General features: G+C 42.8%; 3 protein-coding genes across 8 annotated transcripts; 2 read left to right on the top strand and 1 right to left on the bottom strand.

Moving 5' to 3' along the window:
* The first annotated feature begins 3914 nt into the window (after positions 1-3914).
* Positions 3915-8493, top strand: CCL28 (C-C motif chemokine ligand 28). The gene is made up of 3 exons (XM_067730212.1): positions 3915-3930; positions 4050-4176; positions 7926-8493. Exons 1-3 carry the CDS (start codon positions 3915-3917, stop codon positions 8116-8118), a joined length of 336 nt encoding a protein of 111 aa, XP_067586313.1. The 3' UTR covers positions 8119-8493.
* Positions 8494-44609: 36116 nt separating this feature from the next.
* On the top strand, positions 44610-63196 carry HMGCS1 (3-hydroxy-3-methylglutaryl-CoA synthase 1). 5 transcript variants are annotated; one of them, XM_067730630.1, is made up of 11 exons: positions 44610-44751; positions 50415-50475; positions 54277-54734; positions 55060-55185; positions 55711-55875; positions 57024-57189; positions 57996-58166; positions 58992-59098; positions 59949-60074; positions 60297-60460; positions 61429-63196. In XM_067730630.1, the coding sequence occupies exons 3-11, from the start codon at positions 54287-54289 to the stop codon at positions 61516-61518; spliced, it is 1563 nt and encodes a 520-aa protein (XP_067586731.1). In that variant the 5' UTR covers positions 44610-44751; positions 50415-50475; positions 54277-54286; the 3' UTR covers positions 61519-63196. The 5 variants fall into 5 exon arrangements, with proteins under 5 accessions (XP_067586731.1, XP_067586729.1, XP_067586727.1 ...); XM_067730626.1 differs by having other exon boundaries at positions 44667-44804; XM_067730627.1 differs by lacking the exon at positions 44610-44751 and adding an exon at positions 45641-45707.
* Positions 63197-66577: 3381 nt separating this feature from the next.
* Positions 66578-137544, bottom strand: NIM1K (NIM1 serine/threonine protein kinase). Of its 2 annotated transcripts, XM_067730623.1 has the most exons (5): positions 137395-137544; positions 112702-112823; positions 90231-91190; positions 72844-73112; positions 66578-70515 (listed from the first exon to the last, which is right to left on the bottom strand). In XM_067730623.1, the coding sequence occupies exons 3-5, from the start codon at positions 90520-90522 to the stop codon at positions 69766-69768; spliced, it is 1311 nt and encodes a 436-aa protein (XP_067586724.1). In that variant the 5' UTR covers positions 90523-91190; positions 112702-112823; positions 137395-137544; the 3' UTR covers positions 66578-69765. The 2 variants fall into 2 exon arrangements, with proteins under 2 accessions (XP_067586724.1, XP_067586725.1); XM_067730624.1 differs by lacking the exon at positions 112702-112823.
* Positions 137545-141845: the final 4301 nt, after the last annotated feature.

The following is a 141845-nucleotide window of genomic DNA, read 5'->3' as shown; positions in this document are numbered from 1 at the left end:
TCTGCCTCCTCGCTTGAATTCTTTCCTGACAAGGCAGGGGTTTAGGCCCTAGCCGCTGGCTTCTGTGGTTTAGCAGTTAGGACTCCCGGTCAGGGAACTAAGATCTTGCTTCCAACTACTGCTCACTGCTGCTTGTTACAAGCTGCTGCTTACTGCTGCGTGCGTCCGAAATCACCTTCACGAGGAAATGAAGACCCAAAGAAGCAGTCTGAGTTACTGAAATGGAGCAGGACCCTATGGTCCTTCCCCCCACCCCCCATGTCCTCAGCCTGCCTTTTATCTGTGGAAAAAATTGAGCCAAAGAATAAGTTTCATCAGAGAAGTGAGAAAATGCAGGAACAGGAAAACAGTCAAAGGAGACAAATTATAATAGTTTAGTCATTAAGCAAAATCAAGGACTTTTAGTTTCTCCTTAAGGTCCATAGACAATATTCTGAGCCATATCCGGTGAGCTGTACATAAGCTGCCACAGTTCCAAGAATTGGCCTCGAAAGAAATGGGAACAAACCAATCCCGGAACTGAAGATTAACTGTACCGAAAACAATCGATATGACGCTGGTCAGACCACCGATGACTGTCAGAGCTTCTGCACCACGTAGCCCCCTCCCTCTGTCTATAAAAACTCTTGCCCCCTGATTGTCAGGGGGGGAGTCGGCCTTTGGACACGAGTCTGCCCTCCATACCCTGCCCCCACCCCGGTTTCCGGCATCCAAAATAAAGTAAACTTTCCTTTCCACCAACCTCGCCTCTTTATTGGCTTTTGAGCGGCGAGCAGCTGGACCTGGGTTCGGTAACATTACGACTTATATATTAAGTTGGACAAAGAGTGGTAATTGTGAAAACGTGAGAAGACAAAGGAACTTGGGCTAAAGCAGTTAACCATGGAAAAGTGACTAGGAACATAAGGCTTAGTTTAAAAAGGTTCGTTTGTGGTTCGTTTGTGCAGATTTTCCTTGGCTTCAGCTTCCTGTGGGGTGGAGATACCATCTCACTTCACCCAGAAGGTGGGGTGGTACCACCCTCTGCTGCTAAAAATTTCTTTCTTCCCCAGGTGTTGGGAGAGTACCTTTTACGTGGAAGTTTTCTCTCTTGCTTTTAGGAAGGTCAGAGTACCATTTCTGCATCTGTTGGTTTTTTAAGTGGCTTTAACTTAAAATAATCAACATGCCAGAGTGGCATATTTTGGGGTGGCGTGTTCCGAACTCTTTCAGTGACAAAACACTAGAAATTGTAGATGAAATGTACAATTTCTTAGAAAGCTAAGATATCAAAATTGACTGGAGAAGTTACAGAAAATCTAAATAAACATGTAACTACTAAGGAAGTTAAGTCAGAATTGAACATCTTTTCTTCAGACAGACAGTAGACCTAAATGGTTTTAGAGGTTTTACCAAACATTGGAGGGACAGGTAATCCTTGTCTTACACAAACTTTTTCAAATAATAGAAAAACAGAGAAAGCTACCCAACGCATTGTTGAGATTAATATAACGTTAACACTCAGCACATTCAAGGATGATATCAGGGGATAAAAGTATGGAGTAATCTTTTTTATAAACATAGATGCAAAAAATATAAAAATGCAAAAATAAAAATATGTTTTTATATTTATATTTATCATCGAAATCAGAGGAAGTTCCTGGTGGTTCTTTCAAAATGGAAATATTGATAGGAAGCTGCTCTAGAAAACCTCTAGGGGGCGATGTTATCTAAAAGAATCTTACCTTTGCCCTAATGCAAACCACCCTGTTAAGATTCTTCATTGCTTAACTCCTTGTGCACGCTTCAGAGGATTCCATCTTTCTTGGCCTTTTACATTTCCAGCTGCCTCACTAGGGCACCAGTCACATCTGTGAACATATGATAAATGCTGGCCTGCCTCTTGCCTTTCGATAGTTAATCTGTCTTAGGTTAAGTGATCTCCAGGTGAGCCCAGCCTACCTTTATATCTGAGAAATATAATTCAGTTTATTAAGTACATATAGGTCCTGAGTGCTTTTCTGGCTTAAAACTGTGCTTTGAATTGATGTCAGCACTCCGAAAACTCAAATTCTTAAGCACATAGGTTTGCCTATGATTCTTAATTCCCACAATGCTTCTGAAAGTCCATTTCATATTTTATAGTTGCCTGGGTTACAACTAATAACAGAAGTATGTGTAGTAGTAACTCTTCATCTTTCTACCCCCAAGGTCCAGCATAGTGATTCACTGTAAAAGAGCTCATAGCCATAAATATAGATAGTATTTCATTTATAAGAATTCACATAGTAATTCTTATATAGTAAGATGGGTGAATGAACGAATGGTTACATGAATAAACCCAAAACCTTGTTTGGGATAGTAAAACAGTTTGACTTGGAGAATAGGAAGCACAGCGTAGCTAAAGAAAGAAACAATTAGTTTAAGGAAATCAATGCATTAATAAATGTGAGGACAACCAGTGTCCTTCTCCCATCGTAATTTTTTAAAAATTGAAATAAGGAATTCCCAGGTGGTCCAGTGGTTAGGACTTGGTGCTTCGCTGCTGTGGGCCTAGGTTCGAAGCTCAGCACGCCCCCACCCTCCAAAAACAGCATATAATTCGGGGAGTTCCCTGGTGGCCTAGTGGTTAGGATTCCGGGCTTTCACTGTCGTGGCCCCAGGTTCAATCCCTGGTCAGGGAACTGAGATCCCTCAAGCTGCGGGATGTGGCTAAGAAAACCCAAAAAACAAACAAAAAAAAGGGGTACAACTGAGTGACTTTTAGTATATTCACAGAATTGTAATTCTAAATTACAATTGTAATTCTAAAAATCTAATTTCAGCCTGTTTCATCAACCCAAAAAGAGACCCTGCACCTATTAGCAGTCATGTCCCATTCCCTCCTACTCCCACCCCTGGCAACCACTAATCTCCTTTCTGTCTTTATGGATTTGCCCATTCTGAACATTTCATATAAATGGGATCATACAATATGTGGCTCTTTGAATCTGGCTTCTCTCACTTATAATCTCTCCTTGTCCCAAGAGCAGGGACCTCTATGGCTTAGAGCTGACACCACTGAGGGGTTTTACTCATTTCTTTTAACCTCTAATTCAGGGGCTAACTTCTGTCTGTTATTATGAGACTGCAGCCACTGTTGACTATAATTTCTAACTTTTTTTAAAAAAAATGTATTACCCACTTGGAAGAATGGGGAGCATAGAATACTGTGTGCATGTGGCACGTAGGGATTTGCAGGTACACATTTTAGTAGGAGATTAGATTTCCTTGCATATTTCTGTTGCCCTTTTCTCCTTATATCTGGGTAACGTAAGCTCCTCCTAACCTGACTTCCTGCCCCAGTCACTCCTCCCTTATCTTATCCCCACTAGCTCATTACTGCAAGACAAATTTTCCTAAAACCCTTCTCCTTTCTCAAATCTTTAATGGACTCCATTTCATAAAAGATAAACCTCCTTAGACTGACATTCAATGGGGTGTGACCTCAGTCTATGCTTTGAACATACCTCCCATTACTCAGCTTCCCAGCCACTCAGTTCACACCAAGTGGTCTATTTTTCTCTATTCTCTAAATGTGCCCTGGGCTTTCCTATCTCAGAACTCTTGACCATGCACTTCCTTCGGCCTGGACAAGTTTTCTCCATTTTTCTCCACCCATCCAACTCCTTAAAGATTCAGTTAAGAACTTCCCTGGTGGGTCCATTTCAAACCTGCTCCAGGGACCCATGTGGTTGCTCCCTTCAGAGCTCATGGGACACTTTGTCAACCTCACCTCTTTAAGCAAGTACGGTTGCAACCCCAGTAACATCATCTGAAGCTGTTTCTCAACTCTTGCCTTGTTTTGTGTCTTTGCTTGTGCTTAGTTTTATCTCCCCACCCCCAATACAGTGTAATTTCTGTAGGGTAGAGACGTGTCCTGCCCTGGAGTCTGCATGTACAAAGCCCCCAGTAAGTGTTTGCCTCTTGCTTCAGTGGGTTAACATTCTGTTTCTCTAGAGTCTTCAAGATAAGAGCCAGGCCAGTGTTCGGTAAACTGTGAGAGTTCACATTTCTTTCTTCTCTTTTAGCCATACTTCCCATTGCCTCCAGCTGCTGCACTGAGGTTTCACATCATATTTCCAGAAGGCTTCTGGAAAGAGTGACTACATGTAGCATTCAGAGAGCTGACGGGGATTGTGACTTGGCTGCTGTCATGTGAGTGTTCTTGGGCAGGGAGGTCTAGACCTGCAGAGTGGTCGTTTCTCGTCTAGTGAACAGTAGGTTGGGGAGACTTTGCCTGATACGCAGCATGCATATAATTATTTGAACAAGGGAGGGGAGGGTGGAGTGAATGCGCACTCGCTCTGTGCCAGGATGTCCAGAGGCACTTGCTAACCCTCCGTTCCCTGCACTGCACTGCTGTGTTGAGAGGGAAATGCCTTTAGTCACCAGACAGTGTGCACGACTTTCCTCAGCCAAAAAGGGACATTCTGAGTGAAAACAAAAGCAAAAATAAAAACAGAAGATGACTCTATTCAATTTCATGGCTTTAACTATAATTTTTCCCTGCAAGTAATGGGCTGCTATGATTTTTCCTCTCTGAATTCATCAGAAGTGTATGTAAGATTCAAACAGAAGCGTGGAGGTGTCCATACCTGTCACAAGTGCTACGTGCAATCAAGTTCAAATGCCCTTCTTTGCTTTGGATTCTGGGCTATTGGCTCTTGGTGAATGTTCTCACCCCTCCTACCTCCACCCATGGCTCAGCTATTCAAAACTCCGGACTTACTGATGTACTCAACGTCTCCACAGAGACTTTAGAATCGGAAATGCATTGGTACTTAGCAAATCTGGGTTCTGACAATAATGCTGTGAGGAAGGCGTAAATCATATCCATGTCGCACAGGAGAACGCTGTCACTGAGCAGATGACATAGCTCATCTGGTGACAGATAGCTAGTGAACAGCAGAAATGGGATGAGAACACAGGTCTCTTCGTTTAGAACACTATATTCCAAGGTCTCTCAAAACAACGGTGGGTTGTGACAGCCTGGAGGGGTGGGATAGGGAGGGTGGGAGGGAGGGAGACGCAAGAGGGAAGAGATATGGGAACATATGTATATGTATAACTGATTCACTTTGTTATAAAGCAGAAACTAACACACCATTGTAAAGCAATTATACCCCAATAAAGATGTTAAAAAAAAAAAAAAAAAAAAACATTGTATGGAGGTACCACAATTTTTTTAACCATTTGCCTGTTTAAGAACATCTGGGCTATTTCTAGTTTCTGTTGTACTCTTTAAATTTCTTATAATTTTAATTGTCAATTTTATCTCAATAAAGCTGAAAAAAATAAAAAATAAAAAATAAAAAATAAAAAAAAAAACAACAACGGTGGGACTACCCATAAAATGTTCTCCCAAACTCCAAAGCATTTGGCACCTTTAAATCGTAACAAGGGCACATTAGGCATCTCCCAGGAGTGCTGGTTTTAATACCACTTGTGGCTCCAGGTGACACAAATAAGCCCAATGCTGATGCCTGAGTTCCTGAGTCACTGGGGAACCTCTTCATTAATTGAATGAATTCAACAAATATATATTGATTAGCGATTACCCAGTACCCTTCTATGTGCAAAGATACAGCAGTAACAAAACAGACTCTGCCCTCCTGCAGTCCCCAGGAGACTCTATCCAACTGGGTCCTGCAGACCATTCTCTGAGATTTAAGATACATTTTCCCCCCTTTCAAAGGAATCCATCCATTACTCATCCTTGAGAAACACTTCTCCAAGAAAATATTCTCAGAAGTTCAGAGGAAGAGTTTGTAAGCTGTCCATGGATAGACTTTCTTCAGGTCAGGGGGCTGTGAATTCCCTGAAATTTGTGGGTATGAATGTGTGAGCATTTTCTTAGGGAGAAGGTCCATAGAATTCACAAGCTCCTCAAAAGGATCTCATATCCAACAAAGTTTAAATATCACACTTGGGGTTAGATGTACGGAGGAAGACAATTCCTGACCCAAACTTTTAATAAGCACGGGTGTCTGTGGGGGAGAAGCGAGAGGACCGGAAATTCTCTCAGTGTCTCCTCAGATCACGCCCCTCACTGGCGCTGTCAGCTCAGGAGGGTTAGTCGGCGGGAACCAGTGACTCCCATAGCAATCCGGGGAATACTAACTGACGAGCTCCCTTCTGAGGGGATGCTTCACGTTCCCAACGGGCTTGAAAAGCTCCCATAGTATATGCCTGGCCAAGATCCCATCAGTTTTTATTTAATCTGAATAAATAGTGCTGGTAATAGTTGCAGAGTGAAAATTCATAGGCAGTTCACAGATAGGCAATGCTCTGGAAAATTGGAAACACCTGGGTATTTGTGTCAGCCCTACCTAGCTGAAGTAAATCTGCCTGAGGCTGCTCTCAGAAATGCTAGATTCTCAGCTTTCAATTCCCTCCACCTCACTGGCATATGTCACCTCAGACTAAAAAAGCCTTCAGAACTTGTAAGGGCTCCCGTGGGACTCCCAGAAAGCCACAGAGAGAGAACCAGAGGAGGTGTCTGTGTGTATATGAGTAAGAGACAGATGCTGGGGACTCTCAGGGGACACTATTCTCAGAATTTCCAGAGAAGTTTCTTTGGGTTAAGCAGGTGTGAGATAGAGATCTAAAAGCTATAGGGTACAGGGACTTCCCTGGTGGTCCAGTGGGTAAGACTCCATGCTCCCAATGCAGGGGCCCTGGGCTTGATCCCTGGTCGGGGAAATAGATTCCCCACGCCGGAGCTAAGAAGCCTGCATGCCGCACTAAAAAGTACGCATGCCGCAACTAAAGATCCCACATGCCGCAACTAAAGATCCCACATGCAGCAACTAAGACCCAGTGCAGCCAAAATAAATAAATAAATGAATAAAATAATAAATAAATGTTAAAAAATAAAAGGTATAGGTACAGAAATATTGCAAATCCTCACTTCGATAAAGGAAAATATGATCAAAAACATGATTCTTCATTTTAAAAAGGACTCAATTTTAATTAAAGGGAAACTCTGAAGCCAATCACTTGGATCTAAAAATACTTCATCCAAGTACAAGTTTTTAAATTGGCCCCTCTGTGCTGATAAGACAGCTGAAAAATATAGAGTAGTTATGACCTGGTCTCAAATAAGATGAAATTGGACTATGTAGTATTTTGTAATCATAAATTACAGGTCATCTCTGTTGTGTTTTCTGATTCGACATAAATAAATAAATGTTCTCTTGTTTTCAAATTGTTTTACTACAGACCATGTTTTTACTTATCCAAAATGTAGTCCCTTAACCTTGACTGTGTATAAAGACATTAAGGTTTGAGACAAGTGTTTTAGATGTAGAAAATATTGCAAGCGTTGAAAATACAATTCCCAAAAAGCATGTATCAATATTATTAATCACAATTAACTAATATAAATTAACTTACATTGAACTCACTAGATTTATTTCCTTGTCCTTTCTGCCTAGAAATAGGTCCTTTGGTTCACACCCTTTGAACAATCACTGGAATATTTGATGTCTGAGACAGCAGTTTGTTTAAAATTTCTCTACAGTGATTTCATTAAAGAGCTTCTAGCTCTTTCTAAACATAAACACAAGGCAAAGTTGTATATCTTGAGCAGAGCACTGCGTTTTTTTGTTTCTGTTTTCATCTTTTGGCCATGCCGTGCAGCATGTGGGATCTTATTTCTCTCCTTCCCTCCCCCTCCCCTCCCCCTCCAATTCCTTCTCCTTCTCCTTTTAGTATTTTCTGCAGGTGTTTGAGGAACCACAGGCAGCACCATAGTAAAGACTCATCCTTGTGGTCCTCAGCTTTAGGATTCAGTCTATGTCCAAAGATACACTGTCCCAAAGTGGGAACTGCCTATAAGTTCACTAAGTTTTTACTGACTTGTACTTTCTATCAGTGATTTTTTTTTCTTCCCTTCTTGGCAGCCTTCACGTCAAGCGCAGAAGAATCTGTGTCAGCCCGCACAATCACGTTATTAAGCAGTGGATGAAAGAACAGTCAGGCAAGAAAGATGCTGAAGGCAACATTTGCCGTAAGAAGAAACACCCCAGCAGGAGGAACAGTAAAGGGGCACATCAGGGGAGGCATCAAACACATGGCCATAAAACTCCTTACTAGAGAGAGTACAGATGAAGCTACACAGATGAGTCCTGAGTGAACTTGGCCACGGCTGGCTATAAATATATCATGTGAATGTTCCAACAGGGAACAGGGCGAAGCAAAATATAATTTTGTAAAGGAACAATTATACAGATGCAAATGGAGCCAATAATATACTCAACTGAAAAATGAAATGAAGAGAGAATACTTATCTTCACATAATATTTTAAGCACAGCATACAAATCGAATTTCTCCAACCTTTTTATTATGATATTTTCCAAACCTACAGAGAAGTGGAAAGAATGGTACCGCGAACATCTGTATGCCTTTACCTAGATTAATCCTTGGTAATATTCTGCCACATTTGTTTTGTTTTCTCTCTTCTCTCCTTGTACATGTATATATAAAACATTATATACATAAAGATATAATTTTTTTTGCTGAACCGTTAACCATTTGAAAATGTTATAAACATCATGACACTTCATTCCTAAACTTATTTTAGTGTTACAACTTGGCATCCCTCAAGAATAAAGACATTCTCTATATAATCGCATAATCAGCTTTATACCTAGCAACAATTTCATCATATATATGATATAATATATATGTTCAGATTCCACATTCAAATTTTTCCAACTATCTCCAGAGCATAGATTTTTTCCAACCAATTAATCAAGGTTCACATATTGCAATTGTTATATTTCTTGTTTTTTGGAATTTTTGAATTTTATTTATTTTTTTATATAGCAGGGTCTCATTAGTTATCCATTTTATACATATTAGTGTATATATATCAATCCCAATCTCCCAATTCATTACAGCACCACCCCCCGCCGCTTTCCCCCCTTGGTGTCCATACGTTTGTTTTCTACATCTGTGTCTCAATTTCTGCCCTGCAAACCGGTTCATCTGTACCATTTTTCTAGGTTCCACATATATGCGTTAATATATGATATTTGTTTTTCTCTTTCTGACTTACTTCACTCTGTATGACAGTCTTAGATCCACCCACATCTCTATATATTTCTTTAGTATCTTTTCATCTAAGAAAGTCCCTCTGCTTTTTTTCTTTCTTTCTTCCCATGGCATGAACTTTTAAAAAAAAAAAAGAGTATAGGCCAGAACCTGTTCTACATTCTGTGTTTGTCTGTTTCCTCAGGCTCATGTTCAGATTTAACATTTTTTGGTAAGAATGCTTCCTTTGTGAATTAGTATATTTCTTATTGCACCATTTAGAGTTCATGAACAGCGGAGTTCATTTTCTACATAGAAAACTTTTAGCTGAATATCACCTTAAAACATGGAGTAGTTTGAGCATCTGCTGTTGTTTGGACTGACAAATTTGGATGCTGACAAAAACGCCTGCTTTGCTCTGGGGGCCATCTGCCTCCTAGAGTCAGCTCTTGGCGCTTGTAAGCGGTCCAGAGTTGGGTCCTGTGTGGGATGATTTTATGGTTTCCTAAAGAAGGAGCCTACATTCTTTCATTCCTAAACCACCTTTCAAGGCTCTGCTGCTCTTTGGGCCTCCTTGCTCACAGAGGCTTCGGGATGTAGAGTAAGAGGTCGTTTTCATAAACAGCCACCAGATGGCAGGAGCACAGGGTCCACTCAGCCAAGTGTCAGGCGTCTGAGTCGCTGCCGGCCACTCTCTGGCACTGGTGTTGCCAGCATGACTTGGAGGTGTTAGTGAAGCACACGGAGGTGCTGAACCTAATGTAGGTTAAAAATATCACCAAATGGCCGATTGTCTAATACTCCTCATTGACACTAATCTAGCATGTGATTGATTTATTCTTACCATCAATCCTGTGAGTTTTGTATTGATGTTTCCACTTTATGGATGAGGAAACCAGAAGCTCATGGGGTAAAATGACTTGCTCAAAGGCACACAGTAAGTGGCAGAGACAGCCTTGTACCCAGGTCTCCAGACGCTTCCTCTTCTCCCATCAGCCCCAGCAGTTGAGCCTAGAAGGTGTGGACATGGAAGTGGGGCAGAAGAGGAGGAATTCAGGTAAAGATTTGGGCATCAGGTGCTCCACAAAGGGCCAGGGATGCCTGCTGACAGTTTTACTTGGGTCTAGAATTAAGACATGTTGCTACTGGCATCGGTGCCAATACTGGCAAAAAACGTCTTCATAGATTAGAACAGGCCCCAACATGATTTTATTGAGTTTTGCACTCTTAGGAAGTGAAGGAAATTGCACACTATTTATGGCCTTTGTTCTGCAAAATCTCCCTCACCAGCTGCTTCTTTTCAACTTAAAGACAGATTTTGTCAGAAAATGAGGCATGCTTCCACTCAACTCCATCATGCTTTTTAATATGCTAATATGATAAAGCAGGTAATCCTGAGGAAAATAATTCCTAAATGTCTTAGTCCGTTCCAGCTGCAATAACAAAATCTAATACCGCAGATTGGGTGACTTATAACCAAACCTTTATTTCTCACAGTTCTGGAGGCTGGGATGTCCAGGATCACAGCGTTGGCAGATTCTGTGTCTGGTGAGGGCTCTGTTCTGGGTTGGAGACCGCTGACTTCTCTCTGTGTCCTCACAAGGTGGAAAGGACTAGGGAGCTCTCTGGAACCTCTGTCACAGAGCACTAACCCCATTCATGAGGGTTCTATGCTCATGACAAAAGCACCTCCCAGAGACCCCGTCTACTGATACCATCAACTTTGGGGGTTAAGATATCAACATATGAGTTTTAGGGGGCCACAAACATTCAGACCATAGCGCTAAATATTCCCTTTTGATATTGTAGTCCTATCATCCAATGTCATCAAATTGCAGGTTCTAAAAGCTGAAGAAAGTGACATTGAATTAAAAATAATTAATAAAATAAGATAATAATATGGGAGTAACTTAAAGTCAATCACAAGTTTTAAAGTTAATTAATCATAACAGACAACATTAATGAAAAATTAAAATAAAAACATTGGTCTCTAGTCCTCTCGACCAACAACTTGAATTATTTTCAATTTTGTCTCCCTTCCAGTCCAGATCCAGAATTCTACACAATTTTTTGTAGCTATAAGGACAGTAAGTTTTATGCGATATTTAAAAATTTGGATTTTACTGCAATGCAAATAAATGAAGCTTTGTATAAGGACCACATGCCTGGGAGAACAGCTTCTTAAAGAAATTCCATTTTACAGGCCATCACATGTGCTTATTAAAACATTACTGTGTCACCAATACTGCACTATGAATATATCACCCAGGTTAACCCTCTAAGTTTTTTTTTTAGATTACATTTTTATTAAAATAATGCAAGTGTGTATTAAAATATAAAAGAAAAAATGCAGCAGAATTTATCATGAAAAACAACATCCTCTCACTCTGTCCTCCCTCTTCCCAGACCTGCTTCTTTGAGGCACCTTCTTAACCTTTTTAAAAGTTTTCCTTCTTCTGGAGGTGTAGGGGAGGAAAAAGTTTTTCTCCTCCTTCTTATTGTCCCTGGCTGGGTCTGCAAACTAAACTGACAAAGACAGATTAACAAGAGAAAACATACACATTTATTTAATATACATTTTATGTGACATGGGAGCCTTCAAAGGGAAATGAAGACCCAAAGAAACAGACCTGAGTATTTTTATTTCGAGTTTGATGGTGAGTGGATAGTCATAGAGAAATGTGATAGGTCAAAGAATATGAAGGCAGTGTAGTCAACTGGGGGAAACTTAGAAAAGAATCCTAACAAACAGGTCTTGCTATGTCCCTTTGTCCTCAGAAATAAGGCTGCTCTTCTCCTCCATGTATAGGGAGAACACCTGTCACCTGAGGGTTTTATGACCTGTTTCAGGGAGGAAGGGTGGGGGAAGGTCAGAGTGACCTTCCTGCTTCTGCTGTTTTCTCAAACTCCTTCAGCCTAAAATATTCAATATTCAAGGTGCCGTATTTTGGGGTAGTGTGTACAGAACCCCATCAGTGGTTACCTCCATAATTTCAAGTGAAATGCTTAAAATATTATTTATTTGTTTATCAATTTTAGGCAATCTCTGTTGTCTCCTCATTACTTCCTATTTCCCTTCCCTTCTCCCTCCTCACCTTGATAGTTTTATCACTATTGTTTTTCCTTATCTTTATAACTTACAATATACCCACCTTCCATTCATTAGTCTGTTAATCCTAGAATTTCAGTCTCTTTATGTAAGATGTAGATAATACCCCATTCTCCTTTTCTTTTCCTCCTATCCTTCCATCTTGCATCTTGTGTCATATCAGCTATATTTTTACATTTATGTAACTATAATTCTGTACTATAATAATAATCATCTTTCATGCTTTTAGGCAGGGTCTCTCAACTCTAGCACTACTGACATCTTGGGCTGGGTAATTCTTTGCTGTGGGGACTCTCCTATACCTTATAGGTGGATTAGCAGTATCTCTGCCCCCTACCTACCACATGACATTCAGAAATGTCTCCATATATTGCCAAATATCTCCTAGGAGAGAGGAGTAAAGTTACTCCCAACCCTAGTTGGGAATCACTAGTCTAGAATCTAAGGTAGGTTCTAAAATTGAAAACTATATTGCTGGAAATTTTCTAAAATGATCCCCAAAATTCCCTGCCCTGACACACACCTTCTCCCAAATACTAATCTAGGTATTGCAGCAAAAATTTTTAAGGTCACAAATCAGTTGACCTTAAGATAGGGAGGGACTTCCCTGGGGGTCCAGTGTTTAAGACTCCACTCTCCCAGTGCAGGGAACCCAGGTTCGATCCCTGGTCAGGGTACTAGATCCCATGTGCTGTAATAAGACCCGGCGCAGCCAAATAAATAAATATTTTAAAAAAAAAAGTTAAGGAGATTATCTGGGTGGGAATGACTTAATCACAGGAACCCTGTAAGTCTGTGTCTAGAGGTCAAAGACAGGGTAGTCAGAGAGTTTCAAAACATGAGAAGAATTCAACATGCCATACCTGGCTTTGAAAACAGGCGGACCAAGTCCCAAGGAATGTGGATGGCCTGTAGTTGCTGAGAGAGGCCCCAGGCTGACAGATAGCAAAGAAACAGGCACCTCAGTCCCACAACTATAAGGAACCTCATTCAGCCAGGAACAAGAATGAGCCCTGCAGCAGATTCTCCTGTGGAGCCTCCAGAGGGAATGTAGTCCAGCCAATATCTTGAAGATTTCAAATCTAGAAGATTTCAGCCTTCTGAAACCCTAAGCAGAGAACCCAGTCACACCACATCTGGACTTCTGGTGTACAGACAGTGAGCTAATAAATGGGTGTGGTTTTAAGTGGTTAAATTCATGGTACTTTGTTATGCAGCAATGGGAAATTAACACAGCCAGTAAATGGCGCTTTTATTTACCATCCTGACTATGTAAGTTATTGTTCGCTGCCAGGCCAAGTAGTGTGGTAGAGTTTAACATCCTTCTCTAACAATGAACTGTGTATGATTCACTATTCAGGCAGCCTGAGCCTAATGAAACATGACTACTTTCTACATTATTTGTGTGGTTTAGGTATTTTACTTCTTTCTCAAGAGTAGCCAGGTCTCCCTGTGAGCTCTGGGTTTTTATATTATCCATGAACAAATAGACATCTGATGTGTTTCACAATTTACATAACCAATTTGATGCTCTTTTGACAATTGTAGCCATTTTCTTCTTATTATTTTATTTTTATAAAATCATGCTTTCCCTGTGGTAAATATAAGAGAACTCCAAGTTCATCCCATCCTACCCCCAAAGCTGAGATTATGCTCTTCCTTATAATTCACTGACAGATACTTTGATCAATTGGTATATTGTAGTCTGTCCATCTTGTTGCCATTCTGCCACTGCAGAAACTATTGAAAAAGTAAACATCTCCTTCTTTCATTCAGGGTTTAGCACATAGCAGGCACTCAGATAAATATTTACTGAGAAAACATTTGTAGGCAACTGACCTCTTGCTTGGCCAATTCCAATGAAAATAAGACACCACAGAAGAGTCCTGCACTCCTGTAATGATCAACCTCTACCTAAGAGTGACAGAGATACTAAGGCTTAAATTCTGCAAGGTCCTGGCCTGGGAGAGTATACTAACTAAACCCAGGATGACTGGGCTCCATTGTCTTCAAGCTTTTCTTAATCTCAGAATTTTTATGTTTTTTTACCTCTTCCCTACATCTCTGACTCCAGCCTGTTCATAACATGGACTTTATCTTCATTTCTGATTATCTTTCTCCCAGGGCACAATCATCTGTATCAGGGAATTACAGAACTTTCTTTGCAGAGGTGGTAGGGCAGAAGAAACAGCTTCTGGTAGATTGACTTTGCTAAACCCAGATCACAGTGAAGGCAAATTGTACAATCTGCGAGAAAACCTAGGTTTAGGAAGAAGTGGGGTGATAGGGGTTTTGGGGATTATAAACGGTGAAGAAAAGAGGTGACTCCCTATTTGATTCTCAACTTTCAGAGTTACCCTGCACCCATCAAAATGGCTAAAATTAAAAAGACAGAGAGGGCTTCCCTGGTGGTGCAGTGGTTAAGAATCCGCCTGCCAATGCTGGAGACATGGGTTCGAGCCCTGGTCCGGGAAGATCCCACATGCCGTGGAGCAACTAAGCCCGTGTGCCACGACCGCTGAGCCTGAGCACTAGAGCCTGCAAGCCACAGCTACTGAGCCCGTGTGCCACAACTACTGAGGCCCACCTGCCTAGAGCCTGTGCTCTGCAACAAGAGAAGCCACCACAGTGAGAAGCCTGGGCACTGCAACCAAGAGTAGCCCCCACTCTCCGCAACTAGGGAAAGCCCGCACGCAGCAACGAAGACCCAATACAGCCGAAAAAAAAAAAAAAGGCGAAGATACCAAATGCTGGTGAGGATATGGGGTAATTGGGACCCTTATGTGTGCTGGTGGGGATGCAAACTAATAAAAATCACTTTGGAAAACTGTTCAGTAGTATCTACTAAAGCCAGATACCTACCTTATGACCCAGAAATTCCACACTTAAGCAATATCTGGGTAAGTAAATATGTTCACCAAAACACATGCATAAGAATGTTCAGGGCTTCCCTGGTGGCGCAGTGGTTGAGAGTCCTCCTGCTGATGCAGGGGACACGGGTTCGTGCCCCGGTCCGGGAAGATCCCACATGCCACGGAGTGGCTGGGCCCGTGAACCATGGCCGCTGAGCCTGTGCGTCCAGAGCCTGTGCTCCACAACGGGAGAGGCCACAACAGTGTGAGGCCCATGTACCGCAAAAAAAAAAAAAAAAAAAAAATGTTCATAGCACCCCCAAAATTACAACTACCTAAGTGCCCATCAACAGTAGAATGGATAGGTTTTAAATGTTACAGTCATAACTGGAGAGGGTATGGAGAAAATGGAACCCTCCTACACTGTTTGTGAGAATGTAAATTGGTGCAGCCACTATGGAAAACAGTATGGACTTTTCTTTAAAAAGGACTTTTCTTTAAAAAACTGAAAATAGAGTTACCATATGATCTAGCAATCCCACTCCTGGGCATATATCCAGACAAAACTCTAACTTGAAAAGATACATGCACCTCAATGTTCATAGCAGCAATATTTACAATAGCCAAGACATGGAAGCAACCTAAATGTCCATCGACAGATGAATGGATAAAGAAGATGTGAGTGGAATGTAATACTACTCAGCCATAAAAAAGCATGAAATAATGCCATTTGCAGCAATATGGATGGACCTAGAAATTATCATACTAAGTGAAGTAAGTCAGAAAGAGAAAGACAAATACCATATGATATCACTTATATGTGGAATCTGAAAAAATGATACAAATGAACTTATTTACAAAAGAGAAACAGACTCATAGACACAGAAAACAAACTTATGGTGACCAAAGGGGAAGTGCTGGGGAGGGGTAAATTAGGAGTTTGGGATCAGCAGATATGAACTACTGTATATAAAACAGATAAACAACAAGGTCCTACTGTATAGCACAGGGAACTATATTCAATATCTTTTAATAAACTATAATAGAAAATGATCTGAAAAAGATCTGAGTCACTTTGTCGTACACCAGAAACTAACACAACATTGTAAATCAACTATACCTCAGTTAAAAAAAAAAAGTTACATTCATAAAATGAAATAGCATCCATCAATGAGAAATGACAATCTATAACTCATGCATCAACATGGATGTATCTCACACGTATATTGATCAGACACAAAGGAGCCAGTATTATTTATCTATTGATATGTAACAAATAAATCCGAAACTTAGTGCTTAAAGTGGCTTAGCTGGATGATTCTGGCTCAAGGTCTCTCATGAGGTTGCAGTCAAAATGTTGGCAGGAGCTGCAGGCATCTGACGGCTTGACTGGGGCAGGAGGACCCTCTTCTAAGGTGACCTGCTCACTTGGCTGTTGGCAGGAGTCCTCGGTTCCTTGCTTATCTGAGTGTTGGTAGAATGCTTGGTGATCCTCCTCTCGCTGGCACTCGCTCTTGTGTTCTTGGCTTACTTGCTCTATTACTTTCCTAGGGCTGCCCTAACGAAGTACCACAAACTGGGTGGCTTAAACAATAGAAATGTATTGTCTCACAGCTCTGGAGTCTAGAAATCAAGGTGTAGGAAGGGTTGGTTCCTTCTGAGGGCTGTGAGGAAGAATCTGTTCCATGCTCTTCCCCCAGTGGTTTGCTGGCAATTGGCATTCCTTGACATGTCTAAACAGGAGCCTGATCCCTGCCCTCATCTTTGCAGGGTGTTCTTTCTGTGTGCATATATCTATGTTCAGATTTCCCCCTTTTATAGGGACATCAGTCCATATTAGATCAGGGCCTACCTTAACGACTTCATGTTAACTGATTACATCTGTGATGATCCTATTTAGAAATAAGGTCACATTCTGACACACAGGGGGTTGGGACTTCAACATATGAATTTGTGGCACACAATTAAACCCTTAACACTTGTCTTAATGAAGCAAGTTGCCATGTGAGAAAGGCCCACTTGGCAAGGAACTGAGGGTGACCTCTAGCCAATAGCCATTGAGTATCAGAGTCCAGTGGCCTGTGAAGAACTGAATCCAGCCAACAACCATGTGCGTGAGCTTGGAAGTGGATCCTTCCCCCGTTGAGACTTGAGATGACTACTGCCCAGACCAACACCTTGATGACAGCTTGTGAGAGGCCCTGGGCTGACATCTTGATTGAGCCTTTTTTTGGGGGGGGGGTGCGGGTGAAATAGAAAAGAATAGCTTTATTGCTTTGCCAGGCAAAGGGGGCCACAGCAAGCTGATGGCCTCAAAACTGTGTGTCCCAACCTGGAGGGAGTAGTGAGAAGTTTTAGAGTAGCGGTTCAAAGAGGGTGTGATCAACTCATGGACATTCTTCTGATTGGTTGGTGGTGAGGTAAGTGGGAGTCAGAATCATGCACCTTCTAGTTCCAACTGGTCTGGAGTCTACGTGCTGGTGGGCAGCGTACCGTTAACTTCTCCCAGCTGGTGGGGGTTTCAGTATACCGTATTTCCGAGCCCCTAGTACCTCTCATTTTAGGGTGGTCCGGGAAACACATCCGTGTGGGTGTGGATATGCACATTTGGAGGCTCTGGGCCAAAAGTAAATTGCTCTGGTCTCAGGACTTAATGAAGCTCAGGTTCTTGATGTCTCATTGCAGAAAGAATTCAGTCACGGACAAAGTGATGAAGTGGATTTATTTAGAGAGATACGCATTCCATAGACAGAATGCAGTCCGTCTCAAAAGGCTAGAGCAGCCCCAGGGCATGGGGTTGTCTCGGAAAGTGAGAGCGGCCAAGGGCGAAACCAACTCCTCAGAGTATGGGTCATCTCAGAAGGCAAGAGGCCCTTGATTGAGCCTTTTGAGAGAGTCTGAAGCAAAGCACCAAGCTAAGCTGTACCTGCATTACTGACGCACAAATATTGTAAGATAATACAGGTGTGTTGTTTTAAGCCATAAAGTTTGAGGCAATTGGTTATGCAGCAATAGATAATGAATATAAAGAGATAGTGTAATCAAAGAAAAGCAAAAATGGCAACAAATTCTACAATTAAAGAACACACACACACACACACACACACACACACTGAGGATTGGGAATCAGATGAGGTAGCTTCTTTTTTCTTATTGTACTTTTAAAAATATTTATTTATTTATTTGTTTATTTATTTACTTATTTATTTTGGCTGCACCGGGTCTCAGTTGCGGCATGCGGACTCAGTTGCGGCAGGCATGTGGGATCTAGTTCTCTTACCAGTGATCGAACCTGAGCCCCCTGCATTGGGAGCATGGAGTCTTAACCACTGGACCACCAGGGAAGTTCTGAGTTAGCTTCTTTTAAATATATTAATAGAAAATATGGCTGACAGTGAGAGCTATAGATATAAAAGGCAAAGAGAAGCTGAGGAAAAAGGAAGAGCTTAACTTCAAACACAGATATTCGAAGGCTGGCAGTAACCTGAGTGACAGAATATCTGAAGTCAAACGGAGTGAGAATGAGAGGAATGTTTGTGTTTGAATCTGATATTATCATGAGATGTCAGAAAAGACACTGAGGAATAAGAGGAATTGTTTCTTATTTAATAATTTGAGAAGATCCCATTTCTGATTATATAAAAGCCAAATACTAGAATCAAATATCTTTCATTGTCATTGACACGGTGCCATACATCTAAATTTTTTTAAATTAATTAATAAATTTATTTATTTATTGCTTCATTGGGTCTTTATTGCTGTGTGCGGGCTTTCTCTAGTTGCGGCGAGCGGGGGCTACTCTTCGTTGCGGTGCGCGGGCTTCTCGTTGCTGTGGCTTCTCTTGTTGCGGAGCACGGGCTCTAGGCGCGCGGACTTCAGTATATGTGGCTCACAGGCTCTAGAGCGCAGGCGCAGTAGCTGTGGCGCACGGGCTTAGTTGCTCCGCGTCATGTGGGATCTTCCCAGACCAGGGCTCGAACCCGTGTCCCCTGCATTGGCAGGCGGATTCTTAACCACTGCGCCACCAGGGAAGTCCCATACATCTGAATTTTTAAAAATCCTGATAATTATCTGATTTTGTTTTCAGTCAGACTCAGTCTAAAATCTGCTGATCAAAGAAGCCTTTTTCATTGCAGTTCCCCAGGAAGTTCAAAGCCCAAACCAGAGGGCAAAATATTAAAAAAAAAAAAATACACTTACAAGGAAGTAAATGCTCTAATGGGGAGGAGGATAATAATTAGTAGATGCAATAATAGTAGTGATTAGTATAGGAACTAATTTGAGTAGCAAGAGAACCAGTTATCTGAAGAAAACTAGACAAGATCATTTTTTTCAACCACATAATGCCCTGAGAATAGTTCACTGAATTTTGACTTTTTGCCTTTGAATGTTTATATTTCATTCACAGGAGTGAGTGTGCCCATTTTCTCCCTTCCTCCCACCCCAAATTATAAATATCTTCCATCCAAAATAGAACATTCCACTTAGCTAAGAGTTACACTGAATGCTGCCTCAGACAGCCTCCTCTGGTGAACAGGCTGTTTATTAATCATTGTTTGTTTTAGTTAGGACTCTGGTCCAGATTCTGAAACAAAAAGTAGTCCAAACCAGACACAAGTTTATTTCTCTCTCCTCACATAGCACTCCAAGTGTAAACAGTCCAGGGCTGAAATGGTGCCTCCGTGCTGCCTTTTGCCTTGTTTCTCTGCTGTCCTCTTGTCCACATGATCAAACACGGCTCACCACCATGTGTGCTGGGGCCACCCCAGGCTGCAGTAAGAGCGCCTTAGTCTGCTAGGGCTGTCATAACAAAGTACTAGAAACGGGATGACGTAAACAGCAGGAATTTATTTTCTCAGTGTTCTGGAGGCTAGAAGTCTGAAATCAAGGTGTTGGTAGTCGCGGGTCTTTCTGAGGTCTGTGAGGGAAGGAGCAGCTCCCGGCAGCCTCCTTGGCTTGTCCATGGTCGTCTTCTCCCTGTGTCTCTCCCCAACATCTTTTCTCTACACATGCCTATTTCTGTGCCCCAATTTCCCCCTTATATAATATAAGGACCAGTTATACTGCATTAGGGCCCACCCTAATGACCTCATCTTAACTAATTACATCGAAAACAACCCTATTTCTAAACAAGTCACATCCTGGGGTACTGGGGGACTAGGACTTCAATGTAAGAATTTGGGAGCGGGGAGCACAATTCATCCCAGAAGAGGGAGGATGAGTGAGGTGGGAATGAGGGAGGAAATGCTCTTTCCTTTTAAGCGCATGACCCAGAGGTTGTACATAACACTCCCTCGAATCCTTGAGCCAGGAATGAGACACATGCGAATCCTTGAGCCAGGAATGAGACACATGCGCACCCAACTTCAAAAGAAAAAGGAAACATAGTTTCTTGCTGGTGGTCACATGCTCAGCTAAAACTATTATTAGAGGAAGAATGGGAGGATGAATATCAGGGCAACAAGTAGCTTTAGACATATTACAGTTTGCAAAAATCTTAGGAAGCAGAGAGCTAACGTCTTCCTCCAAAGTGCACTGATAATTACTCTTTGAGTACTGCCTACCATACCAGAAATGTTATATTTAGTTCTCACAATAACTCTGAAAAGTTGATATTTTTTCCCCACGTATTTCAAAAAAGGAAACCTGGGCTCAGAGAGATTAAGCAACTTGCCCAAAGCTGAAACTATTAAAAGCTGGAGCCTGGAATCCAGCTGAGGATTTTGTCTGGTGCTGAAGCCTGATGAATTTCACCGCACCCACCGCATCCTGAACACTGGCCAGCAGCTCTCAGCATGCCTGCCTTACTGGTAACTGCTCAATTTCAGCTCACTTCAGCCTCCGTTCTGGTCGATGACTTGAAGATTTGTATGGGAGACATCAGAAATGCCCATTTCTAGACTTCATGGGTTAGCAAAGTGATAGGCAACCAAAATTTCATATACAGACACACAATGGCATAAATATGTAAAAGATTATATACATATAACACCCTACACAATACACATGCACGCATAGGTGCACACACATGTACCCCCCCACTCACACACACATTTTGCTTTTGTGGAAAACTATTATTGAGACAGGAAGGGGGTTAGGGCACAACCTTTAAAAGAATGGCAGCCGTTGAGGACACGACATAAACTGGTTGGAACCAACTAGGTCCAAAATGGCGGACAAGTCAACTTCCACTAGACTTTGAGCCTCAGTATACGCTCATTGTAACACATCAGCATGCTAAATGACACATCCACAGGTGCCATGACAGTTCCAAGGTCAACCATAAAGGTCAAAAAGTGGGCGGTGGCCCAATTCCTGGAAATCCCCACCCCTTCCCCCAAATAGCTGGAATACTCCTCCCGGTCATTAGCCTGTGAAATTACCCAGCCCTATAAAAACTGACAACCCCATACCCTGGTGTCTCTCGCCTTCGAGATGGCCCACACTCTGTCTGTGGAGTGTGTATCTCCCTGAATAAACCTTTCACTTTACTATGGCTCGCTCTTGAATTCTTTCCTGCGCGAAGCCAAGATCCCGCATTTGGCCGTCCCAGGGACTCGCCCGAGACCTGGGACGTGAGCATCTTCTCGTGTCTCACTTTCTTTCCTGCAACACTATCCTTTCTTAATTGCCTCCCCACCTCCACCCCCAAGGCATCACTTTGCTCTGTGTTGCTCTAGTTAAAAAATAATCAGATATGATCTCTCATATGTGGAAACTAAAAAAAACCCCAAATTCGTAGAAATGGAGAACAAATTGGTGGTTGCCAGAGGCGGGGTTGGGGCAGTGGACAAAACGGGTGAAGGTGATCAAAAGGTACAAGCTTCCAATAATAAGGTAAATAAGTCCTGAGGAAGTAATATATAGCACAGTGACTACAGTGAACAATACTTTATCGTATATTTGAAATTTGCTGAGAAAGTATATCCTGAAAGTTTTCGTCACAAGAAAAAAACCTGTAACTGTGTGTGACGATGCATGTTAACTGTGTTGTGGTGATCATTTTGCAATATATATGTAGGTCAAATCATCATCTTTGCACACCTAAAACTAATATAATGTTTCATGTCGATTATATCTCAGTTAAAAAAAAACCCACAATGTTTATTAGAAAATGAAGTCTATAAATAAGAATTCTCTGGAGTTAAGCAGAGAAACTTTCATCCCTCTCCTTCTACCCAAAGACGGAGACAGGTAAAGCAGTGCTGTTATGGTTTCAGTGGTCTTAGCCTCTTTCCTTCTAGGCAGACAGAAAGTCACCTTGGGATGGTGATTTGCTAGTCTCAATTTTTCTGTGAAGGGTTTCCTGAGTGGCTTCCTTTTGCTGCATAAATGTAAGGTCAGTGGACGTAGGCAAATGTCACAGTAAGAGCTCCCTCTCCCCTTTATGGCTTAGGAGCAGTTTCTTCTAAAATTCTGGGGAATGAGTATACGATTTGAACAAGGAGACCAGAGCATCTGGGAAAAGGGACCAACAGTCTAACCTTAACTGCTGAGATGGGAGTTAATGTCATGGTAATTTCCCAAGGTCTGCTAGAAGGCAAGGCACCAGTTGCCACTAAGGCAACCTCACCAGAACGGAAGTATTCTTCTCAGCTGATGACTCAGGCTTGACACCAGGGGCTCGGTGTTTGGGCACAAAGGTATATTCTTTCTACCTCGGTGTGTGGTTGACAGTCAAAGCTCTCAGAACCTGGCCACTTGGTATATTGTCTGAGCCTGTGTGTGACCCAGGAGAGCTGCAACTGTGGAACTAAGCATGGAGCATCTCCCTAAGCTGGTCCGTGTGTCTGGTCCAGTTAGGGCATCATCATCTGGACCATGGTATTGGGAAAGTCTCATGAGGATGGAAGCCATGTCTAGTGTGTTCTCAGCTACATCCTTGGTGTCCAGTGCAGCGACTGGTACATAGCAGATGCTCAGTGAATATCTGAGCATAAAATATCCTAATAAAGGGTCCAGGATCCAGAATTCAGTAACAACACCCTATGGTAGCAACCACACCAACTGTAGACTCCGATCTCTCTACCTGGTGCTTGGAAAGCAGGCGTGCCTTGCTTTGGACTGAATTCTTAGACTATTCAGGTAGAGGAGATAGAGTGTCCTTGAGAAGGAAACACTCTAGTTCTTGTGAATAAAGGTAAATTGATTTGCAATCAATTGATTGGAAGAATAAAAGAAATGTGACTCTATTTATACACCCCAAGCCAGTGGAGCAAGTCTTATGGGTTGCATAAGATATTATTTCAGATATCTAAATCTTGTAGAACACAGGTGCCAATTGCAAGGTTCTGATTCCCTGAAAGGACAGGCCTGAACAAGGTTTATTTCAACTGGGTGTAACCCTTAATATAAATGAGACAGGAAGGGGGCAGGGCACAACATTTAAAAGAATGACAGCCGTTGAGGACACGACATAAACTGGTTAGAACCAGCTAGGTCCAAGACGGTGGACAAGTCAACTTCCACTAGACCTTGAGCCTCAGCATAGCTCATTGTAATTCCTCAGCATGCTAAATGACACACCCACAAGTGCCATGACAGTTCCAAGGCTGACCATAAAAGGCCAAAAAGTGGGCGGGGCCCAATTCCCGGAAATCTCCACCCCTTCCCTAAAATAGTTGGAATAATCCTCCCACTCACTAGCCTATGAAATTACCCAGCCCTATAAAGACTGACAACCCCATACCGTGTGGCCTCTTGTCTCTCTCACCTTCCTAGATGGCCCACACTCTGTCTATGGAATGTATATCTCCCTGAATAAACTTTCTTTCTCTTTAATACGGCTTGCTCTTGACTTCTTTCCTGCGCGAAGCCAAGAACCCACACTTGGCGGCCGTCCCAGATACGCCTGAGACCTGGGACGTGACCATCCTCTACGGCCCCACTCTCTTTCCTGCAACATAAACACATCAATTTTTTTGTTAGAAATAGCTCTTTGATCCAAAATGGGCTCAAGTTGCTTTCCAGCGGTAAAAGGAGAAACTTGACCTTTCCAGTTCCCCCAACCAAACCTCATAATCAGGCCAATTTCCCCATATTTCAGGCAGAGAAATTGGAGGCAGTGAAAATGGAGCAGATATTTATATTATTTGGAGCTAATATACTCATAATGATAGCTATGTAAATAACTCAAATAAAATATTAGTTTTAATAAGCCTACTTGAGTTTTGTAGTGTTAGCAATTGCTAGTTTAAAAACACACACACAAAACTTAGAAAATATATGTGAAGGTGTTTTTATAAATCAAAATTCTCCAAAACTATGTCATTATTCAATTCGTTTTTATAAATTGAACTGTATTTTAAGTGAAGTAGAACAGTTTTTACCTAATTTCTCCAAAAATACTTGGATAAAATGAATATAATTTTTTAAAAGCTAATGTTGACATTTGATTTTTTTTTGTTTGTTTGTGTAGCATTATGTGGTAGAAAAAGCACTGGGTTGTTTTGGTCAGACAGGCCTTGATTGGAATCCTTACATAGAATGTTGGTTTGTTTATTTACAAATGGAGATAATAAAACCAGCCTCTAGAGATTGTTGTGTAGTCAGAGAAGGCGATGTGATAACAGAAGAATAATCTGTCTCTAAGAAGAATTGTATGTTGTGACAAGTTCTAGGCCGCCATGGCTGCCTTAGAAGATGGAGGGAGAGGACCACAGTCCATGAATGTGAGCAGCCTCTAGAAGCTAGAAAGGCAAGGAAGGAAATGAATGTTCCCCTAGAGCCTCCAGAAAGAATGCAGTTCTGCAGACACCTTGAATTTTGCCCAGCGAGACTGACTTCAGACTTTGGACCTCCAGAACTTTAAGACAATAAATTTCTGTTGATTTAAGACATTTTAAAAAATTGGTGTGGGGATTTAATGTAAAGTATAGTGCTGGCTACATAAGAGGTACTTAGGAACTGTTTGTTCATTTTTGAGGAAGATTGCATTCTGGTTTGTTTAAGTGAGAAAAACCTTTGAAAGTGAAGCTTTCTCTCCAACCTGACTTACATTTTCTGATTCCTAGTACTTGAGCACCTGTTAGACATTGTAACCTGGCCTCCGTCACGCCATGGAGAACTGGAGAAAGATCTGCTTTGTGCTTCAGAAAGCATAACTAAGGGGAAAGCAGTGTCCTCACAAGGCCAGAGTGGTGACATGGGAGCTGTTACTAACAGAACAGATGACATCTGTGCCCCTAAGAGCAGCACCCGCACATGGGTCATTGGTAGCTGAGGCAGCAACAGGGCAGCAGAAGCAAGGCTGGAGCAAAAGCACACAAATCACCTGTCGCTGAGCACAGGTGGGACAATACCCTTTGGGCCCTGGGGGTCACACGGAAGAAAGGCAAAATCTGACCATTTCGTTGGCGGGATTACAAAATATCCTAATTGGGCATCAAAAGAACGTGTCCTGATCTTTTAGTCATACGTGTTATTTGTTTCACAGCACGGAAATAGCTTTCATTGATTTGGATTGGGTTGGGGAGAAATCTGAGAAAATATCATAGCCGACCCTCCCTTGGCCCTTTCTTTATCTGGAACCTCTGAGACCTGGATGGGACAGAGTTGGAAAACACAAGAGAAAAGGATAAAGTACAGCTGTCTCATGGTATCCTCGGCGGGGGTGGGATTGGGTCCAGGACTCCCATGTATACCAAAATTCATGGGTGCTCAAGTCCTTTATATAAAATGGCACAGTATTTGCAATATTACCTACACATATCCTCCCACATACTTTAAATAATCCCTAGATTACTTATAATACAATGTAAATGCTATGTAAATAGTTGCCAGTGTGTGGCGAATTCAAGTTTTGCTCCTTAAACTTTCTGGAATTTTCTTTTTTCCCAATGTTTTTGAACCTCAAAATACTGGTTGAATCCTCAGATGAGGAAACTGTGGATACAGAGGGCCAACTATAGCTATAGCTCTTTGAGATAAGGGCAAGATGTGGGCAGCTTCATAGTGTTCTTGTTTTTGTTTTTGTTTTCCCTCTGTTTCTACTTCACACCAAGACTACTTCCCCAATGCCATAGCTGAAAATCAATGACAGTAACTTTTTTTTTTTTTTTTGCGGCAGGCGGGCCTCTTGTTGTGGCCTCTGCCGTTGTGGAGCGCAGGCTCTGAACGCGCAGGCTCAGCGGCCATGGCTCACAGGCCTAGCCGCTCCGCGGCATGTGGAATCTTCCCGGACCGGGACACGAACCCGTGCCCCCTGCATCGGCAGGGGGACTCTCAACCACTGCGCCACCAGGGAAGCCGACAGTAACTCTTAACCCCTTTCCTGTGTCCATATCAGGAGTGGCGTCAAAGAAGTGGTTCTTTCCTGTGCTGAAACTGGTGTCTACTATGATCATCCATGGTATATTGAATTACTGGCCCCAATTCTTGTCCTCCCCTGTGGCCACACCCTTTGCCATGTGACTTTGCAGCTCCTCCAACAAAAGCAGAGTGTATTCCCCTCCCCTTGACCTTGGACTTGACCCCATGATTTACCTTGGCAGGTTAGCAAGTGTGATACAACAGGAGCTTAAAAAGTGCTTTTGGAGCTTCCCTGGTGGTGCAGTGGTTGGGAGTCCGCCTGCCGATGCAGGGGACACGGGTTCGTGCCCCGGTCCGGGAAGATCCCACATGCCGCGGGGCAGCTGGGCCCGTGAGCCATGGCCGCTGGGCCTGCGCGTCCGGAGCCCGTGCTCCGCAAAGGGAGAGGCCCGCGTACCGCAAAAAAAAAAAAAAAAAAAAAAAAGTGCTTTTGGGGTAGGGCTGGCCCTCTTGCATTCCATCATTGAAGAAGAATCCTCCACTTTGGGTAGTTGTTCCCTCCATTCTGGGTCCCAGGGTAAAAACACACAGAGAAGAGACATGAGCTGGCCAGACCCAGAGCTTGAAAAGAGCCGTTTCTGCTGAACCCAGCCTGAATGAGCTGATCCTTGGCTAACACTCAGACATGTGAGGAAATAAATGGTTGCTGTTTTAAATCACTGAGTTTTGGGGTGATTTGTTTCCAGTACTGGTTGACTAATGCACGTTTCTGTGGAAAGGAGGTAGAGGGAAAGGAATACTCTTCATGGGGATTTATAGGGATCTGTCACAGGGGAAATTCTGCTACATCAAGGAATAGAGGAGAAGAAAAGAGGTGATGGGGCCAGAGTGACAATGAGGCTCTGAGAACAAGATAAATCTGATGGATAAGAGAAAATAAAATCAGTAGAGTCTTATTATAGAACCAAACTTGGATCTGCTAACCTGCAGAACAGCAAAGCCAATTTACTGACACCAAGTTGTGGTGAAGGACAGCATTTATTGCAGGTGCCCTGCAATGAGAAAGGGCAGCTCATTCTCAAAAGACCCAAACTCCCTGATGGCTTTCAGGGAAGAGTTTTTTGTTTGCTTGTTTGTTTTTTGTTTTGTTTTGCAGTACGCGGGCCTCTCACTGTTGTGGCCTCTCCCGTTGCGGAGCACAGGCTCCGGACGCGCAGGCTCAGCGACCATGGCTCACGGGCCCAGCCGCTCCGTGGCATGTGAGATCCTCTCGGACCGGGGCACGAACCCGTGTCCCCTGCATCGGCAGGCGGACTCTCAACCACTGCGCCACCAGGGAGGCCCAAAGGGAAGAGTTTTTAAAGGTAACGTTTGGGTGGTGTTTCAGGAATCTTCATAACCAACTTTCTGGATCCAACCAGTCTGGGGTCTTTGTTCTTGTGGTTAGATGTAGTCACCATCCTCCAACTGGGTAGGCGTCTTAGTTCCTGCAGAACAACTCAAGGATATGTGTCAGATGGTTTGTACATCCCTTGAGGAGGAACTAGGACTGTTTTATGGCTGCACTATTGTTTCTTTACTGCTTTTCCTTTGTTTCTGCATCCCCTCACTTCCCTAGTTAGTAACTGCCTCTGTCTGCTCTTTGGAACTCAGGGAAGGCCTAGGAGACTAAAGCCTTTTCCCACAAACAGGAAACGTGGGACACAGAGGGGCTTTTGTGCCTGGGAGGGCCCCGCAGGGTCTGGCTTGGTTTCAGTATCACCCCTTAAGAAGGGGCTGCACAAAGAAACTTCTTCCAAAATGTATAGTATGGAGGGGAGGAAAAGAGTAGCTTCACTGTGGAGAAACCTGACAAACACTACCTGAGCTAGGTGATCAAGGTCAACATTAACAGTGGTAAGTCACCTTGATATGATCTGATGAGAATAGCACTTTGACCTCTGATCATCTTCCAAGAAACAACATAACCCCAGAATAACCATGAGAAAAAACATCAGACAAACCCCAAATGAGGAACATTCTACAAAATGGTTGACCAACATTTCTCAAAACCATCAAAAACAGGGAAAGTCTGAGGAGTAGAGGAACTGAATGAAGGTGGTCAAAAGGTACAAACTCCCAGTTTTAAGATAAATAGGTACCGAGGATGTAATGTATAACATGATGACTCTAGTTAACACTGCCCTATTATATATTAGAAAGTTGCTAGGAGGGTAAACCTAAAAGTTCTCATCACAAGGAAAAAAACATTTATCTTTTTTTGGCATCTGTATGAGATGATGGATGTTAACTAACCTGTGGTGATCATTTCACAATATATGTAAATCAAGTCATTATGCTGTATACCTTAAACTTATACAGTGCTGTATCTCAATTATATCTCAATAAAACTGAAAGAAAAATAACTAAAAGCAGGGGCTTCCCTGGTGGTGTAGTGGTTGAGAATCTGCCTGCCAATGCAGGGGACATGGGCTCGAGCCCTGGTCCGGGAAGATCTCACATGCCGCAGAGCAGCTAAGCCCGTGCGCCACAACTACTGAGCCTGCGCTCTAGAGCCCGTGCTCTGCAACAAGAGAAGCCACCGTAATGAGAAGCCAGCACACTGCGACGAAGAGTAGCCCCCGCTCGCCGCAACTAGAGAAAGTCCGCGTGCAGCAACAAAGACCCAATGCAGCCAAAAATAAATAAAATAAATTTAAAAAAAAAGCAAAACAACAGCAACAACAACAAAACTACAGCAGGGAAGTCTGAGAAACTGTCACAGCCCAAGGTGACATAACAACTTAATATAATGTGGTCACCTGGATGGGATCACAAACAAGCAAAGAACATTAGGTAAAGGCTGAGAATCTAAATTAGTTAATGATAATGTGTCAATATTGGTCCATTAGTTGTGACAAATGTATCATATGTAGGAATTAACAATAGAGGAATCTGGCTGTGGTGTATAGGGGAGCTCTTCTGTACGAAATTTGCAACTTTTCTATAAATATAAAATTAATCTAAAATAAAAGTGTATTTTAAAAATTAGAAGAGTAGATTTTCTTAACTAAATCCTCACTTTTCCCAAAAGGCTTTTTAGCTTGGTTTCACTCATTCATATCTCTTCCCTCTCATTCTTCAAGTCCCAGTTCACCCACCTGTCTTTGAGATGGTGCCCTCAATTTCTCTTATTACCCTTCATTTGTTCCCATGTTGCCTGCTGTCACGCTAGTACATCTGACCAGGTTTCCAGCTCCCGGATTGGTGGGTATGGATAGGACGATGTCCCAGGCTGGATAAGACAGGGCAGGTCAGGACTTGCTGACTTACTGTCATGTCAACAACTCAAACTTTGTCACCTTAAATAGCATATTTTTCTTCTCACAGCAAAGGCTATTTCTTTGAGGAACTGTGAAAACAAGCCAGCAGTCCCATTTTAGGCATTTAAAAAATCTTAGAATTTAAGAACACGGCAGGGACTCTGAAGATCACCTGGCCGAATCCTCTCATTTTAAAGATAAAGAGAATGAGGGCCAGAAAAGATAAGGTTGACAAGGGTAAAGCACAAAGCTGGGTTCCCAGATTCAGAGATCGTATGTGCAGCTCACTACACAAAACTTTTAGGGAAACAATGACCCAGATCAACTGTATTCATATCAGAAAACAGTTATTAAGGATCTACTTTGGGCAAAGCATTGTGCTTGATGTTAGAGGTAATAGAAACATGAGCTAGAACAGTCTCTGTCCTCAAGGAGCTTCCAATCTAGGGATGGATGGGAAATAACAGCAACCTGCAGAATAACTGTAATGTAAGCAAGAGTATATGTGTACCATAAGAGGGATAAGGTAGGAAAGAGGCCTGACATCCAGTTAAGGATATCAAGAAAGGATTCATGGAGGGGGTATCACTCCTGGTGGACTTTGGAGGATGGGTGAGATTTTGATGGGTAGACATGGTGGTGGGAGAGAAATTCTAGGCAGAAGAAGAGCACAAGCTGAGTCAGAAACGTGGGAAAGTACAGACTGCACTGGAGGAAGAGCAAATTACCTGGTTTGGGGAGAAAATTCGGCAATAGGCCAGTATAATATTACAGAGGGCTTTGAATGATTGTGGCTTGGTATTTAATTCTGTACGTAATGAGGAACGCCTGATGTGTGCCGCTGGTAGGGAAGATGGGGCATCTTACCTGGCTTGGCTTGGTGTTTTCACTGCAGAGTGGTAAGAAGGTCAGAGGCACACTTATCCCCAGTCTGGAAGCAGAGCATAAGATGGACTGGGGGAAGGCATGCCGCTTGAATGAGGCGGGAACAGCCCGGGGAACCAGAGTGTCCTGTGAGGATATGGGGCTTAAGTAGGGCAACTCAAGCATAGCCAGGGAAATGTGTGAGCCAGGAGGAATGGGACATGCATCAGAGTAAGGACAGATAAAACTTGCGGCCAGTTTAAGAACCAGGGAGACCAAGAGATGTCCTGAGTAGTGAGCTATGAAATAAGATGGAGGTGAGGCTAGGAGGTTCAGGAAACTACAAATAAAAGGCCCATCAGGGGCTTCCCTGGTGGCGCAGTGGTTGGGAGTCCGCCTGCCGATGCAGGGGACGCGGGTTCGTACCCCGGTGTGGGAAAATCCCACATGCCGCGGAGCGGCTGGGCCTGTGCGCCATGGCCGCTGGGCCTGGGCTTCCGGAGCCTGTGCACCACAACGGGAGAGGCCACAGCAGTGAGGGGCCCGCGTGCAGCAAAAAAAAAAAAAAGTAAAAGGCTCATCAGTCTGGACTGTTCTCTTATGCTGGGCATCAAGGGGGTATATAGGGAAATTAAATTTATGTAATAGAAAATTCCAAAGTGAGTGCTAGAATAAGATGCAGCTTTTCAAAGGAAAGAGTAAAACACTAGTTTGACAATTATAAAGACATTCGACCATAATAAGGGTGTGATGACCAGTTTTATGTGTCTACTTAGCTAGGCCACAGCCCCCAGTTATTCAATCAAACACTAATTAGGTGTTACTGAGCAGGTACTTTGTAGATGCAATTAAAATCCAAAGTCAGTTGACTTTAAGGGAGATTATTTTAATAATCTGGGTGGGCCTAATTCAATTAGCTGAAAGGCTTTAAGAGCACAGCTGAGGCTTCACTGAAGAAAAACAACCCACCTGTAGATGCAGCTTCAACTCTTGCCAGGGAGTTCCAGCCTGTCCTCTGGGAAGGCCTGCCCTATGGATTTGCTTCCACAATCACATAAGTTAACTCCTTGCAATAAATCTCTTAATATACATCTCCTATTAGTTCTGTATCTCTGGTTGAATGCTGACTGATACAAAGGGTATTGAAGAGTTGACAGAGGACAGCTTAAGAGACAATACAGTGAGGAGAATTTCTTTGGAGGGAGGTGTGCTTTGATCTCCTCAGGTTAGGTGGGGCTTCGATGGGACCACTGAGAGTTTGACATGTGTTCCCTGAAGCGTGGGACAGCACAGGCTGGTAACAACTGCTGAGGATGAGAGTTGGTGGGCTCAGTCCTTCAGCCAAGGAGCTACTAAAACCAGGACGGAGACTTCCAAGTGAAGACATGAATTAAACACACATTGACATTAGCTTCCAGTGAAAACTGACTAAAGTGATCATACACAGCTTTACTATAAAGCCATACATCTAAAAAGGTAGGAAGCTTAGAAAAAGAAGCAACAGGAACAAACTTTAGTTGGGAAGGAAGTAAAGCAGTGGTTACAACGAACAAACAAAAAACAGCAAAAGCTATCAGTATCATCTGAACACATAACCAGCTATTTGAAGAGAAGAAAAATTCTCAGTATTCCTTTACAAGGAACAACAGAGAATGCAAATGCTTAACTCCAAATTCTCAGATGCCTTTGGATAAACACAGATTATTTATTACTTTAGTATTGGGTTACCCCGAGTTTTAAAAAGCAGTTAAGAGTGTCAGAAAATACAATTGACTTGATGTCACTACAAAATACAATCAAATCCATATCTAGGTGTACTGGTTATGGATTTGCTGCTTCTTAGCTCCAAATTCACCAGTTTTGCCTGCTCTGTGAAAACAGTTCTGGTACCTTTAAATATTTTTCCTTTGCCGGCTGGCATGGTGTTGAGCTTTGTTGGTAGAGGGGCTGCTACAAAGACACTGTAGGAGGAAAAAGGCTCCTGCAGGACTCGGTGCCTGGGGTGGTAGGGGTGGGTGGCACCCAGAGGCCAGCAGCTGTCCCCCTCCCCTATACTTGCTCCCTGATCCTCAGCAGTTTTGTAGCCCAGCGCCTCTGGTGAGCCCCAGCTACTTCCCCAGCACCCCAGAGGGCAAATTTCCAGCAAATTATAAAGTGACTTCTCTGCCGTTCCACGAGCCACAGCTAAACTCTCGCCAACAAAGCATGGATCTCAGCCTGGTGGCGCAGCGCTTCCCTTCCGTGCTCTCTCTCAGCCCTGGGGCTGCTGGCTTCTCCTCCTCTCTGCTATTCCTGTATGTTTTAGAGTTCCCTTTACTTCTGGACTAGCCGATCCCTCTTAGACCAATCATATCATTTAGTAATAATTCTTTCTATTAAAATGTTCCTGTTTAACTATTGTGCATTTTCTCTTTCCTGACTGGATCCAGACTGATGTCAGAGGGAAAAATAGACAAATATTAAACTTTTAAACGTTTACTCAGGGACTTCCCTGGCTGTCCAGTGGTTAAGACTCTGCACTTCCAATGCAGGGGGCATGCGTTCGATCCCCGGTCAGGAAACTAGGAACCCCCATGCTGAGTGGTGAGGCCCAAAAAAAAAAAAAATGTTTACTCTGGAAGTACACATGGAACAATTTGTATAGACCTCTTAGAATCTCAGGGGGCTTAAATAAAAGCAGTCCTCTTCTGGACTCTCTTTCAGAATTGTCAAGTTCTGAAACAACTGTGGTTGAGATTTAAGTATTGCCTTTATTACTGATGAAAACCAAGGTAAGGGATGTGGTCTAGGTGTGTGGTGTCTATGGGCTTCCCAATACTGTGCCCCAGAATCATAGACTCACCCTCCCAGGCATAGGCAGTGGTGGATGAGGGCAGGCCTCCTTCAGAAGGGCCAGGCTGATACGGCAAGGTAGACAGCAACTAAGAGCATCCCCTCTCTGCAGGCCAACCAACCACTCCCAACACCTGGTGTCTTCTTCCAAAGCCTCTAATTAGGTAAATTGCTCCTTCTTCCCAGGGCAGGGGGGAGTCAGTGGTATGGAGAGGCCAGTAGGATTATACAGTCATACCCTCCACATGCTTCCCCCTCATCACCCCAACAAGGTCTATGCCATTTTTATGTTATTTTTCTGGGTTTCACAAGGACCAATTTAAGAAAGACACAGGCACGGTTGGATTATAACACATATCAGTTAAAATCCCATGTTCATAATCTCCCAATACCAATATGGAGAATGAAGTAAATTCAGGGTTCTTTTTTTAAATCATAAAATTCAGTATAATAACTTCAGCAAGGTGCAAACATAGAAAGTTAGCCATTGTATCACACACCAATTCTGGCTGATTTAAACAGAAAAGGGATTTACTGAAATGGTATTGGGCGTCTTGGGGAATTTCAGAGAAATTCCTTAAAACCAGGATTGGAAGATGGGCAAAAACGAAGGGAGGCCAGCCAGTCGGCACAGCAGCCGGAGTCACGCCAGTCAGGAAGTGATTGTGAACACACTTTTTGGACTTTGCCCTTGGAAAATGGATGGTGCAGCCACTATCAAAATGATTTCTCCACTTCCTTGCTTCTTCGCCACACTAGCTTCAAAGTCCCAGGTGGATGCATCTGACAGATTGTTTTCTCCCTAGCTCTTAGTTGTTCTGGGAAAGTGATTATCTGTTGTTCTCATCTTTAGGAAGACATAAAGAGACATTCATGGGGAATTCCCCCAATATAGGAAAAAGGTCTACATGCTAAGAAGTCAAGAGAAAAGAATGACAAATGGGTATTGTCATTTTTGGCATCAGTGCAAATAACCAAATGTTTGCATGAATTAAAATAGGTCATGCTTAAACCCAAAATTTTGTATTCTATAGTACCTTTATGATCACCAGAGAGATGAAATACAAAGTGTGACTTAAAAAAAAATACACAGTGAATTTTATTTTATTTATTTATTTGTTTGTTTATTTATATTTATTTTTGGCCTGAGGCTTGCGGGATCTTAGTTTCCCAACCAGGGACTGTACCCAGGGCCACAGCAGTGAACGCACCGAGTCCTAACCACTGGACTGCCAGGGAACTCCCACAAAGTGTGACTTTTAAAGAATTAAAGTCCATAAGACAAAAAAGTAATACAGCAATATTACTTCATATCTTCATTCCAACCAGGAATCAAGAAAATATATAAACCAAGAAATATTAATAGTTCTATGTTTATTATATCATACGTTTTTATTAGTTTTTAAACTGGAAGCATTCAGTATGTGGGGACAGTGCTTCAACATCCTTTTCTCATTTCAGAAAGTGAACCTCAAGCCAATATTCAAAAATGGCAACCAAACTCTCATTTTTTTCCCTTCCTGTCTTTTTCTTAAGTATTCAGATTTGGTGATTATGTTGATAACTGTTCTGGGCATATTGTTCCTTAATTATCCCAATTATCCTAACAGTTGCTACAATTTGGGACTCTCATTTTCAGAGTAAGGTTATAAGGGAATATAAACAGTATTTGAAAATAACTTTTGCAGAGTAACATTTCGTTTGCTAGGTTGGAAGCCATGAGAGTTTAGAGCTCCCTGAACTTTCCCCACAGAAAGGAAACACATCCATCCTGGAAAGGACACACCTGCATGCATCAAAGATACTTTCAAAAATGTGTTTTTTTAAACATTTGTTAACTGACATTTCATATTTTTGATTACATGTTTTGTCTGTGCTTTTCCAGGCAACTATCTCTGAAACTGGCATTCTAATTATAATACACACCATAAATTTGGTTAATATGAGTTTATTTCTGTGCCTTTTACTAAGAGCTAGCTTCTGAGCCCACAGGGCCAAGTGCCAAATCCTTGAGCATGTTCAGTTCCTCAAAGAAATGAGAACTGGCCTGAGTGGCCTATCTGGAGAAGCGACCCACCTTCCTTCTTTCCAATGTCGACCACCTCTCTCTGTCCTTGGACACCACTGTGATTTTGAGGGGTACACAGACTAGTGGAAAGAACATGAGTTTTGGCACAGAAGACCTGGATTTGAATCCCAACTTTGTCATTTACTGTGGGCAAACTACTTAAATGGTCTGCAGCTCAATTCTTCACTTGTAAACTGGGAATAATATCTACTTATAGTTTGGTGGGTAGGATAATGTACCTAAGCTGCCTATTACAATGCCTAGAAAATATTAGATGCTCAATAAATGGTATCTAGTATTAAAACATTTTCAAGTGATTAGCAGGTAACTCCTAGAATCACAGTGAGGAAGGAGTGTGCCACTGAACTCACTCTTTTTGCCCAGACTGGAACAGAGGAAAAACCCAGCACACGGAAGGATTTTTATGCTACTGACTATAACTTCCATATTTCCCCTTATTCTCATGGTCCATTGTTACTTTTAAGATAAATTTCTCTCTTTTGGTTCCATCTCCAAGTCTGACTAACTCCTTTTAGTTCTTCAAAACTCAACTCAGTCACACCTGCCTTTTGTCCGTTCTTCAAACAGGCAGAGTTTATTTCTATCTCAGAACCTTTGTACCTGCTGTTCTTCTTGCAACACCCAGAGCCTCATATAGCTGGCTTCTTCTCATCACTGATTTCTTGACTCAACTGTCACAGAAATTAATTTTTTTTCTAACCACCTCATGTATCACCAACTTCATCCCAGCCAATCATATTCTATCTTATTTATTTTCTTAATAATATTCAATATGGAAATTTTCATCTTATTTATGGATTTATTTATATATTTGTTTATATATTTCTCTGGCCCCTCCCCACCTTCGATATTGTGATTTATAATTAGAAATATATTTTTGATCTTCATTCTGCTTCTGGTACAGAGTTCCTAAAACCCTTGGAATGTCCTAAGTCATAAAAGTGATAGAGGTATCTCGTTATTCAGTAACAAACTGTGAGTTTCAACCATACCTGAGTTTATGTTAACAAGGTGAATTTTAAAAAGCACCTAAGGATAGGGGCTGGTTGCCAAGGGAAACAACCAGGTGATTAGAAGGTTGGAACTTTCAGTACTCACCCTTAGCACCTCTGGGGAGGGGAGAGGGGCTGGATATTGAATTCAATTACTAGTGGCCAGTGATTTAATCAACCATGCCTAAAAAATGAAGTCTCCACAAAGACCCAAAAGGACAAGGTTTTGGAGGGCTTCTAGACTGGTGAACAAGAACATGTCCACGTGCTGGGAGGGTGGCACACTCCAAACTCCATGGAGACAGATGCTTCTGTATTTGAGACCCTTCTGGACCTCGCCCTATGCATTTCTTCACCTGGCTATTGGTTCGTATCCTTTACTAACCTTGGTAATAAGCTAGTAATCTAGTAAGTAAATTGTTCTCCTGAGCTCTGTGAGCCGCTCTAGCAAATTAACTGAACCCGAGGAGGGGGGTATGGGAATTTCTGATTTATAGCTGGTGGGTCAGAAGTGCAGGTGACACCCTAAACATGTGATTGGTGTCTGAACTGGGTTGGGTTGGGGAGCAGCCTTATGGGACTGGGCCCTCAACCTGTAGAATTGAGTTAAATTGTAGGACACCCAGCTGGTGTCGAAGACTTGCTTGATGTGTATAAAATCCAGGTCTGCTTTCAGAAGTGAAGCCGTGTTGTAGCAGAGCATTGAGAGTGGAGGAGACACACAGTGTTTGTTTTCTTTGGACTACTCCACTAGAAAGTAAGCCCTCCAAGAACTAGACTTTGTCCTGTCTTGTTTCCAACTGCTCACCTTATAGGATGGAGATCTTGGGCAAGGAAGGAGACTTTCAGAGAAAAATGCCAACACCAAGGAAATCATTCTTGAAAGATGGAGACCACAATAATAGTAAAAGACATCAACTGACTTCTTGGATCCAATTATCCTCGAGACAAAACCAACCGCCCGCATTTTTCGTTATGTGATCCAATTGATTAGGTTAGTATGTGTTAGTTTCTGTTCTTTGCAACCAGAACAGTGACTAACACACCAACAAATGGAATCTCCAAATTAGATCAACCAGCATCCAATTAGGGCTTAAAAGGAGTGAACCGTCATAAAACCGCAAGCCTGGCTGGCAGAGTCCTGTGATTGCGTGGCCTCCACGCAGCCCTTAGACACCCACACCCACACATAGGAAGTGGGCTGCTCAAGTGGAACAGCTCCCAGCTGGAGACTCCCCAGCATGGCAGATACAGTTCCTGCCTATCTTCAGCCCTTTGCTCCATCCTTCTTAGGAACAGAATCCAAATACTTTTTAGGGAAGGCTAAAACTAATTATGATAACTATATTCCCCCATAATGCTTGATTCTTGTCAACAACCCCAAACCTGGATTTAAACTGGGGGAGAGGAATAGAGGAAGAACTAACCTCCCTTCCTCCACAGGGTGGGAAGAAATTACCCTCTCCCCAAAATACTGGACTCCTCCCAGGGCTGATGACTCTTGACCTCCCTCTCTTCCTACCCTCACCATCACACCTTCTTTTAGGTTGTGAAGGTAGAGCAAGTGGTGGTTGATTTTAGAAAGATTTTTCGTTCACCAATTCAAAAGCCCTTTGTAGGACTACTGAAGCCCACATGCATGGAGCCTGTGCTCCACAAGAGAAGCCACCGCAGTGAGAAGCCCACGCACGGCAACGAAGAGTAGCCCCTGCTCGCCGCAACTAGAGAAAGCCCGTGAGCAGCAATGAAGACCCAATGCAGCCAAAAATAAATAGATTTATTTTGTAGGAATGTATCTGGCCCCAGCACCGTTCTTTTCAGACTGTAAGGTATTTAATACCTCATATCTTGTATCTCGGCTTTGGGCCTCTATGTTCATGCTTGCCTGTGTGCTCCAATCTAGGGTGACTCACTTGTAACCACATTGCATAATTCAGGCTGTTTGTGGTCTGGACGCTGTCTTAATACATTCCTTCCATACACCACTGTGAGGGAGAGTGAGGGCAGTGCGGGCTTTCAGTAGGTGGAGTCTACTGTGCGGTGCCCTCTAAGGATATGGAAACAAGATCATCTGCTGAGGAATAAGCCCTAAGAAGTTGACACATACTGGAGCAGAGATAGAAAAAGTTACTTGAAAGAAACCAAATGTCACTCAGGCAATCAAGACTACACATTAGCCTGACTGATTATACTGACTTGTTTAGAGAATTGAGCACTGGAAGTGGAGATGGTGAGCCATGGACTCATGAAAAGGGGATTCATAGATACAAATGCAAACAGTGTCCAATTAAGCACAGTCCACAGAATAAGAGAGCTTAGGAGTAAATTTCAAGTATTCTAGTCTCATTAGCAAAGCCGGTCTTAAAGGGGCCTGGGTGAAGGCAATCGATGGCTTATGGCCTTGGCATATCTCCACTCCTATTGGGAAGACCATCTTATTGAGAAATGGATACATCATGTTATCTTAACGCAATAGCATGAAAGAGCTGTCTTTCCAATGTCTTCCCAATTCCATGTTTACCAATCAATGTTCTGAGGATGACTTGATTTCCTGTGTAGTTAATCTAGAGGTTGAGTCGTGTAGACTTTGAGGGTTGTGGTCCCTTTGGTTTTATAAATAGTAGGCTGGCATTCTGATTTTATGCATCATAAACTTGATTAATGTATTGCACCCCTCAGAGATGGACTTGCTTCGAGCAAGTTGATAAAAGAGGTCTGCTGAGCCCATGAGCCAAGCACCAAACCTGTTCTATGGTTAGATTCCCCAAGGGTAATAAGTGCTATCCTCTGAGGCTGCTTGGGAGAAGCTACCTACCTTCCCTTATTTGACATCTACCACCTCACTCCAGTCCACCCTATCTTTGAGCACAACTATGTTTCTCTATATAGAATAGTGGAAGGAATATGAGTTTTGACATCGGTAGACCTGAGTTGTTTTTTGTTTTTCTTTTTTCGGTACGTGGGCCTCTCACTGTTGTGGCCTCTCCCGTTGACCAGCACAGGCTCCGGACGCGCAGGGTCAGCGGCCATGGCTCATGGGCCCAGCCGCTCTGCGGCACGTGGGATCTTCCTGGACCGGGGCGAACCCGTGTCCCCTGCATCGGCAGGCGGACTCTCAACCACTGCGCCACCAGGGAAGCCCTAGACCTGAGTTTTTATCCCAGCTTTGCTACTTTGTAATTAACTTGGAACAAGTTACTTAACCTCTCAGTGCCTCAGTTTCCAAATTTGTAAATTGGGGTTTATCCAGTGGGGTTAACTGGAGGGATAATGTGTATAAGACACTTATTAGAATTCCTGAAAATACTGATAATAGATGCTCAGTAAACTCTCTTTACAAATGTTGACAGGTGAGCCATAGATTGCTCCCGGATCACATTTTGGGAAGGACATTCCATTGAACCCATTCCTTTTCCCCTCAATATTACAGAGAAAATCTTGCACGCTGCTCCATTAACATTCCTTTTACCTGAAAAACCTAGCACAAAGGAGATTTCACTGTTACCGTAATCTCAACTTATTTTATCATTCTTGATTAAGGCTGCAGTTCCCACATATACAGTTGATGGATGCCTTTTCCTGAAATGACTCCCCGTCCCCCTCCTCTTCTTCCTGCCCTCTGGTCCACACCCCAGATAACTTCTTAGTCCTTCAAAACTCAGCTTGGACATATGGGCCTTTTGTTTCCTGATTTTTTTTTTTTTTTGCGGTACGCGGGCCTCTCACCGCTGTGGCCTCTCCCGTTGCGGAGCACAGGCTCCGGACGCGCAGGCTCAGTGGCCATGGCTCACGGGCCTAGCAGCTCCGCGGCATGTGGGATCTTCCCAGACCGGGGCACGAACCCGTGTCCCCTGCATCGGCAGGCGGACTCTCAACCACTGCGCCACCAGGGAAGCCCTTGTTTCCTGTTTTGAGGCCTGTTCCTCCCCCTGCATCACTCTGCCCCCAGAGCTTCATAGACTGGATCCTTCTCATCCTTCAAGTGTCACTGTTTTAGAGAGACCTTTCCTAACCACCTCGAGTACTTACCCATCCCACAGTAAGTGTCTGTCTCATTACTCTGCATTATCTTCTTTGTAGTATTATCACTACCTGAAGATATCTCAACTTATTTTCTTACATAATGTTTAGTCTTCACCAACTAGTTTGACTGGATCAGAAATTGTGTCTGTCTTGTTTACCACACAGAACCCCCTGAACCTAGAACAGTGCCTGGTACACAGTAGTGCTCAGTAAAGACTCCTGAATGTGATAAATGAATGAATCACCTGCTCTGGAAAGCCTGCCTTAACCACCAGGATGGACTAGATACTCCTCCTTTGAACTTCCATTGTCTTTTGGGCATGCTTCTTTATGTAGCCCTTGAACTGTATTGTAATCGTTAATTGTGCTATTTTTTAAAATACCTTTCACGTATCCTCGAATGGTAGTAACCCTTTCAGGGGTGAGAAGGGTAAGAGATAAAACCCTAGAGGGAAGTACTGTTGGAAACAATGGTGGCTTGTTGGGGTGGGAGAACTAAATCAGTAGGGTTTTCAATCAAGTTCTCATTAGCGGTGGTAAAGTGGTTCTGGAGAGAGGAGAGTCTCTCCCTGGAAACCACAGACCTACTTTAGGGTGTAGCAGCACAGTTTTACTAGCATCAGTCTGCAGTCAGGTAGGGACTGGGCCCTGAGCCTCCCTCAAGTTCTTTTTCTTTTTTTTTTTTTTTTAGATTCTATGTAGAGAATTTATGTATTTATGTATTTATTTTTATTTTTTTGCTGTGTTGGGTCTTCGTTGCTGTGCGTGGGCTTTCTCTAGCTGTGGCAAGCGGGGGCTACAGTGCACGGGCTTCTCAGTGCAGTGGCTTCTCTTGTTGCAAAGCACAGGCTCTAAGCACATGGGCTTCAGTAGTTGCAGCACACGGGCTCAGTAGCTGTGGCGCACAGGCTTAGTTGCTCCGTCGACATGGGATCTTCCCGGACCAGGGATTGAACACGTGTTGCCTGCACTGGCAGGCAGATTCTTAATCATTGCACCACCAGGGAAGTCATACAGGAGTTCCTTATGTCATGCAGAGGAAGGAAGACAGCTGAAACTCTGGCTGGCAGCATGGAAGGGTTTTGCTGCAAAAGGGGCTGAGTGAGCCTAATAGTGGGCTGCTGTTGGGCTGCTGAGTGCAGACTACTGGGTAGGACATCAAATGAAAGTAAGCTTTGGGATTCTGCAGCACAAGAGAGCACCAAGGCCAAGGCCAAATCCTAGTCAGCAAAGGGAGGCCAGTACAAGACCCCACAACTAGGGCTGAGGCCCCTCTTCAGATGTAACAACAACCCAGTATGCTCTGCCCATTGCCATCTTGCCATGAAAAAGGGCTTCAGGAGAAATAGCTCTGATACGGAACTAAACTTTGAACGGACAGAATATTTAAGCAAAATAAAGCTGTTTAAACCTGAAGAGATAGAAATACCTTTAACTGACAAATTTGAAGGTTCCTCCTACCTCACCTTCTCCTACCCTTTTTCTAGTGAGATAGTGGCTGGAAAGCCAGCCCTTTGCTATATTCATTTTTCTCTCCTCCACTCTTTAGACTATGAACTCTTTAAGGACAGAGTCTGTCTTTCAACTGTGTCTTCCTACTGTCTAGCTCAAACGGGAGCCACAAATGGGAGCTGCATATGGAGTTTTACATTTTCTAGCAGCCACACTAAGAACTACAAAGAAACAGGTGAAGTGAATTTAATAATATATTTTATTTAACCCAATATAACTAGAATATTATTGTTACAACAAGTAATCAATCAAAAAATTATTAACGAGATAGTTCCTTTTTTGTACTGTCTTTAAAACTTGGTGTGTACTTTACACTTACGGTATAGCTCACTTTGGACTAGCCACCCTTCAAGTGTTCAAGAGCCATTGCCTTGCCTAGCACTTGCCTTATTGGACAGCGTAGGTCTAGCACAATCCCTGTCACAGAGTAAAAAGAAGACGGTTGTTCAATGGATGAATTTATAATACCAAATGTTATCATTACATCTTCCTGCTTCTTAAGAAACTTTTGCTCCTTTCCAAGTAGGGCACAACAATAAATTATACTTTCCCTTTGATGTACAGCATCTACAGTGCTTTACTAATACTATTGGAATTACATTTAGAAACAATGTAATAAAACATATATATTAACATGTCTTAAAAATGCACATTAGGGCCTTCCCTGGTGGCGCAGTGGTTGAGAGTCCGCCTGCCGATGCAGGGGACGCGGGTTCGTGCCCCGGTCCGGGAAGATCCCACATGCCGCGGAGCGGCTGGGCCCGTGAGCCATGGCCACTGAGCCTGCGCGTCCGGAGCCTGTGCTCCGCAACGGGAGAGGCCACAACAGGGAGAGGCCCGCGTACCACACAAAAAGAAAAATATATATATACATTCAAGTATAACATGCTTATGTCACATTGTAGCTCAAAAATGCTTGCAGCCTCTACCAAAATAAATATATGTATTTTGTCCTCAATGGCATGGAGAGCTCATACATGTGTAGCCTGGTATAATCTACCATTATATTTCACAGAATCACAGAGGCTTGTTTTTTAAAATTCAGTTGAGATGTTCTATATTTATTACTAACCCACTTCATTGTCTGTTGCTTGACTTCCCAATAACCATGCTCACTTTGCTTAATTGGAGATTAATTTGATCAAAAAGACAGTCTGCACCTTGTGGGAATTTCCTGTTGTGCAAAATGAACTTCCTCAAGACTATCTAGCTAATTATTTCCTATTGTGTACTCCTGTAGTTGGAACTATTTGCTATCTTTTTCTAAGGACAAAGCTATATCTTCTTTCTTGTGTTTATCCTTACTGCCTTTCAATGCAATCTAGTATGCCAAGAATGTTTAAAACCCCCTCAAAATTGCTGTTGGTCACAATCAAGCAGTGTCTCTTTCTCTTTGTCACCTAGTTACTCTATGAAGGTATAAATGACATTGATTCTGGAACAGAATGAATGTCATCAGCTACATTGTGGAGTATAACCATTGAGTAGTCCTCTCTCCCAAGTAACTTATGCCACCACTTCACAGTGGTTCCATTGCCAATATGATTGGCCACTTCGCAGCTGAGAATGTCTCTAACTAGGTTAGTATCTATAGTGGATAATGAATTTCACATAAAAGTAATTCTGTGATGCATAGAATCATCAGTGACCCCTTATCAATAGCGTTCCTGGGTCATAATGAAACCGAGGGGGACAGAGATACAAACAACTCTGAACCTGTCATGATCTCCTACCAAAGCTAAGTGCTACAGTGTCTCTATTTGAGAAGATGACGCAGAGTCTAATTTAAGGCCATAATCATCCTCCTTTGGATTCTCCCAAACAGTGTTTCAGTGATTTCCTCCAGCTTGAATTGCTCCTCTCTATCTTCTGGGGGAACTAGGCAGTGCTTATCCTGTGGATTTGCTATACTGAGAATTATGGGACCCCATCCTTCTTTCAACAACCTTTAATTAGACAACTACCGCATATTAAGCTCAGAAAATACAGTGGGGAATGGGCCATATGGAGCCCCTTCCTTCAGAATATATGGGCTAGCAAAAATCCTAGAATCAGGACCAACTCCCTGCTTAGGCAAGGCCCTTTACCCTCCTCATTGGTGTCTAATCCCAAACCATCCTGTTTTAGGTTTAGTTAGTTTGTATAAAGGTGACAATATTGAGTATCTGCAAATCTGGTATTTAGAATATTTACAAAATTACAAATTCTTGGTGACGTATTCTGCTCCAATTTGTCATGCAGGCATACTTGGATGCTCTGGGAAACTAGAAAACGTTAAGATTGAATTCAAATCAAGTATTTCAGAAATTTTACAGGTGAAGCCTAGCTCTGGTTGCTAGGCAACCTGACAGACTCTCCAGCAGGGACCAAATTGCCTTCCACACTTGACCATCTCTCCCCAGTGGTGGGACGTGGAGGCCTCATTGGCTCACATCTCCTCTCACTGGGTTCCAATTGGCCGGAGAACCTCTCACTCCGCTCCCGTTGGCTCTCGCCGTCTCTCGCTGCTCTGTCATTGGTAGGCCGGCTCTCGGGCCACCACACGTCACTCTCTCACCCCATTTCCTCGGCCCTCCGGCTTTGACCCCGCCCCTTCCCCCGCCCTTCCAGCCACGAGGGAACACCCCAGCGAGTGCCCGCCTCTAGTTTCCTTCGGATTGGTTGAAACCGGACAGGGAGGCGGGCGCTACCGGCCTACTCTGCCGGTCACGATTGGCTGCTAGGTCCATGGTCCCGCCTCCCACAGACTCCGGGCCGTGCCGGAGTCTGGTGGGTCGGCGGCTATAAAGGTGGTGGGGAGGGGAGGCGCCGCGGATTGCATCTTCGTTGGTCGTTCCTTTTCCACGGCCACTGCCCGCTCACATTTCGGTGAGTGTCCGAGTGGAGGAAGAAACCTGGGCTGCTGAGACCCTGCGAGCAGGGTGAGGGCCCAGCGGATCCGTGTCCTTGACTAGGCCTGAAGGAGCTCCGGTTCCGCCAGGGTCTGGGCTGAGGCGTGGACCTAGCCCGGGAGGATGGGGCACCGTGAGCGGGGGCCGTGCAGGGCGTCCCCTGTCAGGGACCTGGGGCCGACCGCGGTGGGTCCTAGGAGGGGCCGGGGCCACTGATGTGGGCAGGCGAGTCGCAGAGGGGAGAAGGAGAGAGGGCATTGAGGGCTAGGCTTCTGATGACATAGGAGCTGGAGGTGCCAGGGGAGTGGCTGTGACCGCCTTGAGGGGATGGGGGGCCCACATGAGGGGGACGAGAAAGGAGTTGGACTGTCAGGGTGTTTCCGGAGCCTTGGCTTAGGGGTGGACGCCGAAGGATGGGGAAGATCACGCTTAGATGGAGGCTTGTAGGTTGGCAGGGGGTGTGTCCTCCTGCCACAGATTAGAGAGTTGCTGGGAGAAAGGGAAGTGGGCAGCATTACTCTTCGTCCCTAGCTCAGGTGCGAGAAAGCATCACAACCGTGGTTTAACCTGGTTGAGTACTTTGAATTCTTGACTGCTTCGGTCTGTGCTTGCTTCAGGTATCACAGATTCCTGCTTCCTACTTTCCCGCCTCCATATTTTTAATGCCCATTAAGATATATATATAGGTTTCCTCGGTGTTTTGAAATTTCGTATCTCCCTCCTGCCAGTAGCCTCAGGACCAACCAGACTTGCTATGATGATGTAATGGGCAGGCAAGCACAGGGTCTTCACCCACAATAGGTTTGGGTTGAACCAAGGACATTTCAAAGCTTGGTATATGGAGTCTTTGAAAAACTTGTGTCCTGCCCTGACCAGTGGTAGAGAAAGAATTACTCTGACCCACCCTGGAGGAGAGAGAGATTTGGACAACAGGTAGAGTGAGGCTGGCCCGGCTGGTCATGCTCGCCCTGTGGCCTTGGTTTAGCGCATCACAGGCTTCTTTGCTCACCTCTGCTGCAACTCTGCCCTCCTGCTGATGCTCTTGCCAAACTGCTGCAGTGGATGATGTGTTCTGGCTGCTGCTGAGTAACATTTGCTCTGTTTCAGGGATGAATCATGAAAAACAATGGCAAGGTAAATGACAAGATTGAGACAAATGGAAGTGCCTGTATAGTTAGCAGATTTTTCCTTCTGAGGTGGAGTTTGGACTTTTATTGCACAGATTTGTTAGAAGACTAATTGAAAGTCCTTAACCTGTATCTTTGCCAAATGGTTCTTTGCAGCTTGAGACATCTAAGCAGTTTGTGTTCTTTATGTTTAAAATTTCAGTTATTTTTCTGTGGATACGGAGGGCAGGGATAGCATATCTTATGGGAAAGGAGAAAGACTTTCTTTTCTGTGTGTCTAAACTTTGTAGGTCTCTCTCCTAAGTTTGTAAGTTTGCCCGTAAATCAGTTCGAGTTTAGTTCAGTTCAATTCTAGTTTAGTCAGTAACCCTAGTTCTCAGAAGGTGTTTCCGACGGGGAGAGCTAAATGGTATTATGTTTAGGGCCATAGAAGGCCACGTCATCTGTTAGACTAATCCTGGGCCTTGTTTTTCATTTTGTTTTTTTCTTAAATATTCCTTCAGGGTGCTTTTACATCTTGTTTCTCGTAACTGTGGGATTGATTTTGAGATTTTTTTTTGATTGAGATTTTAGATAGCTTTTCTCACAGGAAATGCAAAACCCTGATATTGGTGTAATGTGTGTTTCATGGGTACCCTAGCATTATTTAAAACAGTGGTAAGTCAGTGGAACTGAATGCAGGGAGATGCACTGGGGTTGTGGATGGAGGAGCTTGATGAGCTATATATCAGAATCTCTATTTAGTTTCATTTGGAAAGGAATATAGAGTCATAATTTTATGCTGGGTTATTAAAAAAACCCAAATATCATAGAAGGGTGTGATATTTTTGTTTCTCAAGACATAGAGATAAAAAAATGTTAGATTAAAAACATGTTACCCAATCTAATGGGAGGGTGGTAGGACTCAATTCCTAATAATTTAGTCAACCCTAAAAGCTTAGCTTGTGGTGATGTCCACTTGCTGTTAACTGAGTGTAGTGAGAGCAGTAGAGGAGAAGCTAATCTTCCAAAGCTCACAGGCTTCATCTTTGCAGGGTTCGTGGTTGGGGGTGTGTGCATTTGGGAATGATTGTAAGACCGACAAATGTTCTCTTCTGATTCCATTTGAACTCCTTACATTTTTCAAGGAATAATTGAAACCTACCATTTGCTTTGAACAGCAGCAGTAGAAAGCCAATTTTCTTAAACTTCTGGACACTGTTTGGTGCTGCAGCTCATGTTGAAAGTGATAGTGAAGAGCTCAGTAATGAGGGCCGCTGCTATTGCGTACTTGAATCTAAAAGATTTTTCCTCTAATTATAACTCCAAATTCAGCCCCTCAAAAAATAGCAATTCTACTGTTGGTGGGAATGTAAATTGATACAGCCACTGTGGAGAACAGTATGGAGGTTCCTTAAAAAACTACAAATAGAACTACCATATGACCCAGCAATCCCACTAATGGGCATATACCCTGAGAAAACCAAAATTCAAAAAGAGTCAGTACCACAATGTTCATTGCAGCTCTATTTACAATAGCCAGGAGATGGAAGCAACCTAAGTGTCCATCATCGAATGAATGGATAAAGAAGATGTGGCACATATATACAATGGAATATTACTCAGCCATAAAAAGAAACGACATTGAGCTATTTGTAATGAGGTGGATAGACCTAGAGTCTGTCACACAGAGTGAAGTAAGTCAGAAAGAGACAAACACCGTATGCTAACACATATATATGGAATTTAAGGGAAAAAAAATGTCATGAAGAACCTAGGGGTAAAACAGGAATAAAGACACAGACCTACTAGAGAATGGACTTGAGGATATGGGGAGGGGGAAGGGTAAGCTGTGACAAAGCGAGAGAGAGGCATGGACATATATACACTACCAAACGTAAGGTAGATAGCTAGTGGGAAGCAGCTGCATAGCACAGGGAGATCAGCTCGGTGCTTTGTGACTGCTTGGAGGGGTGGGATAGGGAGGGGGGGAGGGAGGGAGACGCAAGCGGGAAGAGATATGGGAAAAGAAAAAAAAAAAAAAAGCAATTCTGTGTGCCCTTTACTCCAAGGTCTAAAAGGGATTTCAAAAGAATCAAAATATAGCCCTTCTCCCAATAGGAGTCTAAGTATCCAGTATTCTTAAGAAGACTGCCAATAACTAGTTTTCCATTGAGAGTAGAATATGAAGGCTTCAGTGTAGGTGTGAATGACATACCTGCTGTAGGAGTGCAGGGCCGTGATTAGAAAGCTCTAGGAAACCTTCCTGGAAGAGGGAGCTTAAAACAGGACCTTGAAATATGAGTAGAATCTCTGATAAGCAGACCAGTCCCTCTGGGGGGAGGCAGGGTGTCTGTGATTTTTACTTAGGGAACTAGACCAGAGTTGTACAGGTGTGGGCAAGGCTTTCCTAACAGTCGTTTTGCTTGCTTGCTCCTAAGGAGGAAAGGGTCATTCTCAGTTAAAAAGGATTCCTGGATTTCTCTCCTGTAATAGTGAAAAAGATCAGCAGGTAACTGCTTGTGGTTTATCGTGTACCAAAATGTGTACTGGGTGAACTTCTCCGACCATTTGTTTGAATCAAGGCTAACGAGGGAGCCAGAAGGAGGAATTCAGAACACTGAACAAACCCCAGGAGAAAGTTGATTGGCCCTAGGCAGTCTTATCATTCTTCAGTTTTAATCTTTGCCAAACTCGAAACGCCTGTATTTCAGCTCAGGAGTCTCCTCCAAACATGCTTTGTGATAACCTGCCCAGCCGCTTGTGATTCATAAACTGCTGTCTGAGCCACGCTGCTTCCCTCTATCACTTGCTCTGAAAAGACCTTCTGTTAGAAATAAGCTGATGACCTGCTTGCGACTTCGGCACTGCTGTTCTGGTCAGGATAGAGAACGCTCCTAGCAATTGCAGAAGAGAATGGAAAGCCTAATCCCTTTCTGATTGACTCTTCCCCAAAGTGGCATTGATTGCTCCATTTCCTTTCCTGGACTCCAGGCCTCTCTTTCTCCTGAGAGCTTAAGTAGCATGGCAGTCCTCTGTGAATCTTCTTTCTTCTTCTGTCTTTCTTTGCTTTCTTTTGTGCGCTGGAATTCTCTTTCTCCCTTCTCCCTCCTGCTCTCTCTGCCTTCCCACCTAACCTCCCTCCCCAGTTTAAATAATCAAAATTGAAAGAGGGAATATTGGCAGTTCAAGAGAAATGTCCATGATGAAAATAGTGTCAAATGCATATGCAAATGTGGTTTCAAGAAGAAATATTAAGTTATTTAAATAGTCTCAACTCTTAAGAAGGAATCATGTCCCCGCCCCCCCTCCACCAGTGAGAACTAGTCCCCATGGAATGCTTAATTTGCAGATTACAAAGGGATAATTTGAGAGAATAAGGAACGAAAAGTTATTTTCTCAAAATGTATATATCATCCTGGAATCAGAGGTTTTTTGGAATATAGAAGTCTTTTCCCACAAACCTCAGTATCGATTTATGGGATGGGGGTGGTGAACTTAATGAAGGGAAAGGAACTAAGTCTCTAAGCTCTTAAATGATCTAATCGTGTAAAAGAAGTAAAGCTTTACTAAACAGCAGCTGAGGGTAGTCTCCAGTTAATCAGGCAAGGGCGGATGCTATATTCACCAACAATTAAATAGAGAGCAAAGGTAATTAATTGTTTGCGTTAAACAGGAACTGTTGTCTCAAGTAACAACCCTTCAAAACAGGTGGACTGAGGAAAATGGTCCAAAGCATTTTGTTTCCACATCATTTTGTTTCCACAGAATTTAAATGATGATAAAGCTTAATGCTCCTTGGTCTTGATATCAAATAACTACCTTTTTAACCAAGCACTAAGGGGAAAATCACTTTCTAAAAGGTTGGGGCAGGTGAAAGTGACCATGTTGAAAACTAGGAGCGTAAGATTAAATAAATGAAGATAATTAGGTCTTGCTAGAAAGATACATATTTTGTTTGAAAAATACTGAGAGCTAGGATAATAGTAAATGCTTTATATTATTCCCATATTTTATCTTCTCAACCATCCTTCACAATGAACTGGGAGGGCAGGTATTAGCTCCATTTTACAGATGAGGAAATTGAAGCTCAGAGAGGCACAAATTGTTCAAGTCACAAACTCCCAAGTGCAGAGCAAGCTCTTGAATATGTAAGCCTCTTTACTCCAGAAATGTATTAGCCTAGTACAACTCATTTATATTCCTTTCCCCCAATTCTTGAAAACCCTAATTTAGTAAAGAAGACTACAACTCTCCCAGCATCATATTTGGTTTAAAGCCTGAATCAGTGATAGAACTACTCACGTCAGTTCATTACCAGGATCGAACCTACCACTGTAAGAGCTAATAAGATAAGGAGAAAAATGTTTTATAAGCCTTAAGTACCATTTTTTCTAAGCAAAGTCAAACTCTGTTCTACATAATGTAATTGGACAAGGAAATGTTTCTTTGAACTCACTTTGAATTGGAGTCATTATTTGAATTTGTGTGGTGATTTATGACTTTAAAAGAGGTTCTTATTTGAAATTCCTAGTGCCTGAAGGAGGAAACAGAGTGACAGACCTGGAGACTGCCGTTCTTTATCCCTCGCACAGGTATGGCATCCTGTCATGCTGCTAACGGAAAGTGCACCTTTCTAATGGAAGGGGGAAATTTAATTTTTATCCTGAGACAAATAACCATTTGTGTACACCACACATTCTTAAAACCCATGCTAGGATTACACCTTGTCTTTAAACATTAGTTAATGCCATAATGCTTCAGGAGACTGATTTTGTGTTTGTGAGACTAATGTTTAAAATCTAGAAACTAATCTTAAAAATAAGCGTTCACTCATAAGAGAAAAAAATCTAGATAATAAAATGTAACCGTATAAACTGCTTAGTCAGAAACAATCACAGGTAAGCATGTGTGCCAATAGTGCTTTCTGAATTACAGCCTCGAAAGATATCCATCAGGGCTGTAGATTGAATGTTTATGTAAGATTGGACAGTGGTTACATATGTGTTTGAACCAATAATCTAAATATTTGCAGCTATTGCTTTCTTCTATTACCATGGAGCTCCTCTTATGAGTCTGCTTTTTTCAAAAGATTAAGAATACATGCAGGTAATTTTTTAAACTGTCAGATGTTTAAACTGTATTCTATTTAGAAAATTTTTGTGATATTTAGAATAGTGAATTAACCAGAATATCCCATTCTTTGACTAAAGTTAATGCTATAATGTGAACATACCAGGTCTTTAGCTGGCCTTTTTTTCTTTTTTTTCTCTTTTTCTAATTTTTCTGGCCTACTTCAGAGAGCATTTGAGAGCACAACATAAGAGCACACAACAGGATAGTTAAAAGTAAAGATTATAGACCCTATAAAAAAAAAAAAAAAAGATTATAGACCTTAAACTATATCAATCTTTTTGTTGTTCAAAATGCCATGAAGGCAGTTACTCCCTGTATTAATTTCTCTCTTTTTTTCTACTTTTCTCACTCTCCCTCAATTTCAACCAAAAGGTAAATATTTCAAATTAGATGGTGTTTTACCAGGAATGTAATGAAAACACCTTGGCTGTCAAAAATCCTCAGAGAACGAGCAATATTGACTGAGTTCAGACAATGTAAAAATTTTTTCCACATCAAGATCAGAGGCATGATTCGCTTTCATTAGTCGCTCTGATGGGTATGGGCTATTTTAGTTTAGCTACCTTTTTTTCCCCTCAAATGAAACAAGTCACTTATTTAACTCTAGGAGGCTTAAAAATAGAGTTACACCTTACTTAGTAAGTACCATATAGCAGTGACTAATCAGAGCTAGTTAGATTATGGTAAATATGGAGTAATTCTGGAATTAAAGCCTTCTTTCTGGCTTTTCATAAACTGGTTTATATCTTCAGAAGATTATATATATATTTGTCCATTTTATTTCCAACAGCACTGCAAGCTGTTGGGCCAGGCAGGGAAAATTATACTGTCCTCAGCATGTTTAGAGCGGATTGAAGAGTTGAAAAGAATCTAAAGGTTAACCTTGTGGGAAAGGCTGGGAAGGTAGTTAATCCTACTGCCTCTGCTTTGGTGACTTAAAGGGTAGCATATAGGAGGGGTTCTTTTATAAGTATGTGGACTGTGTTTTTGTTTTTAACACTAGTTGAGTTTTTTTCTGTGGACTATGCAGAGGACTTTAACCTATTTTACTATAAACTTAGAATCTGCCTTATGACATATTAGATAGTCCCTTTATGTCTTCATTTCAACTTCAGTGTAGCAGAGTTTAGATTATCATAAAATTGATGGGTTTGCATGGAACAGGGGAAAGATAGGACAAACTGGAGAGGTGCTTCTCTGTTCACTTGTGTATCTGACAGTGAGTGATTCTGTCAAGAAATAAAACAGTGGAGGCTAGAAATCTGAAGTCATCCTCAGTACTTCATCCTTTTCCTACTATCTAGTCAGTCACAATTTCTGCCAGTTTTCTGCTTCCATATTTTTTTGAAGCTGTTCCTTTACTCTTCATGTAGTAATTGATGTAGTTAATGACCTACATCTCATTGGGCTTCTGTATCAGCTTCCTAACTCAGATCCATTCTCCACAGAGCACCAGTGACTGTGTAAAATGGTGACTCTCAAACTTTTCTGACTATGACCCTCAGTAAGGAATCCACAGTTGCAACCCAGGATATGTGTGAATAATTGAGACAAAATTTTCATGAAAATTTCTTGTATTTAGAAGGAAGATTTTCTTAAGACCTTTGACTTAGATCTTGTGATTATATTTCCAGGTGCTTATTTTTCAGATTTTACTATACTCATACCTTGATAACCTATGGGCTAAGGATAGATCTCATGATTTAAGGACAGCTTCTCTGCTTTAGATACTTTCTCAAGATTTCAATAATTAGCAACGCACTATGGCAATAGTCTGTAATTTCATTATCCCTAATGCTACACCTGAGTTGGCAGAGTGGCAGAGGACAAATGACATAGATACAGGATTTGCCTTTTGTCAGTGGCAGCAGCAGCAAGAGTGTGGGGCTTTGGCTCTAACTCAGCAGCAGAGGTGCTGGGACCAGGAGCTCTGGCAGCCTCAGTAGGAATGTGAGCTCATGGGGTCTGAATAGTAACCACCTTCCTCCCCTTTGCTCCTCTAGCCCAGCCAACAAGTTGGTAACCATTTCCCTGTATTAAATCCTCCTCTGTTAGAAATATCTAGAATAATTTCTCTTTTTCTGATTGATACAACCTCTAAAGAAATTGAGGCTCTGATAGGTTATGTGACTTACCCATAGGCCATAGCAACACTCTTGAGTGGCTAGCACATTTTCTTTTTACTGTTGGTAAATAAATCTAGACACTAGTTTACAGTGTGGCAACAGTCCAACTTTTTAAGGCCCTTTTTCAAACAGAAGGGGTTGTTTTAAGAGGTGTTATCTAAGATGCCACACAAATAATGTGTGGATTATCAGTTTTCAAATTTGAATCTGTTTTGGGGTTTTTTTGCCTGATTTAGAAGCTAAGTGATAACCTTGTGATTTTATGATCATTTATTGCCTATACACCAGCTGTAGAAAGTATAGAATATTGACTTTTGACTGTTATGGGTCCAGAAACTTGTCTTTGCTTTAAATTTTAATCATTTGGGTTCTGGGTGGGGCTTCTTTGGAAAGCTGGGATTATAATAGCAGGGGCCTTGAGTAGATTGCTATGGTAGACTTGACAGTGTGGCTTTTCTACTTACTGGTATTGTTTAGATCAATAAAGACTGCAATATTGTTTGTTCTAACAGTTTTAAAGTCCCATAAAGTCAATAGCTATGAATAATCAATATACCTATGATAAATGAATGAATGGCTTTTTTTAAACTTTTTGAGGGGCCAGGAATAGATCAGATACTTGACTTCTGATTTGTGGGCCTTATTACTAAATTGTCATTGTATTTTATCTTACAGTTCTTTACAACATAGAAGAATCTTATTTGAGTTTTCTTTACCTCTAATAATCATATTTTAAATCAAAATATATCCAGCTCTGAATAAAGTGCAAGCCTTTCTAAAAGATGATAATTTTTTTGTTTTGTTTGGCCTTGCCCTGGGGCATGCAGGATCTTAGTTCCCCGACCAGGAATTGAACCTGTGCCCCCTGCAGTGGAAGCGTGGAGTCTTAACCACTGGGCCACCAGGGAAGTCCCTAAAAGATGATAATTTTAAATAATAATGGAGTTAATAATAACTCCAGTCATACTATAATTACTACTTTCACATATTAAAATTGACCCCCTAAGTAAACTAAACTTAGAAATTAATATTTTAGGTGATAATGAAAGTCTCAATGTTGATTTCTTAAGTTTGAACTTGACAGTCTGCAACCTATAATCTACAACAATGTTTTTTCTGTTTTTCTTTCTAAAGTTCTTTCACCATGCCTGGGTCACTTCCTTTGAACACAGAAGCCTGCTGGCCAAAAGATGTGGGGATTGTTGCCCTTGAGATCTATTTTCCTTCTCAATATGTTGATCAAGCAGAGTTGGAAAAATATGATGGTGTAGATGCTGGAAAGTATACTATTGGCCTGGGCCAGGCCAAGATGGGCTTCTGCACAGATAGAGAAGATATCAACTCTCTTTGCATGACTGTGGTCCAGAATCTTATGGAGAGAAATAGCCTTTCTTATGATTGCATTGGGCGGCTAGAAGTTGGAACAGAGACAATCATCGACAAATCAAAGTCAGTGAAGACGAATTTGATGCAGCTCTTTGAAGAGTCTGGGAATACGGATATAGAAGGAATAGACACAACTAATGCGTGCTATGGAGGCACAGCTGCTGTCTTCAATGCTGTTAACTGGATTGAGTCCAGCTCTTGGGATGGTATGTTACATATTATTCCAAAGAAACTCTCCTTGAAGGTGAAAACGCCCAAATGACCTTTAATTAATGCCGTATGCACACTTACCAGTTATGCTTGTTTGAACATGTTCAGAAAGATAGCTATGACTTTCAGCTTATCTGAATTATGAATTGGTTATTTTTATCATGTAGGACAAAATTATCTATCAAAATTTAGTCAGAATTTTTTTTTTCTTTACCAAAGATGGGGAAAGGATATTCTGGGAAAATATAACAGATTCAGTTTATATGTATGATATTTAGAGTGTTGATCACATTCTTGTATATAATACAAAATATTTTTCAGGACGGTATGCCATGGTAGTTGCAGGGGATATTGCTGTATACGCCACAGGAAATGCTCGACCTACAGGTGGAGTTGGAGCCGTTGCTATGCTAATTGGGCCTAATGCTCCTTTAATTTTTGAACGAGGTGAGTGTCTGGGAAAGCATTTTTTTTAATTTGTACAATATGCTGAGAAATTTGAAAATAAAAATAGAAGCTAGTACTTGGTGATCATTAAATGCAGGCACTACCTGCTAAGTGCTTTATGTGTATTATCATATTTAGTCTTCATAGCAATTGTATGAGGTAAGTGATGTCATCCCCACTTTACAGAGGAGTAAAATGGGTTTAAGTTGGGTTTAAGTAATAACTGGGAGACATAACTTAGCCATAGTCATACAATAATTTGTTTTCAGTTCAGTAGAGCAGTTATGATCTCCTGGTTAGGTATATGAAACTTGCATAAAATGTTGTATATCCAAAGAGTCTTAGGCCTGTCCATGGATATTGTTATGCTTCATTTGAATTACATATTGGTTTCACCTTGTGACTTCTCTTCTGTGAGTAGTGAGTTGACTAGATTAAAGGGAAGTTCCCAGATGATGCAATATGCTTACTAACATACATCAGAAAGCAGAGATACATGGACCTCTTTCTTTTTTGTTCTAATAGGACTTCGTGGGACACATATGCAACATGCCTATGACTTTTACAAGCCTGATATGCTTTCTGAATATCCTATAGTAGATGGAAAACTGTCCATTCAGTGCTACCTCAGTGCATTAGACCGCTGCTATTCTGTCTACCGCAAGAAGATCTATGCCCAGTGGCAGAAAGGTGGGCTTTATCTATTTTCCTCGGTTTTGTTATCTGTTGAAGGCAGTATAATGTGCCGACTGTCTTTAGTGAGAAACTACTTCTTGGGCATCCTTCATTAGTGTCTCCTTAAACCATTTCTTTCTCACCCACCAAATAGCATAGTTTTCCCATAGTTTCTGGGAATGTGTAATGTAAGAGAACAGGTAAACTTTCCAAATGTAGTGTATTTCTATAAAAATACTTAGGATGACTTACCCCCAGTAAGAAAATCAAAAGCAGGGTAAAAGAAAGTAACTTGAATTTTGTACATATTCTGAGAGAGGTATTCTCACAAGGTTTTAGTTTGCAACTGTGATCTGAAGAAAACTCTAATGAAAATAAATTATACCAAAGTGATCCCCCTGCCCACATAGTCTTTTTGCACTTGAGCTGTGAATTCATACTTGCTTTTCTCGTGTCATCATCAATCTCCATCTTTAACCCTGAGAAAGTTCTTGAGGTACTGAGAAGGACAGTATTCGAATTAATGCTATTAAAACACACCATATCATATAAAGTATGCTTTTTCCATAGTCCAACTTTGGGGTAAAAATAATATTCAATAACAGATATTAGGTAACATAGTGGCTTTGCATAAGAAGCATTCTTGAAGTATGTAAAATATCATACTGTTTGCCAGTATTTAACAATACAATGATTTTCTAACTTTTTACTAGGACCCACAGTAAAATGTATCCTTTACATTGTATGTGCAGTTAAATGGAAACTAAAGTGTCATGAAATTTCCTGCCCATGCTGCGGGTTATACAGTTTGCTATTTTCTACTCTAGTCTGTTTCATTAAAAACAAAACACAAACAAACATAAAAACCTCTTAATTATTAAGGTTAAAAAAATATATACTGGCCCTGACCCAGTAAATTGATCACACAACCCACTAATGGGTTGTGATAGTTCAGTTTGAAAACCAGTAATACAGTAGTGTATATTGTTCTATTTCTAGATGTCTTTTTGATAAACATTTTAAACTATAGAGATGTTTCATTATACAGTGTATTTTTGGTTGCTGCTTAAAGATATAAAAACATCCCAGCCCTGTTCTAAAATCAAACTTCAAAAGTTAGTGGCTTAAATGAATTTCATAATTTCTTTGGATTTCTCTTTCAGAGGGAAATGATAGAGATTTCACCTTGAATGATTTTGGTTTCATGATCTTCCACTCACCCTATTGCAAACTGGTTCAGAAATCTGTAGCTCGGATGTTGCTGAATGACTTCCTTCATGACCAGAACAGAGATAAAAATAGTATCTACAGTGGCCTGGAAGCCTTTGGGTAAGAGGAATTATGATTTTTTCCCTTCTATGTGAGAGTATTTTTTATATCTGTGAAACCAATATTTGTACAGACATGAAAATTTTAGTCAAAAGAAGTCATCTTGTCTAACCTATTTATGTAATCACTGAAGAAGCTGAGTCCCAGAGAGGTGGTCGCTTACCTACATGAACTCTTTAGTCATTTCTACTCAGATTTTCTGATTTCCTCTTTTTAGATCTGTTGCCATTGTCACCATAATAATATAGCCCCACAAGTGTCTGTATTTATAGAGCAGCCTCTTAACTCTTCTCCCTGCCTCTCCCGAGCCCCTGTGCCCGTATCCATCCTGCACATAGCCACTGCTGACGTCTGCTTTCATGCTCCTTCCACGTTTTCCCCACCTCTAGGGCCTCCTAGTATGCTATTCCTGTTAGACTCATTCTGTTTCTCCTTTCCTGTGTCTCTTCTCCTTCTGATAAAATTCTATTCAACTTTTTAAGACTTGGCTCCTATAATGTGACTTTTCTAACTAAATGGACATTATTATGGACTTGAAATAGTAGTATATTCTGTTTGGTGATGACAGCTTTAGTGGGTTATTAACCCATTCAAATTATGTTGTTTTAATTTGATTAAAAACCTTTCAGAAAAAGGACAATATATGTACAACTGTTATATCTTACCTAGCAATTAGCATACTGCTACTTGGTTTTTAATAAATGGGAAATCAGAATCATACACACTTATAGTTAGGTCCAATAAGTAATATAATAAAAATACAGTCTTTGAATAACGTAAGATTTTCTTTTTTCTAAATCTTTCAGGGATGTTAAGTTAGAAGATACCTACTTTGATAGAGATGTGGAAAAGGCATTTATGAAGGCTAGTTCAGAACTCTTCAATCAGAAAACAAAGGCATCTTTGCTTGTGTCAAATCAAAATGGAAATATGTACACATCCTCAGTGTATGGCTCCCTGGCTTCCGTTCTCGCACAGTAAGTATAAATTTCCGCTGATTCACTCCCCTCGTTCGGAGATGTTAGATTTCTAAGACCAGATCTGGTGTCAGGCATGTTGGTGGCAGGTCGCAGAATGGTATTTTATTTCCAGGCTCTCTAGCCTATTGTCTATTGACTTGAAGGACATATGGGATGAGGGTACAATTATTCCAGAGTATTTAATTTCATACTTGCTTTCCTGACTATTGTTCTCATGGCCTTATTATTCTTTTTTTTTTAAATAAATTTATTTATTTATTATTTTTTGGCTGTGTTGGGTTTTTGTTGCTGCATGCAGGCTTTCTCTAGTTGCGGTGAGTGGGGGCTACTTTTTGTTGCAGTGCGCAGGCTTCTCATTGCGGTGGCTTCTCTTATTGCAGAGCGTGGGCTTTAGTAGTTGTGGCACGTGGGCTCAGTAGTTGTGGCTCGCGGGCTCTAGAGCACAGTCTCAGTAGTTGTGGCGCATGAGCTTAGTTGCTCTGCAGCATGTGGGATCTTCCCAGACCAGGGCTTGAACCCGTGTCCCCTGCATTGGCAGGTGAATTCTTAATCACTGCACCACCAGGGAAGTCCTGGTTTTATTATTCTTGACCTACAGTTGAACCCCAGTTGGCAAATAACTTACATTAGGGCATGATAACTTTCAAAAACCCCATCATTCCCAGAGAGATGAGAATTCTTGTTTTCAGTCTGCTTACTGTAATAGTAAAGCTTTAGGTTAGATCCCTAGGCCTAGGATGAATTTTATTCCAACTCGTGGTTTTCCACCCATTGTAGTTGGATCAATTAAGCTTTTTAATGTTTTTTTTCCCTCCTACACAGGTACTCACCTCAGCAGCTGGCAGGAAAGAGGATTGGTGTGTTCTCTTATGGTTCTGGTTTAGCTGCCACTCTGTACTCCCTCAAAGTTACACAAGATGCCACACCAGGTAAATGCTGAGTCTTTCAACAAGAATGTCTTGAGAACCTACTGTGGTAAGGTTGACTTAGCAGGCTTCTCAAGTGAGTGCTTGAATCTGTCCCGTAGATCATTATGACATTTTAATCTTCATTACTTCTTTCAACATACTCTCCGAAAATCTGCCTTAACTGGGTAAAGGGCAGGATTATGTCTGAGTCAGAATATCTTTCCTTCCTTCCAAGTCAGAAAAAAATGTCTAATCAGCTGAAACTTTTTTTTTCTAATGGCATAGTGTGACTTTTCCTTCTTTGGCAAGTAACTTTATTTTCTCTTTTATCTCATTTTTAAAGGATATGTAGCCAGGGGACGTAGGTAGAGAAAGGGAAGCATACCTATTTAAGGCAGGTGGCTTTTGAGTCTTCACACCAATGACTGAGTCTGATCATATGAGTGAATAATACCAGGTCATTTCTTGGTTGGTTTACTGAGTTGTCTAATGTTTATAAGGGTATGGTCTTAGCTGTATTTAAGGACACTTTTGTGCCTTCCCTGAGCAGGGAGGAGCAAAAATATGGAGAAAAACTGATGGAAGACTTGGCATTACTCTAAAACTGTACTGTAGGTTGACTGTAGACAAGTTATTTATAGTTTCAAATCCCACCTATTTCCTAGCTTGTCTACTGGCTGATACGGAACAAACATTTCGTGAGAGGTCAGCGGAAGCTGTGCCAAATAAATAACAGCTTATCTTTTAACTAAACAATAGCCAGTAGTTCTGCAGAAATGCAAAGTTGTTTTTTTCATTTGGCAACATTTTGCTCAGGCTTTGTGGCATGCTATTTTTAGTCTTTTAATGTTGGAATTATTTGCTGTTTTAGGGTCTGCTCTTGATAAGATAATAGCAAGCTTGTGTGATCTTAAATCAAGGCTTGACTCAAGAACTTGCGTGGCACCAGATGTCTTTGCTGAAAACATGAAGCTCCGAGAGGACACTCATCACTTGGGTAAAAATATTAAATTGTTAATACATACCCAGAAGCCTATTGGAGGGCTCTAATAGCATTCAACATGTGATGTATCAGATTAGTCCAGATATCTAGGTGGGATTCGGTACATACCTGATGTTGGTGAAAATTATGGGGAAATAGCAAATTTTATCTTTAGTTTTATTACCAGATGAGCTGTATGTCATAACTAATTTTTCACATTCTCCGCCTTTCCTTTAGTCAGCTATATTCCCCAGAGTTCAATAGACTCACTCTTTGAAGGAACATGGTACCTAGTTCGAGTAGATGAGAAGCACAGAAGAACTTACGCTCGGCGCCCCTCTCCAAATGATGACACTTTGGATGAAGGCGTAGGGCTTGTGCATTCAAGCACAGCAACTGAGGTAAAGAAAGCTCATTGTGTTTGGCTCTGGGCTTTGACAGGGTAAGGAATTTCTGTCCCCAGGTCTTAGGGCTTAGGGGATCTAACTGAGATTTAGCAACTTAAAGGAGTGTCAATAAAGCAGCGCGATTCAGAGCCAGGGCTCTGGTATTGGATTCTAGCTACGCCATTTTCCAGTTGTATAAAGTGCTTTGCAGTTAAATTATTAGCATTTTTAAGTGCACACTAAATACGAGGTTTTGTTAACAATACCAGAATTTAAACGAAAACTGATCTAGAGAGAAGGCTCACCTGTGGTGTGTGTCTTGGTGAGAGATGAAGTAGGGGCAGGATGTTGAGCCCCTCACATCCCTTCTCTCAGCCTACTGTCTAATCTGTCTCCAGTTGTCAAGAAGGGACAGAAATAGCTATGATTTGAATTCCTATTACGTGCTAGCCACTTTTTTCATTTTCTAATTAATTTAATTTAATTTTTAAATTTAATCCTTAAAAGAACCCCCTTGACCTAAATGATACTGTGCCCATTTTAGAGATGAGGCTGAAAAAAGTTAAATGACTTAACCAGGATCAGAGCCAGCCTTCAGACTGAGGACTTTGAAAACTCTGAAGTTATTAATCTTATCCACTCATCACAAATTTGCTAAATGCATAGTCTTGCTCCTTGAGGTAGCAAGTCAAGCCACAAGTGTTTGAGTTGCAAACACAAGATGTGACAAGTGAAATACTGGGTATGGTGGATCTCCGTGTCCTTCCTCTCCCTTGCTACACGGATAATTGTATAATAAATTCACCATAAAGTAAAGAAGAGATATTTAGCTCCCTCCGTGAAAAGTTATATAGAATATATATTGAGCATAAGCCTCTCCAAAGTTGCCCTCTATCAGTTTTCCTACTAGAACTTTAATTAGCAACTTGACTCTTCCTTAAAAAAAACACTAAGAGGCAACAACTTTTTTCTTTTGATTTTAGCATATTCCAAGCCCTGCTAAGAAAGTGCCAAGACTCCCTGCAACAGCAGCAGAACCTGAAGCAGCTGTCATCAGTAACGGGGAGCATTAAGATACTTCTGTGAGGTGGAGGACTTCGGGGCGGGGGGTATGTATGGGAACGGTTGGGGGAATGGGTTGTCTGGGGACAATTTTAAAGGATTACATGTTGCTTCAATTTTTATGTGACTGACATGGAGCCTGGAAAATTATCGTGTTCTTGGGAAAGTCTCTTTGCTCAGTTTCCTAACATGCTTCCTGTTGTGGTTTAGCCAATGCTTAATGTACTCGAATGATGTTAAGGGCTCTGTAAAACTTCATACCCCTCTGGCCATTTGTATGCATGAAGCTTAGTTTTTAAATGTAGTGTGATGAATTGTGCACTTCTGGCGAAGAAAGCAACGGTACTAGTCTCCAATTTTAATTTTTTTAAACACGTAAGAATTTTATACTTTGAACAAACAAGATTACTGAAAGTTCCTGTGGTTTTTGAAAAAAGTTTCTGGTTTAGGGAATGTGGTCTTAATGAGATGTGCACAAACCCTGTTTAAAAATGGCAAGACAGACATACTCTTTTTCTAGAATTTATGAATCCTAAAGAAGGAGAAGAGTTGGGACAGTTACACTAGTTCTAAAAACCGTTGCTTTAAATCCAGGCCAGCAGTGATGCGTTACTGTAATGACCTCTGTGAACAGAGAGATGCTGGCATTGAGCAGACGTCTGGTATAGAAAACATGGATGTAACTCTAGGTCTGCTCCTGACTCAGTTCAAGGTGTATTTTGCGGAACAACATTGAGATGTTATTGGAGTTGTGTATGAGGAAGTTGGTGGTTGCAATCCTTCTTTGCACCTTATTTTGAAGAATAAATAAAACATTTTTATGTCTGCCTTTTAAAAATTTAAAACAAAAAGGAAGGATAGGGGCAGGGCATTATTATTAGGTTATTTCTGATGCTTCAGTGTTATAAATTCAACTTAAAGACTGACAACCGAAACTCATGTTGTAAGTATCCTTTTTGGTTTTTGTATCTGTTCAATGAAAATTAAAAGGTACAACCGAAGTTTTTACATAGTATGACCAGCCAAAAAGTATCCCACTTCTCAAGGTCTGGAAGTAGGATATATAAAGCATTTTTTCAGACTTTCACCTTAAAAAAAAAAAGAAAAAACCAACAAAAACCATCATATGGAATAAATAAGAAGACTGGTTAGACAGTTTTGTAGATCTTTTTGGTGCTGAACTATGACATGAGCCTTATAGATTGTAAAATAGAGATAGTTGGAACTAATGTACAGAACTAAATTTTTTAAAATTTGCCATTGAATTCTGTGACGTTTCAGTTATCTAAAATAAACTTACACAAATATAAAATGTAAGTTTTAGATTGCAAGGTAATATGTAATGTAGTGTTTGTAAAATACTCTTTGTCTAATATTAACTAGCGGTGTTTTGATTTGTACAGTCATAATTTGTTAAAATGACTTCATTTTAACATCCACGGATGTAGATTAATAACTTAAGTTCAGATTTAAAGACTGGTGGGAAAATGGTGCATGTAATACTTCTGCAAGTATTGGGAGTTTGGTATGTTTTGAAAAGAGTAATTTAACTTTTGGGGTGTCAGGAAATGGGTTTTCTCAAAGTCCATTGCCGGCAATGGGCAGGTCTACTAATACTGGCACAGAGCATAAACTGTACACCTTATTAACAGTGAGGTGAGTAACTTTGAATAAAGTTTTAGAGAAATACTTCAGATATTTGAGTATTCTTTTTTCCCTCCTGAACTAACAGTTTAGGCAAGAAATCAGCTAATATGTTATTTTAAAATACAGTCATTCATTTCATTTCAGTCCATTAATTCACTAACTCATTAATTCATTATTCAAAAAATGTGCAGACCTGATATAAGCAAGGTACTCTGCTTCCATCAGAAATAAAGATTTACAAGATATATGGTCTTGCCTTCAAGGAGCTATTTGTCTAGTATGGAGGAATTTATACTGATGGTTTATCATTCTTATACTTCAGACAAAGAAATTAACTCCCAAATTGGGTGCTAAGCATGTGTGAATTTCACTATAAATATTTATGAAGAGAGTTATTGTGTTTTCCTAAAAGCAAGGTAAGATTAAGGGTTGGCAATTAAACACTAAAAGCACATTTTACAGCCAGTATAGAGCTGCCATCTAGAGCCTCCAGCCTGAGGGTCTCAGGTTGCTGGTGCTCCCAGAGGTTTTACAAAGAGAATTTCTGCACTGGCAGTAATATTGGACTAGATAATCTCAATCCCTGTGAACTCTTAGGACTGTATGAATTGGGAATTAAACCAGATTATTTTCTAGTACTGATCAGCTATTTTATAATGCTGTCATGTCTAGATTAAATATTTAGTAATAATTTCTTTTGTTTTCTGGGCCAGTCTCCAATATCTCTGGGTCATTTAGAAGATGAGGCCAATGTTCTCTAATTCTACAAATTCTAGGATCCTGATTAATATGGCCTTAAGAATTCTATCCTTCCCCTCCTCCTTTTTGGAATTTGTGCACTTTTTTTTTTTCACCTTCTGGGTTTTGTTTACTTCATGAACAGTGATGAGTATGTTTCAGATTAATGCTGACAACTCAGACAGATGCAGCAGCTCCTTTTGACCCTCCTGTGGCTTAGTTGAAACACTTTATCTCTTGTCTGCTGTTTGAAATGTCGTGGCACACGAAAGTGGAAGTGAAGAGAGCAAGGAATGTAACAGGATCTTTAAACAATTTACAGCTATGTAATCTTGACATAAAAGTGAACACTTTCTTTAAAATTTCTAGCAACTGCTCTTAATTAAATCATAGGTTCCTGTTTTTTTCCTAATTGGTGGTGGAGGGAAATAGTTGACCTGTGATTTTTTTTTTTTTTTTTTTTTTCCTCCTCAAACTATTACAAGCGTGGTACTGTGGAGATGAAGATTATGAATACCAATCCTCAGGAAGTTTATATATCGGGGTTCTAGCTTATAATTATAAAAAATACATTTTCATTTTAAATGTTTAGAAGTGAAAAACAAGGAATTCACCTTTTTTTTGGGTCTTATTTCATCACTGTGCAGGCATCTACAGTAAAAATAATGGAAGTTTTGATCTAATTTTGCAAAAGCTTCCCTTTGCCTCCAGGTTTTTTTACATGCTATTAAACTAGCACCTCCGACCCATCTTAGCAAAACCTTGTTGATCTTTGGGGTCTCAGCTCAAGATCTGCTTCCTCCCGAAAGGCTGCCTGGACTACCTTAGGAGTAAGCACTTCTCACCCTATGTATCAAATTCCTTATTCAAGCTTGCAAAGTCCTGAGGGATCTGGCCCCTGCCTACTTCAACTCAGTACCACACCCACCAAGGCCTACTATGTTTTCATCCACCCTGCCTTCTCCGTTCCTCAAACATGCCAAGTTTATTCCAGCCTTAGAGCCTTTGATCTATGGATCAGAAACCTTGGGCCCACTTGAGGCCTTCTTTGCCCTGCCTTCTACTCTAGCCACATTTGTGGCAATTGCTTCCATGCAGTCTTTGACCAGGATTTCAGAGAATATGATAGTACCTCCCTCCGGATTCCTGCTACACGCCTCCCATTTCGGTCTCTGTGTTGCGGGGTGCTCATAGAAGTCATTCGGAACTCATAACATGGCCCAGAAGTGCAAAGAAGTTAAGTTCCCATGGGGCCACCCTTAACAGTAGTGGACCCTTACTTGCTGGTAGATAAATGCTTCCTCCTTTCATTCCCCTGGGCAGATAGTTCTGAGAAGCATTTCAGAAGGTGCCTCAGAAGATCCTGCTGAATCAACTACCAGTTGCCTACAGCCAGTTTGGCAACACATCCTTATATGGGCTTGCCTCTTATTTTTCACTCCTGCGTCGTGGGATCATTTCCTAAATAAATGACTTACGTGCAAGCTCTTGTCTCAGGCTCTGTTCTTTTGGAGAATCCAGGCTAATACGATTGGTACCCAGAACAGCCCTATAAAGCAGACCCTCAGGATAGGTGGTTGGAGCGGGTTTACTGACCAGTCACGGCAAAAACCCCATTGCTGTTGGTAGTAGGCAGAATGATTCCCACCTCTGGGACCTGTGAATATGTTATGTTACATGGCAAAAACAGATGTGATTAAGCTTGAGGACCTTGAGATGGGGAGATTGGGTAGGTCCAACCTAATCACAGGAGCCCTTAAAAGCAGAGAGCCTTTCTGAGCTGTGGTCAGAGGGAGATGTCACTATACAAGGGTGAGCAAAGAGATGGCCCATTGCTGGCTTTGAAGATGGAGGAAGGGGGCCACGAGCCAAGGAATCTGGGCCACCTCTAGAAGCAGGTACAAGCAAGGAAATGGGTTCTCCCCGAGTCTCCAGAGAGGAACCCAGCCCTGATAACACCTTGATTTTGGCCCATTGAGACCCACGATGGACTTCTGTCTCCCAGAACTGTCAGATAATAAGTTTGTGTTGTTTTAAGGCACTACATTTGTGGTAATTTGTTAAGACATCAGTAGAACACTAATGTGCTGTTGGTAAGAGGGTGCGGACAACCCCTGGCTTGCAGGAGCAGCACAGTTACTACCGAGGCTGTCATCTAGAGGTATGGGGGGTTGGGGAGATGAGATACTGGACCATGCGGCACCTGCGGCACCTGAACGGGAGAAATACTGGACCATGTGGCACCACTGCTTCCCTGGTGGCACAGTGGTTGGGAGTCCGCCTGCCGATGCAGGGGACATGGGTTCGTGCCCCAGTCCAGGAAGATCCCACATGCTGCGGAGCGGCTGGGCCCGTGAGCCATGGCCGCTGAGCCTGCGCGTCCAGAGCCTGTGCTCCGCAACAGGAGAGGCCACAACAGTGAGAGGCCCGCGTACCGCAAAAAAAAAAAGATAAAGCCTCTGGATTTGGCTAGCTTTTGTTAACTGTTTTGGAAGCCTGAGGGGAAAACATGACAGGTTTAAGTCAGCCAACTATCAGCTCAAGGCACACCGAAAGCCCAAGGGCCTTTGTAGTGACAGTTAAGGAGAGGCTTCTCTCCTGCAGCAGAGAGAAAACTACCTAAAACAGGCGCAGGATCTCACTGTAAGGCTGGCTGAGCTGCAAAGGAGATAAAATATTCAGTCTTGACAATTCTCCTTTATTAAAGTCAGGGCCTCAACAGCAAGAGAGTGGGACACGGCAGCATAAACAGGGTGGAGGAGCCTGCAAATGCTGAACACCAGGATTCCGCGAGTGTGGGGCTGGCAGGGGCAGCTCGTACTTCCTGTCCTGAAGAGCCTGCCAAGGCCTCTGGTGAGGCAGATGCCCGAGGAGGAGGATGCTTGAGCTCCTCAAGATGCGCTTCCAACACCCTTATTCTCCAAGCCAGGAACCAGTCACGCCTCAGCACAGCCTGAGCAGAGAACTACAACTGCTGTCAGGGAGGAAATACTCAGACACTGAAGTAATTGCAGAACCTAATATGCTACCGCCAGGAACCGGGGGAAATGTGTGTGAGTGGCTCTTGAGGGTAGTGAGCCAGGGATGGAGGTTGAGGAAAGGCTATAAGGCAGGATAACGGAGAGTTTATCATCATGGGAGCATTTACCCGTGACTTGGAGTGAAGGACACCTGAAGCTGGTCCTAATATTACTGCTGAGATAGCTACTGAGGTTTGGACATGAGTCTGACATACAAATGAGGTGGAGATGGGGGAACTGCTGTGCCAGGATTAAGGAAAGGGTCAGAAAATTCCAGGAGGTGTGAATGTTAGAATGGATTCATTATGTGAGTCTGAAGAACCACCTAAGTTCCCAGGAGGACACTGCCTTCACACAGGTAATAAAGACTGCACTGGTGGGGCTTCCCTGGTGGCGCAGTGGTTAAGAATCCGCCTGCCAATGCATGGGACACGGGTTCGAGCCCTGGTCTGGGAAGATCCCACATGCCGCGGAGCAACAAAGCCCGTGCACCACAGCTACTAAGCCTGTGCTCTAGAGCCCGTGAGCCACAACTACTGAACCCACGTGCCACAACTACTGAAGCCCGTGCGTCTAGAGCCCATGCTCCGCAACAAGAGAAGCCACCGCAATGAGAAGGCTGTGCACCACAACAAAGAGTAGACCCCGCTCGCCACAACTAGATGAAGCCCGCGTGCAGCAATGAAGACCCAATGCAGCCAAAAATAAATAAATAAATTTATATCTAAAAAAAAAAAAAGACTGCACTGGGGAGGGGGCACCAGCATCTCCAACAAGATCAGTGACTCCTGCCCTCTGCAGGCAAGGGGTGACAGTAGGAAATGCCAGTCATGGAACTGGGCATGCAGGGATAATGGGGTTCCAGAGTGGCAGAGGCCATGTGTCATTACTTAATTGTCAGAGGCGAGGTGGACATAATATAATGGACGGTAAGGCTGGAGCGGGAGTCAGGGTGCCTTGATTTGCAGGGCTTTGTGACAGTGGCTAAGAGATCACAGAGTCCTGAGGGACAGTTTGCTAGAGTGTTACTTGTATAGCCAAAAGAAAGAAAAGAGGCGAGCTGGTGGGCAGACCCATGAAGATTCAGGGGTCTGGTCACACTGATGAAGTGTTTAGAGGACCAAAGACCTGAGGCATGCCCACATATGTTGCACCTTGTACCCCTTAGCGCTGAGATAGAGGCACAGGGTTTAGTAGGCCTATCTGGGTTTTGGAAGCACATGTATTATATACTTGGCATATTCCTCTAACCCATTTGTCGGGACTGCTGGTTTCAAGTGGATGCCACAGAAAAAAAATCTACAGCAGTTTCAGGCTTCAGTGCAAACTGCATTGCTACTCTCTGTCTACGTGGTGCTTAAGAATATGGTGTGGAGTCTTTTTGGCAACCGCTGTAGAAGGTTACAGCACAGCCCTGCAGGGTCCTGGAGTGAGGCCATGCTTTCTGCAGCAGAGAGAAATACTCAGGATCTTGGTGTGTTTCTAGGCTCTAGGAGAGACGGAGCACCTGATTATGGGTCACTGAGGGACCAAGCAAAGGGAGCTGTCTCCTCCTGAGCTGGGCATTATCAGATCCACAGAGTCATAAATTCAGACAAACACAGCAGTGATTCATCCTTATGGACTTGATATCTACTCAGGATATGGGTTCACCTTTCCTGCCTTCAGTGAATCCTCCAATACAATCATGCTAGGTCCTAGAAAATAGCTGGTCCATTATCATATATATTACATAACATTGCCTCAAGGACCACAGTTTTGGTAAGAGCCGTGTGGGCAATGGGCACATGACCATGGGATGTACCCCTCTTACCATATACCTCAACACCAGAAGCAGCCAGCATAGATGGATGGAGTGGCTCAGCTAAGGCACCGGTCATAGGGCAGCACCCTGCAGGGCTGGGGTGCTATCCCCCAGGATTCAGTATACATGATTTAACAATGGCTCATAGATATGTGTCCCCTGCTGTTAAAATACACAGGTCTGGGAACCACTGGGTAGAAGCATGATTGACTTTTCTTACCATCACAATCAGGGACCCACTTGAAGAATTTGTACTTCTTTTTCCTACAGTCTCGGCTTGGCTAGATTAGAGGTTTTCGATCCTAGGGGCAGGGGGATGCTTCTACCGGGAGACCCAGTAGGGGTCCAGTGAATTGAGAGCTATGGCTACCACATGGTCACTTTGGGATCCCCATGCCAGGTGACAAGCCGGCAAAGAAAGGAGCTATTATAGTGGTGGGAATTACTGACCCTGACTTTCATAAGGAGCTAAAGAGGAGTGTGTCTGAACCCAAGAGTGTTACTTTAGAGCCTCATAATAATGGTGAAGAGGCAATTGCAGCAACCACGAGCCAACAAGAGCAAGGCATCTAAGGGTTCAGATCCTTTGATGATAAAGGTCTGGGTCATACCACCCAATCCAGACCAGCCGGAATGCTGGCCAAAGGTGAGGGAAATTTACAATGGTTGATGGAGGAAGGAAGGTATGAGTCCCGTTACAGCCTCAGGACAAACTGCAGTAATGACTAGACTATCCTGCACAGGAGAGGAAGGACCTGGCCTATTTTTTATTTTGCAGCACCTTAAACAGCGTCTGGCACGTGGTAGGCACTGCGTAAGTATTTCTCGATTAACTGAGTGAATGCTAGAGTTTGAAAACAAGATGAGGTTGCAAACCAAGCCAGAATCTGAGCTAATAGACTTTCTTTTGGGGGGGGGGGGCGGAGGGGAAATGCATATCTTAAATTTAAATTTATTTAAAAATTACAAAAAAGTCTCCACTCAAGTTGGTGAAAAAATCTGAAAGCAGCAACAATGATCTTGCTTAATTACCAGCAGTCTAATGCAATTTATAAAATTGAACAAAATTTGGATGTGTGTCTTATGCCTCTGTAGACACGGGACCCCTTCTTTAGGTCCCTCTCTTTAGGGTCTGGTAGTATCATTATTGGGACACTTTCCAAAGCCTTTTTCTTTTGGACTCTATGCAAAATGATTCGATAGACGCCTGTGATGGAGCTTCGGGCATCTCTCCCTTGGTTATTTCGAATATGCTCTTCCGTAATGCCCAAGTGTTCTAAAGTGCTTTTGACCTCATTTTCTTCTTCTTTGAGGGTGCTGGTTTCTGACAAATGTTTCGGATCCAGTTGGAAAGGCTCCAGAGGGGTGGGGTACGGCACTCCTTGCATCCACTCATTGTTCATGATGGAGTCGATTCCGTACCTCTCGGCGGGCACCTGCTGGAGGACTCCCCTGATGAGCCGGAGGCAGGGCTCTGACACGTGCGGAGGCTCGCTGTACGTTCCTTCCAGGATGCTCTTCTTCAGTTTGGCCACGGTCTCTGCCCGAAACGGCATGGTGCCCGTCACCATGAAGTACAGAAGCACCCCCAAGGCCCAGATATCCACATAAACGCCAACATAGTGCTCGTCTCGAAAAAGTTCGGGCGCCGCGTAGGGAGGAGACCCACAGAAAGTGTTCAGCATTTCACCTTTCTTACTTACTGTGCTGAACCCAAAGTCCCCCACCTTCACACAAGTATTATTGGTATAGAACACATTTTCTGCTTTCAGATCTCTGTGAATAATCTGGTTTTCATGCTGTGGAAAGAAGACAAAGGGGGGAAAAGTCATCATTTTCAAAGTAATATACCAACATTAAAGATGCCTCAGTTGCTCTGAAACAATGAGGTGATAATGGTGTAACAACAGAAATTCAACGGAGATCAACTTAAGTCATGTCAGACCTCAGATCTTGAGAGCTGCCCTGTCATAACCGTTAGCCCAGGGTAAAGCCCACACCCTCCAAGCAGACCAAAGGTTCTGTTCTGTGGGGTGAGGGTTGGAGTCTGTCCCCCACACGTGGACTCAGGAATTAGGGCCAGAAGTAAGACCCAGATCTTGTGAAACACAGTGAAACAGTAATCCTTAATCCTTCCTTCCTGAGACCATGTATGGGTTTTTCTGGCTGAGCAAGCAATCTCTTGAGTAGGGCCAACCCCAAGAAGGTGAGGAGTCCTCTCCCAAGTCCACAGCCCTGCTCCTTTGGGTGGGCTCCTTTATCGCTATAGGATTCAATAGAAGGGAGGATACTATGTTGGGCAAGGTTCTGGCAGCAGATCCAATCCCTACCCTTGAATTCTGGATCCAGACAACCTTGAAGACCCTTGACCAGTTTAATGCCAAGGGCTCTTGGGAAATGGTTTAATGTCACTTTTCCGGCTGGATCTCCTGTGGCAAGAATCCAGGCTTTGGAGCCTGACATCTTGGTTAATTCTAGATTCAACTATACCAGGTGTGTATGTGAGTGTTGCCTTCCGTCTTTGTAAAATGGGACACTGAGAACCGCCTCATAAGGCTGTTGTGAGAACTGCATGTGATGCTGTATCTATAGCATTCAGCATGGTCCTGGCACATAGCAAACAAACCTGATAAAATTGGAATCTGTGTCTATCATTCACCCTTCCTCTTTTTGGAGACCAGAGAGCTAGGAGAAAGGTCAGGGTGTAGAGCCTCAGAGGACTCAGTCTGCATCCTCTACTGCTGGATCCTCTTCTGCTCTCCCACCAGATCTCTTTTCCAAGTAGAATGTGCAAGGCTCTGCCCATCCGCTCCATTGCTTGGTAAGGGTCTGGCTTATTCCCTGGCCCAGGGAAAGTTCACCCCAGCACAGGGCCACTTAGATGACAACCACAGGTCTGAAACAGCCACTACCATCACACTCACGTTCTCCCTGCTCACTTCTTTTTCCTCCCCTTCTCCCTCCCAGCTGCCATCTTGGGCCCCTTAGGTCACTAGTAACCTGCTAATAATTTGGCCAGGAGCTCACTGATCCCAGTTCTTGTCTCACGACATCCGAACAGAGGAGCAAACTAGAAACAGCCTCTCAACTAATATAGACACCAGACAAGTGTCTCTTCCTGCCAATTGGACTGAGAGCTTGGCAAAGAGGGCAGAAAACCTTTGCACTAACAGAGTGGTACAAGCGGTCATCAGGTCTGCAAGTCAGATTCCTCCTGTGTGCCCAGCAGGACAACCAACAATAGGGAGGGCACAGGAGAACCAGTTCATGGAGGAACTGGGGAGTATGCTTATGGAGTCCAGGTTTATCTAAAGACATAATCAGAGAACTAAAATAAGAATGACACAAGCAAGTGTTAATGTGTTGAGCACAGAGGCAGCAAGAGCTAGTGGGGGGCTTCCCTGGTGGCGCAGTGGTTGAGAGTCCGCCTGCCGATGCAGAGGACACCGGTTCGTGCCCCGGTCCGGGAAGATCCCACATGCCGTGGAGTGGTTGGGCCCGTGAGCCATGGCCACTGAGCCTGCACGTCCGGAGCCTGTGCTCCGCAACGGGAGAGGCCACAACAGTGAGAGGCCCGTGTACCGCAAACAAACAAACAAACAAACAAAAAAAAAGAGCTAGTGGGGTTCACCAAAGGCATGAAGATCAGCGCAGGCTGACCCAAGATTGAAGAAAGTTTCACAGAGAGAGACAGAACTGAGCTGGGTCACGAAGTGTGGATGGGATTGAGGATGTGAGATGTGAAAAGAGGGGAGAGGGCATCCTAGACACAGAATTAGGGAGGCAAGGCCAAGAAGCAGTGAGAAGCCAGCTCTCTAAGTAGTGGAAGACGGGGCTGGAGGAATGCATGTGGCCAAGGAAGGGGTGATGGTCATCTGGCTGCTCAGAGTGAGTCCTGCCAACTTTCACAAAGGCCAAGAGGCTGCCGTGCAACTGGAGATCCCTGGGCATTGCTTCGGAGGCAGGGAGCACAATCCCAGCCAGACATCTGACTCTCGCAGAAGGGACTGCTGTCTGCCCTTGTAGGACTAAAGTCTTCGGAGATGCTTAGATGATGGTAAACTAAAGCCCCATGCTCCCACTGTGGGTAGAATGGGAGCAGGACTCTCCCTCCTCGCCCCGCTCACCATGTGCTTCACGGCAGACACAATCTGGGAGAAGATGAGCTTGCTCTCTGGTTCTGAGAACTTCCCTTCAGTGCTGATTTTCCCAAAGAGCTCCCCACCCCCTGCATACTCCATCACCAAGTGGAGCTTGGATAGAGTCTCCACGACTTCATAAAGGCGGATGATGTTGGGATGGTGCAGTTTTTCCATGCTGGAGATCTCGCGGGATAGGAGCCTTTGGGTTTTCTGGTCCAACTTGGTCTTGTCCAGGATCTTAATGGCCACCTTTTCTGGAAGAAAAAAAAAAAAAAGTCAAAGGATGTGCCTGAGTTCATAGCTAGAACTGTTCATAGAACAGTCCTTCCAGTTCATAGAACTGGAAGGAAACTAGTCCCTCTATTTCACTAGACACAGAGGTTAAGTGGCTATTTCCAGCTCAGAAAGCTCCTCAGCAGTAATGACAAACAGCAATTTTTGAGTTCAACATCCATGCTGGTCCCTTAGATCAGTGTGACTCTACCATGTACAGGTTTTAATGCCAACTCCTGCCTCCCAAGGAGGTTTCAGTTTGGTGAGCTTTATCCAGTTTTCTGGATAAAGTTAAAGCACCTTTATTTAGCCGACAGAGCCCCTCTTGATCAGGCCCAAGCTACCTCTTCAGCCTCATGGCCCACCGCTCCTAACCACCTCCCCATGCGCCCTGTAGTCTAACGTTACAGAACGGTTTGCTGTTAACTGAAAAGGTACAGGACATTCATGCCTGGGATCTTTCCTCTTCCTGGATCTACCTGGATTATTTCCTCTCTCTGGCTCATCACTCCTTCCTGTTCTTTACTCAGCTAATGCCGGATGAGTCTTCAAGGCCAGCCTCAGAACCAACCTCTTCCAGGAAGCCTTCTATGACACCTGTCTCAGGAAGATGATGACATCCAGCTTCTGTGTATTCTCTGTACTATCGTCTCAGCACATCTACCTATAAATATTGCCTCCTCATCTGTTTCTTCCTCCTACCCCCTTCCTTGCGTGGGCTGTTTGATCTGATTTGACTTTGTCAGTGCCTGGCACACCATGTACCAGTACAGGAAACACCAGTGCTCGGTGTGTCTGGATTGTTGGAAAGCCATGAAGAGTCGGGCACTGCAAGGTGCTGCTGGTGGGAGGACTAGTTGGTAAGATGGTTCTGGACTGTAGTTTGGTATTACGTCTTAAGAGTCTTTAAAATGGTCACACCCTTTGACCCACCCTTTTTACTTTTGGCAATTAATCTTAAAGAAATAATCGGACACGTGTACAAGATTGCTTGTGTAAGAAGCCTTCTCTAACACTGGGAACAGCCTAAGTGTCCAGCAAGAAAGATGGTTGAAGTGTGGTTCATCTCTCTCTCTAATGGTACAACATGCAGCTTTCAAAACAATCACGTTGATCTTTATTTATGAACATGGAAAGTTGTTCAGTATAGAACAAGTGAGGAAAAACACAAATGTGCATTCGCATAGGAAAAAATCTGGCAAGATATACACCAAAATGTTTAGAATAGTTATTTTATTAATGGGGGGATCATGGATGGTTTTCTTTTTTTAAAACTTTTATTGGAATAGTATAGTTGATCTACAATGTTGTGTTAGTTTCAGGTGTACAGCAAAGTGAATCAGTGATACGTATATATATCCACTCTTTTTTTTTTAAGATTCTTTTCCCATGTAGACCATTACAGAGTATTGAGTAGAGTTCCCTGTGCTATACAGCAGGTTATTATTAATCTATTTTATAGTCACGTATATATGTCAGTCCCAATCTCCCAGTTTATCCCCCGCTAATGGATGGTTTTCCTTTAATTTTTCTTTTTTTTTTTTTTTACTTATCTGTGTTTTCTAATTTTCCTACAATTAATTATACAATTAACATAGATTGTGTAATAAAAATGGTTAATGTTTGAAAATGAATGAATCGCTACTCCGAAGTAACACTTCATTCATTTTTTGGTTCAAACTGGACCAGACTTTCTATTAGATAAGAAAGAATTTTGCAGGCAAATAAACAGGGAGAACGGGATGGCAGGGAGCCTGTTTGACCTACTTGCAAAACAACTGGTTTGAGGACCTTTTGGCACAGTGGTTATGGGCATGAAAATAGAAGCTGCTAGTTTAAAATAGGAGTGTTATCGGTTTGTTAAAGTAGGTCCAGTAGGACTCCTGGAAGACGAAGAGGCAGGGCTCGCTGGTGCCTGAGGTGGCCGCGCTTGCTCGGGTGGGGAAGGCGGAGGGAAGCTACACGGAGCAGGACCCTCAGGGCTCCCGCGACCTCCGCAGGCAATCCTCCCGGCAGACGGATGGACCAACACGGCCGGTCCCCGGGGCGTTCTCGCCCCGCTGCTCGCGTCCTTTCTGCTGTTGAGGCTTTAGGATTAAGATTCCCCGCCGCTCTTTACCTGAAACAGAAACTCTGGTTTTGTGTAGCCTGGTAGGCGAGCTGTTATCCCAAGGGCTAGAATAATGAATTCCGTCCTTCAGCCTGGCAGCCTGTCTGCGGAAGGGGCCGCTGCTGCGGCCGGTCCTCCCCAGCGCAGGCCAGGCTTCTGCTTAGGTGCGGGTCCCTCTCTGCCGCCCCCTCGGCCGCCGCAGCTGCACGCGCGCTGCTCACCCTGCGACCGCCCAAGAATCCGGTTGGGGTGTGCGTCCAGGCCGCTGTCTCAAACCTCCCTTTAGGACAATCCTAGTTTTAGATTTTCAGTTTTATATTTGAGCGGTTCTTAGGAAAGGCTGCCCTCCCACGGCCGGGACCAGAGTGAGGCAGGAGAATGTTTGCGAGAGGAAATGCGTTCTGAAATTCTACACCCTCAGGCGTCCGATGGCTCACTCTAGTCCCAGCCTGTTTCCTCCGCTTTGTGTTAAATCAGATTATAGTCATGCCGCATAACGTACATGTATAATCATCTGAAACATTTGAAAAAGCCCTGGTGTTCTGAATTGTCACTAAGTGGTAGAAATTGCCGGCTCGTGAAGAACTAGGTCTCTAAGTCCACCTTTCAACAAATGTTCAGGCAGTACCTACTCTGCACCAGACTGAGAAAAAGACAGACATGTGCCTACAGTCCAGTGAGACTTTGAAAAAACCCTCATTACAAGCGTGGCACATGTTAGGAAGGGGCGCACATAGGAGAACAGAGAGATCCCTTGAGAAATGACACTTGCCTTGTGAACAGGAGGTGAGGAGGGAGGCCCAATACTTGGCCATGGGAAGGGGACAGTGTGCCAGGTCTGGGCGAGATGTCACGTTTGTGTTTCAGGATCTAAGAGGAGCCCACTCCGCTGGGCATGGAGAATTGGCAGGCTGGGGGGAAGGGGTCCCAAACCAGCCTGCAGCGTAGGCAGGCGTCACATTACCCAAAGACCTGGAAATTATTTCAAGAAATGTAGTCTTGGCGGTGGGAAGACGAAGAAATACACTCTCAGAGGAAAAAAAACTTTGCCGGACATATCAGTAAACAAAGGATGTTGCAGCCATTAAGCCTTCACATTACAGCCGCTGAAGGTTAAGCCTGAGGGAACTCAGGATAGAAATGGGATGCCAGCCATGAGCAGTCAGCCCTGCTGCCACCCGACCCCCCCTGCACCCTGAGGAGACTCAGAATGAGAAAGCGCAGGATACTGGCCCCAGATAGCTGAGGTGCACATCAAAGGAATGATTTCAATGAGTCCCGACTTTTGCATCTTCCCATACCCAGAAAAGTGCTGAATTCCTTAACTTGCAATATCCGGTGTTCTTTAATTAACAGTAATCTTTTGAAGTTCTGACTACCTGGTCTTTGTTGCAAAAGCTCCTATATACCCTGGCTCCCCCCTCACCTCTTCAGAGCCATCTGAGAGACTGTGTCCCCAGCTTAAGTCCTCAGTTTTGTCTGCTGAATAAAAGATAATTCTCAACTTTAGGTTGTGCATTTTTTTTTCAGTTGACATGGTGATGGAGATTGAGGTACAAACTTCCACTTATAAAATAAGTCACAGGGATGTAATGTATAGTTCAGGGAATATAGTCAGTAATATTGTAATAACTCTGTATGGTGACAGATGGCTTACCATGGCGATCATTTTGTAATGTATAAGAACATTGGATCACTATGTTGTACACCTGAAAGTAATATGGTATTGTAAGTTAATCATACTTCAATTTTTTTTTTAAGTAGCCTTTATTTTTAGGGCAGTAGGAAGACACTACAAGGTTTTAAGGGATTGTCATAACCAGATATCCACTTTAGAACGGGTACTCTGGCTGCAGTGTGGGAAAGGGATAGGAGCAGAGCACACCTGAGGGCAGGGTGGTGGTTTTGGAGGTGATGATAGCAACCGCAAGGAGAGGACTCTCTCGGTAGTGATGGAGAGGAGAGAGAGAGAGAAGTAGAGAAATTCGAGAGGTAAACCTCCCCTTTCTCCAAATTTGTTGAAGAGACTGACACATTTCCTTAAACCAGGACTTGCAAACTCAAATGTCTCTAGAGGCCAGGGTGGAAACAGGGTGGAAAGCTTATTGTAAGGCAACAGGGAGTAGTGGGGACTGTGGAGTCCTGAGAAGTACATGCCCCAGAGCAAAGGGGCAGCTGCTACTCAACTCCAGACAATTGTTACTGTTTGGGATGTAGACTCAGTGTTATCAAATCTAACTTTTTTCAAGAGATATCTGAATTGTAATGCAGTCATTCTAATCATTAAGTGTCAGCAACGAATTCAAACTTTCAGACCTAGAGTGGACCAAGCAAAATCTGTCTTTGGGACCAAAGGGACAGGGGGAGGGAGCAGATATTAGAACCTAGAGAGGGTTGTGTAGAGAAAGCTACCTTGAGGGGAGCTGAGACGTCCTTCCAGAAGTACAGGTGGCCTGAATCAACCTCACAGTCAGGCTGGGGGAACAGATCTCAGGCTCTCCCTCTCCTTCCTTTGATCCAGTTCAAGGGCTCCCTACAAGTTAAAGCCAACTGGAACCCACAGGACTAAAGAGACGTGATGAAGTCTGGGGCAGAGAGCAAAATGAAGGGTGGAAAATGGATCTGGGGAAGCAGGTGGAAGATGTCCAGCACAGTGGGCTAGGAGGGTAAGAGAGGGGGATGCAGTGGAGCAAAAACAAGGGGATGTACCCCGAGTCAGAGGGTCAGGGAAGATTTTTAACACTTTCCCTGGACTCTAAATGTTAACTAGAGGAAAGTAGGGGAGAAGCAATAAGGGGAGATTCTAATAGTAAGGTTGTATAGGAGAGAAGATCTTGAGGCAGGAAAGACCCTAATACCTTAGGGTAATGGTCTATACACTTTTTTGATTAGCTTCCTTTACTAATAAACATTTTTGAGCATTGCTCTCTATGTATATTTATTTATAAATTATATGCATGCACTACTAATATACACATTTTAAATGTATGTAATCATGGAAATTAAAAACATGTAATAACAAATAAATATAGAAAAGAAGTTCTAATATTTTCTTCCCTCATCCCAGTAGGCACCCCCATGGGTATGTGCACCCTACTTTGGAGACCACTGCCTTTGAGGAATTGAAAGAAGAGAGTGGAGCTGGCACAAATGAAGGAAAAGATAGGCCAAGACGAGGCTGGAGAGTCAGCCAGGGCCAAAGTCTGTGAGTCATATTCTGGACCTCAAATTAAGGGCATTGAGAAACCACTGGAGAGTTTTTCTTTTCTTTTCTTTCCTTTTCTTTTATATTGGGGTATAGTTGATTAACAATGTTGTGTTAGTTTCAGGTGGACAGCAAAGTGATTCAGTTATACATATACATGTATCCATTCTTTTTCAAATTCTTTTCCCATTTAGGTTGTTACATAATATTGAGTGGAGTTCCCTGTGCTATACAGTAGGTCCTTGTTGCTTATCCATTTTGAATATAGCAGTGTGTATATATCAATCCCAAACTCGCTAACTATCCCTTGCCTGCACCCTTCCCCTCTGGTAACCAAGAGAAACCACTAGAAAGTTTCAAGCAGAGAGCGAGCTATATGACCAGCCTTGCATTTTCTAAAAGACCGCTTCTGGCTGCAGTGCAGAGGATGACATAAATATGGATGAGGGAGACAGATTACAGCAATTTAATCCAACTAGGAAAGGGTGAGATACTTAGAAGGGAGCATCAATAGCACTTGGGGTTCAGCCAAGGGTTAGGGTTGAAGAAGAGGTAAAGGTTTCTGGGTTGAGGAATGGGGAGGATTGGTGGTGTGCGCTCGAGGGGCATCTTTTTTCTTTTTCTTTAAAATTTATTTATTTATTTATTTTTGGTTGTGTTTGGTCTTCATTGTTGTGCACGGGCTTTCTCTAGTTGCGGCGAGCAGGGGGCTACTCTTCGTTGCAGTGTGTGGGCTTCTCACTGTGGTGGCTTCTCTTGTTGCAGAGCATGGGCTCTAGGTGTGAGGGCTTCAGTAGTTGTGGCACACAGGCTCAACAGTTGTGGCTCGTGGGCTCTAGAGTGCAGGCTCAGTAGTTGTGGCTCACGGGCTTAGTTGCTCCATGGCATGTGGGATCTTCCAGGACCAGGGCTTGAACCCGTGTCCCCTGCATTGGCAGGCGGATTCTTAACCACTGCGCCACCAGGGAAGTCCTGGAGGAGCATCTTTATTGTTGTTGTCATGGCTCTGTGTACTCCCTCAACATCTCTGGTCTCTCTCATCGCGTTTTCTCAGCTGAACCACACCCTGGTTAAATCCAACCTCCCACCTACTCTCTGCCTACACCCATGCAGTGACCATGACGGCTTGTCTCACTTTGAATTCATGATCTATAACCTCAGGTGTGTCTTTATTGCTCCTGGCAGACACATTATATTTCCCTGGTCCAATAGTGCCCCTACACTTTTAGATGACGCTTTCATGCCTTCTCTTCTCCCATCAAATCTCTAATACCTTCTCTCTCTCCTCACTCATAGTTGATGACTTAGATTTCTATTTTATCGAGTAAAGAAAGCCATAGAAGAGAATTTCAAGTTCCTTCTGCCACTTCTTCCAGCCTACCTGAATCTGTGCCCATAAACTCTGTCTTCCTGTTTCTCTGGGTAAATGGTCCCTGCTCCTATCTAAGGCCTAGCGAAGACCCCTCTACATGTTGAATAGATTCCATCTACTCTCCTCTACTCAAGAACAGGCATCCAATATTTCTTCCTTCTCTCCTGCGGCATAAGTTTTAACCTTTCTACTGAATCTTTTCCATCTGCATACATTCATGCTATTTACCCATCTAAAAAAAAAAGTCTTCCCCACAAAAATGCATACATGTTACCAAAAGACTTGTACTAGAATGTTCATAGTAACGTCATTCATAGTAGCCCCAAATTGGAAACTATCCTCACGTTCATCAACAGTAGAATGGATAAATAAACTGTAGTATATTTGTACAATGGGCTGCTATGTAGCAATAAGAATGAAGCATCTAAACTACATAAAATAATACGGATGGTTTTCCCACTTTTTTTTTTTGGCTGTGCTTTGCGGCTTGCACGAGGGATCGAACTCGGGGCTCCAGCAGTGAGAGAGCTAAGTCCTAACCACTGGACCACCAGGGAAGTCCCCAGCTTTCACAAGTTTAATATTGAACAAATGAAATAAGACAAAAGAAGACATACTGTATGATGCCATTTATATAAATTGTACAGGTAAACACAATCTGTGGTGTTAGAAGTCAGGGTAGTGGTTATACTTGGGGATGTAGTAAACAGAAGGGGGGAATAGGGGAGCCTCTAAAGTACTGGGAACGTTCTCTTTTTTGAACTTGGCAGTGGTTATATGGGTCTTTTTAGTTTGGAAAATTCATTTAACTGCATATTTGTGATTTTCATACTTCTTTTTGTATTTATGTATGTTAAACATTAAAAAAAGTTTTTGAGAAACCACAAAAAATCTCTCTCGACCCCACTTCCCCCTCTAGCATCAGGCTCTTCTTCTCATTCTTTTGTAGCAAAACTCTCTTAAAGAGCTGGTTCTACGTCACTGTCTCCAGCCCTCCCCTCATTATGTCTTGAACCTAAGAGATATTGCTACCAGAAAAGCTCCTCTCAGGGTCACCGATGACCTCCAAGTTGCTAAAACCAATGGCCAGTTTCCAGATTTCATCCTTCCTCCTAGAAACACCTTTGTCACTTGGTTTCTAGGAAAACACACGCTCCTGGTTTTTCTCCTACCTCTTGCCGCTTCTTCTAAGGCTCCTTTGCTGTGTTCTTTTCATCTGCCCAGCCTCTAAATGTTCAACACCTGAAGGCTTAGTCCTTGGACATCCCTACAATTTCCTCAACAATTCCAGATGCATAAATACTCCTGCCTACAAGACCCCTCCACTTGGTTGTCTCAGTTTGGCTTCTTACAGAAGCAGATCATGAGGCAGTGATTCAGGTGCAAGCAGTCGATGAAGGAGGTGGTACCCAGGAAACACTGGTAGAAGAATGAGGAAAGGCAGCCAATTAAGGATGTGTTACTAAGCGAGTTACCAGTTAATCCTGCATGGCTGTTAGCATAACTGACATCATCTCGGGCTCAAACAGTTCTTCCTGTCCTTCCACTGACCCTACCCAGGACTGCACGATGCGGCAAATCACTTCTCTGTCAAGGGCTTTGTAGTTAACAGATATTTTTTAATGATCGGTAGGTCCAGGTGGCCTCTATGCTCTGTTAGTTCCCAAATAATGATGAAGACCTTCCCTGACATTTTCCTGGTACCCACGAGACTAGTTACCCAATCAATCATCTTGACTTAGGAAGGTACTTCCTGTTTTCAAGGGTACTCCCATACCCTAGGTTAGCTATAAAATTGCCCCAGTGGCCCTTCGGGCGGTGCAGAGGACAGCTGCGAATGCTTCCAGATCTTTGTCAGCCCGATCCTGAACCCACCTTGTAAGGTACCCTACAATAAACTGATCCATTGAGTATATGGCGCTGCCTCATTTCAGTCTCAAGATGACTTCTCAGCTCGATGGGCATCTTTTCTTCCCTCCGTCTTCCAACGATCCTGCTGCCAGTTATCGTTTGAGTTTTATCATGAGAAGAGTGAGAGAGCTGGGGTATTTGTATATCAACTACCGCCAGTAACTAGTCGTTGGCTGTTCCTGGCAGACATTAATTGCCCTCTATTTCCCACGCATGCAGGAACAGCAGCTCCAGCAGCTAGAGGAAGCCCAGAGGCAAAGAGATGGAGAGACTGGCATTTGAAGGTCTGGCCTGCATGCACTGAAATGGTGAGGCCCAAGGAGACACGGGTGAGGCACCAACAGCCTCTGCTGTGCATGTGTAACAGGCACGCCCAGCATAACACGTCCAATACTGATCTCCCCCGCCCCAAACCTGTTCCTTCTACAGTCTTCCCAGTTTCAGTAAATGGAAACTCTATTCTTGCAGTCATCCAGGACAAAAACCTTGAGTATTTGACTCTTCTCTTTTACACTCCACTTTCAATCTGTCAGCAAATCCTGTTATCTCTACTTCTAAATACAGCCAGAATCCAGCCACTTCTCAGCCTTTCACTGCTCCCTTCCTGGGGAATCTCTCTCGCCTGGATTATTCCGATAGGCTCCTAGCTGATCTCTCCTTTTCTGCCTTTGACCCCTTGCAGCCTATTTTCAACAGAGCAGCCAAGGTGATCCTATTAAGCGTTAAGCCAGGTCGTGCTGTCACTTCTCTGCTGCCTCAAAGGGCTCGGGTTTCCCTCCTAGGAAAAGCCGAAGTCCTGACTTTGCCATACTGCGTATTAACCCTATGTGGTCTGGTCCCTGCCACCCTCTGCTGTCACACGCCTCAGCCGTTCCTAGAGTTTTACAGGCACTCTCCCACCTTGGCGCTCTTCTGCTTGCTGTCCCCTCTGCCTGACCACGTTCCCCCATGGACTCCAAGGCCAGTTTCCTTATTCCCTTCAGTTCAATGATCACCTCCTCAGGGAGGCTGTCCCTGGCCATTTTGTCTAAAACTGCAGCCCCCAGTGCTCCCTCCCCTCCCCTCTGCTCTATCTTCCTTCCTGTCCCTTATCACTACGTAGCATAATGAATATTTTACTGGCTTACTTTTGTCTGTCTCTCCCTGCTAGAACATAAGCTCCACAGGACAGATTGTTGTCTATTTCGTTCAATTCTGTATCTCCAGTCCCTGGAACAGTGCCTGTTGCACGGGAGGTGATCAACAAATATTTGTTGAATAAATGATCTCACTTAACACTCACAAGAGCGCAGGATAAGTATCCCCACTGCAGTGTAACTCAAGTTTGCACCTTGCATTTTCATTTATTATCGTGTCCCACGCATCCTCCATGTTACCACAGACTCTCCACAATTGTGATTTTTAATGGCTGTGTGACTTCCATCCAAGTGCATATGCTTTAATATCCTTGAGCTTTCCTGCATCATTGGAGCATATAAATTATTTTGAGTCCTTTGCATTATAAATAGGGAACTTCTTTTTGCTATAGTAATACTGAATTTATTTTTAGGATGGATTCACCAAAGCCAATGACTAACCATTCTTAAAGTAAGAAAACATAATTTTATTTATTTTCAATTTACTTTTTTATTGAAGTATAGTCGATTTATAATATTGCATTCATTTCTGCTGTCTAGCAAAGTCTTTTTATATTCTTTTCCGTTATGGTTTATCCCAGGATATTGAATACAGTCTCCTGTGCTGTACCGTAGGACCTTGTTTATCCATTCTATACATAATAGTTTGCATTTACTAACACCAAACTCCCAGTCCATTCCTCCCCCATACCCCCTCCCCCTTGGCAACTGCGAGTCTGTTCTCTACATCTGTGAGTCTGTTTCTATTTCATAGATATGTTCATTTGTGGCATATTTTAGATTCCACATCTAAGTGATATCATATGGTATTTGTCTTTCTTCTTCTGCCTTACTTCACTTAGTATGATAATCTCTAGTTGCATCCAGAAAACATAATTCTAAACTGCTGTTTTAGTGAATGTACTCAAGAGGAGGGACCCCTTTTTCAAAACCACTGGGCCTTCTCGGTTAAGCTTTACTGGAGCCTGCGTGAGTCCCCCAGCCCTGTCCTTCTAGGAGATTAGAGCATGAAGGACCCACCAGAGAGTACTGCCATGCATTGCTCCCTCCCATCTCTCTTCCCACCACTACTGGACTTTCCAGGGAAGTTATTATACTGACTTAATTCACCAAGTATTTGTTGAATATTTATTAGTTATAATGAACGTGGGGGAAGTCTGAGGATCAATATGATACAATGTCTGACACCAAGGAGCCTACGACCAGGACATACAAGACTTTCACTGTACCCCAGATTTATTAGGCCCCAAACCTTTATTTCTCATGCATACTGTCTCTTGGGTTCCAAGATGGTCACTGGGCTCCTTTACTTGACCTCCATGTACCTCCAAGTCACTGCTTCCAGATCTGCACTCTCAAATCCACTTCTTCTCCTGTATTCACTATTCACTGCTAAGTCATTAAGGCTGGAAACCTGGGAGTCATCTTTCCTTCTTCCCCTCCCTGTCCTCTCCTGCTTTCCCCCATGCAGTTGACCACAGGTTTCCCAATACTCTAAAATAGTTTTCAAATGCATCCCCTTCTCTCCATGCTCACTGTCACTTCCTTAGTTGAGGTGGACATCATCATTCATCTGGATCATTAGACTAATATTTTATTCTGACATGCCTGACTCTTGTCATGTCCCAACTTCAATTCCCTTTCCTCACTGAAATAATTAATAGTTAACCATTTTATTAATTGCTTGCTTCAAGCTCTTCAATGGCTTCCTGATACATAAATGACAAAATCCAAATATGCAAGAAGATTCTCCATGATCTAGTCCCTGCCTACATCACCCACCATATCTCCCACTGCTCTGTGGGTGCATCCCATGCACTAGCCTCATTGAATTACTCTTAAATCTCCAAACACTCCGCACCCTGGCTCACACCTCCAGTCACTTTACATCCTCTCGCTCTGACTGGAATTCCCTTTCCTCTGTGTCCTGCATTATTTCTCCGAAAACCTCAAGACCTAATGCAAGCCTTTCCTGATCGATTGACCCTTTCCTGATTTCAGCCACAGTCGAGCACACCCTTTGTAACCTCACCCTGTGACAGCACTTATCAGTTGTTTCCTGTCTGTCTCCATTACCTACTGCGAGTTCCTATCAGGCAAGAGCTGTATCTCATTCATCTCTGTAAGGCACAAGAGAGTTTATTATATTTTTTAAAAAAGAAGGAATGAACCGATGCATAAATAAATTGAGAGAGAAGAAGAAAGACTTCTAGAAACATGAGACTAGAGTAACAGAGAAGAAGACCAGGGATGAAGGGGTCAGAAAGGACAGCAACAGAGAAAGGGACGGGCACCCATGGCCTCTTTTACTTTTGTTTGAGGCAACAGATGGGACATAAAATATTCAGAAGCCCAGTGCGTCATTTCTTTTGAGAAATTTCTAATCAGCCTAAAAGGGGACTCATGATGGCTTCAGCCTGCCCGATCAGCTTGCAAGGCCCAGGAGAATCTGAGCCATTAGCTATAAAAATAAACTCCAGCCAGCAGGGGCCTATACTGGAGCCTTCTCTTTAGGGAGCCAGAGCAGCTGGTGTCTTTTTTTAAACTACTGTCTTGGGAGCTGCCCCTGGCACAGAAACCCTCCGCTTCCCTGGGAACCTCCTCCTTTATCTTATCCAGGTTGTCCATATTTCCTAGAAAACCTAATGACAATTCTTGGCAAGCTGGCTTTGCATGGGAACCGTATTTATACAAATCGCTCTTCAGACTATGTCTTCTGACATGGCCTGGTAATGGGACAGGGTATTTGTAATTCCCAGCAAAGCTAAACCACTCCCTGATAAATCTCCTTCCATTGTAGAGGTAAAGATTTTAGAGGAATGTCCCCCTGTCTTTCCAACCCAGTCTGCTCCTGGTAGCCTAACGTCCTCCCTCTTTTCATAAGTCACAATCTTCCAGTCTTGCCTCTGTCATCCTCCCAGAGTTCTCACTTCCTAGTACCTACACCGCCCGTCTCTTTCTTCATCCCCACATCGATTCACATCTGGGTCTCCCCTCCTTCACACTCTCAGTTCCTTTTGTCCTCACCTTCCTACTCTTTCCTGGGCTCACTTCTGATAGAACCCAGAAGAGAGATGAGCACGGTACCAGGACGAGGCCATCCCGGGATGAGTCTGCAAGTTGGGAGGTGAAATCTGGGATTCATTTTCCTGTTGCATCAGTACAATGTACACAATGACCTGCTGTTAACATTTTCTGGCTTGTTTAAATGTGCCTGTTGAACTGATTTTTCCTCTGCCTGTGCTTTTGGCCTTCCTCTCCTTTTGTGCACCCATCTCATCCCATAAGCAGAGGCTGACATTGAGCCTTTGACAATAGGGCTACTCTGTGGTGGTTTAGGAGTGAGGAGAGCATGATAGTGAGGCCACTGAGGCCCCCATCCACACAGCAGGAAAACACCGCATTCTCTGAAACTCAAGGGACTAGAATTAAGTGAATTCTGTAATCCAACAGGCAAGAAGCCTTTGGCATTCAAGAAGAAAGTCACTATGTAAACACCAATTGTGGTCCTTCCTCTTTCTTCTGTCCTCCTCACATAACAGCCTGTCCAAGGAATTAGACGCTTTCCTGCTCCTGGCTTGTGGTGGTTTCCCTGCTTAGCTGGTTATTGTCGCGGTGATGGTATGTCCATCAATCTACTGTGTTCTCCACTCTCCCATCTCAGAGACGCTTCTTTGGACCTCGGGCCCTGCTGACAGTGCAGTGGGTCGTGTGACCCGAAAGGCTGCAGCTGACTTGACATAGGCAGGCCCTTGACTCAGCGGTGGCCTATCGCCGGCTGGTCAGTGAGCGATTATATTCTCTTTTCAAAATCTGAGCTGAAATAGAATGAAACTAGTGGGATGGAGATGGGATAAAGCTGAGAGGTTATGTAGATATGGGACTGGAAACAATCATTCTTGGCCATATGCCTTTGGGTAATTAAGCAGAGAAGGCCACTCCGCAGAAAGAAGTACGAAGTAGAAATGAGAAGCCGCGCAACCCCAGAGAAAGGGGAGATGGAGGGGGTAACCTCCATCCTTGAAACGTGGCTCTACCTCCCTGCTGAGCGGCCACAAGATTCCCCTGCACACAAGTCACCCTGTCAGCGTGAGCTCATCTGAGTCGGCTTCTGTCCCATGAAACGAATGATGTGTGACTCACACAGGCCTAAAGGACCTGGACTTTTTTGAAAGCAGACTAATACTGGCACTTAATGGATACTTGCTACATGCTCTGTCCAGGTACATGGTAAATATTCGGTATATCATATCTTTTTAAAATTCGCTCCTCCTAGCAATCCTAGGCAGCTGATATATTTCCTTCACGTACACGTAAGGAAATTGTGGCACAGAATGGTAAAGTAACTTGTTCGGGGGTCACACAGCTAGAGGAAAAAAGAATTGGAATTCCACACAGGTCTGGCTGACTCCAAAGCTGATATCTTTCCACAATATTGCACTACCTTCTGCCACCTTCAAGACAAGGTACCGCTCTCTCTTACACACTGTCTGAACGGGGAGGGCGGGCAGAAGGTAGGTGCTGCTTCTGAGTCTTGGTTATACACTCTAGGACTTGCGCATTGTCCCCTGCTTCCCTGCTGCAGGCACTGGAGGGCAGGATCCCTCCCCGGCAGTCCAGCCGCCAGGAAGGAGAATGGCTGGTGAGCAGGGTGGGGTCTGGCGGGGGTCTGGGGCTGAAGAAGGCAGTGGCAGCCCACTTGGTCGGCTTGTTCAGGGCAGCATGTGAAAGAGCTGCCCCCTCCACCCTGCACCAAAATCCCGAGGTAGCTTGCAGCAAAAAGGAAGCTGGGTTCTAAGCCTGTCTCTGCCATGACCTCGGGACAGCCACTTCTGAGCTCCATCTCCCCATTTGTAAAATTCAGGAGGGCTAGATGAGGTCAGTGTTTCCCGAAGTGGAACCTTGAACACTCATGGGGCATGCAATGATTTTAGTGCATGAAAACAGCCTTAAATAGCACCGAAACACAGCATAAAAATGTTATTTCTGTATTGGTTCTCCCTTCACTCTCCTAAGTAAGGTAAAGAGAAACTCACAGATGGGTTTTTGGCATGTTTTAAATTACTTTCAGTCACTTCGTAAGTTTCCTTTAAATTTTATTTTATTTTTTTGGCCATGCCGTGTGGCTTGCAGGATCTTAATTCCCCCACCAGGGATCAAACCCATGTCCCCTGCCGTGGAAGTGTGGAGTCCTAACCACTGGACTGCCAGGGAAGTCCCCCTTTAACATTTTTTGCAAGTTGCTAAGAGAATAGATTTTAAAAGTTCTCACCACACACATATGAAATTGTAACTATATGAGGTGGTGAGTGTGTTAAATGACCTTATTGTGGTAATCATTTCATAATATATACATACATAAAATCAGAACATGGTACGCCTTAAACTTACACGATATCATATGTCAATCACATCTCAATAAAGCTGGAAAAATAAATAAACAGAACTTTGAAATTTGTGTGCATTGTATTTATTTTTACCACTACCTTCTACTCATGGGTTTTCATGACTTTAATATCAAATTTCCTTCTGAAATAGGTTTAAGTAAAAAATAGACTTGCACAATGATAGCTACCATTTATTGAGTGGCTACTCTGTGCCATGTACTTCATATATATTATTCCTAATTTCCCCAACAATTCTAAGATACGAGTCATTATCTCTATTTTACAGCTGAGGCAACTGAGGACCAAAAAGGCTAAGTAATATGCATGAAGTCAGATACCTAGTAAGTGACTGAACGAGGATTTGAACAGATTTGTCTGATTCTGAAGCACATGTTTTTTCCACTATCCTATCCTCTCCACTAGAATCTAATATCTGAACCTACACTCGGGAAGCAGCTCCAACACGCTTTGCTCAGACTTTAGCCCCTGTGACCTCTCTGCCACAACGGACACTCTCCCCTTTCTGAATTCCTCTCCTGGTTTGCCTTTATGCAACTTCTCCTCTCCACTTCCTGTTCATGTCTTCCTTTCAATTTCTGGCCCCTTATCTCCTTATGTGTTTTATGTTGTCTTTCACTCTTGCTCTAGACTATTGAAAAGCAACATCTTTCCCAATTAGATGTGAATCGCAGCCCTAGAGCTGCTTTTATGAGTAACGTAATCAATGCTACTGGCTGCATTTTGTCAGCGAGGATCCTGAGGGCTCAGAGGAGCGCTGTAATGTCCCCAGGTAGGTAAGGTGAGTAGGCATGAACCCAGACACTCGGGCTCAGAGCAAGATAGAAGGGGACTTGGAGCTCCAGTGACTTGGGCGTGTGTGCACGCATGTGCGTGCGTGTGTGTGTGTGTGTGTGTGTGTGTGTGTGTGTGTAGGTAGAGGAGGTTGTGGTACTTTCTCCATAGGGGCCAAACAGGGATGAGCAGGGAATGGGATTGGGGGTTGGAGAAGAAAAGAAAACAAAACTCTGACACGAGAAAGCGCAGCCCTGGAGACGTGGTGGCAGCCTGAGTGCAAGGAGAATAAATGTCAGTACGGGACTCTCAGGGAGAGGGCAGAGCCCATGGGCTTTAGGAAGTCTGTAGATTATACCGAGTTGCAGGCATTCTTTCTCTGTCCTGTGACTCCGTTCTGACTATCTCCAGGCTTAGTTAGCTAAATTAGAGGTAACTTGGAGAAATGCCCACATGGGTTGGGCAGCAAAGGGCTGCTGGTCTCTCTACACAGCTCCTCTCTCAGGCCAGAGCGGTGGGCGCTGCTGGGCTAGAATCCAGAGTGACCAGCAACCAAGCAAGCGTGGCTATTGGTAGCAAGCAAGGAGCTAACAACAATGAGAACTAGTACAGAGCAGGCTGAAGCAGAGAAGTTCTTGAGGTCAAGTCCCTTTTCCCCAAACCTAACAGAAGCAGCAGCCTCTGGTAAGGAGGAGAGGCTGGACCCCGCTATCCACCGACCATCCGGGAGGTCCCCTGTGCCACTGGTATTGACAAACAAACACAAACAGAAGTTACAAATAAGGACCCGGAATACGAGTGGCCTTGGAATCAAGCCACACTCCCCTCCGCTCCTCCAAGGTGTAACTGGAGAGGACAGATTGCCCTCAATGTTTTAGTGAGTTCACCTGCATGCTATAGTGGGAGAGCTTTTGGAGTCAAAATCATCTAAGATTAAACTGCTAAAGCCACATTTGACATCTTTGGATCTTAGTTTCCTTATCTATAAAGTGAAATAAAAATACTGAGCTAACACCATCACTGTGAAAATGAACGGCGGCAACAATGGACGGCGGCCGGTATAGGACTTGCACTTAGCAGGGGCTCAGTGATGACGCCTCACCTGCCTCCTCTGCCCTGGACTCTTAACCCGACCCCCAACCAGGTCCCAACACCCTGGGCATCACCCGTGGAGTTTGGATCCTACCTTTGGTTAGGGAGTGAATCCCGAGCTTGACCTGGGAGAAGTTCCCACTTCCGATTTCCCCTCGGATGCGGTAGAAGCCGATGCGTTTCCCCAGCGTGATCTCCCTCACCACCTTCTGGTCTTGGGACATGTCCTGGGTCAGCTTCTCGAAGGGTGTCAGCTGGCGAGGCTGTCCCTCTCCGTCCTCCTTGGTGCACTCCGTCTGACCGCCACTCTCCACGCTCTCTCGCCGGTCCCACCTGGCATAGCGGGTGTTCTCCAGGCCGCCTCCATTCACATACAAGGCAGTCATCGTCCTCCGCAGGCCCACGTTTCCATCTCAGCAGAGGCACCGATGGGGGGGCAGGCTGGGGAGGGGCCGAAGGGGCCCGGCGGGTGGGAGATGGGAGTTGACTGCCAGAGCCCTGTGTCCTTGGGAGCTGGGCAAGCCCCCCCTTCGGCCGGGGGAGGGCAGAGGCCAATGCCAGAACCGCCTACCAGCCAAGCCCGAAGCTGCCCTCACTCGAGACCTTCCTTCACGCTGAACTTCCCAGCTCTAAGTGGACCATCAGGCACACGTCCAGGTACCAGAGCCGCTCCAAGAACTTTCTGGCTGGCCGTGCTGTGCTCTGTGGTAGGTGGCTGTGTCCCAAAACAAAGGCTCCAGTTTGCTATTTCCTTTGATGGCCAGGGAACCTTTTGCTCTGGTGTGTAAACGCCCCGCAGAGGCCCTCAGGTCCCCGCTGCTGGCGCGTATCTCCGATCTTCTTCATTTTGCACTTTTGCTGTCAAGTTGCAGGGCCCCGGAGACCTGATAATCTGGACCCCAGGAAAGAAGAAACTTGCAAATCAGCCTTCTGGTCACACGGGCAGCCAGAGGAGGATTAAATCCCCGCAATGCCACTTTAGCCGGCCTTTATTTAGATGAGCCTTCCTCTAAGCCGTGAGCTGTCTCAAAAACTTGGTGGGTGCTACTTCATCCTAAGAACAGAGAATAAGGAAATGTATTAGCCCGTGCTAATGTACAGTACGGGATTTATAATGAATGTGAAGCTGCTTGGTAAGCGCCAGTCTAAAAGCACTCTACAAATTTCAGTTATGACTCATATCAGTAGTAAATGCTTGATCACGTATGATTTAGTAAGAAGAAAATGTACGCACACACACCCCTCGATCTACATTTCAGAAAGGCCCTCACAGCCTGTAAATATTTCTAGCAAAATAATTTTTCTGCTTCTGTTTCTGGCTTGCTTTGAAGCCATAACTTTTAAAATAATAATACAGTAGGGAATTCCCTGGCGGTCCAGTGGTTAGGACTCCACACTTCCACTGCCGGAGGCCAGGGTTTGATCCCACGAGCCACGTGGCACGGCCAAAAAAAAAAAGAAATTAGTAGGTACAGTGGAAATTTCTTTAGTAAAATCTGTCAGCTTTTCTGGTTGCATCATTTATAAAATAAAGTGACCACGATGTCAAATTTTGAGATAAAATGATAATACGATCATCATAATGACAAAGATTTCCTATCAGTTTTCAAAAGTTCTTACACTGATTCGAATAACAATGTGTTATATTTCCTTTACATTGTATGTTCTCATACACTGGCTAATTTTTCTCCTAGGCTTATTTTCTAGGTATTTCTAATCAGGTGTCAGCCTCCAGGCCCAGCAGCTCATTTTGAAGGTTCAGAAACAGGGTAATGTTACTGGAGGGCAAAAGTCTATGGCCTCCTCAGTGATGAGAAATACTTGCTCAGCTAGAATATCTTCATGACTTTCTTCCATGCAGCCTCCAGTAAGAAATAATCACTTCCTCCCTGGATCCCCACAGCACTCTGTACAATTTCCGACAGGTCTCCTATCCCTGAAGGTGGGAACCAGGTTTAATTCATCTCTATATCCTGCTCTTCCTCCTCTCTCCCTCAGCATGGAGCATGATGTCCTAAATAAAGAAAGTGTTTGCTGAATGTGCGCTGAACTCGATTTTTGGACTTGAACATTCCAAACCAAAAAACCCGAGCGAAAACATGAGAGACTGCCTTGGAAATGGGAATTCCCAATTCTGTTTGATGATATCACATTATTCCAGTTAGGTACAGAACTGCTTACACTGTAATTGTGTTTAAGTATGGGGTTGCTGAATAAAGAGAAACAAGGACAGGAAAGAGGAGTGGTGGGAGGCTGCCCATCACTGTGCCTATTTCTGCATGGGGGAGGGGAAGCTGGATGAAGGATAAAGGACAGAGGTTTAAAAGGGGCCAGCTATTAGTAACCACACACATCTCTAGGCTAGAGTCTGACTAGGGTGTTTTAAAAGACATTTTAAGGTGAAAGAGCCTGAATTCGCTTGAGGAAAATCTAAGCCACTGGTTCTTAAGCCTCCTGGAGTTGCACACTCCTTTGAGATTCTGATGAAGCCTGTGACCCTATCCCCAGGAAAAAGCATGCACACCTAATCTGCATCCAGTTTTAAGGGGTTCATAGACCCTCTGAGACCCATCCCTGTACTTCAGATTAAGTAGCTCTACAAAGATCTCCTCAGATCCCTGGCAGAAAGAGACCACGCAGACAAGAAGTGGTGTAACAATTTTAATCCTGAAAGAAACTTTAGCTTCACCTACGCAAAGAGAGTAAGGCCTTTCGACAGGATGCAGTGCTCCATCGCCTCGTGTTCCTGCAGGTTCCAGGACCTCCTGGCTCTGTGTCCTTCCTGGGCCTTGCTCAGGACTCCAGGCTTGCCTCTCTCCCAGTGCCTCACCACGGTGCTGTCATTACCAACCCCAACTAGATAAGCACCTGGAGGGCAGGAACCTGCACCTTATTCTTCGAACTCCCAGGGCTCAGCCCAGTGCCTGGAAGTTGTATGATAAGCATTTGTTGAAGAAGGAATGAATTAACCTACCAACTGATTGATCGTTACATTCAGGTATGATCTATTGAGTAGAGGTAAATATTTTATTTATAGACACATACCACTATCCCAACATTTACTTGAATTATCTCAGAAAGCTTATTTCAGTCCACATTTCCAAGGCCTGGGCTACCTTCTACTGGCCAATAGTATTCCTGGCCCCGCCTTCTTGTGTAGGTGAAAACTTAGTCTGAATTCCACCATCCAACTGAGAATTGCTACAGTACTGCTTAGAAATCCAAAGTCTTCAAATTATCATGCACTGGTTAGAGAGGGAAACAGGAGCTCTCATCCATTGTTAGGGGTATGAATTGGTACAACTTCTTGGAGGACAACTGGCTATAGGTATTAAAGTACAAGTGTACGTATCCTTTGCCTCAGCTATTCCACTTGAATTTATCCTGCACGTACATTCACAAAGGTATACATATTTCTAATATAAATATGGCTAGATAGATATTCACTGCTGCATTGTTCTGTAGGAAAAAACTAGACATTAATTAATTAAATGCCCGTCAGTAGGGACAAGTTAAATGTTACAATACATACATATACAAAAATAGTGGATTATTTGTGAAATAATTCATTGTACTTGTGAATGAGTTATGATATCCAAGTTACATTGTTAAGTGGTCAGTAGAGTTTACATAATGTGATATCAGAAGTATAAGAAAGAGGAGGGTATACCTGAGAAACTGGCAATATTTACTGCATTTGAGGAGGGGAGTTGTTGGACTGGGAACTAGAATGAGAGAAAGGTGTGTATTTTTCACTATTTACTCTTTTTATATGATTTACCTTTTTTCATGTGCATGTATTTACCTTTAAAGAGAAAATTAAAAATATGTAATATGTTGCCATCTTACACAACTGGTGTACAGAAAGTTTGCTTTACTTTTGGTTATACAGGGAGATTGCCACACCTGATTGTCTAATACTAATGGACTGCTTTTAAAATCAAAAGATAATTAGGGACTTCTAGTTAAATACAGAATTTTATGCTTTCATTTATCTCTATTTCCTTCCAAACCCCCACAGTAGAAATAGGAGGGGAAAAAGGCATAAACCCATAAGGACAAACAGAGTAAGAGAGGTAATAGCAGATGTAAGATACCAACACATCTGGGGGAGATGGAAAGCAAATTGAGGAGTAGTTAATGACTCTGCAAAGACAGTGAAGAAAACTGCAAAACTGGACATGCCAATGAGATATACCGTTCCAAACGCTCAAGAGACTTCAAACTATAAGAGATCAACTACCTCAAAGTTTGGAGGATTGAAGCAGACCAAAAACGGGGATTGTTTGAATGTAGAGCAGTGAGAGCCCCTTTTCTCCTCAGAGCCAGTTTGCTACTCCTTCTGCCCACTCCCAGGCCAGCTCAGGAGCAGAAGGCACAGGACAGTCCATTAGCTCAGATCCAGTTATGGGAGCACTGTTTCCCTCTTCTCTCTGCACCCCTAAATGCTTGAGTTTCCAGAATAAAGGGAAACATGTATATAATGCCCCAGGCAGGGGATTCCTCTTTTGGTTAAAGAGAAAAGACCTCCTGAAACCCATCTTCGGAGGTTCTCCAACCCAAAACCCGCCTGACCACCTACTGTGCAGTCCTCCAGGTGCCAGTTTCACTTGCAGGCAAGGAGCTTCCAATCAGATTTAAGTGCCTTCTGCTTAGAATGAATGTCCAGCCAAGAGGTGCCAGACACCCGAGGAAAGGCTCCACAATGAAAGGAAGAAAGCACACCTACCCCCTCGGCCGCTCGCCCATGGGGTGAGGCAGGGATTCCGTGTGGTTGACAGGGTCTTGGTGCTCTGGCCACGTGTCAGGCCTCAGCCTCTGAGGTGGGAGAGTCGAGTTCAGGACATTGGTCCACCAGAGACCTCCCAGCCCCATGTAATATCAAACGGCGAAAGCTCTCCCAGAGATCTCCTTCTCAACGCTAAGACCCAGCTCCACTCGATGACCAGCAAGCTACAGTGCTGGACACCTGATGCCAAACAACTAGCAAGAGAGGAACACAACCCCACTGATTAGCAGAGAAGCTGCCTAAAATCATAATAACGTCACAGACACCCACTAACACACCACTGGACACGGTCCTGCCTACCAGAAAGACAAGATCAGGCCTCATCCACCAGAACACAGGCAACTAGTCCCCTCCACCAGGAAGCCTACACAAGCCACTGAACCAACCTTACCCACTGGGAGCAGACACCAAAAACAACAGGAACTACAAATCTGTGGCCTGCAAAAAGGAGACCCAAACACAGTAAGTTAAGCAAAATGAGAACACAGAGAAATACACAGCAGATGAAGGAGCAAGGTAAAAACCCACCAGACCTAACAAATGAAGAGGAAACAGGCAGTCTACCTGAAAAAGAATTCAAAGTAACGACAGTAAAGATGATCCAAAATCTTGGAAATAGAATGGAGAAAGTACAAGAAATGTTTAACAAGGACCTAGAAGAACTAAAGAGCAAACAATGATGAACAACACAATAGATGAAATTAAAATTCTCTAGAAGGAATCAATAGAAGAATAACTGAGGCAGAAGAATGGATAAGTGACCTGGAAGATAAAGTAGTGGAAACAACTACCGCAGAGCAGAATAAAGACAAAAGAATGAAAAGAATTGAGGACAATCTCAGAGACCTCTGGGACAACATTAAATGCACCAACATTCAAATGATAGGGATCCAAAAAGAAGAGGAAAAAAAAGGGACTGAGAAAATATTTGAAGAGATTATAGTTGAAAACTTCCCTAATATGGGTAAGGAAATAGTCAGTTGAGTCCAGGAAGCACAGAGAGTCCCATACAGCATAAATCCAAGGAGAAACATGCCAAGACACATATTAATAAAACTATCAAAAATTAACTACAGGGCTTCCCTGGTGGTGCAGTGGATGAGAGTCCGCCTGCTAATGCAGGGGACACGGGTTTGTGCCCCAGTCCAGGAAGATCCCACATGCCGCAGAGCGGCTGGGCCCATGAGCTATGGCTGCTGAGCCTGCACATCCGGAGCCTGTGCTCCGAAATGGGAGAGGCCACAACAGTGAGAGGCTCGTGTACCGCAAAAAAAAAAAAAAAAAAAAAAAAATCTTCCAACAAACAAAAGTCCAGGACCAGATGGCTCCACAGGTGAATTCTATCAAACATTTAGAAAAGTGCTAACACCTATCCTTCTCAAACTCTTCCAAAATATAGCAGAGGGAGGAACACTCCCAAATTCATTCTACAAGGCCACCATCACCCTGATACCAAAACCAGACAAAGATGCCACAAAAAAAGAAAACTACAGGCCAATATCACTGATGAACATAGATGCAAAAATACTCAACAAAATACTAGCAAACAGAATCCAACAGCACACTAAAAGAATCATACACCACGATCAAGTGGGGTTTACCCCAAGAATGCAAGGATTCTTCAATATATGCAAATCAATCAATGTGTTACACCATATTAACAAATTGAAAGAGAAAAACCATATGATCATCTCAATAGATGCAGAAAAAGCTTTTGACAAAATTCAACACCCATTTATGATAAAAACCCTCCAGAAAGTAGGCACAGAGGGAATTTACCTCAACATAATAAAGGCCGTATATGACAAACCCACAGCAAACATCATTCTCAATGGTGAAAAACTGAAACCATTTCCACTAAGATCAGGAATAAGACAAGGTTGCCCACTCTTACCACTATTATTCAACATAGTTTTGGAAGTTTTAGCCACAGCAATCAGAGAAGAAAAAGAAATAAAAGGAATCCAAATCGGAAAAGAAGAAGTAAAGCTGTCACTGTTTGCAGATGACATGATTCTATACATAGAAAATCCTAAAGATGCTACCAGAAAACTACTAGAGCTAATCAATGAAACTGGTAAAGTAGCAGGATATAAAATTAATGCATAGAACTCTCTAGCATTCCTATACACTATTGATGAAAAATCTGAAAGTGAAATTAAGAAAACACTCCCATTTACCATTGCAACAAAAAGAATAAAATACCTAGGAATAAACCTACCTAAGGAGGCAAAAGACCTGTACTCAGAAAACTATAAGACACTGATGAAAGAAATTAAATATGATACAAACAGATGGAGAGATATATCACGTTCTTGGATTGGAAGAATCAACATTGTGGAAGTGAATATACTACCCAAAGCAATCTACAGATTCAATGCAATCCCTATCAAACTACCAATGGCATTTTTCACAGAACTAGAACAAAAAATTTCACAATTTGTATGGAAACACAAAAGACCCCGAATAGCCAAAGCAATCTTGAGAAACAAAAACAGAGCTGGAGGAATCAGGCTCCCTGATTTCAGAGTATACTACAAAGCTACAGTAATTAAGACAGTATGGTACTGGCACAAAAACAGAAATATAGATCAATGGAACAGGATAGAAAGCCCAGAGATAAACCCACACACATATAGTCACCTTATCTTTGATAAAGGAGGCAAGAATATACAGTGGAGAAAAGACAGCCTCTTCAATAAGTGGTGCTGGGAAAACTGGACAGCTACATGTAACAGAATGAAATTAGAACACTCCCTAACACCATACACAAAACCATACTCAAAATGGATTAAAGACCTAAATGTAAGCCCAGATACTATAAAATTCTTAGAGGAAAACATAGGCAGAACATTCCATGACATAAATCACAGCAAGATCCTTTTTGACCCACCTCCTAGAGAAATGGAAATAAGAACAAAAATAAACAAATGGGACCTAGTGAAACTTAAAAGCTTTTGCACAGCAAAGGAAACCATAAACAAAACGAAAAGACAACCCTCAGAATGGGAGAAAATATTTGCAAATGAAGTAACTGACAAAGGATTAATGTCCAATATATACAAGCAGCTCATGCAGCTCAATATCAAAAAATGAAACAACCCAATCCAAAAATGGGCAGAAGACCTAAATAGACATTTCTCCAAAGAAGATATACAGATTGCCAACAAACACATGAAAGGATGCTCAACATCACTAATCATTAGAGAAATGCAAATCAAAACTACAATGAGGTATCACCTCACACCAGTCAGAATGGCCATGATAAAAAAATCTACAGACAATAAATGCTGGAGAGGGTGTGGAGAAAAGGAAACCCTGCTGCACTGTTGGTGGGAATGTAAACTGATACAGGCACTATGGAGAATAGTATGGAGGTTCCTCAAAAAACTAAAAATAGAACTACCTTATTACCCAGCAATCCCACTACTGGGCATATACCCTGAGAAAACCATAATTCAAAAAGAGTCATGTACTGCAATGTTCATTGCAGCTCTATTTACAATAGCCAGGACATGGAAGCAACCTAAGTGTCCATCGACAGATGAATGGATAAAGAAGATGTGGCACATATATACAATGGAATATTACTCAGCCATAAAAAGAAACGAAATTGAGTTGTTTGAAGTGAGGTGGAGGGACCTAGAGACTGTCATACAGAGAGAAGTAAGTCAGAAAGAGAAAAACAAATACCGTATGCTAACACATATATATGGAATCCTAACAACAACAAAAAAATGGTTCTGAAGAACCTAGGGGCAGGACAGGAATAAAGCCGCAGATGTAGAGAATGGACTTGAGGACATGGGTAAGCTGGGACAAAGTGAGAGAGTGGCATGGACATATATACACTACCAAATGTAAAGTAGGTAGCTAGTGGGAAGCAGCCACATAGCACAGGGAGCTCAGCTCGGTGCTTTGTGACCACCTAGAGGGAGGGTGGGAGGGAGATGCAGGAGGGAGGAGATATGGGGATATATGTATATGTATAGCTGATTCACTTTGTTATAAAGCAGAAACTAACACACCATTGTAAAGCAATTATACTCCAATAAAGATGTTAAAAAAGAAAAAAGAGAGAAAGCATACCCAACCAAAACAGCAGTGACTGAAAGGAACTTGAAGGAAACAGAAAGCATTGCAGGAAGCAGAAGACAAAAGACAAAATACTGCATCCATAAAACAAGAACAAAATTCCAAAACTAAAGCAAACCAAAATAAAAACCCTCAGAGAATAAGAAAGTTCTCTATTAGAAATTTAAATTAAGGAATTCAATCAAAGAGTTGTTTAAAAAAATCTAGAAGAGATGAACAATAGAGAAAAAAAGATAAGAAAAGGGGGTAATCAATTCATGAAGTCCAACATCTAATTATTAGAATTCCCAGACTCACACTATTGTGCTCCCAATAAGCAAAGACATACGGTTTCTACTGTAATTGAATTGCCAACAAATCTCAGAAATTTCAAAATTAGTAATGAGTGAGGAAAAACTCCAGATTCTCACATATTCCAATAGAATAAAAAAGTAAAAGAAAAAATCCAACTAGCAAGATAAATCCTGTTTGGCTGTGGATATTCATTTTTATTTTGCAGGATTTTTTTTCCTAAAGACTTTTCTTAGATGTCTGGAAACAGAAATCCTGATTACACGTTGTGGCATTGCTATAAATAGTTTATATTTGGACTGCTTTCTAGTAGTGTCCTAAAATATCAAGCTATATCATGTTGAAAATAAGCAATAATGGAAATGATGACATACCTAATTGCAGACGAAATCCTCCCTTTTCTTAGATGCAAGCATGGTTTGCTGTCATTTTACTCTCTGCCCTTTTGATTTTGACCAATTTTTATGGACATTAATGAGAGCTTAGAAACCCAACCAGCCAAAAATATAGAGTCGTGTCATTATAGATCAAAGCCTCTGAGGAGGCAGAATGGTCCTTAATTATTAGCTTACTGTGGATGCATAGCAATGCATTCAATAAGATTAAAGAAAACGGAGCTTACTCGGTCATTTATTTTCTTGACTTGCAACCCACTGTGAAAATAATATCAAAGAAAACCATTTCGTCTTTGTTCTCTTTGTCTGAGTTTAAATTACAAAACTTCTGGGCAAGGCTCTCAGACAACCTCTTCCTTGCTTGGCAAGGCCAGGCACTGGGCTGCTTAGAAAATAGCTGGGTTTTCTCTATGTGTGAAAACAGAAGGCGAGGACAGCCAAAGCCCACATAATCCTCCTCAGACATGGTGGGCCCTCGGGGGAGATCATTAGCAAACATGCTTCATTTGAAAATCTATTTTAACATTTAAAAATTATTTGCACCATATTAGCTTTTGGCCCGAGCTTTTTATTCCTCAGCATATTTGTCAGGATCCCCATGGGAGGGGAGTTGGGGGTGGTGGCAGCTGGGAAACTTTGAAGCAAATGGAAAATGAACGTGAACTGGTTCTGCCCTAGTGAGGAACAGCAGCGCGGCTCCTGACACGCCCTCTTGCCCCACTTGATCTCACAAGCTACTTTCCCAGCCAGGAGGCTGGGGTCTCCCCATTCCGCTTACACTCACATCCATGGCCAGTCCACCCAGGCTGATGGGCTTACATCAGCTCTTCCCTCACTGAGCTCTACCTCACTTGAGGTTCTCTTGACCATCAAGGTCACAGACGCAAATCCCCAGGAGGGCCGTACAGGTGTTCAATGGGGCTTAGTGGAGCCCCCATGCCCAGCATGACGAGGCAGCCCAGGCTCAGCAACAGCCTGGGTAGCCATGCTGGAAGGCAGGCTTACTTTTTCCAAGCCTTTTAATTCTTTAAAGGCAACTGGAAATCAATAAATTTTTGGTCAACTCTCTCAATGTTTAAATGATGGCTTAAATATTTTAAAAACACTGTGTGGCCTAGTGAAACTGAACCTTCAGGCCAGATTTGGCCGTCAGGTTGCTAATTTGCCAATTCTGCTCTAGGTTTTATAGGAACATCATCAGAAAAAAAGGGGATGGCAGTCCATAGGTCCATAGTCAAATACATCTGGGAATGGTACATATTACACCCTTCTCAGATATTTGTATTAGTAACTCATGATCTTCTGGTGTTTAAAACACACACAAATAAAATCTGGTTTTTGTTTGTGTTTGTTTGTTTAATTCAGTGTTCTCCAAGTTTATTTGACCATTGAATTCATTCTTCTTTTCTTTCTAATAAATTTCTTTCTTTCTTCACTTTTTGGCTGCGTTGTTTTTTTCATTGCTGGGCGCGGGCTTTCTCTAGTTGTGGTGAGCAGGGGGCTACTCTTCTTTGCGGTGCACGGGCTTCTCATTGCATTGGCTTCTCTTGTTGCGGAGCACGGACTCTAGGCTTGCGGGCTTCAGTAGTGTGGCTCGCAGGCTCAGTAGTTGTGGCGCACAGGCTTAGTCGCTCCACGGCATGTGGGATCTTCCCGGACCAGGGCTCGAACCTGTGTCCCCTGCATTGGCAGGCAGATTCTTAACCACTGGGCCACTAGGGAAGTCCCACCATCGAATTCATTCTTACAAATCTTTTTCTGGCATTTTCTTACAACTCTGACTTCAGAGTTAGATAAAGCTATAAAATCCTCAATTAACTGTCAGTTAAATAGCTGTAAGAATTTAGGTCCCAAAAGGAAGATTATGAAAACAATTCAGTATAGAATGAAACAGAAAACAGAGTAGTGGAGTTTAATCCACAAATGTAGCCAGCTGGGTGGGAAGGGCCCACCTCTGTGCGGTCTAGGATGACATAGCAGTTTCTTAGTGATTAAGGTTTTTTTGTTTGTTTGTTTTTTGTTCTTGTGCCACACCACGTGGCTTGCAGGATCTCAGTTCCCCAACCAGGGATTGAACCCGGACCAGGCCAGGGCAGTGAAAGCCTGTAACCCTAACCACTAGGCTGCCAGGGAACTCCCTTCAATTAAGTATCTTTTAACCTTGGGAAGATTTAGCAGCAAAACCAGAAATGTTTAAGAGACTCAAATCCCATATTATTAATATTTTTGTTTTGATGAACCTGTATGAAACTGGTATTTTATATACTTGTAATGTGAAGAAAATTGGCATAATAAAGTAACAAAATAGATTTGTGACTCTAATTTAAAATGAAGAATTGAATAATTGACTTTGGTGGTTTCGTGGAAATTTTACTGTTTATAAGTAGCATTGGAACATATTTAAGAGAACTTAAGGTTTACCCTGTTTGTATGCTTATCATTATATTTATGAGAATTATTAGTATTCTGAAAGTTATTTTTTCTAATCAAATAAAGTACTTTAAAAGGAAATGAAATAGATTAAATTATAAAGGCAGTTTAAAATGCTAAAAACGGTTTAATTAGGTTTTTAATAGGATAAACATTAATCTTTAAAAATGATTGTTAGATAAAATAATATGTCTGGAATTTGTTTCAAAATAATGAGTGGAGAAAATGATAGGAATTTAAATGTAACAAGACTGACCCATGAATTGATTTTTTTTTTTTGCGGTACGCGGGCCTCTCACTGTTGTGGCCTCTCCCATTGCGGAGCACAGGCTCCAGACACGCAGGCTCAGCGGCCATGGCTCACGGGCCCAGCCGCTCCTCAGCATGTGGGATCCTCGCGGACCGGGGCACGAACCCATGTCCCCTGCATCGGCAGGCGGACTCTCAACCACTGTGCCACCAGGGAAGCCCTGAATTGATCATTTTTGAAGCTGGGTGATGAGCACATGGAGGTTTATAACGTTCTTTGCACCATTTTTGTATCTGTATTAAATTTTTCTAGAATGCAATTTTAAAATTTGTTAAAATCTACTAGATCAAAAATATAATGTTTGTAATTTTATAATGCTAGGTATTTTACAACAGACAACAGTGAAATGGATGAATAAGTGAATGAATGGATGAATGACATGGCCACCCTGTGAGGTAAGGTACTGTCACTTCCTTTTCACAGATTAAAACGAAAAACAAAACTAAGGCCAACTGAAATTAAGAAAGTTGCCCTTAAAGTTGCCCTCCAAGAGCGTGGAGATTGTATATTTAAGTTAACCTTACAACATGTGAAACCAGGAATTTCAAACACATGAGGAAGAGAATGGGGTCAAGTTCCAGAAGCAACATGGCAGAAACTCAGGCCCTTCCCCATAAAGATATGAATCTCAGTTATAATTCATTTCCAAAACACAGATCTTCCCAGCTCTTCTGAGGGAGCATGGTTGCCTCCATACAAATAAGGAATGGCATTAAGGTACAGAACGAAACCATGGGTTGAATCACAAGCAGGTGGCCCTGAGCAGAAAAACAAAATGTATCCTACATCTCCTCAGGAATAACTAATTTAGGAAACACAGTACAGGAACACTCATGCCTCTTTGCAGCTCGTGGTTTATTTTTAAGGGATTAAAAATATTTGCAAGTCAAAGCAGACACTGCTCTTCTGCTGCCTTATAACTTTCTTCAACTCTAATGTAGTGTGTTCACTAAGAAGCAGGAGCAACGTTTGAGTGATGGCCATAGGGGGTGTTCGAAAAAACATTTTTTTCTCTTTGAGCAGAACTCAAGAAAGTCTATCATGGCAGGAGGGCTGCAGCGCTACAGTCATGGAGGAGGGCAGCATTTCAGAATAAAAGCTCTTACTTTCACCATCATAAAAAATTCAAATTTCAAGTAAAATTTGAAACCTTTACTAAGATCCTCCCATCCATCATAAGTGATCCCTTTACATCCTACAAGAAACACATCTGAGGATTCTTAAATAGTTACCCAGCAGTGGAGGTACGTGAGGGGTGCTGGTGGCAGGGGACAAGGGGATGAATTCCAAAGCATTTGTAGGAAAAGAAAGCCCTCCTGAAGTCCAAGAGTCACATTGCCCCCCTCTGGACCTTTGTAGTCTTCACACAAGTGAGATGATTAAAACCCCATAAGCCTGCATGAACCTGCTGAAATAGGATAGTGGAATTCCCTTTTCCCCTCACAAACAATTCAGAAAGCCAGATTTGAAGGTTTCTAATAGAGGTATTAGAAGACAACCTAGGAAGGGAGAAAGGGCAAAGGGCATCAAAGGAGTAGGTGTTGACATGGGGGTGGGGCTGAACTCAGGAAGTTTGACTCATAATTTTATCTCCATTATTCCCCCCATATAACACGTACTACTAGCTATCCTTTCTCAGGTGCCTACTATGTGCCAGGAACCAAATTTTAAAAATCCTTCTGACAACCTTCCAGCCAGGCCTAGAATATCTGTGTCTCTAGTGGCTCCTGCTTAGCACCACAGTTTTGCCTTTTCCTCTCTAAGTTTTCCCCAACCTGTGAAGATGGCTTCTTTCCCATTTCCTTCTAGAAGCATACTTGAAGTACTCCTGACCACACTGCCACTCTCCTGTGGCACCTGAGATCTGCATCCACAGTCTGGTCCTTGACGTCACATTTCTTCCATTTCATTTGTGTGAATCAAGCCCCCTCGCAGCTCTCCTCAAGAGCAGGGTCCGCGTGCGGGGGTCACGTCCATTCCCCTAGGTTCCCCACCACCTAGGACAGTGCTGCTCACACTGGGCTTGACGACTCACATGATGACTTTATCACCACCTGGTTTCTCTGTAGGGGAAATGGCTCGTACTTTGGGTAGCAGTCTCTCATATTTACTCTAAAGTAGGAAAACCAAGCTTCTGACTTTCTTCTCCAGGCTTGCTCTCACATATTGGGGACTGGCAACACATGCTTCTAGCTGAAGCCGAAAACCTGGACTCCTCTTTTTATCTTATATCTCATGTTCAATCTGTCAGCAGATCTCACTGGCTCTATTTTCAAAATATATCCAGAACACAATCCCTTTATCCCATTATTACCCAAACCACAGTCATCCCAGTATTACCATTGAGTCCAAGCCACCAAACAGCTTTTGACTGGATTATAGTTACAGTCTCTGCAGCTGGTCTCAGAGCTTCTGTTTTATCTGGCACCCACCAGCCAGGTAAGATAGAAGCTCTGAGACCAGCTCAGACATCGTCTGTTTCAAACAGAGCATCCAGGAAGATCCTTCTAAAAGATGTCAGATCATGTCACTTCTCTACTCAAAACCCTTGGATGGCTTCCCTTCTCACTCAGAGTAAAAGCTAAGACCCTTAAAATGGCCTTCAAGGCTCAGCCCAATGTGATCCCCTTCTTCTTTGATGTCATCTCTTCCAATCTCCACCTCACTCACTCCACCCAGCCGCACTGGTCTTCTCACTCTTACTGGAGGGCACCAGGCCTACTCCTCTGCAAATTCCTACTGATCCCTTAAGGATCATTTTAGGTGTTACCTCCTTCAGGTAGCTTGTGTACCTACACACCTAAACCAGGTGGAGTTCTCTTTTGTACTTCCAACATCTGTGGCTAGCACTGTGACTTTCTCCACCTCTTTGTACTATTATGACTTCTATGTTGACTGTCTCGCTCATAAATCAGATTGTAAGCTCCTTCAGGGTAGTGATCATATTTGACTCATACGGACTATATTCATAAGAGCTACAGTAATTGAGACAGTGTGTAAGGATAGACCAAAAAATCAAAAGAGAGTCCAGGAATTGACCCATATATACGGTCAATTGATTTTCCACCAAGGCGCCAAGCCAATTCAGTGGGGAAAGGCAAGTCTTTTTTAACAAATGGTGTTGGATCTACTGGATGTCTGTGTAAATAAAAGTTGAACCTTGACCTTTATCCCACACCAGGCACAAAAATTAATCCGAGATATGTCACTGACTTAAACATAAAACCTAACACCATAAAGCTTCTAGAAGTATATCTCCAGGACTTTGAAGTAGGGCAAGTTTTTTGGACTGGATACAAAAAACACAAACAGTAAGAGGGAAAAAAAATTTGATAAGTTTGACTTTATCAGCATTTAAAATTTACGGGTATCAAAAGATACCATTAAGAAAACCAGCAGACAGATCAAAGACTAGATTATATATCCAGGACTCTAAACAGTATTTGGCACACAATAAGAGCTCAATTAAATATTTGTTGAGCAAATGTATAAAAGATCTGGCTCTTTTCCACCAGAATACATGGATATTCTAGCGGGTACAGCCAGCCGAGGTGTCAATATCCTACGACTATTGAGTGAGCAGTGCTAGTTAGAGGGGAAATCTATCTTATAGGAGGAAGAAAAGTTATCAAGATTCACTAGTAGAACTGAAACGTGTAGTCAGCAAATTTAGAAGAATGTGTACAGGGCACCAGGACCTGTAGAAAATCAGACAAAATAAGGTGTGAATAACAGTAGAACACTCACATACGGAAATTAGCTAAAAACAGAGGAAGAATTTCACCAAATGGAGCAGAAGGCATATGCCTCATTCTTCGTTGCCTAGGTAATGCTAATGATTTTATAATGAGAAACACAGATGCTGTAACTAGCAAAAAAGCTGAAGCTACAAGTGATCTACCGTAGATCTTAAGAGGATTGAGAGTTCTATCACAGGCAAACGGTGAGGTCAGGAAGGGAAAATTTTGAGTTAGTTCAAAAAGGGCAAAATTGATCCTGCACACTTGAGACTGCTTCTGGACATGGCATAGACCTAGGCTGACTGTACATTCTGGTTTGCCTAATACTGTCCATGCGTTTCCCAATGTGATTAATATTACCTCCTTTCTGTATTCTCAAAAGTGTCATTGGGGCTTCCCTGGTGGCGCAGTGGTTGAGAGTCCGCCTGCCGATGCAGGGGACACGGGTTTGTGCCCCGGTCCGGGAAGATCCCACATGCCGCGGAGCGGCTGGGCCCGTGAGCCATGGCCGCTGAGTCTGCGCGTCCGGAGCCTGCGCTCCGCAATGGGAGAGGCCACAACAGCGAGAGGCCCGCGTACCGCAAAAAAAAAAAAAAAAAGTGTCATTGTTTGGATGATATATAATGTGATCATTTTACTTAAACGTGTTATTTCTTCCTCTTACTTTGGATAGTTAATGAGGATAAATAATTGTGTAGCTGCATATCCACTGTTATTTGTTTTACCTGATAGCATCCCTCCCTAGAAGGCACCTCAGGCCAAATAAGAGCGAGCGCTCACTTTCCTGACGACCAGTGTAAGACGGTGTTGACAAATGTATAACCTGATGTTTAGACTGCTTCCCTGCTCCTTGCTGTAACCAGGTGAGTTCGGCAGTAGAAGTCTTCAGTGTAATTATTTTGAATTAACATAGCTCTAGTCTACTCCTAAAACCACTAATTATATCAATACTTTCTTTTAAAGACATGGAAACCAAGGCATGAAATGATCCGGTTAAATGACTTGTCTGGGATCATTCAGGGTGAAAAATCTAGATAAGACTCCTATTTATGATAAATGTATTTTCAGCTCACCATCACCACCATCATTCATTCATTTAGCAAACATTTATTAAACACCTATTATGTGCCCAAACCCCCCTCTCCACATGATGAGTTTACTAAGGCTCCAGCGACCTGGACACTCACTGTGCGTGCCTGGCTTAAAATAGGCGATCTGCTGCTGAGATAAGCACATTGGGTACCGATGTTCGGTGTTTAAAGTGTGTTCTATGTTTCAACTGAGAAAATTGACTGGAAGGGACCCTGCAGTTCTACAGTAAGACAAATCTTAATTGTACAAGTGAACTTTAAGGGTCCAAGCAATGCAAGTGGGTTGTGGAACACTTATGGGGAATAGGGGAGTAGGGGGGAAGGGGCGGTTCTTGCATTCAGCGATGGAAATAAACATCCAACCTTTCTACTGTATCTTTCTAATCTAAAGATTTTTTTTTAAACCTTAAAAAAGAATCTTTCATGACGCTGCTCTTTTACATGATACAACCAGCTAGGAACAGCCATTAATTAGTGTTTTGAATGGCTCATACATTTACATTAGAAACATCACCTTTGGTGTCTTTGATTCCTGAGCCCATTGATCTGCCATGGCTTTGAAATCTCAGGCAGGAATTCATTCAGATCAACCTAATTTGAAAGAAAAGCAACTGCTTTCCTGCCCTCTGAATTATCCATCCAGGGGGCTCCTCTCTGTTCTGGTAACCTCTGGAGTAAAGCTCGTTTTTCAGAGGTAGAAAACAGTTCTTTACCACAGTAACCACATAACAAAATGAAATAAATATATATAAGAAGAGAGTTGTTGCTTCTCATTCGCTCAAGCTGTAAAATAAATAAATACATATATACATAATTGGCTGCTACTAAGGAGAAGCCTAGATAGATATGTAGTATGGAAAATGGGAAGTCTAAACTTTTATTGAAATTTACTGATAATCTCAACTATTCTAGTCTTTGTTTGATAACAATTATTACATCAATAATAATAGTTAGCTCTTACATAATATAATACATACGATGGGGTGGGCACTATTCTAGGTGCTTTATGTGTATTAACCATTTAATCCTTACATGAATTCTCGGTTTTACAGAAAGGGAGGTCAGGCGACTCCACCCATCCAGGATTCAAGCCCAGGCAGGGAGGCTCCAGTCTCGGGGCTCATCTTCACCACCACAGCGGGCTATATAGTTATTTCCGGAATGTTTTTACAATACAGTAATTTTTTATGTCTAGGACTTAATATTTGGCATAAGGAAAGCTGAACACTTTGTTCTATGCAAGCTTTCAATAAATGTTGTGGGTGAATGAATGAGTATACAAATGTAGGAGATCACAGGTTTTCTCTCAGTTGCCTCCGCCAATCACTAATAATTTTCTTCTTCCCCTTCTCACTGCCCACCCTCCACCCGACCAGCTTGGTTAATGATAAATTTATTCTGTCTTCCCTCTGCTCAGTCTTAACCAATAGGCTTGCACTTCTTATCCTTCAGTAATTGGACATCCTGCTTAGGACCCACAAAGGGAGCAGGTGGTCCAGGCAGTCCAGTGGGGATGTGGGACACAAGGTGAGACCCCAGGAGAAGCACCAGTTTAGAGCCAGAGGCACTGAGAAGAGACAGAGATTGTATTCATTTGGGGAACACAGGGACTTCTTCTTTATTTAAAAAAATATATTTTATTTATTTGGCTGCGCCAGGTCTTAGGTGCGGCAGGCGGGATCTTAGTTGCGGCAAACGGGATCTAGTTCCCTGACCAGGGATCGAACCTGGGCCCCCTGCATTTGAAGCACAGAGTCTTAACCACTGGACCACCAGGGAAGTCCCAACACAGGGACTTCTAAGACTGAAACTCTCTTGCCTCATCCTCCAAGATCTGCACCAGCCATAGGATGCATCATTCATTCATTCAACATTTATTGAGCATCTGCTATGTGCCAACACCGTGTTAAGCCTCAGACACATATGGCACTGAATAAGAAAGACACTCTCACTTCTTCTCATTATGATTATTACCTCTCCCCCAATACACACAAGTCACGCAAACTTATTCTCTTAATCTTAATCTCTTCATTACTCATCTCTACATCTTATTGGGACTGTCTCTCTCTGGGACTTCATTGATTGTCTGTATGGAGATCATTATTCATTCATTTATATATTAAATGAGCATCTACTATGTGACAAACACTGTTCTAGGTGCAGGGGATATGATAATGAAACAAAGTAGAGAGGATTTCTTCACTCAAGGGGTTTGTAATAATCCTCAAGTCTATCTACACTTGCTATCCTTTCTTCTCTCAGCTTCTTTAAAAGACATTAAATCATATAAATGAATAATTATAACAATATGCTGTTTTATTTTTAGTATATAAAGATACAATAGTTATAACAATAATAGTACAACAAAGAGGAGGAGGGAATGGAGCTATAAAGGAGTAAAGTTTCTTGATTTCACTAAAATTGAGTTAGTATAAATTTAAACTAGGTTCTGGGAGTTCCCTGGTGGTCTAGTGTTAAGATTTGTGTCGAGAATCTATAAATAAAATAACTCAATTAAAAATAAAAAGATAACACAAAAAATAACTCAAATAAAAAGACAAATAACCCAATTAAAAATGGGCAAAGGGGATTTCCCTGGTGGCGCAGTGGTTAGGAATCCGCTTGCCAATGCAGGGGACACGGGTTCGAGCCCTGGTCCGGGAAGATCCCACATCCACGGAGCAACTAAGCCCGTGCGCCACAACTACAGAGCCTGCGCTCTAGAGCCTGTGAGCCACAACTACTGAGCCTGCATGCCACAACTACTGAAGCCCGTGCGCCTAGAGCCCGTGCTCCACAAGAGAAGCCAGCGAGATGAGAAGCCCGCACACTGCAACGAAGAGTAGCCCCTGCTTGCCATAACTAGAGAAAGCCTGGGTGAAGCAACGAAGTCACAACGCAGCCAAAAGTAAATAAATAAATTTATTAATAAATAAATAAATAATAAAAATGGGCAAAGGATCTAAATAGACATTTCTCCAAAGAAGATATACAGATGGCCACTAAAAACATATAAAGATGCTCAACATCATGAGCCATCAGGGAATGCAAAACCACAATGAGATACCACTTCACATCCACTAGGATGGCTAGAATAAAAAAGACAGGTAATAGCAAGTGTTAGAGAGGATGTGGAGGAACTGGAAACTTCATACACTGCTGGTGGGAATGTGAAATGGTGCAGCGCCTTGAAAAACAATCTGTCAGTTTTTAAAACAGTTGAATATAGTTATCTCATAAACTAGCAATTCCTCTCCTAGGTATATACCTTAGAGAAATGAAAACATGTCCACACAAAAACTTATATACAAATGTTCATAGCAGCATAATTCATAATAGCTAAAAAGTAGAAACAACCCAAATATCCATCAACTGATGAATGGATAAATAAAATAGCTCCATTCCCTCCTCCTCTTTGTTGTACTATTATTGTTACAACTATTGTATCTTTATATGTTAAAAATAAAACAACATATTGTTATAATTATTCATTTATATGATTTTTATTTTATTTATTTAATTTATTTTTATTCATCAATAAAAAGAAATGAAGTACTGACATATGTACAGCAAGGACAAACCTTGAAAACATTCTGGTAGGTGAAAGAAGCAGTCATAAAGGACCGTATATTGTATGATCCCATTTACATGAAGTGTTCAGAATAGGCAAATCTATAGCAACAGAAAGTAGATTAGTGGTTGGCTAGGGCTTAGAGGGAGGAGCTGGGGACACTGGCTAAGCAGAGCAACATTTCTTTTTAGGGGTAATGAAAATATTCTAAAACTGATTGTGGTGAAGTAAATATGCACAGCTCTGTGAATATACTGAAAGTCATTGAACTGTATACTTTAAATGAGTCAATTGTATGGTATTTGAATTGCATCTTAATAAAGCTGTTAAAATACGTTTGAAACAATTAAGGGAATTAAAATGTTACACTAGAAAATACTCACTTAATGCAAACTACCCAGCCAGCTGCCTTCAAATCTTTTACCTACTACCTTGACCATATTTTTGGATTAAATACAACCTTCTGATTCCAGACCATTCATGTTCCCTTTCTGCCATTCACATTTCTGCGCACATCTTCCATCCCAGCTCACTTTCTGTTTTTTGGCTGCGCCGCATGGCATGTGGGACCTTAGTTCCCGGACCTGGGATTGAACCTGCACCCCCTGCAGTGGAAGAGTGCAGAGTCTTAACTACTGGACCACCAGGGAAGTCCCTCCAGCTTGCATTCTTAACAGCTATCTCCCCTTTCAGACTTTTATTTAGATTTTGCCTGCTGTTCTTTGCCTACACTGTTCAAAATGGCTAGAACAAAGAATTACAGAATGTTAGAAACGGAGGACACTTCAGTGGTCCTTCCCTCCCAGCCCTTCACTTTAGGGCTTAGGAGAAAAGGGCCAGAGAGATTACATGACTTGTCCCTAGTTCCCAAAATACTTCCTCTTTGGCCCACCTCTTCCCAAAAGCCTTGATTCATTAAGCCTTGATCCCTTATCTTTCTACCCAACCTCTGACACCATTCTTTATTGTACTACTGAACTGTACCAAATGCATTGATCTCAAGATGTCATTCACATTCAAACACAAATTTTGCATCCCAGAGGGAAAAAAGCAGCGCTTTTATCTCCATGGCTACTATATCTGCCGTCTCAGCTGCTGTAGCTTTTTCTTCTTCTGTTGTCATGAACAATTTAAAATTCATAGGAGTATGGACACCAAGGGGGGAAAGCGGGGGGTGGGGGGGTGGGAGATGAACTGGGAGATTGGGATTGACATGTATACACTAATATGTATAAAATAGATAACTAATAAGAACCTGCTGTATAAAAAAAATAAAATAAACTTTCAATAAAATAAAAGAAAATTCATAGGAGGCTGGCCTCAAACCAGCCAGGAGCAAACACAGGGAAAACCCCCCACCCGGTTTCCATAAAGGACGTTCCCTCAACTTACTTCACAGAAAACCATTCCTGAGGTCTTCAGTAAAGAGCAATCTAGCCCACAGAAAATACAGCATCTCCACATTTTTAAATGCTCTCGGAAAAGAAAATGGTAATAAAGGGTATTTACATGTCTTTATAGGTCGATACCAGTAGGTATACCAGGATCAAAGATTAGTTGTTTTTTTAAATCAACTAAATATTCATCTTGATGAGAAATAGAACATCCTCTAGGGAGGCAGGAAATTCATAAATCATGTAGGTATAAGCAGTCATTCTGGATTTTACATGAAGAGAAAATACATTAAATACATTAATGTATTTTATGTATACATATGTATGTATGTATAATGTATAAATACATTATAAATACATTAATAACTGGCCTTCTGTGTGAAGGGAGTAACATAGTAAATAATAATGTAAATCCATTAAAGAACATGAGCCGTGAAGTCAAAGATCACGCAGGCCTACCTGGCTTGGAAAAGCAAAATGCACTGCTCTCTAAAAGGAGAGGAAGGGCCCTTCTGTCTGGCTGCGCCTTTGCTGCTCCAGGAACTGCTGAGCACAGGCATCTGCACAGAGGACCTTGGCGACTGAAGAAGAGAAAGGCAAATGTAATTAGAGACGCTTTCTTCCCCAGAGCGGGAACAATCTGGGGCTGGTTGAAGAAGAAGTGATTACACAGTGTTGGCGAGGCAGTTTAAGGGGCACCCACCAGGGAGCCAGGAGGCTTCTGGAGCCAGTTCTGAGAATTACATACTGTTCCATGGTGCTTGCTAATTGACCCGGTATTTCAGGCTGAAAATATTTCCCCAAGGAGGTGAGTGACAGTAGATAACAAGGATCTCATCTCATGGGGCAGCCCACAGAGCATGAGCTTTAGAGACCAGGTATTATTATTATTTGAATGTATAAAACTGCAAAAAGATCACAGACTGAACACGGAAAGATTCTGAATTATGCATCAAGAAGATTTCTGCTGTGATTCTCAGCCTACACTCCCCCTCTCCTCCCTGCCCTGTATTACTTTAGTTTGAATTTTATGAATTATTTATCATTGTAAAGATAAGGGGTATGTACGGATCTATGAAATGGGCACATCTCTGAGAGCTTCATGATAACAGTCACTTCATTTAAGTGGCCATCTACGCACACATAGGGAAAGATATCTACAAAGTGCAGGAAAAGTTCTGGATGCGCAGTACCCGACTGCTGCCAAGGAGGAGGGAAATGAAATAGGGGACGAGGTGGAGAATTCAAGAAGCTCTTTCACATTTCACCCTGTATACTTCAGCGTGTGCTTCTGTTGTTGTCGCTATTTGGACTATTTATGATTATGACAGCGATTTTCTTGGCTTAAGGACTAAAAGTCCTTAAGTTTACCTTAATACGTTTACCTCCACCGATTTCTGGGGAACACGGCCTCTCTCTGGTGACTGTGTATGTAAAAGTAACTCACCTCTGATACAGTAAACTGGCCTACCCACGTGGCATGGTCTAGGCCAGCATTCCAAAGCTGAGATTTTCCAGAGTTGTGAGTTCAGAAGTAGGGTGACTTGGAAAGAAATGAAACCTGGCACTTTGTGTCAAGTGGTTGAAATGGTGACATAATTACCAACTGACTGTAGAATACACCCCCAGGCAGAAGGGGGTGCTCCAATCTTGGTGATGAAAACGATACATGGCACTATGGGGCCAGTATCTGACACCAGGCCTGGAGGAACACGAAGAGGGAGTTAAAGCCCTCATGGAGAATATTAGCTGGTGTGCACCCTGCACTTGTTTTTGTTTCTCTCAGAGTTAGGGCTTTGGGAATCCCGAAGAAAACAGTATAATGAGCTCTAGTCCCAGGATCATGGGGGGAATTCTCTTCCCAACTGAGTTATGGATATTTCAGAATATTCAGAAACAATCCCAGAGATATATTTAGCTGCTGCCTGGGGCCTTTTGTTCCCAGACAGATTTGGGGGCTGGCAGTGGCTGATGCCATGATGCATGTCATCGGGATAAAGCTGTGTCTCCACGGGCTGCATCTTCTCCTTCTGTCACTGAGCCACAGTTCCAGAGCAAGTAAGGGGACCAGGTTACCTTTGCACAGAGGAGCCACCTACAAGGGGAGGATGAGAGATGGGTGAAAGGAACGGGGGCCCCTGCTGAGCCCTCCTATCCGAGCCAAGGTTGTGTCAGGAGTCTCATGACAGAGCTGTGCTGAAATGGTGGTTATGTCAGAGGCTGAATCTGGTCCTGAGGATTTTAAAGTCTGTGAGGGATTTATTGGGGGCCCTCGGATGAGGGCATTTTAAAATACCCGTTGGAGCCTGGACTAAGTGCAAAGGATGGAGGCACTCTGCAGAGGGAACAGATGCTGGAAGGGTGCCTGCCTGGGAGGGGCCACGGCCAAATGTCAGCCATGATGAGCAGTAGGAATCCAAAGGCAGGGCACGACCCTGCCACCCAAGTCAGAAGTCTCGGCGCCGTCCCTGGCTTCTCTCTTCCCCTCATCCATCACTCAGTCCTGTTGATTCTCCCACTTCAAACCACTCCAGTCTTTTTACCCATCATCCTGACCACCGCCTGTACTGGGCAGGCTGGATCCCACAAGACACAGTGATGCACATGCTTTAGGGCACCAGCAGACCAGGGCACCAAAGAGAAGAGGCAATAGAAGTCTTAAAATATTTTGATATTTGACATAATTTTTTCAATGCATCTAAACAACCATCATAAGAAACATCAGAACTTGGGTTCTATTATTCTTATTTTATGGTTAGCTCTGCTTAAATTTTGAATTGCATGTGGGGGATGAAGGTGATGGTCTTTAAAGGTGTCAATCCCACCCGGCACCTAGTTGGCTGAAACAGCCTTCTAGCGGGCTTTTCTACTTCCTGTCTTGCCCAGTCAACTTTATTCTCCAGGAGACCACCTGCAGGATCTTTCTAAAATGTAGCTATTACTTTCCCACTTAAAATCCTTCATTAAAATGACTGCAGGAGGCCACTCTCACCTTCTGAGATGGCCCGCACTCTGTCTGTGGAGTGTGTTTCTCTCTAAATAAATCCACTTCTTACCTATCACTTTGTGTCTCGCTGAATTCTTTCTCCGATGAGACATCAAGAACCTGAGCTTCATTAAGTCCTGAGACCAGAAATGTGAGCAGCTTGAGGGCACGTGGGCAGTACGTGGGCAGCACCCTGTGCCTGGACAGCCCGTACGGGGGCCCAGAACGGCGGCCTGAGAGTGCAGGTGTGCGGCCCGGCGCTGTCCCAGTAGTGGAAGTTCTCGCTCAACCCGCAGCAGCAGCTGGGGAGCCGCCCGAGTCCTCCCGCGCCGTCGGGCCCCACGATGAGCACGTTATTGATTCCGTTTCTCAAACTTTCCGAGAAACTATGTATCTCAGTACTCCATCAGGGTCTGAAGGTCGGAGGACCTCAGCTCCGGGCGGGCGGCCCCGGAGCGACGAGGGCAGGGAGTTTCTCCCTCCCTTCCTCCCCACCCCACCACCCGCCGCCCCTGCCAGCCCAGCGCCACCGCGGATGGATGGTGGGAGCCCCACGCCTGCGGGCGGCAGGACCGGGAGGGAAGGGGCAGCTGCCGCAGCACAGCAAGGGGAGCTTTCCAACCTCCACTTGGATCCACTGACATCACGTACGGTTTCCACGCCGGTCACGGTCAAGGTCCCGGTCTTGGCATTTTCCCTGCCCCGCCCTCCCGACTGTCTTCCTAGCGCAGACCCCCTTCCACGTGGCGTACCTGCTCTCTCTGGATACGAACTTTTCTATGGTGGGACACTGAACACAGAGAGTTATAAGAAAGGATGTACGGTCACAGTTCCTACGGTTTCTGTAGGTCACCCTCGTCTTGTAAATTCTCCACAAAGCAGATCACAGCTGTGAGGAGGAGGGGCTGAGCCCTTCGGGGCCAGAGGGAGGAAGTGGCCTCCTAGTGGCTCCTCCCCGGAGCCTTATAGAGGGGTAGGTGCTGCTGTGGCCGCCACACTGGGGGGCTAGCGCTGCCCTGAGGCCCAGACCCCGGCTTCTCGTTTTGGCTTCAGCTGGGAGTCACGTCATGCTTTGTGCTGGAATCCACTTTTTTTTTTTTTTCCGGTATGCGGGCCTCTCACTGTTGTGGCCTCTCCCGTTGCGGAGCACAGGCTCCGGACGCGCAGGCTCAGCGGCCATGGCTCACGGGCCCGGCCGCTCCGCGTTATGTGGGATCTTCCCGGACCGGGACACGAACCCGTGTCCCCTGCATCGGCAGGCGGACTCTCAACCACTGCGCCACCAGGGAAGCCCGGCCCCATAGTATTTTAAGCAGGAGAGTCACTCTTTCTTCTCGCCTTGCCCTTCTTCCCTGAAACATGTTATACAACCCTCAGGTGAGATGGGCTCTCCCTATACCTGGAGGAAAGGAGCAGCCTCATCTCTGAAGACAAAGGGTCATAAAGAAGAATCCTAACAAAGAGGCTTTGCTAAGTTTCTACATGTTGACTACACTCAACTCGTACTCCTTAGCCTATCATATTCCTCCATGACTGTCAAGTCTTCATCAAACCCAGTGTAAAACACTCAGGCCTGTTTCTTTGGGTCTTCATTTCTTTATGAAGGCTCCCATGTCACATAAGATGTATATTAAATAAATTTGTATCCTCTTCTTGTCAGTTTAATTTCCAGACCCAGCCAAACTTTTCATCCCTTATAACCCTATATTTGAGACATATCAAAACACCTGAGGTCTCATAAACATCCCAGGCTGCTTCATGCTTCTCTGCCTTTGTACATGACATGCCCTCTACATGGACTGTTTCCATGACCCATTCACCATCAAACCTCCGAAACTCCATCCGTCCGTGAAGTCTTCCTTGACTCTCTTACACCCACGGGGCTCTCAAGAGTATTTCATGCATCCCTCTGGGTACATCTGCCTCTCTGTGGTGTCACTGTTTGTGTGCACATCTCTGTCTACCTGTTTAGACAATGAAGGAACTGAGAGCAGAGATGTTCTATTCCTTTTCTATCTCTGAACAGTGCCTGGCACAACATAGGTACCCAATGCATGTTTACGGAGTAGAAGAATTAACCAATGAATTAAAACAGGTTTATTTTGTTGGTAAGCAGAAAAATCATTTTAAACTCTTGTTTTACAAGAGATTAATTTCATTCCTTTTCTTAATTTCAGTCACCTAATGGTTGAAATTCTACGTATTCAAATTAAGACTACATTCCATTCTCTTTCCTTTCCTTCTTTTCCCTTCCCTTCCTTTCCCTTCCCTTCTGTTCTCCTTCTGATACTCCTCGCAAGAATTTAGCTCCTCCTCTGGTTTTCCCCCATGAACTCCAACATTTTCCTTCAACATCTTCAAATCCTGTCTGGTGTTTGAGTTACGTGGGTACGTATTTGTCCTCCTGAGCGGAACGTGGGTTTCTATGGGGCAGGTCCTCAATCTTATTAATTTCAGGATTCTGGGCACCCAGTACCCAGGAGGAGTATATAGATGCTGGCTGAAATGACTTGAATCGGACAGATACTTTAAAAGGTAGTGTGGATCTTGGAAGATACAGGTATTTCTCTAACAGACATCCTTCTCTGGCTGAAAAAAACAAAAAACCCACCACAAACAACTGTTGTATGATGAAGAAGAAAAGGCAAAAATCTAAAAAAAGACAACCAAACAAAAACCAAAACTCTTCAAGTGCTGTCTCCTAAAACAAGGGCAGGTTTGTTACAAGTGCCCCTCACCCGAGCACCTCTGGCTGGAAAATTTCTGAAACCTTGTGAGTTTGAGGAGATGCCCTACTGCTTTTGAACGGCACTCTAAGGTTCCTAGTGAAGCACACCTCCAATGTGGGTAGACATTCCTAAGTAGGTTATTTGAGTTGGAGGCATCCAATGTTTACAGACCAACGCTTGCTCCAGCCCACAGACAATAAAAACAACCCAATTACGGTCTCCCTTTGGAAGGCTACTGAGGTTAAAATGATCACAGTACAAGTAAAGAAGGCTCCGTTTCCCTCTGTTTTTATTTTAAGGGTGTGACACGTTAGTAGCCTCCAGCAGATTTTGCTGTGTTTTAAAGCATGAGAAATAATCCCTGCTCTATTTTCAAGACCTTCTCTGCACTCCTCAGTTCCTCCAAAATGGTTCTGCAAATAGACACACCCATGCACTTGCCTTTGCCCTTCTCCCTACTCCTTGCCTTCTTTGTGTTTACACTTCCCCATGGGAGCCAAAACCAACACTAATTAGTGGTGAATTAAATCCTACCACTAGGACACTAGAGGATCAGTGTTTACCCAGGATTCCAAGGCATCCCTCGTCCCTTGTCCCAAGCTCAAAGACTCACAGTTAAATAGGCAGCCCTGAAAGGAATTCTGAGATCTGAATCTATTATGCAGTTTATTCCTAAAATTTTACCATCCCTATCGTAAAATCTTCTTTCATGCCCAGGTAGCCTGACATACCCAACTTGCCCTGACTGGAGCACACTTGCTCCTTGTCTCACTCAGGCTTCAAGACCCTGCTGAAGTATCACCTTCTTGGTGTTAGACCAGACAGAGTTCGCTGTTCCACCCTAATCACTCCCACTGAAATTCATTTCTTGATATTCTCAGATCTTATCCTGATGTTCTGTCTTGCTATCTCATATCCGATAACCTATCAGCTCATATTCTAATTATGTTTGGCCTTTCTAGACTGACCTCAGCTGCTTGTTTACCTTGTATCCTTAATAGTCCCCAGCATCTAGTCCTAGGATATGGTAGGCGCCAGAAAAATATTTGTTCTAAAATAAAGAATTAAAACAATATACGAAAGGTGAAGTAACATAAATCTATAAACCACAAACGAATAGCACCTTTGGAAGGACGACTGCAAGCAGTCATGCTTTTAGCTGGTGTTAGCATAGTCTTACTAGCATTTTATTCAATATGACAGAGAAGGTATACTAAAAGCTACTTTTATAAGCAATTACTATATACCAGACACTGTGCTTTTATATTATTGATTAGTCATTATGACAAACCCCGTAAGACAGATATTAAAATTCTCATTGCACTGATGAAATAACTAAAGTGTATAGAGGCTGAGGAATTTGTCCAAACTCAGAGAGCAAGTGAGTGTCAGGGCAGCATGGACGCCAGGCTCTCCTGACTCCACTGGCTGCCTCCATGTGGTCCACACTACAGCAGAACATAATGCTCAAAGGAACGAGCCGTTGCCCTGAGGTCCAAGCTTGGGCGTGAGTTACAGATAGCAGCAAGGGCAGACAGGAGAATCAGAAAGGAAGAGTCTTTAAAGTGCTTTGTTTCCTAATGAACCACTGGGCCTGATGAATATCAGTGACAGTAAATATAGAAATGGAAGTATCTTTTATTCACAACTACGTAATAGACTTGCCTTCCCCATTGCAAGTACCCGACCTGACTTGATGAAACTCTAGATAACCCTATGCTATTGGATGACAACCTACACAGAGAAAGATCAAAATGGTTCACTATGATTATTATTATTGCTAAACAAGTTCAAATGTCTCAATGGAAGTTATAAATAAATAAGAATACACAGCAAAAAAAAAAAAAAAGAATACACAGCAATACTTGCTGTATATGTATACACCAGAGAAGAAACAAGCTAGATCACAGCTCAGGCCATCTTGGAATAGAATACCTGTTGAAATTTAGCAGACTGCACAAAAAAGTGAAATTATAAGCCAATTTCGCTCCCTAACATAAATATAAAAAATGTAAAATATATAGTAGTAAATGAAATCTGGCAGTATATTTATAAAAGTATGACCAGCTAAAACTTCTCCCAAGAAGGTAAGCACGGCTTAACAATAGAAGATGTGTATATTTAATTTGACACGTGAATCAATTAAAGGAGAAAAATAAAAGAACAGCTCAGCAGGTGCAGAAAAAGCATTCGATAAAACTGTACACTCGAGCTATTTGCAAGGATTTGGTTCAAGATGGTGGAGTAGAATGACATGCACTCACTCCCTCTTGCAAGAGCACCAAAATCACAACTAACTGCCAAAAATCATTGACAGGCAGACACTGGAACTCACAAAAAAAGATACCCCACATCCAAAGACAAAGGAGAAGCCGCAATGAGATGTTAAGAGGGGCGCAATCACAATAAAGTCAAATCCTATAACTGCTGGGTAGGTGACTCACAAACTGGAGAACAATTATACCACAAAAGTCCACCCACTGGAGTGAAGGTTCTGAGCCCGTCAGGCTTCCAACCTGGGGGTCCGGCAATGGGAGGAGGAATTCCCAGAGAATCAGACTTTGAAGGCTAGTGGGATTTGATTGCAGGACTTCAACAAGATTGGGAGAAACAGAGACTCCACTCTTGCAGGGCACACACAAAGTACTGTGTGCATCGGGACCCAGGGGAAGGAGCAGTGACCCCATAGGAGACTAAACCAGACCTATTTGCTAGTGTTGGAGGGTCTCCTGCAGAGGCAGGGGGTGGCTGTGGGGACAAGAGGACAAGGACACTGGCAGCAGAAGTTCTGGGAAGTACTCCTTGGCGTAAGCCCTCCCTTTGCCCACCATCAGCCCCACCAAAGAGCCACTAGGCTCCAGTGCTGGGTTGCCTCAGGCCAAAAAACCAACAGGCAGGGAACTCAGCCCCACCCATCAGCAGACAAGCAGATTAAAGATTTACTGAGCTCTGCCCACCAGAGCAACACCCAGCTCTACCTACCACCAGTCCCTCCCATCAGGAAGCTTGCACAAAACTCTTAGAGAGCCTCATCCAACGGAGGGCAGACAGCAGAAGCAAGAAGAACTACAATCCTGCAGCCTGTGGAAAGAAAACCACATTCACAGAAAGACAGACAAAATGAAAAGGCAGAGGACTATGTACCAGATGAAGGAACAAGATAAAACCACAGAAAAACAACTAAATGAAGTGGAGATAGGCAACCTTCAAGAAAAAGAATTTAGAATAATGATGGTGAGGATGATCCAGGACCTCGGAAAAAGAATGGAGGCAAAGATCGAGAAGATGCAAGAAATGTTTCACAAAGACCTAGAAAAATGAAAGAACAGAGATGAACAGTACAATAACTGAAATGAAAAATACACTGGAAGGAATCAATAGCAGAATAACTGAGGCAGAAGAACGAATAAGTGACCTGGAAGACAAAATGGTGGAATTCACTGCTGCGGAACAGAATAAAGAAAAAAGAACGAAAAGAAATGAAGACAGCTTATGAGAACTCTGGGACAACATTAAATGCACCAACATTCGCATTATAGGCATCCCAGAAGGAGAAGACAGAGAGAAAGGACCCAAAAAAATATTTGAAGACATTATAGTCAAAAACTTCCCTAACATGGAAAAGGAAATAGCCACCCAAGTCCAGGAAGCACAGAGAGTCCCAGGCAGGATGAACCCAAGGAGAAACACACCGAGACACATAGTAATCAAACTGACAAAAATTAAAGACAAAGAAAAATCATTAAAAGCAGCAAGGGAAAAAAGACAAATAACGTACATAGGAACTCCCATAAGGTTAACAGCTGATTTCTCAGCAAAAACTCCACAAGCCAGAAGTGAGTGGCATGACATATTTAAAGTGATGAAAGGGAAGAACTTACAACCAAGATTACTCTCCCTGGCAAGGATCTCATTCAGATTTGACAGAGAAATCAAAAGCTTTACAGACAAGCAAAAGCTAAGAGAATTCAGGGCCACCAAACCAGCTCTACAACAAATGCTAAAGGAACTTCTCTAAGTGGGAAACACAAGAGAAGAAAAGGACCTACAAAAACAAACCCAAAACAATTAAGAAAATGGTAATAGGAGCATAATATTGATAATTACCTTAAATGTGAATGGATTTAATGCTACAACCAAAAGATATAGGCTTGCGGAATGGAAACAAAAACAAAGCCCATATATATGCTGTCTACAAGAGACCCACTTCAGACCTAGGGACACATACAAACTGAAAGTGAGGGGATGGAAAAAGATATTCCATGCAAATGGAAATCAAAAGATAGCTGGAGTAGCAATACTCATAACAGATAAAATAGACTTTAAAATAAAGACTATTACAAGAGACAAGGAAGGACACTACATAATGATCAAGGGATCAATCCAAGAAGAAGATAGAACAATTATAAATATATATGCAGCCAACATAGGAGCACCTCAATACATAAGGCAAATGCTAACAGCTATAAAAGAGGAAATTTCAGTAACACAATAATAGTGGGGGAGATTAACACCTCACTTACACCAGTGGACAGATCATCCAGACAGAAAATTAATAAGGAAACACAAGCTTTAAATGACACAATAGACCAGGTAGATTTAATTGATATTTATAGGACATTCCTTCCAAAAACAGCAGATTACACTTTCTTCTCAAGTGCACAAGGAACATTATCCAGGATAGATCAGATCTCAGGTCATAAATCAAGCTTCAGTAAATTTAAGAAAATTGAAATCATATCAAGCATCTTTTCTGACCACAACGCTATGAGATTAGATATAAATTACAGGGAAAACAATGTGAAGAACAAAAACACATGGAGGCTAAACAATACATTACTAAATAACCAAGAGATCACTGAAGAAATAAAAAAATATCTAGAGACAAATGACACGATGTGAAAACACGATCCAAAACCTATGGAATGCAGCAAAAGCAGTTCTAAGAGGGAAGTTTACAGCAATACAATCTTACCTCAAGAAACAAGAAACATCTCAAATAAACAATCTAACCATACACCTAAAGGAACTAGAGAAAGAAGAACAAACAAAACCCAAAGTTAACAGGTGGAAAGAAATCATAAAGATCAGAGCAGAAATAAATGAAATAGAAACAAAGAAAACAATAGCAAAGATCAATAAAACTAAAAGGTGGTTCTTTGAGAAGATAAACAAAATTGATAAACCTTTAGCCAGACTCATCAAGAAAAAGAGGGAGAGGATTCAAATCAATAAAATGAGAAATGAAAAAGGAGAAGTTACAACAGACGCTGCAGAAATACAAAGCATCCTAAGAGACTACTACAAGCAATTCTATGCCAATAAAATGGACAACCTGGAAGAAATGGACAAATTCTTAGAAGGGTATAACCTTCCAAGACTGAACCAGGAAGAAATAGAAAATATGAACAGACCAATCACAAGTAATAAAATTGAAACTGTGATTAAAAATCTTCCAACAAACAAAAGTCCAGGACCAGACGGCTTCACAGGTGAATTCTATCAAACATTTGGAGAAGAGCTAACACCCATCCTTCTCAAATTCTTCCAAAAAATTGCAGAGGAAGGAACACTCCCAACCTCATTCTATGAGGCCACCATCACCCTGATAGCAAAACCAGACAGAGATACTACAAAAAAAGAAAATTACAGATCAGTATCACTGAAGAATACAGATGCAAAAATCCTCAACAAATACTAGCAAACAGAATTCAGCAACACATTAAAAGGATCATGCACCATGATCAAGTGGGATTTACCCCAGGGATGCAAGGATTCTTTAATATACGCAAATCAATCAATGTGATACACCATATTAACAAATTGAAGAATAAAAACCATATGATCATCTCAATAGATGCAGAGAAAGCTTTTGACAAAATTCAACACCCATTTATGATAAAAACTCTCCAGAGAGTGGGCATAGAGGGAAATTACCACAATATAATAAAGGCCATATACGACAAACCCACAGCAAACATCATTCTCAATGGTGAAAAACTGAAACCATTTCCTCTAAGATCAGGAAAAGACAAGGATGTCCACTCTCGCCACTCTTATTCAACATAGTTTTGGAAGACCTAGCCACAGCAATCAGAGAAGAAAAAGAAATAAAAGGAATACACATTGGAAAAGAAGAAGTAAAACTGTCACTGTTTGCAGATGACATGATACTATACATAGAAAATCCTAAAGATGCCACCAGAAAACTACTAGAGCTAATCAATGAATTTGGTAAAGTTGCAGGATACAAAATTAATGCACAGAAATCTCTTGCATTCCTATACACTAACGATGAAAGATCAGAAAGATAAATTAAGGAAACAATCCCATTCACCATTGCAACGAAAAGAATAAAATACCTAGGAATAAACCTACCTAAGGAGGTAAAAGACCTGTACTCAGAAAACTATAAGACACTGATGAAAGAAATCAAAGATGACACAAACAGATGGAGAGATATAACATGTTCGTGGATTGGAAGAATCAATATTGTGAAAATGACTCTACTACCCAAAGCAATCTATAGATTCAATGCAATCCCTATCAAATTACCAATGGCATTTTTTACAGAACTAGAACAAAAAATCTTAAAATCTGTATGGAGACACAAAAGACCCCGAATAGCCAAAGCAATCTTGAGGGAAATAAACAGAGCTGGAGGAATCAGACTCCCTGATTTCAGACCATATTACAAAGCTACAGTAATCAAGACAATATGGTACTTGCACAAAAACAGAAATATAGATCAGTGGAACAGGATAGAAAGCCCAGAGATAAACCCATGCACCTATGGTCAACTAATCTATTACAAAGGAGGCAAGGATATACAATGGAGAAAAGACAGTCTCTTCAATAAGTGGTGCTGGGAAAACCAGACAGCTACATGTAATAGAATGAAATTAGAACATTCTCTAACACCATATACAAAATTAATTCAAAGTGGAATTAAGACCTAAATGTAAGACTGGACACTCTAAAACTCTTAGAGGAAAATATAGGGAGAACACTCTTTGACATAAATCACAGCAAGATCTTTTTTGACGCACCTCCTAAAGTAATGGAAATAAAAATAAACAAATGGGACCTAGTGAAACTAAAAGCTTTTGCACAACAAAGGAAACTGTAAACAAGATGAAAAGACAACCCTCAGAATGGGAGAAAATATTTGTAAACGAATCAACGGACAAAGGATTAATCTCCAAAATATATAAACAGCTCATGCAGCTCAATATTAAAAAAACAAACAACCCAATCAAAAATGGGCAGAAGACCTAAATAGACATTTCTCCTAAGAAGACATACAGATGGACAAGAGGCACATGAAAAGCTGCTCAACATCACTAATTATTAGAGAAATGCAAATCAAAACTACAGTGAGGTATCACCTCACGCCAGTTAGAATGGGCATCATCAGAAAATCTACAAACAACAAATGCTGGAGAGGCTGTGGAGAAATGGGAACCCACTTGCACTGTTGGTGGGAATGTAAATTGATACAGCCATTATGAGAACAGTATGGAGGTTCCTTAAAAAACTAAAAATAGAATTACCATATGACCCAGCAATCCCACTACTGGGCATATACCCAGCGAAAACTGTAATTCAAAAAGACACATGCAGACTTCCCTGGTGGTGCAGTGTTTAAAAATCCGCCTGCCAATGCAGGGGACACGGGTTCGAGCCGTGGTCTGGGAAGATCCCACATGCCACGGAGCAACTAAGCCCATGTGCCACAACTACTGAGCCTGTGCTCTAGAGCCTGTAAACCACAACTATTGAGCCCACGTGCCACAACTACTGAAACCCTCACGCCTAGAGCTTGTGCTCTGCAACAAGAGAAGCCACCACAATGAGAGGCCCACACACTGCAACGAAGAGTAGGCCCCTGCTCACTGCAACTAGAGAAAGCCTGTGCACAGCAACAAAGACCTAACACAGCCAAAAAAAAAAAAAAAGACACATGCACCCCAATGTTCACTGCAGCACTGTTTACAATAGCCAGGTCATGGAAGCCACCTAAATGCCCATCGACAGAGAAATGGATAAAGAAGATGTACTACCTATATACAATGGAATATTACTCAGCCATAAAAAGGAACAAAATCGGGTCATTTGTAGAGACATGGATGGACCTACAGACTGTCATACAGAGTGAAGTAAGTCAGAAAGATCGTATATTAACAAATATATGCGGAATCTAGATAAATGGTACAGATGAGTTTGCAAGGCAGAAATAGAGACACAGATGTAGAGAACAAACGTATGGACACTAAGGGAGATGTGGGAAGAAGGGTGGTGGTGGTGGGATAAACTGGGAGATTGGGATTGACATATATACATTTATATGTACAAAATAGGTAACTAATAAGAACTGCTGTATAAAAATCAATAATAAAATTAAATTTAAAAACCAAAATACTGTACACTCATTATTAATAAAAATGTTAGCAAACTAGGTATAGAGGGGAACTTACTCAACCAAGTTAAGTCTATCTGCCAAAACCTACAGCAGACATCTTTTTAAATGGTGAAATATTAGAAGCATTCTCTACAAAATCAGGAAGAAGACAAGGTTGCCTGCTAACACTGCTTCTATTCAATATTTATTGGAGCCTCTGGCCAATGAAAGAAGACAAGAACTAAATAGTGAAAAGAAACAAAACTGTTCTGATTTGCTGACAAAGAATTTTTTTTTTTTTTTTTTTTTTTTTGTGGTACTCGGGCCTCTCACTGTTGTGGCCACTCCCGTTGCGGAGCACAGGCTCCGGACGCGCAGGCTCAGCAGCCGTGGCTCATGGACCCAGCCGCTCCGCGGCATGTGGGATCTTTCCGGATCGGGGCACGAACCCGCGTCCCCTGCATCAACAGGCAGACTCTCAACCACTGCGCCACCAGGGAAGCCCGACAAAGAATTTTAAACATTGAAAATCTTAGAGACTTTACTCACAAACGATTAAAACTAATAAATAAGTTTAACAATGTTGCTGAAGACAAAATCAGTGCAAATTCAATAACATTTGTATTCACCAATAATAATCTGGCAATAATAAGAAAATATAACAATAATAAAACATATTCCATTCATATGAGTAGCAATAAAAATTCATGAGATACCTAAGGATAAATGCAACAAAGGAGATGAGAGAGACATAAATCATGAAAATTATGAAAGCTTATTGGAGAACAAAAAAGAATACATGGAAAAAACATACCATGTTTAATAAAAGAATACCTAAACTCAATATCATAAAGATGTAAACTCTTCCCTAAATGAATATACAAACTTAGTGAATTTCAATGGAAATCTCAATTGTTTTTTGTTTTTGTGTATGAGTATGCTTAAAACGGCATATTTCGTCGTGTATTCCATAACACATGGAAGAGGCTTGTTCCAGTTTCATGCTTTAGATTGGTACACCTGCTCTCAACTCCAAATTTCAGAACAGGAAACATCTTCATGCCTTCTGAAAGAGGTATGAGCAAAACTGTTAACATGAGTCATTTAGAACAGCCACAGAAGTGTAGGGTTTTAAGCAACTTTCCAAGAAGGCAATGAGTTGTCCTGGGCAAAAAACGGGGGAGGTACCTTTTTCAACACTTCCGTCAGTTAGCTCAATCAGGAAGTGCTCAGCAGATGATTCTATCTTCTGACAAGTGAAAAGTTGAGAAAATGAAAATCTTACCTGAGGAAGATTTCATAAAAATAAATGCGTTTTTAAGAATGGGGAAGAGAGGTTAGCAGAGAAGGTAGAGGTGAGAACTTCCAAGGAAGAAAAATTCCAAAATAATTATAAACCACATTAAGGGTGGTCAGAGGTGGAAGCCTGGAATGGGTCAGGAATAGGAGCTCTCGGTACCTTTAAGACATTAGTCCAGCATCACCATTTCAATAGGCAACTGAAATGTCAAAATCTATAACATGGTTACACCTTAAAATGTCAGTGTGACATTGTAATACTAATATATTCAGCTATTTGATAACATGATTTCCCAAGGGAAAATCTAAACAAAAACTAGTCGGGATGATTGAACATGCAAATTTTCTAGATTCTAAGTCTTTTGTTTCAAAAATAAAAGTGATAGGAAAATCATGTTGCAAAACCTAAGAGATGTCCTTTAGAAAGGAGGTCATAGTGAAACCGTGCAACTCAGATTGGGACTTGAACCCATGGTCTTTTTTTTTCTATTTTGGGTGTGTTGGGTCTTCGTTGCTGCGCGCGGGCTTTCTCTAGTTGTGACGAGCAGGGTCTACTCTTCGTTGCGGTGTGCAGGCTTCTCACCACCGTGGCTTCTCTTGTTGCAGAGCACGGTCTCTAGGAGTGCGGGCTTCAGTAGTTGTGGCTCACGGGCTCTAGAGCGCAGGCTCAGTAGTTGTGGCACACGGCTTAGTTGCTCCATGGCATGCGGGATCTTCCCGAACCAGAGATCGAACCTGTGTCCCCTGTATTGGTAGGCGGATTCTTAACCACTGTGCCACCAGGGAAATCCCTGAACCTATGGTCTTTTAATTGAGATTACACATCTGGTCTCAGGATTTAATGAAGCTCAGGTTCTTGATGTTGCAGAAAGAATTCAGTGAGAGACAAAGTGATAGGTAAGAAGTGGATTTGTTTAGAGAGAAACATACTCCACAGATGGAGTGTGGGCCACCTCAGAAGGCGAGAGGTGCCGAAATATGGGGTGGTTATTTTTTATGGGCTAGGTAATTTCATAGGCTAATAAGTGGAAGGATTATTCCAACTATTTCAGGGAAGGGGCGGGGATTTCCAGGAATTGGGCCACCACCCACTTTTTGGCCTGTTATGGTTAGCCTCAGAACTGTCATGGCACTGGTGGGTGTGTCATTAAATGCTAATGTATTACAATGAGTGTATAATGAGGCTCAAGGTCCACTGGAAGTCGAAGCTTCCACCATCTTGGACCTAGTTGGTTCTAACCAGTTTTTGTCATGTCTTATGGCTATGTCATTCTTTTAAAGGTTGTGCCCTGTCCCCTTCCCTCCTGTTTCAGTAGGAAACATGGGAGTGGGAGGGGTGGAGCTGATGATCAACCAGCCACAGACTGTGTCAAAACGGTTAGACCTATGAAGTGCTGTTAGACCACCACATGTAATCTTGGCTTGTTATTTATCTTATGGTTGTGGTCTATCTCCCTTATTAATAGCTACTGTTTAATGAGAGCCTACAATAAATAGCGAGTGCTCAGTAAGTAGGGTGAACACAGAATTTGTCACTCAAACCAAGACACTTTTGAGAGTAGAAGGGGGTGCTATTAATAATCACACTGGGACAACAGATGTAATCCAGAGCCTTCTCTGATGAACTGGGACACATGGTCACCCTATCAATCAGTGATGTTGTGGCAGTCACCGTAGGCTGGCTCACTCAACATCTTTATTAACTCTCCCTTCCTTGCCTTCTTCTGCTGTAGGGGCTGGAAAGCCCAGTTTCTCTTCCTCCCTCAGAGCTAGGGCTGTGGGATACTCCTCCAATAACAAGATGAAATATCCAGGTCAGCAGACTATTTTTAAGTGCCTGCCTACTTTAAGCCAGTGGGTACGAGGTCCTCCCCAAGAGCCACATAGGTACGATTAAATCATCAGCTAGTGGGGCAAGGTAGACACCTAAAACAGATAATTTAAATATAACGTTCAAAGCATTGGGCCAGACATATGTACAGGTAGGGTGGGCACCCAGAGAACACGTGGGGTATGGTCAATGTTCAGGGAAAACTTCCTGAATGAGATGAAACCTGAAAGAATTTGCCCCTGTGATTAAGCAAGTGCTAAGATAAGGAAATGTAGGTCAGGGAAACAGAAAGTGAAATGGGGGTTGTTGTGTTTTTTAATGGCCATTGAATGTGAGGCAATGTAAAGGGTAGGAAAATCTGTACCTCACTGTCTGCTACAAGAACTAGTGCTGTTGATTATGTCCAAAGGGTATTTGTCTAAACGAGAAGTTCAGAAAAGTTTAAAAGGTTTTTTAAAAAAACTTAATCATAATTAAATATGATCAGAGTGTATTTTATTAGCCAAGAATGGGAGTAATAGTCTGTATTTGCATCTTAGTCTCTGTTCTGATGGGCAACTTTCACCAATTAATCTAGCATTGAACAAAAAAGGTTTAAGTCACCAAATTTCAACTATCACTGAACATTCCATCAATGAGACAAACAGCTTTAAACCCAGAGTCTACTTACTTAGCACTGCTATATACTAACTTAGCACTGCTATATACTAACCTTTAAAGAAATGTTGCATCCTGTTTCCTATAGCTATTAACTATGTCACCTGTTTTATTGTTTTAAATCTTTTTTACTTTTCTCGGCAGACAGTAGTCACCAAACTACACAGACTAGTTCTCACATGGATGTGATGTGCTATACAGAGAGGGTGACTCTTAAGGAAGCCTGAGTTTAGGCAAGACAGAAGCATTCCTCCTCACCTTCTACATCACCTTCTATATATCTCCATCCAAAACCCACCACCCAGACCACAAGCCTCTGAAGAACTTCTCTGCTTCCCGAGAAGACAGTAATTCTCTAGCACGTGCAACATGACAGAACACAAACCCGCTAACATCAATTTGTCTCAGTGTTACATGGAGTGCTCTCAAGCGGCATGAATCTTCACTGGGGCTGCTCAAGGCTTAATTCCAGAACTCTGGAAACATTGCTAAGTCGACTGCTTCTGGCTACATAGGTCCTGTGTGAGTGAAGCAGACTGGTGACTGTCATGCACTGGGGAAGATCACGTCGGATCTCCCAGGAGATCAAAGCAGCCTCAGCTTTCAGGATGTGTCTGCACACAGAAGCCTTTTCACTGGCTTCCCAGCCTCACTTAATTGCTGAGGTTCCAAGGAAAAAATCAAAATATCAGATCCACATTCCATGTGGTCTCTGCCGTGCGGGTGGGGAGACCCACACCTCCATGCTTAATGGTCCCACTGAGTCCCACCCCACCACTTCCATTCTGGTTGTCACCCAGCCCTCCCTCTCCTCCTCCATCATCTTTTCATGTGAGTATCCCTTCATTTTGTTCTGATCCACACTTTTCAGATGCCATCTCCAGATTCTTCAGATGCCAGAATGCTTTCAATGTCTAGCGAAAGATTAAGACCTGTCTTAAAGGTAACTGAGTCTTCTCGAATTCATGACAGGAAGACCTCTTTACACCTGTTCCAAACCCAAAGGGTCCAGGAGGAAGAGCTGGCTTCCCAGTCAGTTAGTACTTATGAAGAACCTAATTTGCAAGGCTCTGTGTTAGGGCCAATACAGGAAGCAAATACACCACAGAAGAATATTGAACAGTCAAGCTTAGACTATAAAGACAAGTGGAAAAAGCAACATTAAAACTGTATGTACAATATGCCTTTTTTTTTTTTTTTCCAACTACCAAGAAACAACCCTTGGAATGTTAACCATGGCCATCTCTCTAGTTGGGATTATAGATGGTAGTAGAGACAGAATTAAAGATAATTATTTCTTTCATTTTAACATTTGTTTCTGTACTTCTGACAAGAATACTAGTGACATTGATATTTATTGTATGCCAGGCACCGTTCTAAGAGCTTTACATGAATCAACTCATTTAATTCTCGCAATTATCCTAGAAGGTAGGTACCATTATTATAGGCCCCCAAAATTGAGGTACAAAGAGGTAAAATAATGTGCCCGAGGTCACACTGTAGGTGAGTCACAGAGCCAGGATTCAAACTCAGCAAGCTATTCCAGAATTAGACTTAACCCCCACTTCTTTTTTTTTTTTTTTTGCGGTACGCGGGCCTCTCACCGTTGTGGCCTCCCCTGACACGGAGCACAGGCTCCGGAAGCGCAGGTCCAGCAGCCATGGCTCACAGGCCCAGCTGCTCCACGGCATGTGGGATCCTCCCGGGCCGGGGCACGAACCGGTGTCCCCTGCATCGGCAGGTGGACCCTCAACCACTGCGCCACCAGGGAAGTCCAACCCTTACTTCTTGCTGCCTCTGGAATATGTACTATTTTAGAATATATACTTTATGTATGAATATAATATGTCTTACAGTAAAGAACTATAATATTTCTTTATACTAAAGAAAAGAAGATTAAGAAATGAAAAGAAAAAGAAATATAAGACAAGGTAGCCAAGCAGAGAGAGGAGACAAGGTGAAAGAATAATGGTTTAGAAAGGAGTCAGGAGAAATGACTCCACACTTAACATCTCAGGATTGGTTTCCTCCACTGTAAAATGTGAAGGTGAACAAGTCTATATTCTAGAGAGATATTTTACTCTGCAGGTTACCAATAGTTGACATGAAAGGTCATGAAACCTGCACCATCATTTTAGGCTTGGCCTTCACGTCATTGATTAGTCTGTAGCAAATTTGCTGTCTTTGTGCTTAGATTAACATCTTCCAACCAATATGTACCGTAACGCAGATGCCCAAAGAGTACCAAAACTATTAGTAGAGCTAAGGATATGGTACTATATGAATGAGAGTAGAGATCGGTTTTTAAAAGACCAAAAGTGGTGAGAAAAGAGAAACTGGTCTGGCAGCATACATGATTCCAAAGGGCAGCACCCAATTTATTCAAAGCTAAAAATCCTGAGTTGATACAATTAACAATAATCAATACATGACAAGGAAAAGAAACCAATAAAATGGAATAATTTCCCAAGTATGCCTACATTAGTAATTCCCCATAATTGCAGGACATGAGTTTCCCGGCTCTACCAAGTATCTGAACATAATCCATAGAAAGTGAATCCATACTTACTGAAATTTCATAAAACAGTGAGAGAGTCCTACAAGGTTCCAAAGAGAAAAAACAGATTTCACGCCAAGAATCAAGCATCAGAATGGCAATGAACTTTCAGAAACACTGGAAGCTGGAAAACAATAAACCAATCTTTGGAAATTCGCAGGAATGAATAGCCAGTCTAGAATCCTAGACCTAGGCAAACCATCAATTAAGTGTGAGAGTGAAATAGACTTTTCCAGACATGCAAGGTCCCCCAAATTTACTTCCTGTACCCTTTCTTAAGAAGCTAGCAAAATGGATGCCCCATAAAATGAAAGCATAAACCAAGAAAGAAGAAAACAAGAGAACAGGGGGAACAGGGAATCAGCACAGAAGGAAGGTAAAGAGAAATCTTGGAATGCCAGTGGGTGTCAGGGCCATCAGAAAACTGGTTCAGACTGGAGAACTGAGGGGTCCATTTTGGAGGGCTGGAGTGGGTCCCAGAAAGAAGGCAATTGGCCGATGCATTTCATTGTGTGGAAAATACCCAGGAGAGGCATTTTAAAGAGCCTCTAGAAGAACTGGCGATAGGTTCTAAAAAGTAAACAAATGAAAAACTATTTTCCTCAAAATAGTTGTAGAGAAAAAGAAATACAACCATAGTTCGCGATTTGGCCCTGCAGTGAACAATAATCACACAGTCATAGCAATGCAAACACAATGTTGATTTAATTAACATTGCGATGCCACTTGTGAGAAGCACGATAGGGCAGGATTTTCCACGGAGAGGTGTGCAAGTCCTTGTCTCCTGCACTCTTCCTCCTCACTGTCCTAGCACAAGACATTAGCCCCTGAATCTTCCTCCCCATTCCCCTGTATAAAATCCAAATTACTCAAATAATGGCTACTAATCCGAAAGAGCCATTTCTCCCTTTTCTATCCTTGACCAACTATTTCTGAAGTTAGCAGAACTTTGGCTGCTCTGGCTAAAGTCCTAGGAAACATTTAGTCCTCCTTCCCTAAGCCTGATGCTCTATGGAGCTCTCCCCTGCCTGGTATTTGTAAATAAAGGGTTATACTAATGGTGCTCTGGCTGATTTTCTTCCACCAACTATGTTGCAGAAATGGAGGAAGGGGAAGTTGGACGGGTGGAGTAAGAGAGCTATATGTTCCCCTATAATAAGAGAAAGTACATAGATTCTGTCTAAAACTGGTAACTCAAGGACCAGTCACATAAGTGAATTATTTGGAAATGGGGAGGTATGTGATCAAACAGCCAAGAGCAGAGTCTCCCAAGGAGGGGGACTGTTGTTTTGTTAGAATCTTTTCACATGCTCTAATTCACAAAATTAGATGAATGCCTTACTTTGATAACAATTTAAGCGATTTTTAAAAGTGAAACCTGCAATTTAAAGTTTAATAATTGCAATTACATAATCAAGTGTGTCTACAAATTATCCCAACTAAATGATCCCAACAAGTGTAAATGTAGAAAGCTTTCTTAGTGGCTTAAGGATTGGGAAGAAGGAGGTCTAGCGAGCAGATGGGAAGGCTGCCTCAGCCCATACTACTGAGGAAGCGGTGACCCAGAGAGATTTTTGGTCCACCACTCAGGCCTCCCAGAGATCCTCTAAGTTGGAGGATTTTGCTAAATAGGATAGTGGGGGCTTTCTGGAAAAGCATCAGATTCTCTGTTCTCCATGGAAGATGAAGAGTAGAGTTCTTTTTAGCTTCCTATTCTCCAACTTGTTTTTCTTTTGTTTTTGTTTTTCTGTGCAACTCTCTTTACACTCAATTTTTTCTTTTTACTCCCTTTCCTTTAATCTGTGAGTTTTCTTCTCACTTAAGACTTTTTCCCTACTGTTTTATTTTTCTCATAATCTTAAATTCTTCCTGCCACTCTACCTTGTCTCTCTTCTCACCTAGATTTTCTCTAAGTCCTACCTGATACTCATGTTCATAGACATGCCAGGTGATTTTAGTTTTCATCTCTTAATTTTCCAAGTAGTTAGCTGAGATGACTTGAGTCTTTAGAACACAACTTGCCCATCCATAAAACTGGTTAATATTCCCCAGTATACTGTATGATAATGGTTGAGCTATTTTTGAAGTTCTTGAGAAAAAAGTAATTTAAGAACTGTGATCTGATTAATTCAAATTGTAGACTATTGTCTTCATAAGAAATCTGAATATTTTCTTCTTTTCTTGAAATTTATAACTTCAATTCTAGAGAACTTTTTCTAGAATGACCATAGGAAGTGACAACCATAGAACGAGACTAATTTTATAAACAGTTTGTCCTTTCAACAACTGAAAGAAAATCAGCCAATGAATTAAGGCTCTTTAGTCCCTAGAGAAATACTGTAATGAGATTCAAAGAATGCAGTTGGATTTTACATTATATTTTAATTTTTAAGTTTCTTAAAATGGAACTAGATACTTGGCTGAAAACATTAACCTACTAGGACAAATTCTTTTTTTTTTTTTTTAACTGTAAGTCTAGGGGCTTTCAAATTTCCCAGTCATATGCTATCAATATGTAAATTTAATTTATAGGATTCAATGCTCAGGAATTGTGAATGTGTAAAATATTATGGTCCTTTAAAGACATCAACACTTACTAATAAAAGTATTTGAATGGGACCATTGCTCCGCCCAAATTAAGCCTTTTTAACTGAAAACCTAAGGCCAAACCAAGAGCATAAAGGGCTCTATGGCCTATCTGTAGTTATTACTGGGAAATTGAGATTTCACACAAAACTGTCTTTATTTTAAATGCAGTGTTATTAGAAAAAAAGCACACACCTCAAACTAAATATCAATCCACATTTTTTTCCTAGCACAGAATGAGGCCTCTCTGAAGGTTTTTACAGGCTTACCACTTAACAGTGGTCAAGCCAAAAATAAACCTACCAGGACTTTACTAGGCAATTCAACAGCACACAAAACACCAGTCCGTGGAGAGCTGGACTTAGCTTTTTCCCTATTAGCCTCTTTCTGGGCCTCCCACTCACATTCCCCCCTCTTATAATTAGAAAGCTAATTAGGATTCCAAATTTAACGCTTAATGGGGAGAGAGATCTGGTCACAGGCCAGGATTCCTTTAGCATCAAACACTCTCCTCGGCCTCCGTCCTTAGTGCAGAGAGCTGTGGGAAGGGAGCTGGGCCAGCGGGACTGATTGGCTGGAGGGCAGTGTTTACTCTCAGTTGTCTGAGAGGGAAGATCTGTTTCACAAATTGCACACTCTGAAAAGGTAAAATTAAACAACAACGACATGCCTTGGGCTTTTAGTACTTTAAAGAAACAAGTATCTTACAGGCTCGATTATTATTACCATGGTAACATGAGGCGACGTGGGGAGATCTCCTCAAGAACAGTTCCTGGATCCAGCCAGGCAGCCTCTCAACAGTGCCGGGCGACTTCTTCAGTTACCATGGCAACCAAAATTAGAAGTGCTTTTGCAACACTAACAGAAACCATCTTTTGAAGCTCTTCTGTGAATCAAATTGAATACTGATGATGCAAACTTGAGTGATACATATTTTTCAAACATTAAAAACTCCTATCGCCATGAACAAATACTCGTTTTAGATTCCCCTTTGCAATCTTGACTTAACTTGGAATCGATTTTTCGGTCTGGTTTTGTTTGTTTCCCTTTTGGATTCCCGCGGCCTCGAGTGCAAAGGCGATTTGTTTAACTTCCAAACTTGTCTGAAATTGCACGGGTGAGAGCTTAGAATGTGGTTCCTTCGCTCTCGGTTTGAAACGGGGTGAGGAATGGGGTGGGGGAGGGTGGGTCTAACAGAGAGCCCTCTTGTCTAATAAAGTCGGGAGGACGAAAACGGGGAGGGGTTGAGGAGACAGGCCGGGAGGGACGGCGGAGGAGGGAGAGAGAGAAAGGAAGAAAAAAAGTGCAGAGGGCTGAACCTCCGCTACCCTTATTAGGGCTAGGAGCACCTTTATCTGTTGCCTGGACCTCTCCATCCGCTCCGGTATTGTGTGAGGCACACAAAGCTGATCGGAGACGGCATTTTAAAGACCCTGTTGCGATCCTCTCCGGGTCGCATCGCCCAATCCTCGAGCTCCTAATATTCCTGAAGGGACCTCAGGGAAGAGGAGACAGGTTCTTCCTTACTTGTACAGTCTTCCAAAAGGAGCGTTTTTCTTTAGGGCGCGTCGTGGCGTGGGTGGTGGTGGAGGGTTCCTTCCTCTGGGCCACAGCCGTTCACTGTCAGTTCCCTCCACTGCCCACTGCCAGCCGGGGTCACGCAGGTCCCCGGCCCTCGATACAAACTCTCGAGCTCTGGGCTTGCGCCCGGGAGCGCTGGTGGCGCGCAGCTGGTGTGCGCGGGGCGAGGCTCAGGGCGCGCCCCCAGACACGGGTGCCCGCACCAAGCCGGGACTCCGGGACACAGGCGCACACGCACCCCGGGCGCACGCCCCCGGGCACGGGCCCCATGCGCCGGCACACCCCGGTCTCCGCCTCCAACGCGCTTTCCTCCCAGGAGCGCTGGGCCTGGGAGGGGGAGCCCCTAAAAAGCACCTAACCTTCTCCTAACCCCAAGTCGCCCACCCCCGCCAGGAGTTGTGTCTTTCTTTCCCCTCGGGTCACGGGGAGGAGAGGCGTCCCTCCTCAGCACCCAGGTCGGCAGCCTGGCGGAGGAAGGGGCTGCCGGGTGGGGTGCTGGCTGCGAGCCCCGCAGCCCTCGCTTACCTTGGTGGCGAGCTCCTCTCGCGGAGTCGGCTGCGCGGCGCCCGGCCAGGCGCTCCCGGTGGTTGGCGCGGGCGCGGGCGGTGCGTGTGTGTCGGGGCGCCGCGGCCGCGCTGTAGGCTCCCGGAGCTGTCAGGGGTGGCCGACCTGACGGACGGCGGCCGCGGCAAACCCCGCCCACCGGCCCGGCCCGGGCTCCTCCGAGGGGACCCAGTCGCCCCGCAGCGTTTCCCGAAGGACCAATCCGGAGCGGGGGGCTGGCCCGGCGGAGGGGGGGAAGGGGAGGCCCGCGGGGTACCGGGACGCGGGCCTGGACTTCGTAGGTCGGTTTCTATGGCAGCCAGGCGGGAGGGGCTGGAGGGAGTGGGGCGCGCGGCGCGGGGACACCCGTCGCAGACACTCGAGGAGGGGGTTTGGCCCTGCCGCAGAGAGGACGCCTCCTAGAGCACGGATGCGAAGTGGCCACACAGCCGAAAGAGGGTTGACACAGCTCCCAACTCACGCTTCGTACTGAGCCGCTCCAGCCTCTGGATAAAAAAGGTTTCCGTGTCCTTGGGAGACAGCGACCCAGTAATCTTCCTAACAGAACGGGGTTTCCTAGCAAACCAGAGTGACGGCTCCTTCAGGTGAGTCTGGCAGGGTTTAGGCTCTGCAGAAATAAGCGCTAATGCCACCCTCAGCGTGGAGTCCTTGCATATATTAGGCCCTGTTCCTTTGGTGCCACTTAGGCAGTGGACCCCTAACTTCCTGTGTACTCCGCAGCTATGACTCTCTGGCTAATGATAGGTGCCAAATATTTTTCCAGTCTACAAACAAGGAGGGAATGCGATTCACCGAATACTGAAGCATAGAGTTGATTTATTGAAGTTCAAGTCCTTCATTTTACAGAGGAGGAAATCCAAGTCGGAGAGGTCAATTAACTTAACAAGGGCCACACAGCTAGTTAATGGCAGAGCCATGATTAGGAGCCCTAAGTCGCAGCTCAGTGAACACTCTTTCCTCCTCCTCCTGTTGCGGCATCCTCAATTCATGATTACCAGGGTGTATTTACAAAATCGAAAGAGCTGAGGAGAAAAATAACCTAAGTTTAAAACCCTTTTATGGTAGAAATTAGGGTATCCAAAGATTCCTTTTTTCACTCCTTGCCAGGAACTGTGACACTTTCACAAAGAGTAACCGATTAAATCCTCACAATAACCTTTTTAGTTAGGTGCTCTTATTACCATCCCTGTTTTGATAGATGAGGAAACTGAGGCCCAGAAACGTTATTTGACTTGCTCAAGGTCACACGAGTCTGCAGCTCTTCCTTACTACCCTCTGCTGCCTCTTTGTATGATGATTAAAGGGGCCAGAACAGGAAAGACAAGAAATAAAACCTTGGACAGCTCCACAGACTGACCATTGAGATTGGCAGGAAAACCAAGAGAACCTAGAATAATTGCTTCCTTGTTTTGTAAGAGTGGTCATCTACCTGTGTAGGATAAAGGTTCTCTGTGAGAAAAGTGTGACTTTAAAGGGAGGACTTCTCCTCAAAAGACAAAAGGACTTTTTTTAAAAGGAGTAATCTTAATACATGCCGTCAGTCTCTCTAAAACAATAAAATACAGGATAAATCATTGCATATTTTTAAAATATAAAATACTCCTTGAATCCTACAACATGACAATACACAGAGCAGGATTTCATAAAGAAACTGCCTAGATACCAAGAGCCTCAAACTCCCAACCTGACATGTACTCTGTCATAGGCCCTCCCACCATGTACGGACCCGTACAGCACCAGAGGGCGAAGCCGATGCTCGATTCTAGAGAATTAAGAGGTTACTGAAAACTTTAGGCTATCATAGAAAAGGAAAACTTAAAACTCAGCATCAGAAACCACTTCTCTTAAAGTCCATTGGCCAGACTCCATTCCAGGAGCCCCCTATACCCCAATTTCTCTTGCAGACATGCTGCTAGGGCCTGCTCCCTTTCAAATCATAAACCCTTCCTTCATGCCTTCCCTTCCCTTGGGAGTCCCGGGATACCCAGCCATACAGGGCTGACCTCATGGTTCAATTCCCTTCATTTGAAAAACGTGTTGTTTTTCTCCTAGAAAGGGCCATTCAACAATAGGTTGATTACAATGTAACAGTAATATATAGAGGTTAAAATGTCTTGTTTTGAATAGTATGGGGAAATATTTTCAACATGTTAAGTGAAAGCAAAAGTTGCAAAACAGAATGACAGAAATCTGTGATATATATAACTAGAAGGAACTACACCGGACATTGGAAATGTTTTTGGTTATGTGGCAGAATCTCAGGTGATTTAAACGATCTTAATACTTTCCAGTGTTGTTTGCATTTTCTACAATGGGTGTATATGTCAGAGAAAAATTTTAATGTCAGAAAAATATTATTTTCCAAAAGAATTGATGAAACTGTAAGACCTGTAAAGACAGTATAGACAGTTTCATGTTATTGCAGAGCTCATTAAAATTTAGTTTGCTAAACCCTGCTCCCTTGTGTTAGCGGAAAAGAAGTCAAAAACATTCTTAGGAACAACTGACTCTAATGCAGGAGGTCCTTGTTCTATACTTTGAGTAACATTGACAGTGGCTAAAAGTTTAGATTCTTGAGTCATAAAGCTACACCTTGACTCGTAGCTGTTACTTACTACTTATATGACACTCTGGTTTCAAGCACCTTCTAGTCTGTTTCCTCACCTGTAATCTGGGAGTTGTGAGAATTGAGACAACGTTTCTGGAAAACAGTAAACTAGGTTTTCTTAATCTGGAGTCCATGGGCTCAGGTGGTAGTCAGGAGGACCCCCCACTGACAATGTATCTGTCTACTCCTTTCATCACAGTCTCTAAGTAGCTGGGGCCCAAATGTCTAATAAATGCCTAATAAATGGTAGCTATTATTTTTATTTCAGGTTTTGAGGGACCTTTCCACCTTTAGTGCTGTTCTAGGGCATATAGGGACATTCTACTCTTATTTTCTGGTCATTAAGTTACCTGATACATAGCATCCCTGTTGAATGGGAACCTGGGCTATTCATGGGGTTTTCCTACCTCCACTCTCCTTCCTCTCTCCTGGTAGGCATATTTGACATATCTTGGGAGCCGACACAGAGCAAAAGTTTTCTAAGACTGCATATTGCTGTAGAGTTGAACCTGTAACTCAAAAGGTATATCCTGTTCCAGGAAAATTTGTTTTATTTATGCTGTTAAGGTTCTGTGTGCTACCCGAGTCTGAGACTTCATGTCTTACAGACACTTCAGAAACATTCTCAGACAATATCTCTTTGAATATGATCCCTGTCCCATGTTTATCTTCCTTTCAGGTTTTCCAGTTGAACATTATGTGTGTCAGACCCCCTCATTCTAGCTCATGCCTTTTTTCATATTTTCCAGATTTTTACCTTCTTTCAGATTCTGGGTAATTTCTTCAGCTCTGTCTTCTATTTCACAAATTCTCTCTGTGCTGTAATTAATCAGCTGTTTAATCTGCACACTGACTTTATAAGCCTTGACAATGCAAACATAATTAGCAAATCAAATTGAATCACTGACAATTAGTATTTATTAAAATCCCTTTTTCCTTAATTTTATAGGAACCTTTAAAGGACTAGTAGTAAAGAAACATTTATCTGAGGTTTATCCATGTATCCTGCTTCCCTTCTTATTTCTGTTATATTCGAGCAAAATTAAACCAAAAGAATTAAGACTAGCAGGGCAATTCTGTTTTTAAAAGTTCTCTCTCTCTTGTGCATATGTATATGGACAGATATTCATGTAATGTTAACAATAGTTATTTCTGATTAATGGGTCTTGGAGTAGTTTTTAACTTATTTTTCTAATATAGGTGAATCTTCTACTTGAGCAAGTATAAGTTAACAACAACAACAAAGTAGAAAAAAAGGTTGTAAATTTCAGCAGCTGAGTGAGCTGCCACTACTCCTTCTGCCGGTCAGCTTACATTCTATTGATATACTGCATACTTTAATTCACTTTAGACTTCCCTGCCTCATCATTTAGTCATTAATGTTCAATATTGAGCTTTCTTTCTAAAGGTAAAGTACAACAGAGAAAAGAGAGAGAGGTGGGAGGGAGGGGGGAGAGAAAAAACCCCTAATTGTGATCTTGAGATATTTTCATATAAAAAGTTTTCATTATAAAAGTAATTTTCATTAAAAAATTTGAGTTGCTGAGATTCCCTATAGTAGCAACTATACTCCAAAATTTTGACTATGTAGCCAAGTATAGCAATAAGTGTGATATTTTCTTATAATCAGCACTTGGGTATTATTTACAGTTGGACAGTGAACAGATGAAGGCTTTGGGCCCATTGATCCTGTAGTGAAATTATCTCATGAAAAGTTGTCAGAATCAAATAGTTACTTTTGTTTGATTTTTGTCTTTAGTTTTTCATAAGCACCATTTCAACTGGACTAGGGTTCTGAACCCCT

Source organism: Pseudorca crassidens, chromosome 3 (assembly GCF_039906515.1).
Source record: "Pseudorca crassidens isolate mPseCra1 chromosome 3, mPseCra1.hap1, whole genome shotgun sequence".
Lineage (NCBI taxonomy): Eukaryota > Metazoa > Chordata > Mammalia > Artiodactyla > Delphinidae > Pseudorca > Pseudorca crassidens.
This window is presented reverse-complemented; position numbering and strand designations above follow the sequence as displayed.

Bases quoted from the DNA above. Each gene is read 5' to 3' on its own strand.
- CCL28 (XM_067730212.1), top strand. The intron at 4,177-7,925 runs GTGAGTGTTCTT...CCTTCTTGGCAG, and splicing joins TGTGACTTGGCTGCTGTCAT to CCTTCACGTCAAGCGCAGAA.
- HMGCS1 (XM_067730630.1), top strand. From the start codon at position 54,287: ATGCCTGGGTCACTTCCTTTGAACACAGAAGCCTGCTGGCCAAAAGAT. The intron at 55,186-55,710 runs GTGAGTGTCTGG...TTGTTCTAATAG, and splicing joins TCCTTTAATTTTTGAACGAG to GACTTCGTGGGACACATATG. The intron at 59,099-59,948 runs GTAAATGCTGAG...TTGCTGTTTTAG, and splicing joins TACACAAGATGCCACACCAG to GGTCTGCTCTTGATAAGATA.
- NIM1K (XM_067730623.1), bottom strand. From the start codon at position 90,522: ATGACTGCCTTGTATGTGAATGGAGGCGGCCTGGAGAACACCCGCTAT. The intron at 73,113-90,230 runs GTAGGATCCAAA...TTTTTCTTCCAG, and splicing joins GATTCACTCCCTAACCAAAG to AAAAGGTGGCCATTAAGATC. The intron at 70,516-72,843 runs GTGAGCGGGGCG...TTCTTTCCACAG, and splicing joins TGTCTGCCGTGAAGCACATG to CATGAAAACCAGATTATTCA.